The following is a 115,005-nucleotide window of genomic DNA, read 5'->3' on the forward strand; positions in this document are numbered from 1 at the left end:
GCTAAGAGAGTCTATTGATTGATATATATATTTTTGCCTGTTAATTTCATTTCCCTCTCCTCCCTCCCTTTCCCACCATCATAAACATCCACACCCCTCTTCTGGCCAGCCCCCGCGAGACAAGCCTTCCTAAGAAAAGCAGAAAACGATCTCAACCTGGACACGGCAGGCAGACAAGCAAAGGGGACACCACAGTCAGATGAGGCAGACGTGAATCCTGTGAAAGCCCCCCGCCCCGCTGGGCGGCCCTCAGGCAGCTCTGCCCTCCCCAGGAGGGCACTTTGACCACGCCTCCTTTGGGGCAGCCCTTGGTAGAGCTCGAGGGCACTTGCACAGCTCCGGACGAGAAAGGGGCGTGCTGAAAAAACATCAAATCCACACCTACAGGAGGAGGACGGCGTGGGAAGGGAGGGAAGGAAGACGGCGAGGACAACGTAACTTACATGCCAAGGCTTTTCCTTAGGAAGCAAATCTCCTGCGCTCCCGGGGAGCTCAGCCCCAGCCGTCAGCTTGGGATAAGGATGAGGAGCCGCCTCGACCGCGCAGCGCTCCGCTCCCGCCCCGTCCGGCACGGCTGAGTGCCGCTTCAGCACCACGGACAGCGCCAGCAGCGCCGCCATGGGGGGCCGCGTCCGCGCAGCACCGCGCAGCGCCCCGCGCCTCTGAGTGAAGCCGAGCCGGCCCGACGCGCACATGTAAGCTGCTGCGGAGCGGCGAGCAGCGGGTTCTGCTTCTTCCGGAGCCGGTTCTCTTTTAGTCTGGCTCCGATACCAGTCCGTAGTTGTGCTCTAGGAAGTTTTGTCGGGAATGGAGATGTCACTGTGTAGCTCAGGCTTCCACGAACCTGGGTCTGGGCTGGCATTGAGATGGGTGGGTGGCTGTGAGTGCAATCGGTTTGGCTTTCTACCCTTGGAATTTGTGAAAACTGCTTGGTTTTTAGTGTACCTGTAAGGGTTTGCTGTTTGTTGCTGGTTATATGGTTTGGAGGTACGTTGTTGTCTTCTCTTATAGCTGGGTGAATTTTTTTTAAGGGTTTGCTCGTCTTGGAAACAGTTTGACTAAAACAAAAAGAGGGAAAAGGATAGGTCTTAAAATTCAACATGGTATCATGTCTGTTTCAGCTTGCTGAGTCTGAGTGTCAGGAGTCTTTTCGTGTTTTTTCTTATCTTGTGACAAATATCGAGAGAGCAAGTGAAAAGGGTGTAGCAATTAGGAAAAACAAAATACACTCAGAACTGAGATTTTCAGTTCTTTTCAGATGTTTTTCCTTTTTCTTTTCTTTTTTTTTTTTAAATAGAACTGTTTGTTGAAATCCAGCATTACACTGCCCCCTGCTTGCACAATTAGAAAAAAAAAATCATTATTGTCATCAGTAGTAAAAATTTATGAATGAGAAGGTATTCCTCTGTTGTGTTCTGGGTGTGATCTCAGCTTGACTTTTGAACTGCTTCAATAGAGAGGATGAACTAGTCCTGATTCAACAAGCTAGGTGTATTTTTTTATTTAAAATAACAGATTCCATTCATGGCAGTTCATCTGGTGGCCAAACATGTTAATGAATGAACAGCTGGAGCAACGTCAGAGTAGAGCTGATTTTGATATATCTCACAAGTATTCTGTAACAGTTTTGCAATAATCAGGCATTTTCAATACTATCTATGAAGGAGCAATAAGGAATGGGGAAAATAACCCTGAAAATATGTTATAAAGCAAGAGTAAATTGAATATAAGAACAAGATGATTATTTCACAGCCTCTTCTAGCATTAAAGACTTGTGTTGATGAGTTTTCTTTGGAATGGGAAAGCGCATGATGATTCTTAAATTATGGGAAGGGGAAACAGCTAAGAAGCAATGAATTTTTATTTATTTATTTTCTTTGTGTGTGTGTGTGTGAAAGATATCTGGTAAAAGTCATATTCCATTTCCTTTTTCTCAAACCACAGGGCAGAGCTACCTGCCTTCAACCAGGGAGGAGTTCAGGGAGGATATTAGAGTTTAGGTGCCAATAAAGATTCAGTGCTCTCTCAGTGTTTTGGGGATACTGGCCTCAGATCTTATGCTTTATGACAAGAAGATTATGGAAGTTAGTGTGTATAATCCATCAACATCCTTTAACGATATGTAAGACCTGGTTTGCATGCCTGAATGTATCTTACCATGCCATTTCTCACTGAGATTTCAGAAAGTGTGGATTTGCTATTTGCACCTGTATTTCCTCAAGGCCTCTTTTCAGAGATTGACCTTGAAATATCATTTTCCTTTATCTATGAGCAGTGGGAATGGTGGAGGAGGGGGCATTTCTTTCTGCAACTGTTTTGAAGGACTATTCTGCAAATGAATGAATTTCTCCAATATGTACTGGACATGTACAACCTTCCTCCCCCACCCCCCCTGCCCCCACTGCGTGAATACAGTTAAAATACTCCATTAATTACTCCTGGATACACATATAACTTTTCATTTAGGACAAGAACCACATTGCTAACAGTGTTGTCATAATTTTAGCCATCCTAAGACTAAATAAACAAAAGGTTTTTTTGCATTTCAAAGCATAGAAAGCTTAATCTACTGTTAATCAAAACCAGCCATACCAAATGATATTCAGTATGCATAGTAAGTAAGTTCAGTATATGAAAAATGGCACTTAAAACTTTTGATTTAAAGGATAATGTCCCAGTTTAAGGTAAGATTTAGAGGGTTATTTAAGATACTGGAAAAAAATGAGGATCTGAGAGAGATCTGGTAATAAACACCTATGCAGCATTTGAAACTCCAGTGTAGACTGTTGCATATATTAAAATATTTGAAGGTTGAGTTCAGCCTGTGGTTGTCCCCTGAAGTTGGAGTCCACTTCAAAACATGCTATCATTTTTTATCATAAAGGTATAACATCTATTTTTGCTCAGAGCAATTTAATATACTCTTTAAAATTGATTAATTTCTGTATATCTATTTGTTTCTTGTCATAAACCTTAATATCTTTAATTTTTGTTCATGTTTCTAGCGCATCTTTAAACAGTTTGGTTTTGTATGTGTGTGTGGAAGGAATGTTCAGTGCACAAAAATGGTCCATTTGATGCCTAAAATCCGTGACCATTTCAAAGAGGCCTCAGGGATTCTGCAGTCTTTTTGTGCCCTGATTATTTTTTAGAAACATTGGTGTAAGTAGAAATTAAAATAAGAAGTAAATTTCCCAACTGGCAGTTTCTGAGTCTCCTTAGGAGCTAAAAAGTTCTGTTTTTAAAATGGTTTTCAGAAACTTAAAGTTCCTTTTCACCCTGGCAAAGTCAATGTCTTACCAATGCCTACCCTCATGGTTGTTTCACCATGTGTGGCTCATAGTAATGGTTACTTATCCTAGATTTCTGTTGAAGTTTCAGGACAAAGAGAGCAGCTGAAAGAGTACAAGGAAGACTCCTGCTAGCTTCTCTGCACCAAAAGGAAATCCAAAGAATAGCCAGAGTCCTTAAGTTCCTAAAGCTGCTTTTCTAAATGCCCTGCTCAATTCTTAGGCTTTTAGTCAGGTAAAGGCTGACATCACCTGAGATTTCCAGAATTACCTCAAAGGCATGTACCCATTGATTTCAACACCTATTCAAGCTTCAAGTGTATCTACTCAAGTAGATACCATTCAACCTGTCCCATGTGCTTTCAGAGTTCTCTTTCAAAGTACCTTTGAAAATTTTCTCCAAGCCTGAGCTCTAGGTGGTAGTCTGGCTGCTTCACAGTTGCTTTCACTATGCAGCAACATGCTGTATGGGACCAAAGAGTTGGCAGAAGACCCTGCATGGTGTATATGGGAGCACTGTGAAAGGGAGGGTTGAGGAGATGACCCCTTTGCTGAGATATGCTCAAAATGAAGCAGCCCAGTTTCTTCTCTCTTTTCCTTGTTCCACACATCTGGCACTTAACCAGGCAAGGGAATTTGGTTGCCAGAGGAAGATCTTCATCTTCAACAGTGTTTTCAGTGACTAAGAACAAGCCATGTTATGCCATATTCCCACATGAGGCGTTGAGTGTCTCAGCTCCTAGTAACTTCAGTGCAAGTTGCAAGGACCCACTCTAAGCCACTTTAATTAGGAGCTGGGATATTCCCAGAAGATGATTTGTTAAAAGCTACATTGCTACTGAAATGGTTATTCTTCTCCACTCACCACAGGAGTCCAGACATCTTATGGCTCCCTCAGCTGTATAAAGCTGGATGTACATTGCTGCAAGCAGTACATGGGCCCATTTCTTTTTCCCAGAACACTTTATCTCCAAAACACTGCATACACTGGCATTCTTTCCCAGAAAAATACAATATTTAATTGCAGTGCTTGATGAGCTTGATCACTAACTATCTCAGTAAAATACACAAATACGGAGACGTTTCAATACAATGCCCTTTATACAAAAATGGTAAGATAAATGCAGTCAATTTACAATTGCTTTTTAGTTTGTTTTTTTTTAGGAAGACATTACACACAATCAGTAAATATGATTAGTTCTGAAACTGCCTGCGCATGACTGAAAAGCAGAATAGAAAAATGTGCTGAGTACAGTCATGACTTTATAGAAGGGTTGGGTTTCCAAGATGCTTTGATGATGCATAAATTACTCTTCGCACTGCCACTTCTCTATCACGATTCAGTGATCGTGTCAAACATAATTACAACTTTCTTTTCAGAACAGGAGTTGATAGCTGAGCGTTCCTCATGAAATCATTCGAAGTTAAAAGTATAATTTTTTATTCATCTCCTGCTCTCTATAAAGTGCAGTGGCAGAGATATTGATCTTCCGTGCTCGCGCCCTATGACTAGAGGTCATAATTCATCTGAGGTGAAGCCCTCTGAATTATGGTGCTTTTTCCCCTTCCTCTAGGCAGTGGAGATTAACTCTGTGCTGCAGGGACAACCCTGTTGAACATGTATTATAAGCACAAGGCTGAATATTATTATTATTTCTTTTTCAGTTTGTATTCTTTTCTGTTTCCTCTTTTTCTGACATAATTTCTGTTGCTAGAAACTGTATGAAACCAGTTTAGTCTCTGAATTGAAGGAAATGAAATGAAGGTCCTTTTTTTGGCATGTTATTACGTATACAACAGACTGGTGTGAATTAGCTCTAGGCTAAACTCTAACCTCCTTTTTCAGGCAAAACTTTCAGTTGTCCAGTGGCAGTATTATTGTAGTTTTGTGGGTTTGACAGTTGTGCCTCACCTGTCAGGAGAAAAAAAGCTATATAAACATTTATATGTGTGTGTGTGTGTGTGTGTGTATCAAGAATGTGACACTGAGCAGAATATCTAATATGTTCCTCACTGCTAGAATTGCTCCAAATTTCTGTGATGCTTCCAGTACTAACCATTAAATATAACAACAAATGTACGTTTCCCAGTTATTTATTTGCCATACAACATTTTTAGAACATAAAAATCAATGCTTTTTGAAGATCAGAAGAAGCCAGTGGAATTCCTCTTGCATGAAGCAGCTATTGCAATTATATCCTCCACTATTCTATTTTTTGTCTTACTTCCCTTATTCTTTTCTTCTCCATAATACTGAAGGCAATGTGTCTCCTGGCTCCTTTCCCTCTTGTCACTCATGACAGTACTTTCAAACTCCATTAGTAATTTTTCAGAGCAACACATGAACTTTTCATTGAGTGAAGGTCAAAACTGACTTGGAGAACAGATGGGGTGTGGAAAGATGAACCTTTGCCACCCACTGAGCATTAACACCTGCTTATTTCTTACATCTGCCTGCTGCAGCTTACATGCTCCTGAAAATTTTACCCAAGTGATTTAGGACTTGCAATTGGATTGAGTGCAACTGGCGTTTGTGAAAGCGGTTTTGTTTTTACCTTCCTAGTCATGCTTTGCATTCTTTGAAGGTGGAAATTTATTTACTTCATGTGCTTGGAACCTAACAGAGGCACTGTGATTTTGTTGAAATGCTATTGCAATAAAATGTAAAAAGGGCAACAGTAAGATGGTACTGAATGCAAATTGTGAATGCTTCAAAAGCACAGGGAGATTTAGGATTTCTGCTGGTTTTACAAGAGGGTGCTACTTCCCCTCTGAGCCCAGTTATACACAGCATAACTTTCTTTGGAGGTGCCAGAGAAGATGGCATAGAATAGTTTGGCTTCATCCAACCAACTCCAAGTGAAGGCATTTCAGCCACATAATCAGTGGGGAAATTAAAGACCCCTTCCAATCTGTTCCTTCCTTTGTCTTCTGTTGGTGGTCAGATATCTGCATTGTTGTTTTTCAACAGTAGCTTCAGTAAGCTTCTTTCTGAGGAGTGATCCTGAAATGAGGAATTATACCTGTGTTTTACAGTACTGGTCTCTGAATTTGAGTACTTGTACTTAGAGTTGCTGCCAACTGTATTTCAACATGAAAATTAGACATTCATTAAACTACTCTAGATCTGGAAAGAGAAAAATGGTATTATGTAGCATGGAAACAAGCAGTGAATGAAAAGGTGGTTTGTTTGTGCCAGCTGAAACTTAGCGGAATGTGCAATATATTTATTCCTGTTATTATATGTTATTATGTGTTCAAAACTGGATGCATATTTTTTAAGTTTATAGCATATAGTTTATTGGTCTGGTACAAGAGCTATCGATGTGCTAACCTTATTTAGCTTACCTCATTAAGAGTAATAAAGAGAAATACTACGTTATGGATACAGTTCCTAAACAAACAAGAAAAAATAATGTATTTGCACTGTTTTTTAAATGAAGTTTTCAAACTAAGAATGTTCTTGGCGTTACTGTTGAAATCCAGAATGTTGTACATCAGGAAAAGACTTGCCTGTTGTCCAGAAGAAAATATTCTTTATTCCATAGGTATCCTAAATTATTTAAAATGCCTGGCTCAGAGCATACAAAGCCAGCAAGATCAGATCATAACAATGCATTTCCAACTTTACTTCAAGTTACGTGGAGTTATGTATCTTCAAGAGCATAACTTATGTTTCTTTGTGCTGTTTTTGTTTTTGTTTTTTTTCCAGGTTGAGAAACAGCAATTATAAAAACATGCATCGAAGGCACACAACCCTTCGGGAGAAGGGCCGCAGGCAGGCCATCCGGGGCCCAGCCTACATGTTCAATGAGAAAGGCACCAGCCTGACTGCAGAGGAGGAACGTTTCCTTGATTCTGCAGAATATGGCAACATTCCAGTCGTGCGAAAAATGCTGGAGGAGTCCAAAACCTTGAACTTTAATTGTGTTGATTATATGGGACAAAATGCCCTACAGTTAGCTGTAGGGAATGAGCACTTGGAAGTGACGGAGCTCCTCCTCAAAAAGGAGAATCTAGCTCGAGTTGGGGATGCGCTTTTGTTAGCCATCAGTAAAGGATACGTGCGCATAGTGGAAGCAATATTGAACCATCCCGCCTTTGCACAAGGGCAGCGTCTCACACTCAGTCCCCTTGAGCAGGAACTGAGAGATGACGATTTTTACGCCTACGACGAAGATGGAACTCGGTTTTCCCACGACATTACCCCTATCATACTTGCTGCCCACTGCCAGGAGTATGAAATTGTTCACATCTTACTTCTAAAAGGTGCACGGATTGAAAGGCCGCATGACTATTTTTGCAAGTGCAATGAATGTATTGAGAAGCAGAGGAAAGACTCCTTTAGTCACTCTCGATCGAGAATGAATGCCTACAAAGGATTAGCCAGTGCTGCTTACTTGTCTCTTTCCAGCGAAGACCCCGTCCTTACTGCTTTAGAATTAAGCAATGAATTGGCCAGACTAGCCAACATTGAAACTGAATTTAAGGTAACTTACTTCCATGGCATTTTTTGTGGGTCAGATGTGTTCAGTGTACTTTCAGTGTATATTTCACACGTTTGATCAAGTCGTGTCTTGCACTCTTGGGGGGAGGAAACAGAAAGTATAGAATGTGTCTATATATGTCCACAACACACAGATCCAGATCACTATGCATTCTGCAGTTAATAAGTATTTGGAACTGAATATTGCATATTGCATCAGTGCTGTCCTTACTGGGAATTTTTATATTGTACTCTGTTATTGCTTAGAATCTTTAGTTTGAGGCAGGAATAAAACTTAAATTATTTTATTCCAAAAATGAAGACGCAGTTCCTGTAAGAAAGGTAAGTCTTTTTAACTCAGCAGTGTATTTTTAGAGGCAGAGCTCTAGAATCTGGTGTAATTGATCGAGAATCCAGAACATCTAGTTCTGTTCCAATGATAAAAGGTATAAATTAAGCACTTTTGGTTTTCTGCAAAGTAATTAAAATTGCATTTCATCTTAATGGTTGAGTACTCCATCTCTGTATGATGAATTGCATTAAAAAGGAGGGGAGAAATTATAAAGAAATTGTTATGAAGTCAATTACCATGCCAAACAACAGTGGAACTTGCAGAACTCTCTGACAAGTTATTCAACATTTGCATTATCATAATGAGTTTGTAAATGTCCAGTGTCATTTGCATTATTTCTCTAAGTCATTCACATCTCATAAATAGCATTGCCTCCCTTTATAAAGTAAATTAGTCATGAGAAAACTCATTTTCAGTGGTTCAGTCATCAACTTTAAGCTGTTTTCTGACTTACAACTGTTGTGCAGCTACAATCACGATCAGTGACACTGGGGTAATAAAGCATATATTGTGAGTAAACTGGGGTAGAATGCCAGCTAGAAATCTATTATTTTTAATTTAGAAAACTATTCAAGTGTTAAAGCATCCATTTCATGACTTAAAGCTATGTGATTGCTAATCTAAATCTGACAAGAAGCATGCTCTCAAGCTGCTACCTTTGAAACAGTGTAGTAAGTCTGTAGCAAGCAGAAAAATACCAAAAACCATGGACCTTTTAGGCAATAAAATTAGGGCAAAATCTTACAAAGTCCTTTTTTTTCCCCCTTACAAATCAGAATTGGAAGAACACAACAGTTTAAAAACTTGCTGAGTTTTATGAGGCAGCTGCTTAAGTGAGGGTTACTTTGGTGTGAAACCATGTAGGTTCACCCAAATTGTTAACAACTTAATATCTCATTAACGTTCCATCTTCTTCTCAGTAGAGGACTATCTCCTTGTGCGGAGCACGAGCAGTCTCAGTATTGCATGCCTGTCAGCTCTGATAAGAGTCTTGCTGAAGAAATGCAAATCTACCAGAATCCCTCCTTTTGTTCATAGAGCTGCCAGCATAGTCTAGACTGGCATTGGCAGGTACATGAATCCTCCAGGAGCAAAGGAGATGGAATGCTGAATAGTCTCGTGATGGTTAACCTCCATCTCCCCAGGCTGACAAATGGATGTGAATAAATCAAGACAGGAAAATCACTAGAAAACGTTCGCCAGTTTATTGTATTTTCAGGAATGTTTTTCAATTTTGCTGTCCACTGAGAAGGTTCTGTGCAAAACACACGTATGTATATTAATGAGGTACCTCTGAAGTTAAGCTGACCCAGTAGTTTACTTCACATTTTTAATATTCTTTTAATATATGGCCATTTCCAGAAATAACGAATATCTCAAGATGATGATGTACTTTGCTGTAGATGAAAATCAAATTTATGTATGTATTCAGAAATATTTATTCCTATTAACATAATCAATGTGGCATAGAATACAGCAGAGGCTTTTTTCACAGAACATGACATTTTGAGAATTTATTTCTAGAAAAGAATGCATTCACTGGAGATGTATTTAAGAAGTCCATAAATTAGGAAAAATGTATGAAATCAGACAAGCTCCAGATTTCTTCTTTTGTGTGCATCTTAAAATAATATTTTCCAGAACTTCATACTTTCTATTGCTGAGGTTCTGTAGTTACCATCAGTGCTCCACAACTACATAGAATCATCACTTGGAATTATTTTGAATTAGGTAATTATGCGCAGTCTTAACAATACAGTTTTCAAGAGGAACAAAAAGTCCTTGAAACTGAAGGACACAAGTAAGATTTTAATAATGTAGGTGAAGAAATAGTAATTAGAGGCTGGATCACCTACCTCTGAAGAAACTCTTAGCATGAGATAATTAAAATATAAATGCAGTGCCTCTCACCTGCTGCTTGCTGCCCTCAATCTCTAATGCACCATTCATAGGAGTATTATTGAGGTTAAAATGGAAGCCTGGACATGTGATAGAATCTCACTGCTGACCTTTGGCAGCAATTCTGCTGACTGATCAATAGGTCTTTAATATTGAGAGTAGATATTCTATTTATCAGTCTGGGTGGATATTCTGCCCTACTGAACTCCTTTCTTGATGTGTTGATTTGGGCTCAGAAGGAAGATCAAGGCAGTCATTTACAATGTAAATTCCCCCGTGTTGAAAGGAGCAGTAACAGTGGAGACTCAAAACTGGAAGAAAGGTGGAAACTGACAGAGCCAGTCAATGCCAGTGGTTCTATTGGAGCAGATCGACTATTGGGTTAAATCAGTGCTTTTTCAGTCAAGCTGAGGTGAAAGTGCAGAAGATGAGGATCTGTCCAGCTATCTACAATAAATGCATAATCTCGAACAAGCCATTATTTCAAGCAAATCTGATTTTTGCAAGGCTTATTTATAAGGGGAAAAAAAAAAAAAAGTGAAATATCATTACATTTATACAGAAATTATTTAATTTTTTAACTTTAAATTCTCTAATGTCAAAGACCTCCCCCCCAAAAAAAGCAAACAAAAAACCTAAAAAGCTTTCTTATAAGCACGAGAAAACGAATTGCTTTCAGAGACATATTCCGTGAGTCCAAAAATATGTAATTCAATCAGAATATCATCCTCTCCCAAAATAAGATTAAAACTTATTGTACTGAGAATACTCACAATTTGAGTGCATTAAATGACCTGGCAGTTAGCCTAAAAATGAAGCAGGCAGGAAAGTCATCCAATGTGGATTCTTGAAATTTCGGAATAACTCCCAGTATTTGTACATGTTGCATACATCTCATATTGTGCTAAGATATTTTACAGCTTGTAAGTAGAGCTGAGTGTTAAACACAGCTGGCTATAAAAGGAGGTGTTAAGTATCTGAAGCTCCAGGGGAAGGCTGTGCTTTTACTCAAATTGAAAGATCTGTGCACACTCCCATTTCTTTCAAAGTTGGCAGACCTTGAGCATGAGTCATAAAGCAAATAATCCTTCTGTCTTCGATCAGTGAATTCTGTTTGTTTTGCTCGTACAAGTAAGCTGCCAGTGTGAATAACATAGGCAGGATTTGTCCACACAAATAAGACATTGCCTGTGAATCCAACTGGTAAAGGCTGCTCTTCTCTCCAGTCCAGGGAAATCAATCTTCCTCATGTCACCTTGGCATGAAGCTGGATGCAGATTTCTTCACAGATATTGGCTCTTCACAGCCAGGTGACTCTTCTAAGACTGAGATATTAATAGCAGAGTCAACAGAATCATTTCTGTGTGTCCACTGATCTCCTTTTGGAGATAATCTTTCTAGCAAACAGTCTGCAGAAATGTTTTCACCTTGCAACTTAAAGGCAACATCAGGCTTACTACAACAGTTCACATCCTGCAAACTGAGAGAAAGCAGTAGCTCTGTTTGCTCTTTTGTTCAAGCTGTGATGGAGCACTCCTGTTTCTGGTGGGATCCCAACCCACATCCAGGTTTGTTTTGCAGCTGGCATGCTCTAAAATACACGGCATGCTTTGGGTGGTGAAGACAATCGGCCAATTCGTTCCATTTAGCAATCCAGACAAATTAAATTACAGAATCACAAAGGAGGCTGTGAAAAATCTCATGAATTGTATGTGGTAAATAAGTTCTCAGCTCCGGTTGACTAAAATATTACTGAAGGTGTGATCAAAACCACCACCTGGAAGACATATGGCGTGTTCTCTTTGTTTAGCAATCCTACCAACACTCTCTGTTCATTCACTATAGCACATGTTTTGTTTCTAACTGCTGTATCTCTTGCTGATGCTCTTTGATTGACTGTAGTGCTTTCTCTAAAGGATTTCAAGATCCAAAAGTGACCTTATCCTGTCTGTGTGTGTACGTGGCACATCCAGGCTCAGCTGGTTGATGGGCTGTGCCTGGCTGCTGCCCTATTTATGGGGAGCAATGGCTTGTGTGGCAGCAAGTCAAGTGTGTAGCTGCCTACAGAGATATGCCTGCTAGGAACTGCTTGTCATTTCAGTGGGGCTGCAGTAATGTGAGACAGCTGAGACTCAAAGCCATGAACCCTCAGGGAACAAAAAGAATGGCAAAACATCCCAGGAGACTTAATGGCATGTATCAGTTAGGGATGATCTGGCATTCCTGCAGTGCAACTTTTGCTCCTGTCACTCAGGACCACTTTTTTTCTACCTAGGTCATTCATGTGATTGACCTAAACATTGTAAGAAAAATAACCTTGTAAAGTTCCTATGCATTTCTTACTTTATCTCTGCAAATGTGGAATTTGAACCAGACCCTACGCTGAGTGATAGTACTGCTGCTGCAAGACAGTATGCACTGGTGTATCTGATTATATCTTGCTGAAAAGCTGCAGTTCTGTCCAAACAGAAGAATCTCTTTGGCATTTTTGCTCTCAGGACTGCCTGGAGGCATTCCCTAAGTTTCATCTCCCATGAAAATAAAGACACTGTTGTGGGAATCTTCCTAATTAACTTCATGAACACTCTTGTAAATCAGTCACTTTTTTTCTACTCTGACCAACTCTTCCGTGAGTGATCCTTTTATCCCTCCATAATCCCTTGCTTCGATATTCTCTCTGGCATGCATCTTCCTTCTGACACCTTTTATTAGTGATATTTATTACTTCAGCAAGATGCTTACTGATGCCTTAGTGTTTTTATCTGGTCTTCCAATTTTTTGTTTAATTTTCCAGCTATTTTGTTCATTTTCTTTCATCCAGAGAGGATTTGTTCTTTTAAAAAAGACAAATTTTCACATATGAGGCCTTGTTATCTTTGCTGTTTCACTTTGCTGAGTTTTAGGAAGAGAAGACAGAGGGAACTTCTAAAGTCTCCACTGCAGGGAATATACTCACTCCTTTTTACTGCTGCTTTTATTTTCTCCTTCACAAATACCATTGGTCTTACCCAGCTCCTATTTTGAAAATCAAGCACTGCCATCATAAAATCTTTTGAAAACGTTAATTTCCAAATTATTTTCAACTATTTCCAAATGATGTCTTTTTTTCTTGCACCACGTCTGTGCACAGCTGCAAAGGACCTGCTATTTCTCCTCCTGTGAGTTCTCTGCCAACTGCTCCAAAAAGTGCTGCTTGGGATTGAAAACCACCTCTCATGGCATCCCTTTCCTCTGCTGTCTCTTTGTGTCTCATGCTAAAATCCCAATTGAGAGAGCAGGCCAGCAGTGTATTCAGCTTTATCTCAAATTAATGCTTGATGACTCTGCCCTTTGATGTGGTTGGGCCAGAACATCCCTTTCTGATGCTTCTTACTCTGTAATCTGGGCTCTAATTAGCTCATCTTCTGTTTCTCCTATTGGCTCTATGCTACACCAATATCTTTGGCTCCTCTAAGGGAAATCCTTGCTGCCTTTCAGGCCATCTTGGTGCACAGTGGCAAAAGGATGAACTCAAGTTGTGAATCTTCTACCCAAATAAGTATAACGCCTGCAAAAGAAGATAAAAACCATACAAAGCTAAATGTACCTTCAATGCACGAGGCAAAATAGTTATTTTTGTGATAAAAGCTGCTATTTCTAAAGGTACAATAGTAACTTGTAGCTCTTTTTGTTTTGAGTTGCGGGGTGGATATGAACATTTCCAGGTCAGTCTTTAATGAGAACATTATTTGTTCTAGAGATGGGGTCAAGGATGCGGTTTGGTATTTTTTGGCTTAAGAAAAGAACTGTCTTCCTTTTTCTTTTCACTCTTACCTAAAAACCATTTATCCACACTGCCTTGAAAACGTGCACTTAAAACATATGGTTCTTTTTTTAAAATTCTCTCCGGTTTTCAAATACATAAGCAGGTACAACCAATTACCCAGCTCACGGAACAGGAAGGAATCAAGCAGGAAAACAAGCTCCTATTATTAAAATTTTAATTTATTGGATGAAATTGAATATTAAAATAAGAGAGCAAATAAGGAGCGATGGTGGAAATAGCCTGGGAGAAGGAAAGTACATTTAAGCCTCACAGTGAAATTTGTGTTTTGCTCACAGATGGGACTCTGCACATGAGGAACTCATTCGCTGTGCTGTTCTTTTTCAACCACAAATCCATAAATATTAGATTGTAAATTGGATTTTTCTTGAGAGCTAAACTGATTAGCCACATTTTGCATTGGTTTGTAGAAGGAACTATTGAAACATATTAATGTATATAAAGAATCCTTCTACCTTTTTCTTTTTTTTTAAGAAAATTCTCTTCTATGGTTCCATTTATATTTGCATAAATTAAGAAGTATGCTCTGTATTTGGGGAGCTGTTCCTGTGAGTGCTTTCTCTATGCCTGTTCTGTGATTAAATCATTTTCTTCCTGGCGCCTTGCCCAAGCAAAATGGTTTTAAAACGTTGCATGAGAAGGAGATCTCCAAAGCTTTTCAGAATGGGTTTGGTCAATGCCAAAGCTGTGATGCCTGGAGCCGTCTTCAAAAATATCTGTATGTGTGAACATGAAGGTATGTTAGCATCTGTCTGCATCTATTCACTGTAAAGCAGAGTAGTAGATGCTATGATTCACAGTGAAGGGTGTAACTCAGCCATCTACAGCTCACATCTGCACCTGGAAAAAGTAAGGCCATTATTCATGAAAGCTGTAACTCTGGTGACAGCACAACTCACTGTGCATCTGCAGAAAATTGGATCCTGGTCACTGCTTACGAGGTCATTTAGCCTTACTTTTTGGGTGATTGAGTGACATTATTGCTAAATCTGCCGGCTGGTCTTCGTGAAAGAGAAATCTTTAAAAGTCAGTGGAATGCTTTCTGCAGGGAAATGTTCTGATCTCTGTCCCAGAGGAACGAGCCCTTGAGTGTATTGAAGGAGTGGATGGGAACAAAGATTCAACGGGTCTAACCAGAGATGTGTCAGTGTAAGAAACCTGAATATTTTCATTTTGTCCCCTTCAAAAAAGGAGGAAATATGTAGTCCTGTGCTAATTTTACTGAGCCATTATTTTCAGGAAACTGAATGCAAAATACCTTATATAGTGTATTTTTGTGTGTTTCAATATACTCAGAAGAAAGGGCTTTAGAGATGAGTAATCTCCTTTTCATTCTTTATAAAACTAAAGTTTTTGGTAATGAATACAAGAGTCCCAAATTCAGACCATGTCTGAATTTTTTGTAGTCAGCATGAAGCATAATACATCTTGTAATGGGTTGATGAGGAATGTGAGGTGTTTTGGCAGCAGGCAACAAATAATTCAGAAATAATTTCAAAATTTAATTACGTATAAAGACTTCAGCCTTCCACAACATTATTAATTTTGTGCTTTGTAATAGCTTTATTGAGGAAGAAAAACTCCAGTACTTGGTAAAATCATGGCTCCTTTGACCATCATATCCTCCTGGGATTTGCTGAAACCATGATTTCATCTCCACAATTAAAACAACCAGTGGGTCTGATCTGAGTCTGAGCACTGCTCATAGGTTCCTCACCTTGTATAAATGGGAAATAATCTGTTGCATCTCAGATGAAGAGATCCATCAGAGAAATCTAATCTACCAGCTGTTGTTTTGGTCAGTAGGACTCACGCTCTGCCACAAACTTTACCAACGGCCTGGGCTATCCCACAGCAGTGTATCTGTGTCTCTCCAGTCCTGGCTGCTGAGGGATTCTCATTCGTGCCTCAGCTGTGTCCCTGCTGTCTCTGTAGAGGAGCAGCTCGCGTTGCCTGCCGGCATTGCTGCCAGCTGCTGATAGCACTGTGATAAATAGGGGGAATAATTTGGCCAGTTGCCTGAGCTTAGTTAACAAAGACAGAGTGTTTTCCTTTCTTACCCACTGAGCGTGCAAGGCAAAATGAGTCTTGGTGTTCCAACTCGGTGCATCTAGTGGTGGAAACTCCGACAGGGCTCCTGCCACCTGTAGCTGGCTGCTGCTACAGGAGAGGAGAGATGTGTTGGTCCTTCCCATGCCAGCCTCCAGATCCTCCTGCAACAAGTGCAGAGGTTCTGTGACTTTGAGTGTGCCCTTACTAGCAATCGTTTTAAAGAGGTTTTTTTCTTTTTTTTCTTTTCAGAATGGTTATAGGTCTCAAATTACAAAGTAATACAATTACCCTCCCTCCTCCCCTCCGCACTAAATGCTATCAAGAGGGAACACTGTAGAGCACCAAAGATGAAGACATTTTTCAGAAAGATGAAATCAAATTATTAGTGAGGCAAACAGATGGAAAACGATGCTATCACGATTGCACTATCAGAGTAACACAATATTGGTAAGCTTTGTGTTTAATTAGAAACATCAAATGCCCAAGCTTTCAGCTAATACCAGCATCAGTTTTTAGGGAATAGTTAGGAGCCGAGCAATTTGTTATGAGCAAGATAACTGGTTTCCAAAGACTGCTGCTTATTATTCACGTTGGGCAAGGATATCTACTGCAACTACAAATGAGCATAATTAGGACTATAGCTCTGAATGGAATAATAATATTAGATCAGCAGATGGGAGAATAAAGTCAGGTACATTTATCCAAGGCACTGTAGGGAATTCATATCATATTAATGAATGTAAATGAAGTAATGCATTCTGAGGATTTCAAGTCCAATATCAAAGTGGATGCAGATGGGAAGTGATTTAGTTTATCACTCATTGTGTTTGTAATTGTTGTTATTGTAGATAATTATAATGAACCCGTCCCCACTGCATCTAAGCAGACTATCCACTAGATTGTGGATAAACAGGAATGATATACAAATAATTTTACATTAGCACAAACTGGCGATAGGTAGTTTAGTGTCTATTGTTTTCGGCATTTATGTGATCAAAAATGCCAATTGCCTGGAATATAATTTGTTGCAGAGAATTTTATACCAGTGTAGTGTGAAAGTTACTCATTGCCAAGTGTGTCATTTCATGAGAACTAGCAGAGTATTATCTTGAAACGTGTACTTTGTATTTTATAAAGAGAAGCTGTTGATGACAGGACACAGGGAAACAGACCTCTCCTTTGCTAAAGCAAGTATAACCTGCACTTTGAACACCAAAGCATTTGCTTAATACCTCTGAACAGCCTGTCCTGTTTATGTGACATCCAGGGACTCTATAGTTTATCTTTTGGAAACAGGTGTTTCAGCATAGGCATTCAAATGAGTCTGAGAAAATCTGCAGGAAGGTAAAAACCACCTTTTAATTTGTTGAGCAATTAAAAGCATGTGGCTTACTTGTGATGTGTGTTTGAAAACCAGCTGAGGTTATGTGAAAGAGAAAGATACCAAGCATTAAAATGCCATATTATGCTGAAAAGCTTCTATGCCAGCCTTGAGATTTTAATACTCTGATTTTTAAAAAAATATTGCCAACCAACATCATTTCTGCTCTAAGTGCATTTGAATGTCTTCAGAGAGATGGAATAAGACTTTTGTTCTCCACTGAATAACACTGATTTTTTTCTGTGCTCACATGCACTGTAGAGGTGCCCAATGACAGTGCTTGTCAGGGAGAGGGTGACATTGTGGGAAAGGAGTGCAGGTGCTGGAGGTGTCCTTCAAGCAACTTCTTTGATACCTGTTCAAAACGGTAATGCCCCATTTCGGGGTGAAAACTTCCAGTAAGTCAAGGGAGACATTAATTTCATATGTCTCATATGTGTTCATATGTACATGAAGCTTATTTTAAATTTGAACTAGAAAAAAATTCTGTCAGAGTGCTTAAAAAAAATGGTAGAGGAGACTGATTTTAAAATCTTTTAATTTAGGAAACCTGAAGTTTTGGCTAACGACTTGGGAATGGCTTTCAGTCCCAAAACATGGTTTTTTCCTAAGATTATGTGAACAGATTCTTGTAGTTACTTCCCCACATAAGACATTTTGCCATGATAAGAAATAAGTATTAAAAACTGCATAGGAAGAAGCTTTAAAGAAAATAGAAAAACGAAATGTTTTGCACGTTCCAATGTTTTATTGGCAGAAAGAACATGGAGAACTGACCCATTGGTTTTTATCCTACAGAAGCTGTGTTTATCACTAAAACAGTTTCCCAAAATTAATAGACACATAACAGAGAGGAAAAACAGTGGAAATAAGATGAGGACATTTCTTCTGCTTTTGACTATACCCACTCAAAAATTCTTGGAATTTTCAGTGATAAACCAATTTATTGGATCTTTTTCTTGTGTTTGTCACTTTAAATAATAAGCTTTACTCTGCATTCAGTATTATGAACCAATAATGGATATAAATTATAGTGCAGAATGAGGTTTTTACTGAGGAGGAAAAAAAAAAAAAAAAAGAAACAGCCTTCTGCTCGACATAATAAATGTTAGATTACATCTGCTCTACCATTAATGATATACTTCTGCAGAAGGTTACTCAAACCACCACCAGACCTGTGAAAATACAAGAAATTTTAAAGAGATTTCCTGACTCCACGGTGGAAAATCTGCAGCACCACCTCAGCTAACTTCTTTAACACGTTGGTGTATCTGCTGGGGAACAACTCCAAGGTGAACTGCAGAGTCGGTGGGTTGGTTTCATTCAGCTCCACCCCCTCGTTGAAGAGAGATGTTGTCTCAGAGATCAGCCTCTGCAGTGCATAGGAAGGGATGAATTGCAGCCAGAAAGCCTGACCTAGAGAGGAGAAAAGAGGTACAAAAAAGCCACTCCAACAAAAAATCATTCAGTGCAGCTGCCATTGAAATTCCTGCAGCGATGCATGGGATGATATTTTCATGGCTTCTTGGAAGCCACACAATTTCTGGTCATCACTCAAAGCATACGGTTTTTTTTCTGGACTTCTTTGGCCAAAACTAACATGAGCACAGCACTGTCTGATTTACCCTTGGGCTCTTTTGTAGCACACATCCCTTGTTGTCTCCTAACGCTCCCTTACAGGATTTAACAGCACCCTTAGATTTGAGGCATGGCTCCTCTGCAGCTCCCCACTGCAGCCCAGCACTGCAGGAAGCAGGCAGGTGCCATCCTTATCTCTGCTCCATTTAGAAAGGACCAGACTGTTTGGAAAACAACACAGAAACATTTTTTGAAATGTCAAACTTACATTTGAACAGCTTGTTTATTAAATTATGCTCCTTGGGGTGAAGAAGTCAAGGTCTAGTTCATTGCAAAATGAACAAGTGGCATCTGTTGCTACCTCCAGACACCCTTAACAAGAAGTACCTGAGGAGTAAAATGCTTTAAATGAGCACTTAGCTTCATTTTCAGAGAGATGCCCACTGGATACGAGACAAAGCTCCCAAAAAATTGCTGATGTGCTGCCATTTAGAAAGCACAAGAACATAAACCAACTACATGTTGTGCTGTCTGGAGAACTAACTGTAGAGGCTTGGCATCATCTATGCATACAGGCATTTAGCCTGGGAAGAATAGAAATGCACTCAGATGTAGTCAAAGATACCAGCACTTACGTGCACAGTCGATGGAGCTCTGGGGCATGGATTCAGTGCCCCTGAGATGTGACCGTGGTGACAGAAGCAGTGCTAGGGCCCTTCTTAGCATCTCCTCCTGTTTCCTTCCCTCCTACAGACCTTGTGCTTTTTCCTTTGGAAGCATATGGCTGGTCACAGACTGTGTAAATACCCAGAAGGAAATTGGTCCAACAGCTTCTAAGCTGGCTTTTGCATTTTTCATGTGAAATCTAATTAGTAAATATTTCTAAGCACTTTGACTACTTGACATGATTGTTATTTAAAAAGCATGATTCAAATCTAGCATGTAATATTATTGGCTTCCCCCCTCGTTTCTCCTGCCTTTGTTTTCTTTCTACATGCATTGTTATCTGGAGGCATTTTCTGCTGGTTTTCACAGATTTCCTTCTGCATTTTATTCTCTTTCTGCTGCTCCTCAAAATGATAATCCAAGCAATGCAGTATTTCTCTCTGTGATATATGTGTACATGTGACATAAACTAAATAGAGAGAGCCAAGCTTCAAGGAGACACTGAGAACACAGCACATTTAAAGCTAGGCAGAAATGCCAGATTTACTGCCAAATACACATCTCCTGCATTGCTTACAACAGAGAGGTTGGATATAGTACCACGCAGTTAATCTGTGGTTGCACTGGAAACACACAGATATTTTCTGGTGCCATGACAGTCATGGGTGGGGGATGTGCATGGCCGTGAGTTCCAGAAGTCTTGGACTTGTGTGGAAACCCTTGCATTGCAGTGGGACAGGTTTACAGGATAGGCAGTATTTAAAGGACAGAGTTTTCATATAATAATATGATAATATGATACTGCAGCAGAAATGCAAGTCATGGCTTGAAGCAGTGATGGAACACCTGGTGGGAAGGCAGGACCAACACAGGGGAGCTCAGGTGCATGCAGTGCAGCTGAGTGAACCGAAGGGGTGGAGCCAGGAGTCACCCCTTCCCAGACCTCATTTAAGGGTTGGCAGTGGAGGTAAGGGCTTCTCCTAGGAGATCCCTGTATACCTCAGGCCTTCTGGAGGTAAGCAGCTTCTTTTCTTTATTTCTCTGCATGCTGCTGTTGTATTTGAGTAGATCCTCACTTGCTGTGTCCTAGGACCTTGCTGTTCTGCTGTTATTGCTGTGGTTTCCATTGTGTTACAGATAGACATCTTAGCTATCCAGTCCATTCGCCCTTTTCCTGTTTGACTTTTATTTAGCAGGGAAATGCATATATTGATAAACAACATCAGGCTGCATTTTTTTTTAATAGAAAAAGGTGATCAGAAAAATCATTCTGATCAAGATATGTAGTTGTATATTCAAGGAGAGACTCATCTGTGATATTCACTTTTCTAGACACCTAGACTAGGTTTAGTAGGCACTTAAAGAACAAGATAGTAGTAGCAACTAGGAATCTGGGAATTATCTCTGCCTGGAAAATGCAGTGATGGATTGTGCTTCCTGCTTTGCTCTTTATGCATGTTATTTGGAAGTAATTATCAGAGTGAATTTAATTAAATATCCTAAATGGTGACAGATGGAGTGGTTTTCATGACTAGTGCACTTATACAGGTTGTGTTTATGTGTTGTTTGTTGTTGTATGGGTCTGTGGCCCACTGTGCTGCGAGTTATCTGCAACAACTGGGAGAAAAAAGAAAAATGCAATGTAAGCTTCAGCACATTGCTTGGAAGTATTTCATCAGCATCAGTAGGACTATAGCCTACAAAATTCTCTTAAGCCTAGGACTGAAAAGGCAGAAGGCTCAGCAGTTATTTTGGGGCAGGTTGAGGATGTTTACAGCTTCATCCTATTTCTCCTGAACCATTGATGGTACTTCCTACTTCAGTTAGGAGGGACCCATAAGGATCATTGATTTTAGCTACTGGAAATGCAGCTGCAGAGCTGACATCTAGAGGTCAGCATCTCTGGATGGGGAAGTTTCTCTCTGATCCTTGACATGACTGAAATCTAGACCAGATTGCCTGGAGATGGGGTGGATGTCCAATCCTTGGAGACATCCAAGGCCAGGCTGGACCGGGCTCTGAGCAACCTGATCTGGCTGTGGATGTCTCTGTTTATTGCAGGAGGGTTGGACTAGGTGGCCTTTAAATGTCCCTTCCAACTCTGAGGATCCTATGAAATAGTTGTTGGATTGTTTTGTTCGTTTTGGTTGTGTTTGTTTGTTAACTAACCAAGAGAGATGGCTGCTTTTACTTCATGTTTCGCATCACTTCTCAACTTTTACTCAGGCTGTATCCCTCTGACCTGAAAGAGCCCTCTTCTGGAGAAATCTGGGTGGTTTGGAACAGATGCAGAGATATGACAGAGTTCACTTAGAACATAATCAACAGATAATAATAGGGTACTCAGAGAAATTGCAGTGAATGACAAGTATCATCAGCCTTTTCAAAACAGCAGAATCAGACATTTTTTGACTCCACATGCACAACAGTGTCAGGAGAAGCAGGAAATAGCTTATCTTTAATTCTTATGTTCTAGCTTTCAAAAAATGATATTGTAAAATTGCGAAGGGTGATGCATTGTCATAGGAGAATCACTGAGTGCTGTGTGTGTTCTCATTAGCAAACAGAGCAGGATTTTCTGTGCTGACCATGAACATCATGGAAACCAGCACAAAATGATAAATGATTTTGTAAGAGGAATCTAGGTTGAAGGCACAGCACTATGAATGATCCTTGAGGTTTGCCTTAACATGTGAGAAATGCCTCCTGAGAGCAGCGAGCTGCTTTCCAGCCTAGTTACATATCGATTGGGAAGTATTTTATTATTTCATTCTTTACACATCCTGTATCTTGCTTAGATCCTTCTGTTTCTCATGTGCACTTATAATTGGAGTAAAATAATTCTGAACAGAAAAAATCATGCATGGTGTCTGCAAGTGTACAAAATCAGAAGCAGCACTGGGCTTGCAGGGGATGTGAATAAAGCTTGTGATGGAGTGTTCCAGCTGGGAGCCTGCCATTTACAGTTGCTTCAGAAGCACTTTTCTAGTTGCTAAGTAAACTGCTTTCCTTAAAGGAAGCAGAAGAAGAAAAATAATGAGAGCTAATACATACTGGTTGTTCAGATGATGTGGAAATGGTGGTGAGAATTACCTGAAATATGCTGGCTAGGAGATAAGCTTGTGAACTTTGTAAACAGTGTACAAATAGGGAATGTTATTACAGTTTAGCAAAGTTCTCACTCTTGATTCCTTCAAACCTGCTGGGCTAATTAAGTGTCTCCATTACCTGGAGCACTTCTGTACTTCTCTCCCAGCCTGCACCCCTTTTCAGATCTGTATTTGCAGTCCTTCACAGCTCCTGCAGTTACTTTCAGGCTGAGGTTTGCTTTTGGGCTTCTGTTCTCCCGGTCTGTTTCAGTACAGAGAACATTTTGGCATGGTGGAGATTAAAGCACAGGATTGATTAGAGAGGAGAGCTATGAATCCTTACAGTACAATCTTTCTTTTACATCTGACACCAGTGCACGCTGTTTGGTAACATTCACTCCACAAACCCTATCTCCACAAAATACATAAGTGCTCGATTTAAATGCAAATGTGCAGTCACTTTCTGCCTGACCTCAAAGACATTTTATATGTTAGTGTCCTAATTTGGCCTTTTTAAACAAGACTTGGTGTCCCTGTTTCTTCTATGAGGCATGCTCCTGCTCTACTGGAGATAAATACCTGCTTGTGGTTACGTTGTGCCCCTTCTAATGAAGGTTGGAAGCTCTTGCTGACTTCCATTTTTGAGCACCATAATTGAAACATGGTGGATGACTGCAGTGCTTGACAAGGAAATGGGAAACCCAGCCTTCAACATTTGGAGCAAATAGCAGGATGTAATCCTATAAGTTCCTCCTCACAAGAAGGTCTTATCAGTAGAATGCATCCCTGGCTCTGCTCTCACAAACACCCATCAGAAATGGTATCTTTCACTTTCTGCAAGAGTCTCCCATCCTGGCCCTGAAGCACTTTTGGGCTGCGTGCAACTGATAATTTTGAGAGCTGTCTGATAGACATCTTGCTTTCCTAAAGACCTCGGGCTGGGAAACCCAAAGCACAGACAGGAACCACACTTTCTACATCACTTCCTTAAGGGGTTAATGTGAATTCCAGCTCTCATGGAAAATCTTCATGCATGAAACTCCAAGCCTAGGAGGTGAACTGGATGCTGGTGATTTCCCAGTTATGCACACCTGTAAAGTGGATGCTTTGTCAACAAACAGTTGTACGTTTTAAAAGGCAATGCATTAATGTTGTGTTACCTGGACCTGACTTGGGAAACAGCAGACTTCAACCCATGTGACAGTAAAATAACCAAGGTGCCTCTGTGCGAGGGCATCAGATAAGCCTCAAAAGCCATAGCAAAATTATTAAACCATCTTATTTAAGAAAATATTCATTGTCAAGAGCAACTTGGCTCTGAAGGGCAAAACACCCCTACCACTTCCAGAGAAGTTTGACAACCTCTAAGTGTAACACCATCTTTCAATCAGTGCTGTACTGTCTAATTAACTAATGTTTGCACTGTTATTTGAGATCATTGAGATCATGGCTTTACAAGGAAGGCTAATATGTTGCTATGTTTAAATGTAAGAATTAATAATTTAGAAAATATGAGAGTGCGAAGTCAGGTTACTCTTATCATATCATCAAAGTCAGGTTTAACTACCTTCTTTTTTGGCTTCTTGCTTAATTAGTTAAGCTGCTGAATTTAATTAACTCATCAAACTTAATTTGAAAAGATCTCTCAAATCAGTAGGAGCTTATCTTATGCTTATTATTTCTATTTGGTTCATGAAATCTTTAATCCTAACATTTTGTTAGGATATTAATGGTAGCATTAATCGTGTTCTAATTTACTTCATTTACTCAGATGGTAGCATTTTCTTCATTTAAAGTGCCAGCATGTGAAAATCAATCACAGTTTAAGGCAGTGAAATGGCTCTTCTAGCCATCTCTCAAGTCAGCTGCGTACTATCTCTTTTTCCATAAATGTAAATTGGGTTTGCAAGGTGAAGTTATTTCATGGAAAATCATGTTGGGTCTCTGAAGTCCTACATCCTAGAGAAGTGTTATGAGGGAAATTATCCTCTGGATGCTCTTTTGGAACAGCTTAACCATGTTGCTAGGTAATATATTTGAAACTAAAACTGGTATTACAGCTATCTAATTCATTTGAGCACATCTGGGTGTGATGCTGCAGCTTGGTGTTGGTCTGCCACTCCTTGATATTTATTAAAGAGTTTATTGCAAAAGGTATAAATGGTAAAATTTGATGTAAATTCAAACCCATTTGTTTGGATATCTTTTCATTCTTCTAGAAGATATGCACAGAGGAGAAGCCATGCAGTTGTTTGAATCAGGATTTCTATACAAATTATTCATCCATTCTACAGAGAGCGTTTTATTGTGACTTAGGATATGCTGCTGGTAGAAACTTTGCTAATTAATTGGGAAAGGAGTTCGTATGTATTTGTAAAAGCCTAGTTCTGTGCTGGCTGAAATCAAATGCTTCCAGCCAGTATGATTTGCAGATGTATCCTTGCTCACAGTTGCTCCCTTCTGCTGTTTTATTGTTGTAGTTTCAGTCTGAGGCCAACTCTCAAATGCACAGTTAAATAGCCTGTGTCTCTCTGTCTTCCCTTAGAACGACTATAGGAAGCTATCTATGCAATGCAAGGACTTTGTAGTGGGGGTACTGGACCTGTGCAGAGACACTGAAGAAGTAGAAGCAATTCTGAATGGAGATGTGAACATACATCTGTGCCCTGAGCATCACCGGCCAAGTCTGAGCAGAATTAAACTGGCAATTAAGTATGAGGTCAAAAAGGTAAGCTACTTGTTTGGGTGGATACATCTTTGCATGTCAACTAGATATTCAGCTGGAAAATCAGTGAGATAAAACCTTGGTCTCACCGAAATCTTCCTTGAGTCCTAGCACTTCATGGAATATGTTCATTGAATGGAAAACTTGATTCTGGCAAATTCTGGTCTGGGTGGTCCCAATTAATTGCTCCTACAATATGCACTGATAGAAACTGAGCTCCTGCAACGGGTTTGGAAGAGCATTCCAAATTTTCAAGCTACCATCTGCTGTCTTTCCCATTGCACACCCATCACATGCTCCAGTTGTCCTCTTGACTGTGTTACTCTGCTGCCCAGAGAGGGTCTTTTCCTGTTATGAAAGCCATTAATTGAAGAGAATCTTAGAGCTCTTATTTGAAATGAATTGCTTTTGTGTAGGAGCACATGGTTTGGAGCCGAGTACGGTTTCCTAGTATGCTGTATATAGCATCTGAGCCCATGGTTAGTAAGGTGCCTTTCCACAAGCTGGGTCAAGTTCAGCTGGCGAAGCCGTTGCTTTGGTAACAAGGGACCAAATTTGTTCTGATGCTCTTTTAGAAAATGAACTCAACTGCAAGGTATTCAGCTCATCACCAAGGAGAAACCCCACTCATCCATAGACTGAGAGTTGTTATGAAGCTGGTCAGAACCTCGAGTTCTTTCAATGTGTGAAGTTTTCTGTGCTATTTTCCTCCCTTATTGTTCTGAACGCTTGTGTCATCTTTTAGATACCAAAACCATTACCCAGAGCTGAATTGCTGCTGGTAATTGTGCTGTTTTGAGCATGGTTGTCCTGGCTTAGACTGCTTCAAGGGAATATTTCCTCAATTTCTTATATTTTTATAATAGTTGGTTATTTTATGATGTCTGACCACTAATTTAAGGCATCTGTGATCTGCCACATACAGTTGTTTTATTTTATAAATAACTTCATATGCTTGAGAAAGTATCCTTTGTAGATCACAACTACTCCTTGCCCACGGATAATTACTGTTAATTATAGAATATAAACATGAACATTACTCATGTTGACTCAGTTTAGCACATCTCAGAGTATCCTTTTCATCAGTGTTTGTGTGTAAGGTGAGCATTTAACTGCTAGCTGGAAAGTAAGATAGCTTCATTTGTGGGAGGCAGAGATGTGTTCAGATAAATGGCTTTGGTTATTGGCAGTGGCTTGTGATAATCAGCTGGTATTTATTGCAGTGCTGAACAGAGATTGTGTTAGGGTAGTGTAGTAATGATTTCCTTAAGAGAAAATAGGCTTCAGGTACAAATTTTATATTCAGCTGAGAGACATTTAGGCTCGTGTAAATGAAACCTGTGCTCCAAAACCTATTCTCACTGTAAGAAAATTATATAATAGAAAGGGATGTGATGAAGAGCGAGTTGCCATACATATCTGATAAATTCTTGAACTGGTTCTATAAATTCCAGGTCACATTTGCAAAGTTAATGAGATGAAGAGACTACATCTGTGCCTGCTGCCCCTATTACTGAAATTCACCTACCTCTACCATTAGCATCAGCACTCAAATGGTCAGTTCTGCTTCCAGCTCCACAAGCTCTAAATGAGCCAGAGAAATTAAGATATTTAAACTTGGGGGCGACTCCTGGAATATCTTATATTTGTTCCTTCTTGTGAACAGCAGGAAGAACCTTAGACAAGGCACCCTCAAGAACATCACAACAGACTAGAGAAAACTAAATGTTCAATACTATAGGTCTTTTCATTAAGCTAATATCCAAACTAAATATTTGTATCCCAAGTTTTAAGAGATAAAGAAAAATGAGTTAAATTTATCTTTACCATTAGCTTCTATGTCCACACTTTCTTATTAGGACTCTAAATGTCTACCGTAGGCTTCAGTTGATGAAGCTTTGAAGGGAACAACTTACATTGCAAGTTATTTAATATCAATGGTTATATTGGACAGCTGCTGATGCAATTCCCATTTAATCCCAATTTTACCCATATGAGAGCTTTAGGGATGCAATTAAGGTAGTTTGCTGTTTAAGTTATTAGTGCTAATTTTTGTCCTGTCACAGTATCTTAATTAAACAAAATCCTTAATTTGGTAGTCATGCCCCTGAATAAGTGACAGTTGCTGGAGGTATGGGCTGCACTTCCTGCACACAGAGCAACAGAGCAGTGAATTCAGTCATCAAACTCACTTTTAGCCAGATATACAGTTTTTCTCACACTTTTTTTTAAGACCAAATCTCTGCTTGAAAAATCCCTCATTCCAATGGCAGTTTGGCCTTGAACTGGATGGGAGGCCAGAGCTGTTCACTCAACGCTCTGAAGGTACCCTGAAAGAGGGACTGAAGCCTTCTTGCTTCATCTACCCAGGAACCTGCAGCTGGTAACTTCAGCAGGTTTTGTTCTGAACGATCTTCCTCTGCACTGATGTATTGATCAGAATCCTTTTCTCTTTCCTTTTTTTCCTCCCCCCTTCTTATTTACAAAACCTCAGATGAAATGGAAACTCATTCAAGTAAAAAACACCAGAGATTTCAGACTTCAGAGCCTTATCTTTGTATTCTTCTGTATTTTTTTTCCTGAAAAAGAAGCTCTTAATACATATAAGACACTGCCAAGAAAGCAAGTTTAGGTCTCCATAACACAACTGAAGTATTTTATATACAGGGGTAGCGAAGAATTAAGACATTCTGCTTCGAGGTATTTCATAGCAAACAAAGAGCTAAAATTAGTCATTTATAAAGCATCCTCTAAGAATTGTATTACAACTCTACCTGAAAGAACTAAACTAACACTTTGTACCCAGAAATTCTTGGAAAACTGCACTCAAATACCCTCTGTTCAAGTTCACTGGGGATATCGCTCCCTTCCAATTAAATATCTTAATTTGTGATTCCTTGAAAAATTATTACAGTGATTGCTACAATAGGAACAGTTTGTAAAGAGCGAAGTAAACAGTTTTCAAATGTTTAAACATTTATAAATGCTGGGTGCTCGTCAAGAAAAGGGCTTCTAGCATATGTCATGGAATTGTTGCAAGCTTATTTTTGTTGCCTCCTGGTACAACCTTGCTGGGCTTCATGTGTGCAGCCCAGTAAAGGTCTGGATTCTTCCTGCTCCATCAAAGGGAGGAGGAAGGCAGGGTGCAGTGGAGCCCCATTGTGGCATAGCAGAGGGCTGGGCAGTCTAAACTGAAGTGCTCTTCCCAGTGAAATAAAACAACTGATCCCAATGACTGTACCAGTTTCTCTTCCGTGCTTTCTCACACGGGCTCTGTCAGAACCAGGTTACTCACCCCCAAGCTTGTTGTTCTCCAGAAGAGCTTTGATATTTTAAGAGTTCATCTGCCCTGAAGCAGTGAGCCGTTCTGTATCTCTGTAGCTGGTTAGTAGCATGCTTGCAAGATATAAGGGTTAACTTCACTATCTTGGATGGGAAACTGCAAGAGTGTATTTTCTTTTAAACAATTGAAAAATCCCTATCAGACATTGGAAATATAAATATGGTACAGATTTTCCCTGTGTTTGACTTTATTTCTAATTCATCCAGGGTGTCACTTTCACTTGTGAGGTATAAGAACAGAAGCTGGGGCTGCTCTCCCTTGAATTCTTCCCTCAGACTCCAGCAGTGAGGAAATGCACTTTTTCTTGGTGTACCACAAGAAGAGCATTTGAGTAGTGTGTATCACCTTTGGAGAACGCTTCCTATTTTCTGTTCTCATTTTTCTCCATGCTGCTCTACCCTTTTTTATCACCCTTTAATACTGGCAGGAGGGTTACATTTTGACACTTACCTTTAGATGGAATGCTGTTGTTCCTCTGTAAGAAGTGACATTCGTTCCCTTCTTTCTCAATGTCAAAAATCACTGCTGCTGTATTCTTTTAATTGCAAACCTCGAATGCCCCTCTCTATTTTCTCAGTTAGCAGCTCATTTCATAACTCACAAAGCCAGAGCACCGCTCTCTTTCACGAGTTTTAATTAGATTAACAGTAAGACACACAAACCGAGTTTTAAAAAAAATTAATAAGAGTTAAACAGAACACCAGATGGCTGTGTAAATCCTATTTAATGGAGAACTGGAACAGGAACTTTTTCTCATAAATGTATTATTAATAATTAACATATGGAGGATGCTCCAAACAGAATACTCGTGGCTATATTAGATTATAACTTTTTTTCCTGCATTGGTCACAGTTCTTGTTAACTGCTGCAACAACCTCAGTTTCCCATTCATTTGCTCTGAGGATGCAGTTTTGCCCTGTGCTGTGTCTTGTATGCCAGGGAACTCCCTGCCATTGCATGGGACCCCAGTGGCTCCATCCATGGAACAGGCAAAAGAATCAGCCCCTGCTGTCAAGGCTATAGGAGATCTTCCTAATGGCTCTTTGTCCCTCTTTGGAGCAGGGTGAACACTTGGAATTTCACATGGGATAAATCCTAAACTTCTCTATCCCTGTGGTCATAGAGTGCACAGATAATGGTTTAAGCAGGGCAAGGCTGTGTTCTAACATCCATATGTGAGGTCTTGAGAAGGGGAACTTCTCATGAAAAAGGTGTTCAGGAAGTTGGCTTCTTGCTTTGGTTTTGTTTAACTCTGGTCATTCTTTTTCAACTACTGAATTTCAGGAATAGCTCATTGAAGTCATTCACTGGTGATTGGGGCCATAGCAGAGGCATGAGAAGTGTCTCTTATCTCCATCACCAGAGCCAGCTGAAACTGTAAAAAGGAGATTTTCTTATGTGACAATAGAAAAACTCTGGTCATTCTGGACTCTTACTTTTATCCATGTAATTTTCCCTGTATTTTTACTTGTGTTTTACAGGGTTTTTTTTTTTTTTAAGTGATAGGGAAGGAGTTACTTTCCTTCCTTACGGAAACAATTTTTATGTCTCTGACTATTTCATTAGCAAGGTTCCTTCCTCCCACTAAATCTGTGGCTCTGATGATATCCATTTGCCCAGATGTTTTAATTTCTTTTCCAGGATGAATCTCATTTTGTTATTTCCTGCCCATAAATTCATCCTCTCAAGGCTCAAATGAATCATATCTCCATCCTGAGTGGTGTTTGCAATATTCCCAATTTACGGTAATATGCAGACTTAATTATTTTCATTTGCAAAGTGCCACAGGGTCTTAGATGTCCATGAAGACATTGATGAGAGAGCAGAGGAACGCATCAAATTTTTTGCATGTGTTTCCATCATAGATAAAAGGATTTAAAAATTACCTTTATTAATATTAAAATTCTGTTAGAAAAGAACAATTAATATTGTGTGCTATAAACCTGACCTTATGTGCCCCCAATTCTGGCTTCATTTATCTCCCACAGGCAGTTGACCTGCTAATGTCTTTGGGACAGAAAGTCAGATGGAGATGAGTACAAACTCTCAAGAAAAGAAGATGATTCAGTATTTCAGAGTGAAGGCATTTCCTAAATCTTGTTCCAATTTGAGCATTTCCATGAGCAGTGACCCAAGCTGCATCTCTTCTATGCAGTATTCATGTCACATGCCTGTAGATGTCCATATTTAATAATTTTTTTGAACTCTCTACTTCATGGTGAGGGGGCTTACCCTACAAGAGAGTCTCTCCATCAACTGTGGGAGTGAAACTCTCTGTGTTGGAGGTATTAGAATTTGAGCACTGTATCAGCATAGTCTTTCCCTGTCATTTGGAAAAGAGTTGACTGGTTCTCTCAAGAGAAGAGGTTATAGCATTTTAAAACTCTATGCCCACTGTGGTTGTTTTCTATATAGGTACCCAAGGAAATTTGTTCTTTGGTAGCTTTTTGTTCTCGCATGCTTTCAGATGAATAGGTAAATAAGGATTTCCAAGTGGTTCTGATTCTGTAGAGATATGAAAAACCTGGAATGCTGGAGGCTGGGACTTTCACTTCATTTGCTTGTCAGATAAATAGACTTATTTATGCATGTGAAACGAGAAACTTGGCCTTAGCAACAAATCTCTTCATAAAACATCCAGCATATTGGAATATGGAACTGGAGGTTCCTCAGAAACAAACCACTGAACTCATTACACTGAAGCAAAAAAATGTTTAGCACAAAAAAGAGTACCTGTTCTTGAATAAAGGAAGTGAAATTGAAAATAAACTATGGAGAGGTTTAAATTAAAGAATTTCTTTAAACGCTACGTTTCCTAGTTTTATACCTCAAATATAGCACTTAATTTTGAAAAACATGGGTTGAAAATACAAGTGAGAACGATAACAATGAAATTTTCCTCCATTGCTAAAAGGATTATTAACTTTGTGTTTCTCACTCGGCACTGAGGATTATTTCTGTCAGTAGGAGAACTGCAACCAAAATGGTCCTGGCAGCTTTATTTACACCATTATTTTTGTTTTCTATTAGACTAATCTGTTTTTATTTGGCTTTATTTTGTGTCTGTTCAATATTTTGTGCCTAGTCAAATCCAGTTTCCATTTGCATTGCTCATTCTAATGGGACTACGCTGTCTCCTCTATAGCTGTGCACTGCATAGGTGCTTTGGGAAGTTATGCCAGCACTGGGCTGTCCTTCACTACCGTAGCTCTCTACTGCTTGTCAATCCTGCAGAGTGAGATCCCAACCCCATTAATGTGCTCACCGATTTAGCAGAGAGCAGAAAATTTATCCCAAATGTCATGCTTGTTTTTATAGGGCAGACTGAGTTGCATGAAAGGTGTATGGTTGGAAACAGTAGTTATGTTAAGTGCTTAAAAGTTAGGATTTGGGATTAGGTAACTCGAGTTAATCAACAAGTGGATCCAGATATTGGGTTTATTGGGTTTCCATAACTTTGAGGAATATGTGAATGTCTTGGGATTTGATGCAAGCGTGCATTTCCCCATTCTCAAATTGCTCTAATAAGTTTTCTTAGCTAAGAAGGTTCACGTGAGAGGTTTTCCAAAAGGTTTATTTTATTACTAACACCATATTGGCTACTTTTATTGCATCTCTTTAAAGTAACAGCGACTGAAGCTGCACAATTAATTTTTATTTTGTTCTGATAGTTCTAGGTCATTTGGACTCTGACTGCAAATAAAAATCTCCATTTACTATAAGGTTTATACCTGTTTGACTCAATACCTGGTCCGAAAATTCATTGAAGCAGTTGTTTTTTTAAGGAAAAAAATCTGCAGGATGAGTGAGATTCTCATGAATATCTGATACCATTAGACAGTCAAAGGAACCCCAAGCAGAGAGGAAAAGCTGCAGAAATCCTCATGCCAGGGACGTTGCCTTGCTTCATGTTCCATCTGCAGCAACTGCAACAGCCCGCATAGAGTTTGTTGTTTTCCTATGGTCAGATCCTTTTGGCATTGATCTGCTGAATTTTCTTTCACCTGAGTTGAACAGGGACTTGTGAAATTCTTTTTTGCTCTTAGGTGGAGGAATTAGGACTGGCTGATGTGCTTACCCCTGTAAGGCTATTCTGGAGCAAATGGTTTTAAAAATGTGGCCTATGGCCATGGGTAGCAGTTAGCTGTAACTGAAGTGTGTCCCTCTGGACACCATCCCTTAGCATGGATATTTAGATTGGAACTTCACTTATTTGTAATGAATAAATAAGATGACAGTGATTTGAGTCCAAGTAATTTCCAATCTTTCTTAAACTTTCTACAGCTTTACTTTACCAGGCCCAATAAGGCCAATGAAGATCCCACCACATTTACCTTCTGTCACCTCCGTTTGTTGTAATTCAGCAGCACAAGCGTTGCAAAAAGCAAATTCTTTTTCCCGCTCTGGATCATGAAATTAATATGTCCTGTCCTGCTTAAGGTGTCTCATAACAATTTCTTCGAAACAAAGCACTGTTTGTTCACTTCAAGGTTCAGAGAACACAGAGTGCAACATGAAGAGGTGTGTCTATTGGCACTTCCAACTGTGTGTTTCCTATCAAGCTTCAGTAATTGTCTTTTAGTTACTTCATGCCATGTTCTGCATTGATCAGTCTGTAAGCAGAGGGCTCTTTTTGCCAGATCAAAAACCTTTCACATATTTCTCAAAAAATTTTTCCAGGATTTTTTGCTGAAAAAATGCTTTTCAGTTTAAGCACATTTTATTCACTACAAACCCAAATATATTTTCTTGCCCCAGGAGGCTCAAACTATCAAATGGAGCTTCAAAAATGAGAAGTAGTATAAAATTAAAAAAAAAAAGTTGTTGATCTCAACCCAACCAGAGCTCCCCTGCAGACACCCCCAGCAATAGAGAAGCCATGTGCATGCACCACAGGGTGCTCGCATCATTTTCCCATGTGCTTCAGAGGGGCAGGGTGATAACTGACTCCAGTGAGTTATCAGCACCATTTTAGTGCTTTTTTTGAGGATCTCCATGATCCAAAGCATTATGCAGCATAAGCAGAGCCCGCTAGTTGGAGTTAGGGAATGTTTGCAGAAGTAATGAACTATCTCAAAATACAAATGTTTAATAACAAACCCAAAAAGGTGATGTGAAGGTCATGAGTGCAGTTGGATGATCAGAAGGAGAATGGCTCACCCCTGCCTCTCACAGTGCCTGCTGCCATTACAGCTGTTCTCCTGAGGGTCTGTTGGTGTGGCTCCTCCAGCATTCACTCACTGGTTAAACACTCCTCTGAACTGCAGATTTAATTGGTGATGCTTGCCAGTGTCAGTGCTTACAGTGAAGGGTTGAGCTGGGGGAAATGTGAAGGAGTGTTCTCTGTGAAACAGGACATTGAAGTTGCTGGTTTGTGCTGTTTGTGAACTGTTTGCTCTGCCTTACTCATGACTTCTTTCTTCCTACCTCTCACCCCTTGGCTGTTTTGTGCCATTGCATGAGTGGAACAACATGAGACTGTCTGAGTGTTTAATTCCTCTCCATTGATGGTGGATTTCTCTGCTCATAAGCAAATTAGAATTATTGCAATGATGAAAAGATATAAGCTTTTGTAACATGTGATTAACCCCAATCATCTAAGGCCAATTCTTGCCTTTTGCCAATCCTACCATAAATTCTTGTATTCTTGCTGATAGATCTACAGCTTTTTTTCTGTCTGACTGTTGGCTGGCACTCTTAGGAATTTCCTGTTTCTCTGTCACCTGGGTGTAGCTTAAACAGTACACCGAATCATAGAGTCATTGAGATTGGAAAAGACTTCTCAGATCCTGAAGCCCAACCCATCCTACCATGTCCAGTGACCATGCCCACAAGTGCCACATCTCTGTGGTTCTGGAATACCTCCAGGGACAGTGACATCCCTCACCCTGGGCAGCCTGTGCTGCTGCACTACAACTCCTGAGAAGAAATTTTTTCAAATATCCAACCTGAATCTCCTATGCCTTTTCATAATGTATATATGTAATAAGATACAAGAATGAGGTGTCATAGCTCAGGCAGCAATGTGGAAAATTGTTGTCCAGTTTGCTCTCTGGAGCCATCTCTGAAACATCCCCTTCTTTTGGACTCTTTCAATTCTCACCAAAGGCTTTGAAAATGTTGTTTTCCATATTTTATTTAAAGTCAACTTTCACTGAAGAGTTTACTCCCCTGTAGGACAGATCACTTTTGGAGCTGTCAGTACTGTTGTGTTTTTCAGAAGCTCTCGAAAATGCCGCTTTATTATTTAAATAGTTTCTTCATGCTGGCAAGTGATTTGTTTTTAAGCTTTTTTTAACTTAAAAATATACATGTAACCCATAGGCTGGAGAGAATTGTTATTTATATGACTTAATAATAAAATATGCACAGCATAAGGAAAAACCATGACCATCTATTGGTTTGTGTGTGGCATGGGATCAGAAAAGTTACTGCAGCCATTTCTGAATGTAGAAACACTACAAAGCATTTTCTGTGTTTATAATGCTAAGCAAAATATTAGTGTAATATCTAATTTGATGTCTGTGGCCATTCGCTGAGAAAAGAGAAAGTTAAATAGCTGTTCCATGTCTTTGAGAATCTGAAATCAATTTCTGATGTTTTGGGTCAAGAGAAGGCTGATGTTGTCCAATGGTTGCTGTGTATTTCAATAATATATGACAAAGTATATGTAATGAAAAACTGTATTGCTTTTTGTAAGCAAATAACAGATCAAAATCCATTCATACTCTTATCTATCTTATGATTTTTCTTCATTTTTGTAAGAATCAGACTAAGATGATTACCACCAAGGCTTTATAGCACACTGTCGATCTTTATTGTCTTGAACAAAATATGTTACTCCCATGAATTTGGCTTTATGGCAATTCCTTCTCCATATCCCCGTTTCTGTATTTTCATTCTAGCTGTTCCCAGACAGAGTGAAACAATGAACATATTAAAATGTCTCCTGAATTCTCTGAAATGCCAACCAGCAGAAGTCTTTGACTGCCTGATTGCCAAGGGCAACTGAATCTCTTTGAATCAGTTCTCCTAATATGGTGAATGATGATGGGTGGGAGGAAGCCAGGAAACCTGGCTGGTGCTTTGTCCTGTTGTTGCAGAAGTCTGACTGCCTACCACTGCATCTTTCCTTTCTATGAGCTGTTAAAGCTGATGTTGATTTCGTCCCATCTAAAAAAGGAAAAACAAACAAACAAAACTGATGAGGGGAATCAGTTCTGTCCAGCTTCCTTCCATGGCTTTTGGCTGTTTGCCAGAAAGATAATTAGCCTGAGCAATCTTTCATTGTCATGCTGTTGTTGTTACCTTAAACTCTAAGTGTTCGTATGATTAGGACTGATGATTTATAGTACATCTTCTGAAAAAACTTTTTCTGGGAGGGAGAAACAACTTGAAAGCATAGCGAATTGGTAATATTCCTCAAGATGGAAGAGGTTAAAAGCACTGTCAGATTCCTTCACCCTGAAAGGTTTAGTCACAAAAGATAGTTTTCCTTTCCTTTCCTTTCCTTTTTTTTTTTTTTCGAGAAATGTAGCTTCCCCATTGCCCCAAAGCCTAATTCAACTGAAGCAAAAGCAGTGTGTTTTAAATGGTTGCTAATGTGCTGTTAAAGATGGAATTGCACTGTTCCACAGCCATCCCAATTACCATGCTACTATATTTCACTCTCTGCTAGCAACGAAGTGGTCATTAAAAATCACAGTAACCATTTTGTTATTATACCATCGTCTAGGAAAAGGTCCGTTATATTTTTGATGTGATCATTTTGTCAAAGACAATGAAGATGAAAGCACAGTAGGAACTTGTAGCCCCTGCTTTTCTCTTCTTTCTCTCTCTAGCCTTTCCCCCTCTGTCTACCTCCAGAAAATTCAAAATGCCTTTTGAAACAGTGGAGGGTTTTGCCTTTCCCTTCTCAGCATATTTAGTCACCCACCAAAGCCATAAATAAACGTTTAGTTATCCGAATGCAATTAGCCACGTATCTATTTTTCATCTTTTCTTTCAGTTATTTTGCCTTTTAATTATCTCTCTTTGTTATTAAAAACAGTCATATGCTAAATTCAATCACTCTGATGAACAATATGAAATAAAGAAGTTCAATCTTTTATAATAAAACTCTTCTGTGGGATCCAGTGATGCTGTGATTTATTTTTTTTTTACCATTAAGAAATTGCCCTTTTCAGTTGTCTGCTGCTCGCCTTTTCTTTTTCCCCTGAACAATAAACTGAAGAACCTCAGTTGTAAGATACAAAATATGTACTTTCTGTTCCAGAGCACTTCCTTCTACTTCTATATTTGTCATTTCTCTGATCAGTAAAGGATGAGCCATCATTTTTGAAAGATAATCTGAGGTAAAGCATTTAAAGTTGTTCACTGCAAAATACCAGCCAGGCCTCTTAGAGTTGACAGGAGAAGATCCATGCAGAATGATTCACTTTAGGTCAATATGCAACAAACAAAAACAGCGTTACGTTGGTGCTGTGCTGAGCTACTCCTTCAATGGCCTCCTATGGCTTTAGCCACTTATCAGAGATTTTTTTCAGCTTCTAGCATCAAAGAACCTCACTGCTTCTTTTCTGTATCTCAGCTTGGACAGTCTGAGCTACAGTCCCTGATTCCAAAGAGGTGCTTTGTCCTTACTGCTCACTGTAAGGCATTGGCTTTTGGCTTAGGCAGTCTGACAAAACCTTTATGTAGAGAGAAGACCAGAACTGAAACTCATTCTGCCAGTACTGGGGACTTGGGGAGGTTAGTTTGCAGTTCTGTTTTTTTGACACCAAAAGCTATGTGGGATGACAAAGACATGTCCTGTGCTTTTCTATTGGATGCGCTCAGCACACTGCTTGCCAAAATCTCTTCTTCAGACGATGCTGCTAATATTCCTTTTTCTGTTTCTCTTGCAGTTTGTTGCTCACCCCAACTGCCAGCAGCAGCTGCTCACCATGTGGTATGAAAACCTCTCAGGCTTACGACAGCAATCCATAGCTGTGAAGTTCCTGGCTGTCTTTGGGGTTTCCATAGGCCTGCCCTTCCTTGCCATAGCCTACTGGATTGCTCCCTGCAGCAAGGTATGGACTTGCAATGCTTCACGTTGTTTATTCTGATACTTAGATTCCTATTCTTTTTCTGTACTTACTTCTTGTAAGTTCCTCACTGCTTCTGGACTCCTTTCTTCCCTTTTCTCCTTCTTTCTAATCTTGTATTTTCAGTTAGCAAAGCATTATTGTGGCACGTGTACCTGAAGCTGGCAAGACACAGAGGACAGCTTAGGGTTGCAGAGAAGGCTATAATTAATCAAACAGTCGTTATGGTTTTGAGGGAAAAGATGATGAAATTTGGAAGGTTTCCATATTCCTAAATATGGCTGTGCTCTGTCTCAGCGCATCCAGTGGAGCAGGAGTGTTTTGCCAAGGCTTAGAGGTCACAGGACTAAAGCCAACCACTGGCCTGTGTACAAGCTTGAGCTGTGTTAGCAGACTTTCATGCTGAGGGAGACTGCTCAAATGAGTGGAGATAAATAGATGTGTGGCTGACTGATAAATAGCTTTTTTCACTACTCCTACTGAAGGAAAAAGAGGTGGCAAGGGAGGAATTCATTTCACGTTCAGCAACATCATCCCTTACAAGGTAGAGTGTTCTCAGCAAGAGGATTATCAAAGGTACTTAAGTCTGATGGAAATGACCCCTAGCATTGGTAATTTACTCTGTCTTGAAAGCAGATTCTCATGTTTCATTTAAAAATCCAGCAAGGAATTGTCTAAATTTGCCAAACCCAAGAAATTATAGATCTGTGGGTGGATGTTAAGGAAACACTGTAATTTAAAAGATTTATCTGTAAGTGAAACTAGATAAGCCTTTAGAAAACATTCTTCCAGGGCATCCAAGATGATAAAAGGCTCAGTGTCCTACAAAACAAGTACTTAGAGTACTTGAGAATGCAGCTTCATTTTGTCGAGATTAGGTATCAACATGTGAGCCCATAGATCTTATGAATACTGGACAGGAATCCAGAGTTTCCCATGGAGAAATACATGTGAAACCAGGGCTGTACTGTGGTTGGTTTGGGTTAGGTGACAGTGGGAATTCACGTGGAGGTAATGATGATTCCTTTGTGTCAGAACTCAGTCTAGCAGGGATTTATGAAGCTGTTTAATTTCCTTCACCTCTGATGAAAGTGCTGGGATCTGGCACACCAGTCAACAGCAATGTTTTTGGTGTATTCCCAGAACTACAGGCTTTGTGTTTGAATACATAATAGGTGGGGAAAAAGGTTAGACTAGAAATAAGCAGAGAATTTAAATGAAAAACATTGGATATAACAGTTGGGCGAAACTGGGCAAAAACTCACTCAAAACCTTGAACTAAATTGCAGGATAAAAAAGAAATAACTGAGAAAGGTATTTGGGTTTCAATTTCATGAGGTAGGCATATTAAAATTTAAAATAAAAAAAAAAATTGAAATATGGAACAGCACAATTTTCCCCTTAACTTTTTTTTTGTGGTTTTTCTTACTGTGCGTTCCCATTTTTCAATGTCCTGTTTTTGTATTGTGTTTTTTTCTTAAAGAGCATATCTAGCCTTCTATCCTAAAGTCAAATTGGAAGTTATCTCAGGAATTGTCTTTCAACAAATGGTTTTCCATCAGTCCGAACAATGAAGTCTTGATTTTTGTTTTTTTTTTTCTGGACGTTTTCCTCTGCTATGTCTATTTTCTACAATATGTGTCATGCTTCTGCTATGAGTGCAGTACTGAAAATAGTGAAAACTTTTTCTTTTTTGCAGTTTCTATCTTTATTAGTTCCTATCTCATGGAATTTAGATTAATTTGCATTTGGAAAGCTGTTTCACTCTCACCCTTTGTATACTTTCTTTTTCACATGTCTAGCTTTATTATTTTCCTATGATGCAGATAAGATTTCAAGTCATGAAATGAGATACTCTCTTAAGAATGAAGCTTTGTATTGGCACACTGTCAGCATTTCTGTCATCCTAACAGCAGCAGTCAGGCATTTCCCTGCAGTCTCCATCTGAAGTAAGATGAAATTTTGATTTAATAAAGAAGTTGATACATTCAAGAATGACACACCTTGAGTTTAACAGTATCGCGGTGCATGGAGAAGATATCTTAATGTCATAATGCATTATGCTGAGTGGAGGAATTGCTTTAATCTCAGTGTCTATTTTTTTTTGAGTTTCTGTAGAGAAGAGAAAATGTCTAATTTTTCAGAAACAATTCAGGCTTCAGAAGAAAGCGCTGCTTCTCTTTTAGTGAATTGAGAGTGGGAATGGGCCGTGCATAAGCTGCAAATGCACTTCAAATTAACTGAGAACAGCTCTGTATATTCACAGTTGTTAAAATTTGCTCTTTAAGCTCTCCCAGGCTGGTCATATAAGGAAATAATTGAGGTTGCTACTGTATGGGACATCTGCACTGGCAACATAAGGTGGTCTGCTACGAGTGTGAATCTAGTCAACGTCTGCCATAAATACCTGCTGAGAGCTAACATGCACCACACGAGGTTTTGCAGCAGATGAGTGAACCACTGTCATCAGTGTTGGGATTGTTTTTAATACATTTCATTTAATCAGAAGACCTCCTACATCTGCCATAACATTCCTAGCGAAGAGTAAAGAAACTTGGACTTTGAGTCAGGGCAATATTCACTTTCCTAAGCACATACTTATGTACCTTGGTAAGAAGTAAACTTGTTAATTAGAGCTCGTGAATAGGTTGTGTTAGAAAGACTTTCTGGTACTTAGAAACATACAAATTTTCCAATAATTTATGGCATTGATAGAATGCGTAACTTTGAAAAGGTCTTTAACCAAAGCTGTTGCTGGAGCTAAATAAGAAAACAAGGAACCTTCTTACTTTAGTCCTTTTTCATGTTTCTTATGAGGTGTTATGATCAAGAAGGTAGATATTAAGAAAATTTTGAGGATGCCCTGTCATTAAGGGAAATTAATCAGTGTGTAATACACTGCAAAAAAAAAAAAAAAAAAATCCCATGTGCTTTGAGGTTGTTCTGGAAAGCCTATGTACAGTGTGGCACTTGCACTGCTGTATATTGACATCTTCCTGCAATACTGGTTACTTAGGCCACAAAAAATGAAAAAAGTGTTATTTAAACTGATTAGAAAAAAAGTTTTTTTTTAAAGAATAGAAGAAATACTGGTTGTAATGGAGAGGTCTTGGCTCAGATCATTGCTGCGCTTATTCTTGACTTACTGTATTGGGATAAATCCACATGTGCTAGGGAGTGAATCTGCAGATTTTGTGCTAGTTTTAAGAGAAGGCTTTCATATAAAGGTATATGAAGACTATTACAAAGGAATCTTTAAATGAAATAACATTTCCTACATGTTGTTAATGAACCAAAAATTCAGAATTAATAAAAGATTCTAATATATTACTGCTTAGGATGCTGTGAAGGAGAAGTGGGTACATCGCTAGGTTTAATTTCATTTTCTGCTTACTACATAGTCAGGAGGGTTAGATAACATACATGGGAGAAATGATACTGACATGCACAGAAGAAAGCAAAAATCTTGTGTGTTTCATTTCAGTTGGGACGGACCCTCCGAAGTCCTTTCATGAAGTTCGTGGCGCACGCTGTTTCTTTCACAATCTTCCTTGGACTGTTAGTAGTGAACGCTTCGGATCGGTTTGAAGGAGTAAAAAATCTTCCCAACGAAACCATCACAGATCATCCCAAACAAATATTTAGAGTCAAAACAACTCAGTTCTCGTGGACAGAATTGCTGATCATGAAGTGGGTATTGGGTAAGCAAAGACAAACCATCTTAAAGTCCTTGAGGGAAATTAAACTTAACTAACAGAGCGTGGTAGGCAGGGATATCCCGAAGAGGGGGAGGGCAAATAATTAAAAAAAAAAAAAAATGATGAAGTTAAATTTCAGGCTGATTAAGATATTCTGATTGATTAAAACATAATCAGAAAAGACTTTTATTTTGGTCCCTGCTTTTGAAAACATGGAGTGATTCTCAGCAAATTCCAACTTTGCTGTTTTTTCCATTTTCTGGGGTAATTTGCAGAAGATGTGTGTTTGCTGTGGTTTCTTTAATCACTGAATCTTAAAGAATGTAGTATTCTATGCAGTAACTTACAGCTTCTCTGAGTGGGAAAAAATTTGTCCTTTGGGACATGAACAACCAGCTTCTTTTATTACCTTGCTATGGCATGCTATTATAACTCTCAGGACCTCAGTTACCTTGTCTGTAAAATGGGTGTGTGTTGCTGTTTGCTTCTTGGAAAAGAACTCTGAGATCAAGTGATGATCTCAGATTGTTAGATAAATAAGAGCTGGATTTCATCAAATTTGTAGTAAGAAACTGCTACTGGTGAGATAACTTTTTGAAAAAGAAATGAAGTTGCCTAAAATTTATAAAGCACAGATTCGTTTGGATGAACCCTTTGAGTGCAAAACTGTGTCACATGCACAAGTTAAACTTCGTGGGGATTTTTTTTTGGCAGATTCAGATGTATTACTTCTGCTGGCACAATTTATTCCTGGCAGGTCAGCTTCTTTGAACCACTAATCTCAACAAGCTCAGAAAGATTTATTGGGAAATTGATCTTATCGACTCTGCAGAATCTTTATCTACTTCTCCTGTATTTATTTTTACTTTTCACCAGGATTTTTATTATTTTTTTTTGCAGTAGGACAAACGTCACGCTTCTATAAGTACTGATGACATTAAATCCCTCTGAGAAATAGAATAGGGCTGCTCTATCTGATGACTTCCCGGCCACCATTTCTTTGTTCCCTGTCCCCACAATAAGTGAAGTCCCATACAGGATATTAGACAAGGAAAAAAAACCTGAATAGATGCCAGACTGGATAGAGTAAGAGATATTTATAAAATGATATTAAAGCAGTTGGACAAGATGATTAGATTTTAGCCTAGGTATTCTTTTTCTCATAGGCAGAAGGTATCTGCCTGCCTGGAGAGTTCCTGAGAGATGAAGTAGAAAACATTTCATTTAAAAGCAAAGGTTTTCACTTTCCTGGGAGAAGGAAAGTGATTCATTGTACAGATTTCTGAATATAATGAGATTTTCTAATGACTGCCTACATCAGCACTGACAGTCTTCTCCAGCCATTTTGTCTGTCTGCCTACAATAGAGCTTCAAATAATGTTTCAGCCGTACTAATGTGAAATTTCAGTGCATGTAGACTGGGGGCAGCTGGCCTGGGGCTTGGGAATTTAATGGGCCATGTATGGACTGTCAACCTTGTCAACTGTCAAGGTGCTAGGGATCATGAAGTGCCCAGTTGTTGGGTGCAAAAATTTTGTAGTTATTGTAAGTATACATCTAAAGGTGTAAATATAATTAAATGTAATGCTATAGCCAAATATCACAGGCAAAGACAGCAAGAAACGCTTTCTAGAGACAGAAATGTAAGTAGATAGTAAGTATATGCTGAAGTGTAGTAAATCTCTTATGTACTAAATATACATGCCTGTATTTAATCTTGCTTGGCAATGTCTGCAGCTGCTCTCTCCAGTCTCAAAAGCATTGATGATTACCTACATTTCAATTCATAACACGATCAAAAACTGAAATCTTATTTATTCTCAGTTTTAAAGCACATTCGTCCTGTTTCTGTACCTTCTATTTTCTTATTCATATTATGGCAGCACTGATGAGTGCTGATGACACCTTACTTGGTTTCAACTATAGCACACTATTTTTGAGTAATTAGTTTACAGGTCCCTGATCTTGATTCTCTTGGGGCGGGATGAAATTGGCTAAGTTACCTGGTTGTCAACAAAAATATTGCAACAGATGTTCAGAATAGCATTATTTGAGAATGATGTGACACTTCAACATGGCATATTGTGGCCAAGAGTGAGTAAAACCTGTGATAACACCCCCTGCAAATAATCTTGCTGGAGGTATGAAAATTGATAAATGTATGTGTATATATATTTTTTTATTTTATTTTTTTAAGGAAAAACTACTGGTGCAAGAACAACAGGCTACTGTTAGACAAAAAGATCCCATTGCCATATCTAGCTCCCAAGTGTTTGTAAGGGAGGTGAGTAGTGGAGTGAACTAAGTGGAGACGACAACTTTCAGTCAGGCAAGCACTTTATTCTCCCCCAAAATCCATACCAGAGGCTCTGTTGTCCATCAGCCTGTAGTTCTGAAAGGCTGTAAAGGATTGCTGGATCAGTCAGGTAGTGTTGGTAGCCCTCTTAATACCCCTGTGAAGAGCCAGATAAGCAATAGCATTTTTAGATGGGAAAATACTGTTTTGTTCTCTCTCACTTCTCTTGGTTACAAATGAGCATTCAGGAGCTGCTGATGGCAAACTCAGTGCAGAGAAATACAGTGATGGTCTCATATAAAAACTTCCCTTGGCCTTAGAGTGCTGGGCACTGCACATTAGACTCATACACCTCAGGTGTTTGTGCCCCTTGCCTACCTTTCACCCTGCATTCAGATCTTTCCACTTCTTGTGTGAGGAAGGCTGGGATTTTCTATGTGAGATATGTGCCTCAAATGCTCACTAAACGTAGGGAGGTTCTATTTAGAGTGACAATTTCCCCCTTGTGAAAGCAGCAGAGCAAGCACAGAATCACAGAATGGCCAGGGTTGGAAGGGACCTCAAGGATCATGAACCTCCAACCCCCTGCCACATGCAGGGCCACCAACCTCCCCATATAATACTACACCAGGCTGCCCAGGGCCCCATCCAACCTGGCCTTGAACACCTCCAGGGACGGGGCATCCACAGCCTCTCTGGGCAGCTGTTCCAGCACCTCACCACTCTCTCTGTAAAGAATTTCCCCCTGATGTCCAACCTAAATCTCCCCTCCCTCAACTTAAAACCATTTCCCCTCATCCTGCAGTTATCTACCCTTTCAAAGAGTTGATTCCCCTCCTGTTTGTAGGCTCCCTTTAGGTACTGAAAGGCTGCAATGAGGTCACCCCGCAGCCTTCTTTTCTCCAGGCTAAGCAGTGGAACTCTGGGTGGGCACAATCTGATCACAACCTTCTCTGCTAATCCTGCAGCCTAGAGAAGGCTCAAAGTAGGTTCTCCAACTTTAGCTGTTCATGATTTATGTATCAGGCCGGTGGATGTAAAAATCTGACAAACTGTTCCTCTGTGCACAGGAGGTGAACAGCATGCCTTGTGTATTTCCATTTTTCTTCTAACCAGGCTGTGCCTGTAGCTTGACTTTCCTTCCCCTCCTGGAACCAGGAGTGCCCATCAAGGTGACATTTCCAATTATCCCCGCTGTGGGACAGCAGGCACCTCCAGGAACTGGGGAGCAGAAGCTGCTCATACCACCTCTCTGTGCATCAAATTCATGGAAGTGACCTTTCCCAGAGCCAGCAAGGGCCTCAGAAATACTGTACTGAAATGCCATTACACTCAGGGAAATCTACCTTGGCCTCACTTGCCTGACACATCTCTATTCTACATCCTGTCTTAAGTCCCATCCCCTCAATTTTATCTACGTTCTCTCTCCTCTGTATTTTTATTCTAGAAGATTTGAATATTCTCCCACAATGTATATATAATTAGCCTGCAGTACTGACCACGTAATTACTGTAACTTTTCTACTTGTCCTGAATAGACATTTTTCTGTATGTATGGATAAAAAATGACTGCCACGTAGTTGGCAAAAAGAATGATGTAAATTATAGGCCAACAGTGTGATACTTTCACAGAGTGATTCTAATTTTAGTCAGTCTACTCAGTTTTAGACGTGTCTTACTACATTAATCTGTGACTTAGGTATATTAAGTGACCGAGATTAGAAATAAATTTGAGTAGGAGAGTTAATATTTAAACCAGGAAAGACATTTTATGAGCATCAGTGAAGAAGTGCTGTGTTTGGCAATGACGTGCACATAATATTTCCTGAAGTACTTTAGTACTTTTTATACGATGTGCGCACATAATGTGTAGCCTAATGTCTCATGTCTATCAGTTTGAGAATTTTTTTTTTTTTTTGAGCCAGAAATGTGTTCTTTTAATATTTCATCCTTACTCCAGAACAGTTCCCGAGAAACCCATTCTTTCACTTTCTGCCCCAGGCTATTTATTATTAAATCTCACCGCAGTAAATGATGGCTTGCAATGAAGTTCCTGCTTTCCCTCAGCCAAGAACCTGTGGACACTTTTGCCTCCCCCTGGCTTTGCTGTGCACTCAGCAGACCACTCAGCAGTCTTTCTTTCAAGATAGATCTATGTGAGCCATAACCTGTGTCATGGTGCAGCTCCTGGGTTCTGCCTTGAGGCCCCAGTGCTACAGAGGTTGCAGGCTGGTGGTGCCTGAAATAGAGATAGTTTACCTTTCCTTTGTCTTCCAAACCCTTACTAATGCTCAAGGACTGATGGCATCTGTTCTTCATCTTGTCAGCCTCGCACTGACTTATTTCCTTCCCTATAACCAACTCCTGACTGCTCCTCTTGGGACCGTGTGTGCTTCCAGGAGTCTCTGAAGTAGCTGAGCAAATGCATTTACATGCCACACCACGAGAACTTCCAGCAAAGAAGATGGTGAAGAGTTCATATAAAGGACATGGTTGCAGGAGGCTGCATGGAAATTGGTCGGCCCTGCTCGTGCTTGATTAAATGTGAATTTTGCTGCTGCTATGGAAACAGGATTGCAGGAAATATTTATAATTACCAGTGGGTAAAATATTCCAACATTTTATCTGTTCTGAAACATTTTGGCCTTGGAGTTCTGCTCCAACTGAATATTGAGCAAGCTGGTGAATCTGACCTGAGCTGCTGGCTCCAGTTCACCCAGTGAAATCATCTCCTTTCCCCAGTACAACATGGATGTCAAAATCCTTGAATTCTCTGGCTCTGGTGTTTAGATTTATCTGTAAGTCTACTCTTAGAAAGATCCTAAATTCAGGATAAGGTCGGGATTTGCCAAGTGGTAAAGCAGGCTTTAATGTCTGGAAATTCATTATTATTTGGTATATAAAACTTAATGAAAAGCTCTGCAGGGACGGAACTTCTGGTTTTCCTTTTCTCTGATCAGGCTACATTTACTGCTAGGTCAGATTTCCTTTCACAAAGCTATTTCCATTCTTAAAATGCTCCCAAGCTCTGTGGTAAAGGCGGAGAAAAACTCCAGCAGAGTAAGTAGTCTTCAATGGCCCAGCTTAGCAAGAAGATTTTGAAGAGAGGAAATGTGCATTTTTTTCACAAGTAAATCAGCTGTAGGATTTGATAACATCCTCAGTATTTGTGAACTGCGCTTTCACAGATGTCAGCAGAAATCTGTTTTATCACTGATTAATCTAGTGAAATTTTGAGATGTTAGTGTTGTATGCACAAAGGAGCATACTAGCTTAAACATGTAATCATTTTAAAGAAAAGCTGACATTAAGTGTTCTCTTGAGAAAGTCAGTTTAACTGAAGAGTTACTTGCTTCAACCTTAGAAGCCACTGGTAGCCAGGGAATGGTTCTGTCTGAATGCAAAAAGTGCCTTTGTCTGCTGGTTAAACGTGTTGTGGCCTCTCTGTAGGCATGATATGGTCAGAGTGTAAGGAGATCTGGGAAGAGGGCCCACGAGAGTATGTGGTACATCTCTGGAACCTTCTGGACTTTGGGATGCTGTCCATCTTTGTGGCGTCGTTCACTGCCAGGTTCATGGCTTTCCTCAAAGCGACTGAAGCACAACAGTACGTCGATCAGTACGTTCAAGATGATGACCTCAATAATGTCACCCTTCCCCCTGAAGTTGCTTACTTTACTTACGGTAAGATGCTTTTTGCTATCTAATGCTTCTTGTTCTTTCAAGGTGTTGTGTGGTAGTGCTGAAAGTACCCTTTTTTTTTTTGTGATATTTATGAAAGTTATTTTCAAATTAAAATCCTTCTTCTGAGATTTACCCATTCCAGCCATTTTCATAAGCAGCCAAAAAGAACTGAGATCTGACCCTCATCGAGTCTCTGATTTTGCTCTGAGGCTTAGCTCAATCACATCCTGAAAAATAGCTTGAGCAACAAATTATCGGGACCTGAGAGGATATAATTTAAATTATAGATGATGAACCCACTTCATTTTCCAAATGCAAGAGGAGGGACATGTGAACCAGTGTGAGATCTGGAGCTGCATTTTTAATTGGTGGTGTGCTCTGCTCTGCATCTGTTACGTCCAATGCCTATGCAATAGACATACAAATAGAAATCACGCCCATACGCTGCTCCATCTCCAAGAGAACACCTTTATTTCTGAGATCCTACATGATTTATAAGTGCTAACATTTGGAAATGCAAGCAATAGCATAGCTTTAGTTAACATTATTTTTGATGTTTTTTTCTTTGATATTCCCAAACAAACAGAGCTTTACACTCCCATACAGTGTCTGGACTTGTGTGCCTCTGTAAGCTTGAGATATAACTTGGATAAAATCTGTGGGGGCTTTGCTTATGGAGGGCTGCAAGGTCTGTGGGTGTGAGCACACTGGAGCATCCTTTGCTCACTAGGCTTGCAAGGCAACGTTCTAGCAAGGAGCTTGAACCAGAGAGGCAGATCTGGGCTGGCAGTTTTCATTCACAATAGACTTGCACCATGTGGCACCAGGGACACGTGCCCTGAGCCGTGGACACGCTCAGCCTCCTGCCTGCCTCTCTGAAGGTAAGCTTCCTTCTCGTGGCTCCAACAAGCAAGAGGCCTCTGAACTCGTGCTGTGGTTCTGCTCTCTGTGGTTTGCTGGTGACCCATTTAAAGTGAATTCATGATATAGAATTGCATAGGGTCCAGCACAGAATGTCACAAGCCGATCCTGTGAATTCTTCCATCTGCTGCTTTTCCTTGGATACGAATTACTGGAAATAATGCTGAAGTTTAATGCTGTGTCCTTAAAGATGTCACTTATTTTGGCTCTGAGTCAATACTTTCATCAAGGAGCTCAGCTGATGCAGCGACACTTACAAGCTACATTAATATAAATGATCAATTTTTCAGTAGAGTAAACAAACAACGCGTAACTGATATCAAAAAGACATTTTTTAAAGTAGAAATATTAGAGTGGCTATGTTGCCAAAATTGGTTTCAATTTAAAGATAATACAACAGTGATACTTAGATATTTAATGACTGTGCCTGCTTTATCTGAACAAATTCAAGCTTCCTTGTCTAAAGTTACGGAAACAGATCTCAGCCTCCCTATCGTTCCTCTTCCATGTATTGACATAGTGCCATGTATCTAGCTAAAGTTATAGCCACTTATATTTGCTCTGTTGTGATTTTGGTTTTCAGTCTCAGGGGCATCAGCTGGAAAAAGGACAGCGCAGTTGATGCTCCAATAGGAAATCAAAATTTCCAAACTTTTTAAAAGTTATGTCTTTTATCTGTTGTGTGACTTTGGTAAATCTCAGTGACTCACTCATTTCTCATCATTTCCATGTCAAAAATGCAACTGTTTCTTGCCCATCCTTGTAAAAAATGCTGAAGACTTCAGTGACCAGTTGTTCCAACCCCCCCCTTTTTTTTTTTCCTTTAACTCCTGGCCAGAATCAAGATTAAGCCCTAAAAAGGAGTCATTTATCATCATAACATCCACCTTCCACTTTTCATTCCTAATGTCTGTGTATTGTTTTAGCCAGGAACAAGTGGCTTCCCTCGGATCCTCAGATCATTTCAGAAGGACTGTATGCAATAGCTGTGGTACTCAGCTTCTCCCGCATTGCTTACATTCTTCCAGCCAACGAAAGCTTCGGGCCCCTGCAGATCTCTTTGGGAAGGACTGTGAAGGATATCTTCAAGTTCATGGTCATCTTTATCATGGTGTTCCTGGCCTTCATGATTGGAATGTTCAACCTTTACTCTTACTACCTTGGTGCAAAATACAACCCTGCATTTACAACGTGAGTACTTAAGGAAAAAAGGCTGTTCTTGCAGGGCTCTGTTCATTCTGCTTTATTGCTGCTGCTAACTCTGCCCAGGTAGCTGGGATGCTGCTGAAAATTCTTCAGCTGTTAGTCAGGTGCTTGGCTAAGAGCAGAGAGGTGTCTATACAGTGGTTGATTCCATATGCAAACAAAAGTCCATCTCTTGAGCGTACCTTTGTGTTCTCTATTCTTCCCACCAGACTTAAACCTCCCTTCCTCTTAGCTGCTCCCTCCCTACTACTCACTGGGCTTCCCACAGTGGGGGCTTTCCATCCCACACCCCCACCTGTGAGGGAAGAGGAAAGCTTGGTGTGATGCTTTCCCCTTGCTGTGATCTGACATCAGGGCAGTCTCACCACACTTGTAAAGCCTGAGATGAGGAGCAGACAGCAGCTGGCGTTGGATTTGTCATTTCTCTAATGTGTCAAACAGCTAACCTCAGCTCGTAGCTCCCCTGGGAGAAATGACCTGATTGGCATCATTTCTGCCCTGTGAGTGGCTGTGTCCTTCCAAAGACAGGAGCCAGTCTTACTACACTGCTCTCTTGTGCAACACATACTTTGTACCACAACGTTTAAATTTTCTGATTGAGCCAAATGTGCCTTCTGAACCTTTCTGTAACTCAGGATACACGTTAATGGAAGGATTTATGAGAGCGGATGCAATTACATTTATCTGTGCTCGGTAGTAAGAGAGAAGAAAATTGAGTGTGGGATGTGACTTGGTTCTTATTGGAAGAGAAGATGTCCTTGAAGCACAAGAGTTAATGTGAAGTTGGGTCGATTCTGCCCCTGACTGCAGCAGTTGTGGTGTCCCCCAGGCATGTCATCAGAGCACCCGTTAACAGATTCCAGTCTCTGATGCAAAAATGATATCTGTCCAATTAACACACACAGCACAAGTGGATCTCTGGGTCTTTTGATGGAAATAACGAGCAAACATTGCCTGAAATGGTGACTGCTCACGGGAGGGAAGAATGCTTGAGTGCCTGAGGGCTGTCTGAGCTGGGGAGAGTCCTGTCAAAAGGCACTGCTTGTCCTCCTTAATGTCAGCCTTGTGATCACTTATCCTGGAGGGACTTCATGGAGTTACAAAGCAAATTTTCCATGAAAATGAATTTTCCTTTTAATAGTTTGGAAAAGACTTAAAATAAGCTTGATTTCCTCTGATTATATAAACACGCAGAAGTGTTAAAGGATGATGAGTGAAAACGAGCCCTTCATCACACAAAACAATGAGTGTAAATTAACATTCATCCTCAAAATCCTTCTCGGATGTCTCATTCAACAAACCAGAAACCTACAGTCCCAAACAATTTTGGCAAGCTAAGAACGATATGTTGGCAGAGGGGCTAACCCTCACAACATTTCCTTGCCTGCTTTTCTTGAGCAGTCTGTGAGCCATCCTGAACATGGTGCTTTCCTGCTGCCATTTACTTATTTGTGGCAAGAGGGGAAGTCTCAATGTGTTGTCAAAATTCGCTGAGGCAAAGAGAAGTGCTCACTTTGCTGAAGTTGTAAGCATTTTATGACTTCACTGACTTCTCTGAATGCATCTCATAGCAGACGTCGCAAATTCTAATGCGTGAAATTTTACAGAAATTAAATTTCCTACTCAAAATGATGGCTGTTTTACTATGGGACCTGACTTGGATATCACTTGGCTAATTGTGACAGAAGAAAAAACCTGCTGGATTTGTGCGTTAATCAGATTGTGGCCGGTTCCAGAGGGCACTGAATTGACAGCTCCCTCTGAACATCACAGTCGATATCCCCAGCGATACCCTCACAGACAAGGAGCTGCTCACAGAAATAACACTGGATTTCAAACAACCACAGCTTCCCAGGACAGTGTGTAGGAAGAAAAAAGAATGCATATTTGTCCAGGTATCATTGAGAGGGAATTGCGTGCTTCGATCTAATAATTATAATAATAATAATCCATGACTGCTGGTGTAGCTTGCACTTTTGGAATCCCGTTCATTTTGCTTTCTGCAGAGCAGGCACACAGCACCCCGGTGGCCTCTGAACCATGTTATCATGCAGTTTCTGTCAGTTCTTCAATTTTAATGTTCTTGACGCAAAGGAAATGAAAATGCAGTGTGCTTTTCCTCACGCTGTTAAACACTGAGATTATGTAGCTAACTGTGGTATACTTCCAAATTTTTCTTTTTCAGTTCTTCAGTGCTGAAAAGTTGACAGCTTTCAGGACTCTTGCAGCCGACCCCAGCACTGTTTATGTGTTTATTGTATGCTGTGTACAGAACACAGCTCTCCAAACAGCCCGTAATTATGAACATGCTATGCAAACAAAATCGAAATGGAGGCAAGACTGATTGTGTTCGTCTTGCTTTCTGCATCGCAAATCAGGCTGAGGGCTACAGCATGAGGGTTTCTGTCTGCTTCTCCCCAAGGGGAACTGTGACTCACTGCTCAGTGCCAATGTTACTTAAGGGCTTGGAGGCTTTTTTCTTCTCATTCTGCTTTGTCAAAATGTGATATTTTTGTAGATTATATTGACCGTGTTGCTTTTCTGGCAATGTTAAAGCTCTACCAATCAATTTAAGGAAATAACTCAGTCTGAAAGGATGCCTTAAGCTTTCTTAAAGGGGAGGATGCAAGACTGACATGAAATCATGTCCTCGCTGTGATCTTTTTTGATGAACAGCACACAGCTGCTTATAGAAGCAAGGAAAATCTGAAACTAGATGATTGCCTGTGGTCTGTTTTCTTCCTTAATGCAAAATCTTTGTTTAACTTCACCAAGACTGCCTATTGAAGCAAAATTCTTTTTGTTCTCACTACAATTGCTGGCCCTTCTGCAGTGAGGAGAGCACAGCCTACCCATCCCAGCAAGCAGCACCACTCAATCTGCCCCTGCCAGCTCCCCCTGCTCTCCAGAGCTGTCAAGATGGACAGAACTCCTGATCTCTTCCCTCATTTGTTTGCCTTTGGGAAGGATAAAGCACGCTGGGTCTTTGCAGGAGGGGGGCAAGGAGCATAGTTGATGCTGCCGAGACACATCAGTGTCTTGGAAATTTCAAGAAGTTGGCTCCAACTGTCCTCATCTCGTGTTTTAGTGAAACATTTTCAAAAAGAAAAGAATATGTTCCCTGTGACCTGTGCCAAATCTTGTGCAAATTGACAGTAGTGAGAGGGGGGGAACCATCCAAGTTTGGTACAGGCTGCCCAGAGAAGCTGTGGATGCCCCATCTGTGGAGGTGCCCAAGGCCACAAATGGGGAGAGCTGTTGGTTGGCAACCCTGCCCATGGCTGGGGGCTTGGATCTTTAAGGTCTCCACAAACGTAAGCCATTCTGTGTTTCTCTGATGCAGCCTCGTCAGAAGGTGGGGATGACCTAGTACCAGGTCCCTTCAGAATCATTTCCTCCACAAGTGAGAGTGCTGTGTCTGTCTGTAGGCATTGCCGAGCGTTGTGTTGGGATGCCGCTTCTCCTGCCACCCTCCCACTCCCATACCCACTTTTCTTCTGCTTGATGCTAGGATTAAGGAGCTTGGACATTTGCAAAGGAGCTCGACGGCTGTGCTGGAGCCCTCAGCTTCTTGGGGAGGCCAGGACCAGCCAGTAATTTACTTTTCAAGGAGAACCTGACACCTCTCCAGAACAAAGGTTAATGCTTAAGCTGCAGAAAAGGAGTGGAGTTGACATGTTGGATTAAAAGCCACCAGCAGGGTGGAAAACTAAGGGAACCTTTCCAAATTAAAAAAGGGAAGTTAATAGCAGGGTGCAGCTGGGATCAAGGCTGGTGGTTACGGTTTTCATTAGTTTGATAAGTGACTTTGATGACAGGTTTCAAAGCCACTGGTTTTTGGTGTTGTACAAGTTCTTTAACTAGAAATACAGTGTTGAATAGAATAGGAGCTAAGCAGATTGCTAACATAAAAGTGAAGGATATCTGACACGTTAATGTCAGTTGTCCTTTGCTGCGTGTGATGGCAGGAGACAAGAGCAGAGTGAGGAGAGGAAATACCCACCAAGAAGAAAAGAGGTGGTGCTTTTTTGCATCCCACAGGTAAATCTCTGTGTAAAATCCCAGCCTCATTGCAAAACTGCAAAGAGGCATGAACAATTTCTCTGTGTAAAATGAAGACTGAGTAGAAAGCCCCATTTCAACTGATGTCGTGTGACATCTATTTGGAACACTGCTCAGGATCATCTCCCACAAGTCAGAGAGGTTATGGTGGATGAGAATGATGCCTGAATATTTACTGCAGTCTTTCTACTATGACATGCAAATGGAGGAGGGGATGCCAGGAGTTGTGATGGGAGATAAGAGCCAGTTTGCTATGGCTGAAAGGAATTGTGGAGTGCTCTGCATACGCCCTCCAGAGAGTTTGAGTTAATTTTTGCCTGCACGCATAGTGTAAGAGATACCAGAGTGGTTGCAAAGTTTATTGTTTCCCTAGGACATGTTTTAGTTTGTGTCTATAATCTGTTTTTACAAACAGATTTTGCACGATTAGTCTGCCACCCTAATAATAATAATTAAAAGAGCCTGAAAATAGTTAATGAATGGCTTTGTTTTCTTAGAGGGCATTTACCTCCTGGGGTGCAAGTAAAGGCATTATTTGCTTTCAACTTGAAAACTAAGCGAAGTTCTTACAAATCATACCAACATTCTTCCTCCTCCTCCCCCTTCCTTCATTTCTGTCTGGGGCTGCCTTCTTTCTGCCTGGTACAGCCTTGACTCCTCTGAACTAAGCTCTGTTTTTGATCTACTAGTTTACCTGCATCCTTTCCATTTCTTTGTCATTGCCTTATTCTCCTTTTTCCTGTCTTTCAGCATTTTATTTTCCTCTGATTTCTTTCTACTTCCAAGTAAATGTAATAATCAAATTTAAATGCCTCCTGCAGCATCTTCTATTACTCCTTAATTTCAAATTGTTTAGGAACTTAAGTTGTTATTTTTTATTTTTTACAAGTCTTTGAGTGCCTGAATTGTCTGTTGTCCCAAAGAAGGATAGGAAGAAAATCAGACCATGGGATGACTTTATTTGCATGGTGCACTGGTTACACTCATGCCACAAGTCAGAACTTTTCACAGATTCCTTTTGTGCAGAAAATAATGCTTTTCTTCTGCCCTGGAAATGCCTTATAAGGCAGTCAAGATAAGTTCCCTCTTCCTTCTCCCAGGTAATCTCTGCTTGTCTTCCCCAGATGAGGAATAGGTGATGGAGTAGAACTTCTGAGTCCCTCACAAAAAGTTCCCAACTGCAAATAGCCCATGGAGGAGTCCTTAATAGGGACAGAAAAGCCAAGTGACGAATAACACACCTGAGAAGAGCAGATGGAGCTAATAAGGGGTTGCTGCCACTTTATGATATCCATAGAAGTAGTATTTCTTTATCAGATCAGGAAATTTAATCTGGCATCTCCCAGGGTGATGGATAACTGCTTGTAATCACTGTGTCAAGACATCATATTTATATTGGTGGGTCGCCACTTTTATTATTAGCGTTTGTTCTGGCTAATTTGCTACCAAACTCATATTCTTTATTTTTAGGGTAGAAGAAAGTTTTAAAACCTTATTCTGGTCAATATTTGGCTTATCTGAAGTGATATCCGTGGTGCTGAAGTACGATCATAAATTCATTGAGAATATTGGATATGTACTCTATGGAGTATACAACGTGACCATGGTGGTGGTGCTGCTTAATATGCTAATAGCCATGATAAACAACTCTTATCAGGAAATTGAGGTAAGACAAGAAACTGGGTTATGAACACAATATGCATAATTATTATTGATAATGAAAATGTGAAAAGAACAAGGAAGTTGTTGTTTATTCCACATGCAAAATTGGAGCACTATTGAAATACAATTCTTACACAGAGTCAAGGCCGTATCAGTCCCAAATTAGGGCTGAATTAATAATTAACAATGAATCATTTCTATAAAAACTTCAACTTCCTTGTTTTTAATGACCATCTGTGAGCAATTTCAATTTCCTTTGCATGTATTTAATGAAAGCAGCTTGTAATATTTTTTACTCCCTACATTGGTTGCAATAATTTATCCACCTTAGCTATGTTGTTTCCTTATGAGAAATCAAGCAATATTTCACTTGTTTCTTGCCCTATTTTCTACTGGCTAAACACGCAGGCCCATTTAAGGCTGAAGCTCACAGATACACACCTTAAAATTCCTTGTTTTCCAATTACCAGGTACAAAATTTTGGTATATATTTTTTATTTTATTTTGAGGCATCCCTGGGCTCACAAATCATAATGGCATGATCAACAAAAAAAAATAACAAACCAAACCAAAACAAAAAAATAAACAAAAAAAAAACCCACCAGCATGTAAAGAATATGAATACAACCATTACAGAACATGAATAAGTATCTGCAGAAAGGCGTTTGCAGGGTTTACCCAACTTTGTTCAGTAGCATTGGTAGAAGCAGGCTGGGTTTGCTAAGTGCTTTGGACAAAAACAACTCCCTGCTAACATAAAGAGAAGAAGAAAAAGAAAGGATTAATATTTGGACAGCTTTAATGCCGATTCACCTCTTTCTTCTGATTTGCTAAATGTCAAGTTTCCGTCGCTGGGTTTGTATTAATTATTTGCTCTAATCTTCCCTCAGAACCTGACACTGCAAAAGGCCACAGCTGAAATTATTTTCTGACTGTAATGTCTGATTCCTCCATGTACTGTAGTGCAAACAGAGCTCTATCTCATGTGTGCTGCAACTGAGTCTAAATGTCAGAGGGACCTTACATGTGCTCTCTGCCCTGGATGCTTTCTTGTATGCAGAAGGTATTTTCCCAAAGTTATCTAATCACTTTGAATCATAGAATGGCTTGGTTTGGAAAGGACCTTAAAGGTCCCTGAGTTCCAACCCCAAACCTTAAGATGAAGCAGCTTCCTCAGCCTTCTACTGAAACAAGATCTACTTCTGAAGGGGTAGCAGATTGTTAATGCATTTTCTAGTTTATTGTAGTAAGTAGAGATGCTCTTGCAAGTTTGCAGAAGGAAAATATCAATAAATGTCTCAATAGGTGGCCTATGTTAGTTTTCTGCTCTATATTCAATGTTCCATGATGAACAGTTTCCTAGAAAAGCCTTTAACATCCTTCTTGGCTGCCTGGAACTTTTCAGAACTTTGTTAAAGAATATTTATAACTATCAGCAAGAGAAATGAATGTGAGCTATTCCATCCAGATCCTCCTACTTGAGAACTAGGAAAAATCTAGTAAATCTTGCACTAATTCCTTTAAATCCTCAGCAACAGAGAGATTAAGGAAAGACAAAGTCATCCTACTGACTAAATAGAAAGTCCTTTCTGTTTATCTGGCAACAGCAGTGTCCATAATACAGAGGATGGTAATTACTTAGGAATTAAATTCCATTGCAGTCAATGGGAAAATGCTTTTCTGTTAGCCAGAATTACAAAATAGTATTCTCGTGCTTTCCATTGACCGTCTTTTTTCAGCTACTTCTGGTTTTCTTCTGTTTATCCCTCAAGTATTAATGCATCCTGACCACTTTCTACTTATGGAAAGAAAAAAAAAAAATCCTTCTGCCAGCCAGAAACACTTCCATCCTTAGCTCCTTAGCTATTTAGCAGAAAAGCATTAAAAATATTAACAAATTATTTCTACTGTAATTCAGCTTTAGACTTTTGTGAGGTTCAACCCCGAGCAATGAGAAGGCTGGGCAACAGCAGTGAATGTTGCTCTGTTGGCAGAAGCATCACTGTAGCTGCAACAGAATTAAGCTCAGTTGAGGTATGCTAGTTTTTGACATGGTTTTGGAGGTAGGTAGTAATCAGAGGTTACTAATTTCAGCAGAACATGGATGTACGTGAGTATAAGGAACCAGCAGACCGTGTTTCTATCTGTGCTGCTGGCCTCTGTATAAACTGCAAAGACAACAGCTATATAGCAGCTGTATCCCTCTGTTTCTTTGCCTGATGGACGGGTCTGACCATCACCCTCTGTAAATGCCAGGCAGATCCATAAAGGGTGTGCTAGCCTTAACCTTGTCCTTGAGCTTGGAAGTGAGCCTGATGTTCATAAAGGAGATTCACAGGCACTGAGTCATGTTGGTGTGTTTTTTCCTACAGCTGCTTAAGTGGCAGGTGGTGAATGGTAGGAGAAATAAGGCGCACTGATCTGGGAATATTATGGTGGTGAACGCAATCAGGATTGATGAAGAAGCAATCTGATGATAGAAGAAATCAGTGATCTAGCCTCCTCTATGGGTGATTCCTGGCCAGTGCAGTGATAACAGTTACCTGGCAATTAGCACTGCAGTTAATCAGAGGGAATCGTTGTTGTTGTATTTGTAACTTCTCCTTTCCATGGCTGTATGTATGTTTTAGTACAGACACTTACCAGCAAAGCACAAGCGCTGGGTTGTTACTGAAAGACAAGCCCTTTGCTGTCCAATGAAAAAAGTAATGTTTGACTTAAAGAAACCACACTAGTGTGCAAAACGCCTTCAACAAACCTGGTTACTGGCCACCACTATAAAGCTGGCTGCAGCTGTGCTCCCATGTTCAAATGAGACAAAAAATACCACTCTGAAATGATTTGCTCTTCATTATCTCCTTTATTGCAGCACAGCTCTGCTCCAGCCTTCTGTGCTCCCAGCTCTGTCCTCCAAAATGCCTCTTTGTGACACTGTGCTGCGTTTCTGCAGCCTTTGCTGGAGAGAAATGTGAACTTATTTGTATCCCATCTTACCCTGACCTTTCTGGCTTATGGCATTTGCCTGGCTTAGAAGGCAAAAATGGTTCCCCTGTTCCCAACTTCTTAATAAGCAGTTTATGAAATTTTTCTGTCAAGCAGAAATAGGTGACGTTCAGTCTGGTATTTGGAGGATTGTACCCTCTGTTTATTCATTTCTTTGTTTGTTTTTTCCTTTTTTTGAGATGACAGAGAAACCTAAGAAGATAACGTTCCTTTCAGGTGTCCCGTTTTAGCTGATGCTTGTTAAATCCTGCCTGTATGTTTGTTCTTATGGTAGCTAAATTCCTTTCTTTGTGCTAATTATGCATTTGGGTGTTATTTTCTCTTCCCTTTCCAAGGAGGATGCAGATGTGGAGTGGAAGTTTGCACGTGCCAAGCTCTGGCTGTCCTACTTTGATGAAGGAAGGACTTTACCTGCTCCCTTTAATCTAGTGCCAAGCCCTAAATCATTTTATTATCTCATACTGAGAATAAAAATGTGCCTCATAAAACTCTGCAAATCTAAGGCCAAAAACTGTGAAAATGATCTTGAGATGGGAATGCTGAACTCCAAACAACGGGTATGTTGCATCTTTGCTTTTTGCCTTCTGTGTAGAATAACAGATCCACGGCTGCAAGGACCTTCTGGTGGGGGTTGCATCGTTTGCAGGTTAATCAGGGACAGTGCAGTCTCTTGCTCAGCATTGTTACTTGTCTTATATCAGCACCTAGAGGGTCCTCCCAGACTTGCAGCTCGTTGTACCAAGCACTGTCAGTACACCTGTGACAGAGCAGGCACTTCTATAATGGGGTTTTCCAGAGCCTAATATACAAAGTTAAAGATCAAGGACAGAGGCACCAATAATATCCCATCTTATCTGGCTCCTAATCTGCCCAGCAGGCTTTCATGCCTCTTCAAAACATGCTCTTGCCTTTAAGTGATTTCCCAATTAATTTTAGCGCCATTACGTTAACCACCACATTTACTGCCATTCCAGGTTTGGGAACAAGTTTCCAAGCAGTTACTTAATAACACCTCCTAAATGCCTACAGCTGTAATTAGCATCTCCTCTGCTTACTTCTGCCTAGTAATGAGTAGCACTGATGGGCAGATCCTGCCTCTTCCATCTCTTCTTTGGCCACTTGAAATAGAAATGTGCTTTGGTAGCGCTGGGGTCATGTGTTCCCTGTCAAAAGCAAGCATCTGTCTAGCCATTGTCAGCATCCTGATTAATAAAAATGATATAATTATTTCTCAAGATCAACGAGGAAGTCAGGAACAAAAAGCCCTTAAATAGGGACTTCCCTCTACATGCAGTTGTAAGGGTCTGTGTATATTAGCTCCTTTCAGTCTATAATATGAAAATTAATTCCTTTGAGTATTTATTTCTTTAGCGCTTGGACCAAAAAGTTCATAGGTGGATATGAGTGTCACATAAATCTGTAATGAATGTTGGTCTTCTGGAAGATTCTAGTTGGGAAAAGCAATAGCTTTGTTATCATCTGATAAAAAATATATATATTTATACTGTTCTATTTTTAAAAAGGGTTCAGATTAAAAAAAAAAAAAAAGTAGCAAATTGTACAACTGTTTTCAAAGAACTGCTGAAAATCAATTCCATTTCAGAATTTTTGATAGCTGCATTGACTTGTTCTCTGCAAACCTATTTATTTTTTAAAAACTGTGCCCTCCGTTGGTAATCATCAATCCAAGATAAATACATTTCGCTTCTCTTAGCACCTCCTTAACCAAAGCTGGTCTGAGAGTACTATTTTTGCCTTGATAACTTAAAATCCTTTTTCCCAGCAGTTTTTGTTTTTCAATTCTTTTCTTTCTTTCGGAACCTTTTTAGAACAGAATGCGCTGACTTTTATTATACCCACACATTTAATCACTTCCTACCAGATTTATAAAGCTCCCTTAAGTTTGGGGTTATTCGCATGAGAGAAGCCTATCACTTCATACATCACAATGTTTTATCGTTTCAGAAAGTTCGTTTTCAGTCTAGCAGTCTGCATATGGAAAATTTTTCAGTGAAGAATGCTTACAACAAGCCCACAAGATACCAGGTAATCACAGAGCGGGGCAGAGGTGTGCTGGTGTACTGCTCTGCTGGGCTGTATTGCTTGGGTCCAGTTGGTGCCATCCCGTGATGTGCTGAGCCGTGGCTTAATGCGGTCACAGCACTCAGAGACAAATGCAGCGTATCATCCATGGTAATAGACATGGTGTTAATATAGGCCACGCTAATTAATTCCACTCATGGGTATTAAGCTTCAGAGCAGAACTGTCATTCAAGCTTTAATCTCCCATCTTGCACTGGTGGCGTTTCATTGTCATGACACCATGCCATCCCTCCTGCCTTTCCATTGCCATTTGCACGTGCTTTCTCTGTCAGTAACTTGTCCTACACTGCTAAACCTGCAACGTGGTATGGTCCAAAAACACCTATGGCTGCAGTGGTGGCAGAAGGAACCCCCAGCACAGAACTAGCACAGCTCTGTTTTACCACAGCATTTGTGCAAGCAGAAATTTTATTTCTTGTGCAAACAGATAATGGGGCAACACAATAAGCAAAATGTGTCCATGCAATTTCTTTTTTTTAATTATACAGTGAAAAAGAATCAGTTGGCAACTACTGCCTCTGGAGAGGCTGACATGAAAGAGTTGAGGAAAATAGTAGTGTGATGGGGTAAAATGTGCACTGGCAGTTCTAGGACTGCTTAGCTCTATGTTGGTGCAGCCTCCAGCACAATGGGTCCTGGGCTGTATAACAAACTGGTAATAATTTGTTCCTAGCCTTAAAAGTTGTCCTTGCTTTTATACCAAGACACCAAGGTGTCTCTAAGACTCAGAAGTGGAATTTGTTCATTCTGGCATCCTGAGTTAGCTGGTGTGACACCGTCAAAATTGAAGGGAAGAGAGATGATTGTCCTTCTCAAAGCAGCACTTTGGCATTTCTGACATTTTCCTGTACGTTCAGACCCGCAGGTAGCAGAAAGATGTGTTGGCTTCTGCTGCTATAACTTCTAAATGAGATCTCCTAATGTTTGTGGTAAATTAAGCCCTTATTTCTAGGGTTGAGAAAGCCAAAGACAGCTGTGAAAATAAGTTGAGTTTTCAAAGAAAAAAAGACATGAATACTTGTTATTTTCACTTGATTTTGCTCCTACTGGACTTGCCTTCAAATGATCTTAGGAAGTGTCAGTTGCTGTAGGAAGAAATTGTCAAATAACGCCAGAAAGGTGTAATAATCTTCATTATCTAAATGTAAAACAAGAACTTTGATAGTCTGTACAGCAAACTTTCTTCTGCAGCTGGGAAGATGTTTGAAGTAGTGGCTTCTCTGCATGTTTCCTTTAGTGAGGTTTATCAGGTGAAGCAGACCTGTGCTTTGTGTAGCTGCAATACGGTGCTCTCGAGGGATACCAAAAGATGTGCAGAACCTAAACATGAAGTAGCTTGAGAAATAGGATAAACAGCTCAACAAATAGGGTAAACAGCTGCCGTGATGCGGGGATAAACTAGTCTGAGTAAAAGAATGTCCTCATCAAACCCTCTTCAGATGAGGCTTTGAATGGAGCACTGCTAAAATGCCGTGTTAAATTCATGTGTTTGTCCCCACTCCCAGCACTGGCAGTCTGTCATGCTGTCAGCAGCACCTTTCTCTATAAAAGTCAGGAAAGGATTTGTCAGGGAAATTAGAAGGACTGGTTGGTAATTTTAGAAGCTCAGGAATATATTTATTTGACGTTTGGGGTGATAAAATAGCTGCAAGTTAAGAGATGAGCACATGTGATGGCTCACCTCACTCTGGAGCTCTTGTACTGCCCAATGGGTAACGCGTGGGTTTGAGACCAAATGTATTTAAACTGTTTCAAGTTTGATCTTCGTTATCACGGTGCTGTCTGGAAGCTTTATTCGGCATTTCCCTGTGATAAACAGGATTGTTTTGCTGAGAGGCTATTTCATTCATTGTCGCTATAAGGAACAGTGCTGGGGAGAAGGAGAAAAGCAATACTGGGGCAAAAACGAATTACTTTCCTACACCACTGGCTGAAATATCTGCTAGGTGACTAAGTAGTCTCATGTTAGGATGGCCATGTTTTTAATATTTAGTTTTTGTAGACAAATCTGAATGCGTTCTGTACTTGATGGATTAGGTGGGCACCTTTAGGCTTTTTGGCTTTCATGTGCAGCAGTTAATACAGGAGTGTATTTGAGTAGTGGCCATCAAAAATACCAGCTGCATGGGAAGTGGAGTAGACAGATGTTACCATATTTTCCAGATAATAATGATATTCATTGCTTATGTCGATTCCTTGTTTTATTCTAAATTTCCTGTCACCTGTTCTGAAACGAACAAAAAAAAATCATATATATTTTGGATCTAGGATTTCCCTACTTTCCCCAAACATTACTTCATTTATGTTTTCCCAGGTGCCAACCCTACCTCCCTCTGGATTCTACTACCTTGGCCATCTTCAACACACCGTACGTGCGCTGTGCCTCACCTCTGTTGCCTTAACTGACCCACCTGGTTAGCCAGATGCCTCTTTGAGACAAGGACAGAGTCTTTAACATCCCACATTCCATGACTACATGACCTATACATAAATGAGTGGATCCTTCCTTGATGTGCACGTGCATTTTGTACTGTTATAATTCATAGCTGGCTACTGGGAAAAAAAAAAAAAAGAGCAAGTGTATCGATTCCTTAATTTGAGTTTCACAGTCTTTGCAGTGATTTTAAGTGATGTTCAAAGCGACATGATTGCTTTGCGAATAGGTGAGCTCACGCTGAGAGGTTTTCCCTTAATAGTGGCCAGCTGCTCAAGAAAAGACATTTGCTTATCCTCTCTTGGATGTTCATCGAGCTCCCCTCTGTTTGCAGAGGATGCAGAAAGCCCTGAGGGCACAGAACTATTCATTGAATGTGTCACTCTTTTGTCTCAAAGAGAGCCCTTTGACCTCATTCTAGAAGTAGTCCAAACAGAAAAGGCTCTTCTATTTTCCTGTTTTAAGAAGCTGCTCCCAAGCAAGACAGCATGTCCTGCCTTAGCTGCCCCCTGAGACTGAGCTATGGCCACCAAGCATTGCATGCCTAAGAACTGATATAAACAGCCAATAAGCAAATTTAGGTATATTAGTTTGGACTCCTGATTGTTATCTCTGATAGAGCAATACTTTTTACATTTCTCACAGTTCAAATGCTTTTTTCCCACTGATGAGGATCTTTTCTGTAGCAAGGAGCTGGCAGTGATGTAGGCATTCTGATGTAAGCCACTGGGCAGCCTGAGACCGACCAAATTACTTTCCTTCTACATAAATAATGTGTTTTTGGAAAAATATCACATGGCAAACTTGTATCCATCATCACCTCTTACTTTTCCATTTATGCTGTTCCTTACTAAAAGTCATCGCCTGCTCTGTAAATCTGCATGATGCTCTTTTTACCCTACCTATGTCCCATAAGATCCACCATTTCTCTACAAAATTTCTCATTCTCCATTTTTGATCTCTCTTTCTCTGTCCTAAGTCTGTTCTCCCTCCTCAACCCCAAACTCCAAAGCAAGTATTTCTGTTTAACTTTGGGTTGGATGTTCAATTCATCATCATGAGTGAGTTTGTTATCATCGTTAATTAACGACTTATTTCTTCCAGTAAAGTTTATTTTATAGATACGTTAAATAGCAGCTTGTTCAAGAAATGATCTGAGTCCCAATTCTTAAATTGCTTTTGGGTCATCTATGTTTTCATTATGTCTGTGGGACATACTCTGCACTCGTGTATCCCACAAACAAAATGTGGACTTATTATAGAATGGCAATCAATCAACAACTTCAATACAAAGTAGAAAATAAATGAAAAGTCAACGATAAAAATCCCTTTGCCTCCTCTGAAGCCAGGCATCATCCATACAGAAATCAGGTGCTTGAATTTCTCACAATAAGTTGAGAATTGAGGAGGTGTGGATAAACTCATGTTGAGTGTTTCTGTTCTCTTTTCAGAAAATAATGAAACGCCTGATTAAGCGCTATGTGCTGAAGGCTCAGGTGGACCGAGAAAATGATGAAGTCAATGAAGGCAAGTGGGTTTTTATTATTGCCACAAATTAAAGCATGTCATGTTACTGCTACTGATACCTCAAGTCAAAGGATTGAGCTTAGAGAAAACCCTTGGTGGAGAGGAAGCATGCCTCAGGCTCACATGAAGGCAAACGATGCTGACTCAGAGCCACCTTTCTGCTCTGAAATGTTCCTTAGCAGAAAACATGTATCATAGAGTCTGTCTGAACAGTGTCCTGCTTTGCCTCATAGCTCTATATGTCCTTCCTTAGCAAAACCCAGTGCATTACCCATACTTAGCCTTGTCTTGGGGCCTAAGTAAAGTAGTTATTGACTGTACTGTCCATGCCCACCACAAGGACATTGCTGGAACTGAATAAGGATATACAGTGCTTCGGTATCTTGTAGGATTTGTAAGCAGATGGAAAAGACACTCCTTGTAATGCCTTCTCCCTGTTATCCTTCTGCCAACGTCCCATGTAGGCAAAAGTCTATAGATGGAGAGAGAGCAGACGAGAAAAAAGATGAATTTTCTGTACATAGTTGTTATTATTGTTGGTCCCTCTACTGCAAGTACAGATAATTTCCTATAAGCCAAATATTAAATGCATAAAAACAGTAACATCATAGAGAGTGCCACAAACACCCATGACTAAGCTCAAGTAAATAGATAATCTCTTCTGTCTTAAAACCATAGGTGTTTATGATTTATTTGATATTGTTAACAACAATGTATTGCTCCCTTTAGGAGAACTTAAGGAGATTAAGCAAGATATTTCTAGTCTCCGATATGAACTCCTGGAGGAAAAGTCCCAGGCGACTGGTGAGCTGGCAAGACTTATACAGCAACTGAGCGACAAATTCGGGAAGAACTTAAATAAGGACATTTGATGGTGAGCACAGAGGAAAGCAACTAGTTTTCTAAACATTACTCAGTCTCAACCAGCATCTTAAGAGGACAAAAACAACGCAAAAAATGGGGACCAGACTCATCTTCTATGAATTGGCAGGTGTCAGTTGGAGCATTTTGCATTACTCCTGTGTTTGGTGAATTTCCAGTTGAATCTTTTATGACACAAAATAACTTACTGGTAAAAGCATACACCCTTCGACATCAGAAATAAATGAACTGTAGGGAAGGCACCTTTTAGTTAAAGGCAGAAAAGCCAGATCTTCATCCACCTGTCTCCAGAGTGAACTGTACTCATTTACCTTAACTCTGTACTGAGCAGGAGTTGGTGAAGGCTGAAGGAAAAACGTGCCAAGCATATTCCTTGAGAATTTAAAAGAATCCTGTCCTTGGGTGTGTACTCTCCTTTTATGTTTACATGGGCATCCAGAGGTAACTTTGAACAGCATGGTGGTTAATGAAAAGTATATGAGAAATCATCTGCTGAAATGAGCAAGGCCAAGTGTCAGATACTTTTCAGATTGGATGAGAGAGTTGGAACCAGGAACCAAACTTGTTGGGTAAAACGTTCTTCATCTCTTTGCTGGAACCTGATAAAGGGATTCCAAGCCAAAAACTCCTCTGCCTTTTCCAGCTGTTTTAGCCAACCCACTAACAGATATGGTCCCTTTATACACATACCAAGCCTCTCTTTTGTCCATAGATGATCCCAGCTACAACAACAGTGTACTGAAATATTCAGTGAAAATCCACAGCAGAAATAACATATTTTGTGCTTATGTGTTCAGGACAAGGAACAGCACTAATTGATGACAGCAACTCAACTCAGCTGCTCTGCTTGGGTTCCAGAGTTCATACAGCAAGCCATAGCATGAGGTAAACTATGAAAAATGTACCCCAGGAGCTTCAAATCTTTGAAAGCATAGGAAAAGGCTTCATTTCCAATGAGGACATGGTGACAAATAAAAAATGAAAAGAAGAATGAATTGTTGAAGAGATGATTGTTCCGAGTTATGTGTTTGGCTCTTCTGGAGGACCTGGAAGGAATTAAAACCACTTCCAAGGTTGTAATACAAACACTCAGACTGCACTTTTACAAAGGGTGAGCAACGAGTCGATGCAAAGCAACTGAAGACTTGGATTGCTTGGGTTTCTACGTTTAGCTACGTGATTTCAGTATTTAAAGCACACCTTACAACTTGGGAACCGCTGAACTGTACTGTTTGTTCACAAGGTGCACCTATGAGATGACCATTGCGTTTTAGGTATCAGCTGAGAAAAACAAGCAGAAGCAGAAGGTGACCCGTGATCAGTTCTTAAGTGCCAGATGAGAACACAGATAGCCTAATAGAATCATAGTTATATTTGTACAAAAACGTTGAGGAAAAAAAAAAAAAGACAAAATAAAAAAGTGTACTGTATGTAGATCTGTTTAGAGAAAAAGCAGAATACTGTATTTTTACCTTTAATAAGATTATCTTGTATACTGTCATATTTTTACCTAAAACCAGGAAAAAAAAAATAAAATTACCTCATAATATTTTGTTGTACATTCGGTGAAATACTTGCCTGATCTTTTGGATACCCCAAACATTTTGTTGTTTTTCTCCTGTGTTAACAATGAAACCATCCAAAGAAGCAATTTTGCCATGAAACTTCTTAAGTTTGACAGAATCAAAAGGCAAACTTAAAGTATATCTCAAGGGAATGAACTTAGGGAATGGGAATTTCAGACAACAACCTGTAAACGTGACTCCTTACCAGTGGTGCTTTATTTGAAATGTTATCAGCATTAAGACGTTTCTAAAACTAATGTGGGAAATCTGCTTCTTTTGCATGATGGCTCTTGCAACGTAGTGTTATGATGAACCACTTAGATGACAACATCTATCACAGAGCACCAAATGCTGGCACATGGTGGTCTCTACATGTAATGTTTGTGGGAATGGTAACCCACTTGTCATCTCTTTGGCCTGTTTTCCTCTGCTTAAATTGGAAAATGGTGCTGATTTAAACTATTCTGCTTTCCCCATGAGAAGATGGAATATCTTTCATGGCAATGCTGCTAGATTTCCCTACCAACCACTGTGTAAAACTCATTTCAACTTTGATAAAACAGCCCTGTCTTAAAGATTTGTCTCATTACAACTCTACAGCTGGCTCTTGATCCAGGAATTGCTTCACCCTTCCCGTTCAGAGTTCTAACATCTCCTAGGAATGCAAGTAGAATTCCTTAATGCTATGGAATAATATTAACCATAATTTCCATTTCTCATTGCACCACTTACTGAGTCGGATAAGAAAGGTAAGTGGAAATGCAATGATACACTTACATTTTGCATATTTAGATGCAATGCAGTGCTCCTAAGGTCCTGTGATGCAGAAGGAAGTGTTCTCCTGGTGCTGAGTATCACATCTGTGCAGGGTCAGCACAGTGTGAGGAGCTTTGTAGAGTGATGTGGGGGCACAGCCATGTCCCAGCAGCTGCCCTGCAAATGGTGGGGTGAGCAAAGCAGCACAGCTCTGCTCTGCACACAGGAATTTGCTATGAAAGAGCATCATGTTTTCTAGAACTTCAAAAGGACACTGAAAGAGGTACAGAGAAGAATGCAGTTTGAAAGATGTGCTTCTTCCCCTTTTATGCATTTACATTCCGTGAACTATCCAGGCACTGAGATTTTTTGTATTAAAATTCATGACAAGCAAAATCCCACTTCTCCAAAGCACTTTTCTCATTTGGTCCCAGGAATACCAGCAGGAAAGCTGCATGCTATGTATTCATGTGCTACGAGCAGAAATGATGTTAAATTCATTGCATGTTTTATCCTCCAAACTCTGTTTACAAGAAATTAAAGTTAAGAGCCTTACTAAATGATCCCCAGGAGAAGTCAGGAATTTTGGAGAGGAAATATCAGAGCAGCTGGGACTCAGAAAGGAAAGATCTGGGGTGTGCAGCCCCCTGTGCTATCCCCCATTACCAGTGGCAGGCTGGCTTGAAATATGGGGGTTCTATTTCTTGAACAAATTCACAGTGCAAAGGGACATTGCTTTGGCCAAACTGTATAAATGGTTACAATATTTTATGGGAAATATGTTAGGGCATTCTCCAAATCTACTTAATTCTGCAAACCCAGCAGACCAATCAAACTGGAAGTTGGACAAACTGATGGGGATGGGAACAAAGCCATCAACCGGCCAGCACTGATGTACTGACTGCCCCAGTGTTCAGATGTGGTTTCCTTCCTTGCATCAATGCATGCTAACAGAAAGGAGGCAGCAGCAGAAAGCATTAGCATGCCTTTAAGCAGGTGAACTGCAGAGCTTTCAGCCACCAATCCCTGTAGACCAGAGATGCAAATACTGAACCAGAGGAGCTGCCAGGGGGCTCCTGGCACTTCCAGCAAGCCAAAGAAGCTGGCCTAACTGAATAAAGGAGGCACTGAGGACACAGAGAGGACAGCCCATCACTGCACCACAGGCAGGCTTCGTATCAGTACTGAGATGTCTTCACTATAGTTAAATCAGTGCAAATAGAAAGGGAGATAATAGCCAAAGCAGCCAAGTAGCTGAACTGGATGGAGAGCTTGCAGTGTATTTAGCAGCAAGTAAAAGCATACTCACTTAAGGTCACCGGAGAGAGATTTAACACAAACATGCAGCGTGATAAAGAGGATTTGAAAGGGCTTAAAAGGTTAGTGAATAGCTAACAAGTTTGTTAATATTTAAGCAATATTGATTATAATGCAGACTAATATGTAAATCTCATATTAACAATTAATTATATTGATGCAAGGATTTAATTAGGACTTACCCAGCAGGAGGGATGAGGGGTCTGGTGCTGAGATGAATTTCTCTGCTGCAGGCACTGGTCCTCACCCCGGGCAATTGGTCCACATGTACTGAGGAAGCAAAAGGCTGAAGGCTGAGATCTTCCAGAGGATAAATGTCACCCTTTAGTACATCAAAGAGCATGGCACGCAGACTTCATAGCATATTGCATCTGAAAACAGAGAAACAAATCCCCAAAGGAAACTTCTACATGTGTCAGTTGCTGTGCTCCCTCTCTCAGCTCCCTTTAACTGGATGGTAAGCATTACTTTACTTCCACCAAGTTTAAAAACTGATTTTGTGAAAAGATTTTTTTTTTTCTAATACAGAAACAGACTAGGGATTAAATCCACATGCTGATTCCCAGACAAAAGAAACAGAAGTGCATTCATCCTCCAACAAAACTTGCTGTGTGCCTCCATTTAGAAACAATACTGACTGGTTTTATCAATCATACCTGCAGCCTTCCAGGCCAAAAGTACAATCCTTCAGAGAGCTGCCCCACTCATCTTCCCAACCTCACAGCCACGTGAGCTCACATCTCTGAGACTTCCATTCTGGTCGCTTTTCTCCCCAGGTCCCTGAGCATCACCATCTCCTTGTCACACCTCACAGCATCATCAAACCTGAAGCTTTTGGGGATGACAAGCAGGCCAGCCTTCAGCCAAAAAGGGGCTGCCAATTTTGTTTGAGGAGCAGACACTGAGGGCATTTATGAGAAGCAATCCAGCTCGTGGCTCTCTGGCAGTATCTGGCTGCTGAAAAGCAGTGTTATTGAGATTAAAGAATGGCAATAAGTGAACAGCAAATAATAGCTCCTCAGAAGCAATATTCACTGCAGAGTAAAAAGACACAACTTGAGGGAGAGTTTTATATGTATTAAAGATGCTTACCCATGCGTTGTGTGCTTATTAACACCTTTGCTGTTACCCAGGCATGGCACCAAAGCTGCATTTTCCATCATGTTTCACCAACCTCTTGCATTACAGGGCTCGTGTCCTGCAGCTCTTCCTAAGGAGGAGAACAACAGAGATAGAAAGGTGCAACGTGGAACGAGAGGAAGAAATCTTAACGCTACAAGTTAAAACAACAGCCACAACCTGCAATAACCCCACAAGCCCCATATCCCCAGGCGGTCTGAGAGGAGAGCAACCACTGATTAGAGTTTCAGGAGCTTTTTTTCCTCCCATTCTCGGAGCACTACGAAGCAGGGCCGGAGCTGCACGTCGCGTCGGGGCCGGCAGGCAGCGCTCAGCACCAAGCGATGCGCAGCGCCCGTTCTCCTAAGGAAAGCAGCAGCTAGAGGAGCAAAGAAATCTCTTTCTGCAGGTTGGTTTCTCTCTCTCTCTCTCTCTCTCTCTCTCTCTTTTTTTCCCTCTTCTCTTTGTAAACTGTGCCGTTAAACTGGGGGAATGTGGAACTGAAGCTTTCTTGTTAAGGGGAAACTCAGCATTTCCCTGCTTGAATTTGGTTCATGCTCAGATGGGTTTCTCTTTCTTGCCTTGCTTATTTGTATGGAAAACACCTTGCTTGCTCCTACAGGACCTCATCTTTCAGAGTCTGGTGCTTATTTCCACCTGCATGGAGATAAAAATCTCCATCAGCAAAATCTGCACTTCATCTACATGTTGTCTTTAGGACCAGCTGTGGTCAAACACCACCTGCTGCTGACTGGAAGGGAAGGTTCAGATGTTCGTACTTACTTTGAAAACAGTATGATTTGGTTTTACACTTAATATAAGAACAATACGATCAGGTGATGCTCCAATCCATACCTACATAAGCCAAAAAGAAATCATTCTGAAATGAAAACAAAATCACATTCCAGTGCCCATAGCAGAGTGTGGGGCTGGGTGTGCTTTGAGATCCCTTCCAAAGGATCCCTCCCAACCATTCTGTGATTTCAAGTACCAAAATACCTTGGATAGCAATGCAAGTGGCAGCAGCCCCCACTCCCTTACAATACACTCCCTTGCACCCTTTCTAAATTCTAATAGGAACTCCCTCGGTCATGCATACATCCTGGAGAAGGATTTTAGCCATTAGCCTTCATTCTTCCTATGCACATAGCCTGTCCTTAGCAAAAGACACCACTTCAGTAATAAACTACACTTCCAGAAATTTATTTCTTGCTGTTCTTCTTGCAGTGATGAGTCAGAAATCTTTGCATTATGACGGCTTATACCAGTGAATTTTATGCTCCCAGATGCAATTAAGAATCAGACAAAAGCTCCAGATTTGAGTGCACCCCTCCTCTTCCAAACCTAGTTAAAACTCATTCCTGACATTTAGGTCTCCAAGATGCACCATCAGAGACTCCTCTGAGAGCTGGATGAGAGGCTGGAGTGACACAGAATTAGTGGGATGGCATCCACAAAGCTTTCTTTGATTATTATTGGAATTTTACAGCAGAAAAGCTGAGTTTTCCCAGATAAGGAAGTCATAATAATAATAATAATAATAAGGAGAACAATAATTATGATAACAGTAATAATAATAATAAAACATTTAGGAATCACACAATAACTGTATGAGCAAATATCCAATAAACCAAAGCCAGCCCATCAGCAGTTCTACGTTGGCCCCACTTCAAACACTCCCTGAAGCCTCAATGCTCTCCAGCAAACCCGAGTTCTGGGCACATTCCCAGGATAAACCCCAGCCTGCATCTTCCTTGGGCAGAGGACTGTGGCTCAGAACCATGTTGGTATCCTCTAAGTCAGCCCTTGAAACCAACCAATTCCATTGCTTTGAAAATACCACCCACGTTCCATAAAATTCAGATAGGAGATGCAGCCCACAGGGATTAATGAGGACTTGAATTTATTCCTCAAGAGCTTCTGATAGTTTTATTTTTCCACTGTGCCACTATAGTCTTCCTACACACAAAAGTCGCTCGCTTGCTTCCAGCTAGGGAAGGAACTTGATTTCACAGCAAATAAAAATTGCATTCGGGTAAAGAAAAATAAAGCAAGCAATTACTCATGCTGTACTTCAGCACAAAGTTTGCTTACGAAAATTGCCGTGCAGTGGACAAACAGTTCCAGGTGATGTTTTTCTCAGCAGGAGCTCTGCAGTTTGCAGGCTGTGCCCTCGCAGCAGCCCCCACAGTACGGGGCAATGAGAGCTTGGATTCTTGTGGGAGTTGGGAAACTCAAAGAGTGAAGTCAGGAAACAGAAAGCATTGGGTGAGCCTGCAAGACCCTTCCAACAACCCTCAGATTACAGACCTTGTGACCATTCGTTGCCATCCAAGCAGTAAAAGCTGTTAAAACACATCAAACATCCTACTGAGTGTGCCCTGCAGCCATCAGGCATTCATTTCTGCACTCCCTTTGCTGCAAGTTTTATGAGTTTGGGCAATGGGGGCTGCAAAATCTCTCAGTGATGTTCCTCACATTTGCAGTCCCAGCAGAACGTCCGGGTTTTGCCTTCCTCTGTCAATGAGTCTTTTTGATTTTCAGGTTTTTTTCCAAGTTTGAATTGGACATCAAGGGGGCAAGCAGCAGAGAAGAAACCCAGCGTTGGCTCAGCCAAATAATTGTATTCTCACTGACTAAGAAAATCTGTCTGTCTTCTTCAGCTCCCCTCAGAAAGGAAAAAATAACATTAATCTTCACTTAGCACTTTATCATACAATCATTTGAGTTGGAAGAGACTCTTAAAGGTCATCTGGTCCAACTCACCTGAAATGTGCAGGGACACCCACAGCTCCATCAGGTGCTCAGGTTATGCAGGCTGATCCTAAATGTCTCCAGGGATGGGGCAAATACCACTTCTCTGGGCAACCCATGCCAGTGCCTCACCACCTTTATTGTAAAACACATTTGGCTTCTGGTTAGGCCCAGAATGACATCATGAACCATGGCTGTCTGATGGTTGTGATATTCCTGCTTCTGCGTGTGCACCTTTTTGAGTGGCATTCAGCATAATTCAGCACAATTCTACACGTTCCATTGTTAATGTGCTCAAAATACACATTACTCAGCTTGACGCCTAGGTTTTGTCTTACAGCCATCTGGATGGTTTATTTTAGAAAGTGAACTGGAAGAACAGTGCTTTATTCACAGTTATTAAAAGGGCTCCGTGCAAACATGAGGGCTGCAGGGATGGAACTCCTCAATGTGCCTTTGCCTTTCTTCTATTAGCCTCCAGCCTCAGCTTAATCTTAGCACTTCTCCCATTCTTTCGAACGAGGAAGATAAAATTTATCATTAACCACAGTGCTTTTATCATGGTTACTCTTATTGCCCAACTTTAAACAGAAGCACCATAAATCTCACCATAAATCCACCCATCGACAACCACTGTTTGCACACCAGAGCACACGTTGACCTGCACTGGGCTGCAGCTGGGTAACAGAATCACACTTCATGTTGATGCCAATTAATATTTGTACAAGACTTACCTGGCAGTGGCAGGAAGAAAAGGAAGACAGGGTCCAAAAGCCCTCAAGGGCAACTTCTTAAACCGTGCACCAACAGCTCAGTGCCTGAAGTGGCTGGAAAACATCCCTTGACTTTCATCTTCCAAGTAAATATTTTTTCCTTTGGATGAAGATGTCCCAGTCAGCCTTTAGGGAGGCAGGAATACACCCAGCAGCCACAGCAGAATGAGCTGAAATGGTCACAAAAGGTCACTGAAATGGTTTTATTGTAAATATGGACCTGGTCATACGTGGCATTCACAGTATTACCCACTTGGTAACTACAGGGTATTTTCATGGCCCATAAGGTACTGCAGGATCATCTGCAGCAGCTTTTACCCAGGTTTTCTCCTCAGAAGAAGCTGTGGAAGGTTTTCCATCCCTGAAACACTCACTAAAGGCTTTGGGGGCTGAGTTTGCCTTCCTGTGTGTGTCATAGCCAATGTTGCTTGTTTAGAATGTTTCCATTTGTAAGTATTGCACAATTGAATGAAGCGAGGTGCTTTGATCACATAATCATTACATCTCCCCTGCTTTGAGGCTAACTGTGCAGCATGGCAGAGTCTGTTTTAATCCCCAGGTGGTGCCAATAAAAACAAGAACTTGTAGTTTAAAACAAAGCTATCTGTGGTCTTCTATTCCTTTAACAGCTAATGATAGAACAAAACTACAAAATATAGCAATGATCCCACAGCTGCAAACTACCTGTTAAAGCAACACAAGATGTGCAAAGGATGCCTGTTAGCACACTCGAAGCCAATGAATCATCTCTGTGTGTATGGGAGGGCATTAGGATTGCAGATTTCATTTATTTTGCCGGTACCTGTCAGAGCCAAAATAGAAGTGCATTTAACAGGGGATCAAAACCCATCACTACTAGGACTGGGATGGAACCTCTTCAATTGTCAGATTTCACAGCAGAGGCTGCATGATACTTTGGCAGGACTTTCATAACCCTACCATGTCAGAAAATCATAGGACTGCTTGCAGCTTGATCTGCAAAGCAATTGCTAGTTGGGAAAAATAAGTGAGAACATCACCCATTGTATTTCACAAAGCATAGAAATGAAAAATGATAACAGGACAGAGAATAGATTTGGATGGCTGAAACAGATGGATATTCTCAGCATAAATGGCAAGTGTCACTTAGACACAGCAATTTCTTCCCTGCTGTAGATTTTTAACAAGAGAAACAAGAAGATTAGTAGTGTGGATACCACGAGTCTGCAAAGGTCTCTGTGATCTCAAGTAAGGTGAATTTACCTATAGTGCTCTCAATGGTCTCCAGGGAAGCATTCTTACTTGGCATCAATTGACACAGAAAGATCAATGAAACCATGTATACAAGCTGCAGTTTTTGCCTGGCTCTTTCTCTTCCATTCTATTTGTTTGCACAGAGGTACCGTTTATGGACAGATTCCTCCCCAGGACGATTTGTGCTAACTGCACAGTGCCTCCAGTAAACTCATTTTTCTTTAATCCCCTTTGGTACAGGGGCTGACGAAGGCAGTTGTGATTCCTGGATCTATGCCCTTGGCAAACTTGTGATTAATACCACCTCTTGGTCTTAGAGACTTGGGATTTAAAGAACGCTGTGGTTGAAAACTTGAATCTGCCAGACCACAGGAGCCTGAAGGATTTTCAGTGCCACTTGTTTCCCCTGTGGCATCAGATTAGTCTCATTACTACATTATTTTGTCCAGACTTCACATTCCCAAGAAAAGTCCTATAAGGGTCCCTTGCAACTTCTTTATGTTGTACACAGAGAAACACACTCATGCATTTCTGCTGCTCTCTCCTCTGACACTCCATTTTTACTTCATTCTGCTGATTCTTCTCCGATATAAACCTGAGTAATTTACATTTTTTTTAATTATTTTTTTTCTACTAACTCTTTCACTTGTTTCTTACTGGTATTTGCATTTCTCCCATGCTGGAGTGATCAACCCAGAGAGGGCAGGATGGAAGTCTTGCAGGCTCAGCAGAGTAGTCCTCTCCTAGAAGACCTGTGGGGTTGTGTACCAACCATACAGTAGTCTTTTTTGAACATCTAATAAGGGTTAGATTTACAAATATGGCCATCAATCCTGATGACGTGTATAGAATCACCCTGTGTATATAGAATCGTTAAGGTTGAATAAGACCACTAAGATCACCAAGTCCAACACCAACCCATCCCCACCATACCCACTGACCGTGTCCCCATGTGCCACATCTCCAGGGTTCTCACACAGCCCCAGGCATGGGGACTCCACCACTTCCCTGGGCAGCCTGTGCCAGTGACTGACCATGCAGTTAGGAAGGAGCTAAGCTCACCTTTGTATTTTGTCTCAGGGGCTTCTTCTCTGGTCCAGCATCAGAAGGATTTGTTTAACAGTAGCAGAAGTAGACAGAGTGCTACAGTAAAAATAAACCACATCAATAGGGAAACAATAAAATCAGTGCATAGATTATACCTACATGGGAATGAGAGAAGTAGTGGTGTAGCTAGGTTGGTGCAATGCTACAAGCAAGAGTTTCTGCATATCCCAAGGAAAGATCTTTCCTCTGTGCTAGCAAAACTATTGCCTCTCTCCGTGGATTTTGGTCAGTTGTGGACAACACTGTGAGCAGCACGTGTAAGAAAGATGCTCCCACCTTTCTTTCATGCTGTGAGGTCTCCCATGGGCCAAAGAGCAGCCAGCAAACAGCCCAGGCTCCTTGGTCCCTGCTGGGACAGGCTCACAATATGCCAGCAGGCTGGTTTGGAATCAAGTCCTCATTCACCTCTGCAAAGGTGAGAAGCGACAGAAAGCAGTGCTGAATGGCTGCTCTGGTCCTGCCCCAGGAGGAGTTCTCCATGGGAACAGACACGGGGCAGGTGACACACTGCTCTGGCACTCCCACTGTCCCCTTCAGGGCAGTGTCAGGAGGAACACATCCAGCCTTGGCTCTCTGACACTGAAAGGACAAACCGAGTCTGACTTAATGACACTACCTAAAGAGAAAGTGCTCATAGTGCTGGGGATTTAAATTATTCTGGCATACATTGCTTCTGGCATGAACTGTTGGCATGGAGACTATTGCAAAATGTAATACAACATAAATAAAATATTAATGGCACACGAGAAACTGGAAGTGATTTAAAGAGATACTGAGCTGCCAACTGAGTTTCAGTTTGGAGTTTATCATGCAAACCAGGGAAATTTACGATTAAAGCTACAAAGGGCAACAGAGAACACTCCTGCTCTGACAAAGTACCTTGGGCCCTCAGAACAACTCAGAAAAGACTGATTAGGCAGAGGGATGAAGTATTTCCTAAAACTTTTTTCCCACCAAGAAATGAAAGAAGGAAAATTGCTTAGAAGAGCACAGGTGACATCACATCATTTACCAAGATGAGAACAATGCTGCCATAGCTTCATCATCTTGGGCTGCCTTGGCAGGAAAATCAATTCCCAGAGTGGAGAGAAGGCAACAGGAATGGGAATCGGCAAGGCTGAGCTGAGTGCCCAGAGCTGGCAGTGGTGCTGGTGTTCCTTAGCATGGACGTAGACCATGAGGTTGAAAATCAGGTCATGTATGTTGAGATATGAGGTTTCCACAGGCTCAGGTGATTGCAAAGCTGTTAATAAAACATAATCATAGAATTATTATGGTTGGAAAAGGCTACTAAGATCACCTAGTTCAAGTGTCAATCCATCAAATGACAGCAAGACAGTTGGCAGGACAGAAGGGACAGAGCAGCTCCTGAGCCAGCACAATCAATGCCTCAGAGCCAGCTTCACTATACTGTAGTAGCTGGCCTCAGTGGCTTTGCATAATAGAGTCACAGAATCACCAACATTGGAAAAGACCTCCAAGACCATCTAAGTCCAGCCATTCACCACTATTTCCCCACTAAGCTGTGTCCTTTAGTACAACGTCTACACATTTCTTGAACACAATTACTTATTTTACCCCAAAGCAACGCATTTGTAATTTATGAATGTCCAAAGGAATGGGAAATAAATCCTCTCTCCTCACACCCCTTTTCTCTTTGTAGGGTTTTGATATCCACATCCCTTCCTTCAAGACCTGTTGCTGGTTCCTCAATGTATGTAAATATCATTAAAAATGAATACATTTTCTGAAGCCTGATAATTTGCAATTTACATAAATCATAAGAACTATTCCCAAGGAGAGTGAATTGGAAGAGAAAGCCTGAGTGGTCTGGGAATAACTAAGTCTATCTGATCTAAATATCTATGAGATAGCTGGAGATGAAAAATTTCCATATACAATGCAAAACATCAGCCATAATTTAAAAGCCCTGTCTCCAGACAATAGAATTCTCCCAAGTAACAATTCTAACTGCTGAATTTCTTACACAGAACTTGCAGATCTTCTTACTGAATGCTCCATGCATCGCAGAGCAGCACTGCAAACATGGAGAACAATGGAAACTGCAGTATAATCACCAGCAATTTACATACATTCGTTAATTTGCTATTCAAAATGAACCAGAGAGACAAGGGCTCTGTCTGCAGGTGCAGATAAATCAAGTCTCTGCTTGTGCACACCAAAGCATACTTGTGATAAATTTGTCACAGCACCTTTTGCACAAATGCGTATAACTTCACTTAAAATATTTCAAGCATAATTGCATGGTGGAAAGTTTACAGAGGCAAAGAAATTGCTAGGAATGTTATATGGAGTTAACATACAGGGAACAAAACAAGCTCACATCTCCATTCTTTTATTCAGTGAATGAGGGCAAATGCTTGGACTAGTCCACAGCCGTATCAGTTTATTGTGCACTATCTAGAAAGCTGCATGAGGTGCTTATTGACTCATGGGATGTGGGGAAACACGGGAGAATGGTGTGGAAGTGCTCATTAAAGTGTTTAGCACATGCGCCCATTGTGCTTGTTTTCCTTCTATTGTCTCTGGGGCAAGGCAAAGGCTGGGCTGTTCCCAGAGAGAGGATGTCTGAAGTCAACATCAAAACCATTTTCCTGGGAAGTGGATGCTGATTTATAAACAGAAGTGCTCTCAGCGGGGCCATGGAGGGTCCCCAGTGTCTGGCTAACATCACCTCCACCCTTCCCACCCCAGAGGAGAGTTTTCCTGCCCCACCTGCTGGGCCTGGGCTACTGCAAGGCGCTCTGCTCTCTGTCAGCAATGCTGAGTTCTATTGCTCCATGGCTTCTCCATGTCACTTCTTCCTGAGGACCCCCCTGTACCAGACCACACATGTCCAACTTGATAGTTTTATGGTTTTGCTGCCCTCTTTTTTTTTTTTTTTTAATAATAAAATATATTAAAAAATAAAAGAATCTCTGTTACTTACATAAATTAACCAATTATATATCTTATAGGTGGCCAAGGACAACTCCTCTTCACTCAGTGCACTCCAGGCAAACCAAAATGTTGGACGGAAATGTCTTCATTCAGAAATGACACAATTCCCACTTCATAGTAGGAAAAAAAAAAAAAAAAGACAAAGAAAACAGAGGCCTTATTCAGAGCACCTGTCAGCATAAGAACAACAAAAAATAGTTACAGAAAAATAGCTAGCAGATGGAAAAAAACACCCACTTTTGTGCATTTTTTCTGGTGGTGCCACACTTCTGTGCAGAGCCAGGAGTTGGACTCAGTGATCCTTATGGATTCCTTCCAAAATGGGGTAATTTGTGATTCTATAGAGGGGCCCCCAGAGCTTCGTGCCCTGCATTGTTCTTCTCCTCTGCAATGCCCCCATGTTCTGCCTCCTCCCTGTGCCCCTTCCCTCTTCACACCCTATACTGCTGCACAGTCAGACTGTGTGTCCTGCCTCCCACCACCTGTGGATGGAATCTTGAGACACCAATATCACACCAGTCAGCTTTGGTTTTGTTAATATCATGCTATCACGTTGTTCTATGTTTCCATTACTATAGCTTCAGATGTTTCACTTTATTTCCATTAAGTGCTAGCAAAATCATTTATGAAGGCACTTGTCATTAGGCAAGTAATTATAAGCGCATTTATAGTAATTCATCAACATTAGGTGGCTCAGGAGAAGCAGATTTGCAGGCAGGTGGGTCTGAGCAGCACCAGCACCTTCTCACTGCAGAGAATGAAAGCGATTAGAGATGGGTACAGCAGCATGATCACACTCCTGGCTTTGCCCTGGAGATGTTTCTGTCATCCACAAGCAGAAGGGCTCAGATGCATTCCTTGCCCCTTGTTTCATTATGGCTGACCCAATAATACACAAAGGGAACTGATTTGCTATTTGAAAGTCACGTGTTGCAACCATGGCAATACACAAATGGGTTTAGCCTCTACCCATCTCAGGAAAACAAAATGACGTATAAAACCACAAGAAATACAAAATAAAAAGCGAAACCACAAGCCTGAGCTGCAGGCATCTCTACTCATTGCAGGGATGTGGGATGAGATGGCTTTTAAGTGTCACTTTGAACTCATTTCCATGATTCTGTGAAGAACCAAATACAGTTTGTCACGCTGGGTCAGCCTGGTAGCAAGCAAGCCATGCCAGCTGGGAAGGATGTACCAAAAGTGTCCAGAAGTGCCCAACATAAATGTGGGGGAACGACAGCTTCGGATATCAATGTTAATCTCCCTACCTGAGCTGCCCTAAGTTTGGCTCAGCTTTTATGACTTGCTGAGAGCTACCAAACAACAGCACCTAATGAGCTGTCAGCACTCAGCTCTACTTTTGGAGTCAGTTTCTCTACTGCAGAAAACGACAGTTCAGCTTAGTGGGAGTGACGTCTGCGTGCGAGGAGAAGTCAGAACCTGAGATGAACCGCAATTTAATTTCACCACCTGCACCCTCTGAGCTACATGGGCTTGTTTCCTTTAATGAGAGCACACCTGCTTGTAGATGCAACCTTTCTGGCAGTGGAACTCAACGTTCACATTAAACACGTTCCTATAGTCTGTATCTCACTTTGGATGTTCATTTCATGGGCGATTACTGCCCCAGTCTTTCACACACCATTTCCCTGTGTGATTGCAGCCTATTTTCCAAAGGAAACTTAAAAGCCTCCTTGGGACACAGAGTAAATAGTGAAAAACCTTCCGAAACTGCTTTCTCAGGTGAGAGCCATACCTTTCATCTTTGCTCACGGTGGATGAAAGCACAGAGCTGCTCCTCACTGCCATGGGCTCACTTCATAGTACTGCACCTCGTGCACCCAATCCCTCCTTATGGGTCATTGTTTCCCCATTTGAGGTGCCATGTGGTGCCCAAGACCTGCCTTTCTAAGATCAGTCCTGCTCTGCTGGTGTGTGCATCTCCCCAGTTCCATCTCCAGTGCATGTGGGAATCGTGCTCTCCCCTCCTGCTCCATCACCTGCCCACTTTCTCACCTCACACTGCACAGCCTGCAGACATGTAAAAGCCCACAAACAAATGCAGTTTGATAATGAGGTGTTTAAATGCTCTAACACACATGCTGGAGCTGCTGTTGCTAATAGAAACGTGTTTCACTTCTATAGAGGCAGTTTCCTCGGTAACTGATGCCACCACTGCGCCCCATCCTGCATGGTGCTGGCTGCTCCATGGGAGCAGAAAGGCACAGAGGTGCTGTGCATCATCCCATACACAGCTCCATTACAACAGGCAGTGTCCAGAGTAATTTCAAAAGTGGATTTTGATTTCCATCTGGAGCAAACCAGTTACAGGAGGGAGGAAAACATTACACCCATCAACATGACATTCAATCAAATGCTCTAATACAAGAATAGTCAGTACTCTGCAGTATGCAAGCAATGGTGCCTGGGGTTTGAGTATATTGTGGTCACTCTCTGCCACTCTTGGCCACTCGCTTCCATGTCAAAGACAAGAAAGTCCCCAGGAATTGAATGATAATAAGGAATTTACCTAAGCTTTTATTGAGCAGCACATGGACTCACCAGGGAATCCTGGGGGGATCCCTGAGAGTTTTTCTGCAGCAGTGGAAAACTATGGAAACTCATCCTGACTGCTCGTGAACACAGTGCCTGCTATCTGTCCGCCCATAACAGAGTAAGGGACACACACCTAATTGAGCACTTAACAGCTCCTCTCAACTCCTGTTTAGCTTTGAAGCCTGCTGTTCCTACTCACAAGCATTAGGATGAAAAGCTCTCCTAATTTTCCAATAATGCTAGATCATCTGAGGATGTCTGCCTACAAACGTTGTGCTGCCTGAACATGGTCTTATCTTGGTGGCATCAGGCAATGCACTCGACAACATCATGTCCAAACTGATGATATCAGTGCTTGAAGTGGTCTATAGGATAGATCTTCTAGTTTCTATGGGTGTCCTGAGTTGAACCTTTTTTTCTCTCTCTACAGAAACAGTGCAACGAGCTGCTTTGCTGGCCAGGCTTGACCCTAAGCTGGGTAACTCCCAGCATTGACCAGCAAGGAACAAGGGAGGAGATGCTGCCCACTTGTGCTCCCATTGCACTGAATGCAGCTGTGGGATACAAGCTAACAACAGGGCTATGGGGTGCTTGACTGCCAGCAGAGCTGGAGGAAACCTCCAGGGACCATCTCCCCAGTCTCCACTGCAAAGAGCAACAGCCACACCAATGTCACCATCACCGGGTGCTTCTCTAGCCTCCCATAGAGACCCCAATGATGGTGTCTTCATGTCTATATTGGCACCCTGCCTGTCACTCAAATGTCTTTTGCCAACCTCCTTCCCAATCTGTCATGTCTTGTCTGTCTTCTTTTTTGTTCTGCTCCTCTTTCTGTTCTCTCCTTGTCTGTTCTTTCTCTAATTATTGGCACTGATTTGTTTCTCTTCTACTGAAGAGACTAATCTGAGCTTTTCAACGCTTTCTGCTCCTCCTCATCCTTCATTCTGCTCTCTCCCCCTCATATCAGCCTCAAGCACAGACCAGGTCACAGAAGGCAATCTGCTCTGAAAGCCTTTCTGAACTCTTTTCCTTCTTGGAAACAATCCCAAAAACAAATAATAAATGCTTCTTTTAATTAGAGAGACCACTGGCCTAGCATTAAAATTACCTTCTGCTGACAGGATGCACTTAACTGACTGCTGATTTGCTCAGTCAACGATGCTGCAGGATTTGTTCATTAATTCCAGCAGAGAAAAAGAGTCACTTACAACAGACCTGGCTCCACGCTTAAACGACACCTGCAATTATGGCAGCACATCTGTGGTTAAGGTTAAGGCAGCGTGCTTCTGCAGTCTGTGATTTCCAGACTTCTGAACTGGCAAGAAATGACCTGCTGAACAAGAACTGCTGCACTTTGCTCCTCGGCAAGTCTCTCTTATCTGCAGCACCACTCTAGAGAGGCAAGAATCCATTTTTAAGCCAAAAAGACTTTGCAATTAAGGTAGTTTCCCAGCTATCATGTTGGTCTACCCATTAGACAAGTGGAGCGATGCCAGGAGTTCAGCCCACAGTTCCAAGAGCAGGCACATCAGTGTGCTCATGGTAGTCACAGAACCAGCACAGAGTCCTAGAGTGGCTTGAAGTCCTTCCCCTGTTGCTGGTCTGTGGTAGGGCCTCAGATTTCCTTAAAGAACCAGAATCAATTAGAACCCAACCTAAAGCTTCTCTGACTCTCCTGGGCAGGGCCAACCCAGTCATTTCATCTTTGCATCATTTCTTAATGCCAGTAGTTCCTTGGTTACCTTATAATGGTTTTAAATGGTCCAAGAGGGGAATTTGTTTTTGGCTCAAGCTAGATGTCAGCTTTTACACTGAGAATCCAGTTAATTTCCATAAATATCATCACACAACATTTCCTTCCTGGCTGGACAAACAATGATCTAACAACTGATGGGCAGTTGGAATGCCTATTTGCTTCCCCATGTAGAATGCATCACGTTATGTTACCTGCACCTTTATGTCCTTCTAGCTTCCAGGATTGCAGCTGGGCAGTTGTTAATGCAAGTTCCTGCTGTTATCAGGAAACATCCATACAGATCTTCAGCACTTCTATCTCTGAGGGCATAGAGGAAAGCAATTTTCACTGGCTGTGTCTGCTCCCAGAGGGGAGACAACCCCAAGCTCTTGGAGCAGACTGACTTGCTGTGCTGTGAGGCTCCCTGTGCTGTAGTTGCCAACATCCCACAGGGCATCTGACCCCGCAGACAGCAGACTCACCCATCTTTCATGCTGTGGGGGTGCTGAGGTGAGCGCTGGTAATGGGGCCAACCTGCTCTGAGCACTGGGACTCATCTTGCTCTGGGATGCACTCAGTAAAACCAGCAGGGCTGCTGAGATCTGCTGCTAAACCTTTACTGCATTGCCCTGGGCAAAACACCTCTGGGTGATGCCCTCTGAGCAGCTCTTCCAGACGGCGTTTGCAGCACACCACACATGGAGCAGATGATGCTGCTTTCTTGGGACCTCAGTGACCTCACTACAGCAAACCTGCTGTAAGGTGGGAAATTGATCCCCAGCCTATCAAGCTATGGAAAGCAGACTTAAAGAAAAGGCTCTTTCCTCCTGCCTGAGTCTCTTTTAAATGACAAACACCCTAACTCCTTGATTGAAGGTTGATATTTCTCCTTGTTTAAGAGGTGAAGCCTGGATCAGAGACGTCACTGATGCTGTTGGCTGAGAGCCCAATGGGCTGGGATGGGCTCGTTGCTAACCTCATGCTGCCACACAATAGCAGAGATTATTCTGTTGGGTATTCAGAAGTTACATCTGAGCAGCATGGCTACAGAAGGAGCACAGAGGCCTGTGGTGGAATAATTACTCTAAAACATCCACAGGTTTGTCACAACGGGTTCTTTTCACAATCAATATGATGGCATTGTCAAATATCTGTTACAAATGAATCCCTTGAGACAAATCCCAAACCCATCCAGGTCTGCGTTGGCCCCACTGCACATCACCTGGTGACATTTTGGAGCTGGCAACCATCAGTCTGAAAGCTGTGCTTCTGATAGGATTATCAGCTCCGTGAGGATGGTAGCTGGATCAGGCATCTCTGGGTGAGTTCTCTTCCTCCTGGTAAACACACACAAACAGAATTCAGATACACAGACGTATAACATAAAACAAATGACAGCGTTGGACCTGAGGATGTGTTACTGACTCCCTGGCATAATGAAAGAAGAGAGCACATTATTTATTCCTGCAGGAGAAGGATATTTAACAAAATTACACTCTAAACATTATTTATAGGGTAACCTTGTCTCCACAACCTTTTCCAGCAGAAACAAATTAGAGATCATCCATCATGAGCAAATTCTGCTGTTCCAGTCTCTCCTCCAGCAAGGTTTTGTGCCAGACCACGCAATGCCCCAAGATTTCACCACCACCACCTGGAGCTGATCCCATCTCAGCCACCCGCAGCTGTGCTGGGTGATCACACCATGCCTGCAAGCAGTGCAACCCCAGACAGCCCAAAAATCTGGAGCTGCCTGCTTCAGTTAATCACAGTCAGATTCCCCAGGGCGTTTATCCACTGAGAGATCAGCGCAAACCACACAGGGTGCGAATTCTCAGTGCTGTGATTATTAAAGCCCTCTTGGTGCCCAACTAGAAATTGATTGCTTCCACTTCAGCCTAACCCAGTTCCCAAACTGGCCTCAGCCCAGCGACATCCAGGTGATGCTGGAGAGGATCCAAGGTGCAGCTCAGCAGTGTTGGCTCTGCCCACTCCTACAGCCATGCCAGATGGGTCTTTGGACATGTTTCCAATTAAATGTATGAGAGTCACCCTCCCTCACTTCCTACCCACTGTCTTATTTTAAGTAATGAATCACATGTTTTATGGTCTTTTTTTTTTTTTCCTTTTTTCCTTATGAAGCTGAAAATGCAGTTCAAGCTTTTCCAGTCCTTCAACATTCCGGACTTCTGCAACACGCAGAATGTAACCTCTGCCACTAATGAACATTCTTGTAGCTCTTGGCATTGCTAAGTGTCATTTGTCATAGAGGATGTCCCTTTTTTTGATCTCTTCAAACATTCCCCGTGGCAATAGACTTGTTTTTCCCCAGTTAGCAAACTCATTTGTGATATTCAGAAATAACGGATACTCTGAAATTTCAGGATTAGCTGGAGGCCACATCCAGGATCTCCTGAGCCACGGCCGAGGCGAGATGATGCAATGTGTTGGGATGTTCTGTGTCACAGAAAGATGATGTTATACACTGGTCAGAACATGAGACCTTGTCACCCCAAAGCTGCAGGCACTTGGAGAGAGGAGCCAGAACAATGATGAATGAGGACAGCGTTGGCAACCTGTGCAAGAAGTCCATTGTGCAGATTGAGCCATTGCATTTGGGCTGTCCCATGGAGCAGCGTGGATTTGCTCGGCCCTCACCCAGCCACCCAGGGCTGTGTTAACCCCAAACGTGGCATTTTCTAAAGTTCTGTGGAGTGAAAAAGCCTTCTGTGCCAGGAGGATAGGGACTGCTGTCAGTCAATGCCTTTTACAGGCAGTGACATAAAAGTTGCAAAAAATGAAGTCTAATGAAGAGAAAGCAGAAACCTGGGGAAATAATGGCCAACCTGAAAGCTGCAGAATGCTTCGTGAGCTTATTCAAAGAGTGTGCAGGTACCCGAGACTTTTCTCTTTTAACTGGTAGAAATAATCAACACCTACCCACCTTTGAAGTTCAGTGACAATAATGAACTGGCGAATATTTATAGGAAAAGCCATGGCACATAAAGTACTCTGAGGGACTTACGTAAGTGCCACTTTCTTTAAAACAGTTCTAGAGGAAATGCTTTAAGAAGCTTTATCAGCATAAAACATATTTTGAAATTCATGAAAATTCATAATTGGCAAGGAAATGTCAAGTCCATCTTGAGTGGAATGACTTAACCCTGTTGGACAATATATATATATAACTAACTCTAATGGTTAATCTGCAAATTGAGAGAGGAAAATTCACTCCTGTTGTTAAACGTAATGGAACAAAGGAGGAAACCTCTCCAGCTAGCAGGGACTTTATGGAAACCAAATAAGGTGACAGGTTCTATTGAATAAGGCCCATTCTCCAAAATAAAACCAATTAACCTCGAGTAAATTGAGGAAATTGATGACTCCAACATATTTTTGCATATGAATGGCAGAGTCTAGGTTTTGAATGCTCCTCCAAGAAGCTCTGGACAGACACAGGGCCTTTGCAGAGTCCTTCTCTTTTCTGAGGTTTCTCACATGCTGAATTTTTGGGTTCAGCACTAGAAGAATCTTTTGAGACAAAGCAAAAGTGGTTACCAGATCTCATTGGGTTTCAGATGAAATCCATGCAAACAACCAGGCCATGTGATGTTTGCCTCTTTGGGTTAGAATGTGTAAGATTTGGTGCTTACTAAAATCTAAGACCAAATGTAACCCCCTCCAGCCTTTCTGTACCACTGAAACTAACGTTTTGCCCTTGAAAAATTACAGCCACTCCATTTATCTCATGTCCTCAGGTTTTACTTGCAGCCTACTCATCCAACAGTCATTTCTACTTTATACGTTTAATTTAATTTGTCTGGTTACAAAGCTGTGAACCTGGAGAAACGCGCCGTCTGCCTGTCATTGTCTTCCAACACAGAGCTGACAATGCAGTTCTTCACAGGAGCACTCTTTCCATCACAAACTCCTTGAGAAGAAATGGTGGTTTGGTATTTTTATTGGGTTTGGGGTCTTTTTTGTCCTTGTGCTGTACCTGACACAGCACGGGCCAGATTTGCAGTTAAGAAGCATATAATAAGATCTACAACATGGTATAATGAATGATAACAAATGGAGAGGTAAATGATGTCATTTGGGCAGCACCACCCCTGCGGTTCCCTGCTGTAAGCTCCTTATTGAATAATCTTGTGCTCAAGGTTTCTTACTGTTCTAAAAGGTTGCCACTGCCATTATGCCTGTCTGTGTGCCTAGTTAACATTTCTCTGTAGCTTCACTTCCACGGGGCACGCTTACAGCTTATGCTCCTGCTTATCCCTTTTTAATTATTATTTCCCTTTCTGCTTCACTCCCCAGTGATGCAGTGTCAGTAAGTGCTTCTAAATGCTAACACTGGCCCCTCGCAACACCCTTTCTGCTTCTTCCACTAATTAAGAAATGAGGAAAAAAAAAACAAAAAAACCCACTTTCCATATCCCATCACTGCCAACTCCTCCTTGGTTGTCATTAGAAACTATTCAGTCTCCACTTCAAATACTCCTTCCAGACCAAGCCATGAAAAAGGCAGTTTGTTCTGACCTGCACTCTGCAACTGATGCTTCTGCCCCTGACCCACCAGTGAGATTTGATCACCTTCACACCCCCTGTGACTTGTCTCAATTTGGAGCTCCCAAGGTTCTCAGCCCTCTTCCCATTTGTGCCACCTCTCTCTACTTCCATCTTCAGTCTGCACTTTGCAAAACAAGCAGCAGAAGCTAATACAAGGCTGTTTGCTTGTATTTCTATTAATCACTCTCCCTTCGTCCCATCTGCCACCTCCCTTTTTCAGCCTGGCCCACCCAGTTCCCAAATCTACAGTGCTCACAATGCAAAAGAGTTAATCAAATCCAATTTCTCAGCACCATCTCTAGCATCTGCTGTTCCATATTTGGTTTCCAGCAAGGGATGCTCACTCCCAGCCTCATCTCCACTGTTTGTACTACAGCGCCCATCAGATAAAATGAAAAGCACAATTAATTAATTGGTACCCAAACTTGAGATCTCCACATGCATCACTAGAGACAATCAAAATAGTTCTGTTGTAAGTGAGAGCATCTTTCAACAATGTTTTCCTTCACTGGATCTACTATTTGAGCAGTAGCAGTAGCGGGAACCCCAGCCAAGCACAGGACCTCAGCACTTCAGACTCGTTCAGACCAGTGGACAAATAGAGCAAAAGGACACCAAAACAGGCAAAGAAAAGCAAAGCTCCTCACATGGCCTATTATTTCACATGTTCACTCAAATAATATTGCATCCTCCTGTACAGCTAACCCTGGTCTGTTCTGCTGATAGTAACTCATGAGCCTACTGTTCTCAGCAGCAAGGATGTAAAGGGAGAGGGTTGGGGAATGTTTAATAAAAATATATCTTTTAATGCTTTCTGACCAAAGAGGCATTCAACAGATGCTCCGTTTTTAGCTATGCTTAAATTATTCCCTAAGGAAGCAATACAAACTCCACTCTCTGTCTTGCAAAGTACAAAAATAAACAGAAAATGTAAAATATATGGTCCTGGTATAGGATCAGGATCCCATACAAAGATCTCTATTTCTCGTTTGCTTAAATATTTTCTGCATGATGTTTACTCGGTAATTTATTTCTTCACTGGCCACTAAAAATTAAATGTCAAGAACTGTTTATCTTAGGAATTTTCAAGACTAATAGTGACTCTCCTATTTCAGCTTAAATGATGCTGTTGGTGAGATACGTCTTGATGGATTGTTCAAATAAACCCAGCTACAGAGATAAAGGATAACCAAGAGCTGCTTTCTTTCTCCCTTTTTCTTACTTTAACAAAGGGACATGTGAATACTGTGATCAGCACTATTTTCCTCAAAGCTTCTGAGGTGGTTGTGTCCTTTACAGAGGAATGAAAAGTCACCACCCAGAATGGATTAAACAAGGACAGCTTTGTTGCTTTCAGGTCCTTTCTGTAAGAACTGCTCTGCACCTCGCATGGGAAGCAGGAGGGGCTGCATGGGGCTGGATGACCCCCCACCCCATCAGCACCAGTCAGTCACCTCATGACTATGGAGCATGGATGGGACATCCATGAACAAGACCAAAGATGCCATCTGGCCTTCAGTTTACTCCTGCAGACATTGCCATGAAGACTCATATTCAATCACTTTTCACCTTGACTTCTGGATGAAAAGTTTTGGCCAATAAATCAGACCCCAGGTTGGGAACATGGCTAAAGTTGGATCTGAGCAACGGCTCAACAAGGCCCAGCAGAGACTCAAAAAAACATCGAGGTTAGAAAAGACCACTAAGATCACCTAGTTCAACCATCCAGCATCCCACACCAGCCCCAGCTGAGGTCCCCAGGGCTGACACGGAGCCTGAAATAGAACTCCAGCATGCACTTAGTATAAATGCTTCCCAGTAATTATATCATTTGCTCACAGGTTGTAAATGGACGAAGACTGGAGAAGAACTTTAATACACGTATAGCCACCATATGTTAATTCACAAAAAATTATAGCAATTTATTTCTCATGAAAGTTAAAAGACAGAGTAAGAGGCAGCTTAGAAGCATTCTGGCTCCACTGCCAGGAGCTTCCCCTTATCTTTGCTGTGAAAGCACAAGTAGGGTTTTCTCTCCCTTTCTTGAATCTCAAACACAAAGCATCACTTAATACATCTCTCCAAAGTCCAAGAGCTGCCATCCAGCTATGCCAGCAGATCATAGAGTCATAAAGATGGGAAAAGACCACTCACATCATCATCAAATCCAATCATCAATGCATCACCACCACGCCCACTAAAACCATGTCACTAAGTACCACTCTACCCATTTTTTCTTGAGTAATCAGGTCCTGCTGATTTCCCCAGTGCTTTGTGCCACCCAGGATGAAAACAAGCATGTAGCTGGAGAAGCTCTGATTTTTTACTTTTGGAGCTCTCTCACCATGTCACTTCTGAAAAAAACTGAACAAAAGCATAAAGCATCCGAGAGTCAATGGGTCTGATTCACAGTAATGTTTTTCCAAATTTAGGTAATTCCTCTCAAAACTCTGTTTCGCAAATGCATAAAAATTGAATGCAGAGACCAGCAATGAAAGCACAGCAATTACTGTGAATAGTGACGCAGAGCTGGAGATGCTGTCTTTGAGAAAAAGGAAAGATACAGGTAGAGAGGGAAGCAAGGAGTTGGCCTCAACAGATCACTTACCAGCTCAATGAACAGATTAGCAAGATGATGATGTGCTTACCTAGCTGCATTGCTGGCAGACACAACTGCAGATCTCTTGCTTATGGGAAGGAAAGTGGTAGAGATTTAACAGCCTGGACAAGGTTCTGTGGGCCTGGAGGCAGCAACCACCTTCACATATTTCTGGGGTGTAAGAGCAGAGGATAGTAAGGAAGGTTGATCTGAAGCTCTTTTATTCACAGCCACCACTGAAACAGAACAAGGAGTGTTTGCATACTCCAGTGCCAAAGCTAAAAAACAAACAACCAAAAACAGATTATCTCCATGCAAATGGATAGAGGAACTGAGTTCTACTGAGTCCTCAAGGGAAATGCCTACAGACGTGTAACCCTTGACAGGTTCTGACATTTGCACATTAGGAAACTGCTCAGCCCATCACCTTTATGGAGTCAGAACAGCGGAGACTGAAAGGCGAGCGTTGAGCTGGGCAGGAGGCATGCAGCATTGGGATGCAGCTGGGAACTGCTAGGGTCCAACGTCCTCCCTGCCACTCTGCACTGCTGTCAGTCAAAGAAAATAGCACGTGCTCACGGAAATGGGCCTTCTGCAGCTCTCAGCTGCTGCAGTGGGAATACAATACAAAACATGTCACTTTCCTGTTCCTGTGACTTGGGCAGGTTGTGAGGAACTGCTCCATCTCTGCATCCCTTACGCTGCTCCACAGCAGCTGTGTTCCAGCAGGCAAACATTGCTAGGGAGTTAGATGAGTTTGTTATTGAGGAAACACGAGCAGAGGTTGGTTCATTAGGACTCCTAAGCTGGAAAACACTTTCAAAACGCCTTGAATAGAAATATAGATTAGGAGAACAAATATGTCACAAAATACCTCCTTGAACAATGTCGTCAATGAACTCGGTAGTACAAATGCTTTTACGATACATTTGTTTGAGACAGTGAGAGTCATTACTCTGCAAAGTGCTTCTGTAAGATGGCATTGCACAGAGATACGAGTTCAGGCCCTGAGATAGGAGCAACCCAGATTATCTGGGATATCAAGATGTACAGTTGAGCACTGCCTGCGAAAGAAACGAGGATAGCTTGTTATTGCATAATGATAGCCTCATTATCACTGTGACTCACTTATTATTTTTACAGCATAGCTTCTTCTAGTGTCAGACCCACAGTTATCTCCAAATGAGAGGCTGATATTGAAGTTCTTGGAAATCAAACTTGGAACAAAGGAAATTTCACAAAATGCGTTTTTGCTGACCTTTTGCTGGTGCCTGTGTGTTAGTCTATCCCAGCCAAATCCCTGCCTGCCTTCATGGACAAACAACCGAGCTCCTTCCCCCAAAATTATGCGCTCCTTCTGCAGGCTCCTTGTTTTTAATTATTCCATCAGAAAACAGAAACAATAACATAAGACTTATCTGAACATGAGAAACTTGCAACCTCTGCACAGTTGTCTGTGAACTGAAGAAAAGGTTCCGCTATTTGGCCCACAGAGGTATTTACTGAGCTCTGGGGAGAACGCTCAGCTGAGGACCAACAGATTTCTATCTAACAACCCCTCTGGTGATGGCTGAATATGGAATTTGAACTTGGAAAGGATAGCTGAATTTCAATAAGCTCTTCCTACGCACGCATACACACACAAAAACCAACACTGGAAAAACTGTACCTCCTTCTGGCCTAGAGATGCTCCCATCGCAGTGCACACAAGCTGGCTCACGTTTTAAGCACTGGAAGACACAGGTCCCAACAAACACTGCTATCGTGTGCACCACTGGGGTTTTGCAAAGCAAAAAAGCAGAGATTTTGTCATTCTAGGAGAGGTTTTAGCCCGCTCCCAAGTGTCACATGGCAGTTAACACGGAGCTATACTCATGTTTTTATTCAAAGAGCTACTCTAAAATTACAAAAGATAACTACTACCTTTCAGCATGAATAAACTTGAATACATACTAAAAATAACTCTGCGTTCACTCCTGAAGTTACTGCCTCCTGGAAGGTGTAAATGGGTACAGTTTGCAATGACGTAACTGTATGTCAAAAAAATATATCAATAGAATGAAAATTGCACATCAGAAAAGTGGCTGTGCGGTGTTTTGAGAGGCACTTCAGACACACGCACACACATTATTTCCAGCTTTCAGCTAAGCCCAAGCTTTATGACACCATTCACACACTTCACACCGACTAGATGGCATCCGAATTTAGGGGAGAGACAAGGAGGTCTGGAACAGTTTTAGGAATGAGGGGTTCATTTGTTCCCCCCATACTTACAGCAGCCTCTGTGACACCAGTGAACCAGTGACTCCATTGTCACTCAGCAGTGACAGTGGAATTCCAGTGGCACTTCTGGGATCGGGGCTGCAGCCCAGTGCCAGAATCCTTGCTGAGCCCTGTGGGCCCCAGAGCAGCACAGGGCATCACCTCCTGGCCCTGCTGCCATGGAAGGCACTGAAGCTCATGCAAACGCAAAGAGGATTTCTATGTTATGTATCCCTTCTTTCTTTAATGCAAAGCTCTCACAATACCAAAGTGTGGTAATAGGAAGAAGTAGGCAGCAGTATGGAGTTACCTGGGCTGCAGTTCTTACCCAGAACGTGGAAACAACCCTTATTCTTCAATCAGGCATTATTTTCACAAAGAGCAGCTGCTGAGGTTCACCAGGAGAATATTCCAAACAGTGAGTGATAAAATATTTATTAAACCCAGTGCAGCAGATTAGAGCTTTTATTCCTAGAAGATAGCGTGCAGACAGCTTCTTTCTACGTGCAAGGACAAGTTCTGCAAATGCAAGCAAAGTGATATCACAAGCAGACAAAGCATAAAGCAAAATGAAATCGTAAGTGCTTGGTAAAGAGCTTGAGAATTATTACAGAGGGAGACTTCAGATCATTTAAAGCATGGAAAGCTGTACCTTATTGCAACAGGATACTTCAGGACTTATTTTGGGGGTTATATTGTTTATAAAATGTCTAAAAATAACCTGACCTTAACTCTGCCACTTCTGTATACATTTTCTTTCATTACAAAGTCATACACATGTAAAGATGATTCTATGAAGTATAACATACAATATTTCTACTCCTCAGAAACATAGAAACTGGTATCCAAACATCAAGCAGAAAAACGTGCAATAAGGCCATTCAATGCATCTTGAAGTTCCAAATTTAGAGAGGAAATGACATATGGGATCAGCTCCCAGAGCAGCTTGTCAATTACACTGAGGTACTTCAATCACCATGCATGCAAGCTGGTTTGTTAATGTATTAGGTTTGACACCATTAGCATCTCCCCTTGTGCCAAGGCAGGCACTGGAAATCCCCGTGCAGAGGGGAAGGGGCTCCTGCTCAGCTCTCCTCTGGGAATAAGAGAGTCAGTGCTGATAAAGAATTAAGTCAGAAATGTAGAGTGGATAGAGTACTTACCCCATTACACAATATCAGCGAATGCCAGACATAAGATGAGATGGTTCAAAGAATTCCCCTGGAAGAGGGAAGGAGTTGCGATCCAACCTCCTGAATATCACAGGTGATGACATCCAGCCTTTTGCATGACATTAGGAGTTGTTTAATGCAAGTGTGTCATCCTGGAAGGTACCCAATTGTAGCTAAAAGAAAGCAAGACCTAAGGAATCAGCCATTTTCCTTCTGGCTTGTTCCTAATTCCCCAGCATTTAAAGGTTTGCTTTGGGATAGCAACAGGTTGGGGCAATCAGCTCTTGCAGGCGGCCCTCCAGAGTGCAGCACATCTCCCATAAGGCCATACATATGTTGTATAGCATCATCTCCCAAGCTTCTTTTTTGCTGAAAAAATCAGGATCAATTTTTCCATCTAACAAAAGCTTTATTTACCTTCTGACTGTAACGATGCTTTGTGGCATTAGAATCTACTAATCTGCCCCAAATAACAAACCTGAGCATCGCCCAGTGGGTGATAATGTCTGTGTGCTGTGATCAGTACCTTTGGTTGTGAGTCATAAATGCAAAACTTGATGGACAAACTCAGCTTCTATATTTAAGTGCTGTGCTACTTAACTAAGACAAGTACCAAGCCAAGAGATGCTGCCTTTGCCATGCAATGAACTTGAATTTAACAAGTAGATCATATACATTTGTTGTAAAGCCAAAAGAAAAAACATGGCAGTACATCTAAGGACCTTTATCCTCAGGAGCAGCCATTTGTCATCACATTCTAGTTCTCTCTCCTTCCATGCCTCAGCAAAGCAACATGATTTTATTCCTTATGTAACACAGACTGGGTAATTGTCGTATGTCCCATATGGTGTAGGTCATTCCCACAGCTGTTGATGCTCGATCTCAACTCCTGTTTCTCCGTGAACAGGCACACTACCAAGTTCTGATGCACATAATATATTAGCTAGAGGAAAAGGATCCCTTTTCAGCCGTAAAAAATATGAAGGAAGAAAAGAAAAAAAAAGATTAGAGCAGAGCAAAACATTTTAAATGGAGCTAACCCAAAAATAAACCCAGTCCAAAAAAAAAAAAAAAAAAAGTACCAAAACCTCTCACAAGATGGCAAAATTCACCCAGCTCCGAACTCACGGGGTGCATGCTGGAGCAGAGATAAAAACTGATCCCAACAGCAATGCGATGAGAAGAGAGGCATTCACAGGGGATGCGATAAGCAGCGCTGTGCCGCCAGTCAGGGAAACCATTGAGGATCCTTCGGTGCTGACTGACACTTCACGGTTTTGCACCCGAGGTGAAGAATTCCTGGGGCTTCAACAGCCTCGTATTTGGGGGAAGGTAGCGAGAGCATTTTGTGAGCAAAGTAGGTCACAGCTCAGCAGGAGAGGCGCGTTGCCACATTTATCTGGGAAGATGCACGGCTTCTAAGAAGGTTTCTTTCTTTTCCCTGCTGTTATTTCATTTAGCAAAGTAGAATCCATATTCTAAGCAAAACAAATGGTTGTTATTTATGGGTCGGCCCATTGTTCTTGGAATGGCTTTGCGAAAGAGGAAAGTGATTGTACTGTCTCGTTACAAAAGATGGTGATTTTGGTAAGTAAGCTCAATTGTCTCAACAATATTCTGCAAACGAGCTTAAAAATTATATCAGAGAACAAAGTGTGAGTCATGCAGAATTACTCAATACGAAGCAGTAAGTCAACTTTCATAGTTTTTGGGTAATGTGGTTATCTCTTGAAATTATGCAGCAGAGTCATGATGGAAACAAGACCCAGAAAACAACAGAAATACCAACTTGCTTCAGGAGCAGAAAGTGGAAAATTTCAGCTGACAAAAAAAAAAAAAAACAACAACCCAAAAAACCACTCTTTTAGGTCATATTCCTGATAGTTTGCCTCAACTCTGCAGATCAAGCACATAAATTACCCATAGAGACCTAGGAACAGTGATGTTTCACCCGCTATCCCATCAGGAACGAGAGACTGATGACAGCAATGATTGAGGCTGGATTTTGACACTTGGAAGTACATAGAGTAGGTGGAGAGAAGATTTCAGTTATGCACACAGATGGAAGAAGTAGATCACTGGAGGACTGAAGAGTGACAGTATTAAGACAGATAAAGTAATTTATTTTATAGGAAGATGATTATACAGTTGAGAGGCTTTTTTTTTTCCCCAGCAGAAAGAGAAAGGAGAACAAACCTGCTTTCTCTCCCATGATCCATGGATGTGTCTTGTGCTTCTGATGGAGTCAGAAAGAAAGAAAACAGTGGAGAAGTGAGCAAGCATTTGGATCACCACCTGACTGACTACGTGTAACTCAGGGAATTGGCCCAGCATCAAGGAGTGCCTGATAAATTTTGGCAGGAAATACCACTAACAAAAAGGAAAATGATCACAGAGCAGGCTCAGAATCAATGTGTTGCCCCACATTTAAAGAGCCACCATTGAAATGAATAATAATTCTATTGATTTCCCATCCTAGATGTCAGCTTGAAGCATCTGCAACTTCTTCTAGGCTGAGGACTGTTTTGTTGTTTTTTTTTTTCCCCAGTGTTTCTTAGGATCCATTCAATCAGTGACTAAAATAAAAGCCGAAATGCTGGCAGTTGCCCTCTGGGAGTTGCTCAGATCTCAGTGCGAATACCCTCCCAGATGTGGGATGAAGTGCTCTTTAGCTCCAAATTTCAGGATTTCCAGCCATCATACCATGCACTGAGCAGAAAGCATGCTGTGTTACAGTACTAATGCTTTTGTCTTCTGCACCAAGTAAAAGCACAGGTAATGGGTTTTGGTTTTCTAACATGAAAATGATTTGTACCCTGGTACAGCAAAGCAAATCCTCTCTTGTAGCCAATATGGGAAATAAAAGATCAAATCTGAAATTTTACTACAAAAAGATGAAAGAAGAATATGGAAAACGGCTCAAAATGCCTCAAAATTATTCCAAGAACCGATTGCCTTTGAATAGGCAATACTATTTAGCCACCAGGTCATCAGTTCCTTCTTTTACAAAGTAAGAGCTCAAATGTATTTTAAAATTGGAGGGTAGAATACATTTTCAAAGGCTCTTTTTTTCCTGCTGACCTTCCCTAATATCATCTGCAGAACATCACATGCAGAACATATCACGTGCAGACAGCACACAGCCCTTCCCATTCTTTTGTGTGTCCTTCCTCCTCACACCTCTGAGAGAGACACAAAGAGTTGAACAAATCATCCAAAGAAATACCTAAATTCCCTTCATTCCAATATTCCGTGTATTTTCTGAGGATCTGAGTCTGGAGTCACCAGATGGTCTTTTTTCTCAGATCTCCATGCAGCAAATAGGTGCCCAGGGCTATTTTCAAGCACACCCAAACACTTCGTTTTCTAAATAGCCATTAAGAATATGGATGCAGTGTTTGCACCATGCAAGATTTTTCTTAAAAACTTTGTCAGAAAGGGCGCATACCTGCAGGAGTGGATGCCACATAGATTGGTGACATTGCAGCCACGTGGCAGTGTGAGACAAAGCAAAGCAATGAGAGTTGCTCTAGAAATAAACTGACACTAAAGAGATTTAAAAAAAAATCAAGGTGAAAGTGCCTTCAAGAAATTCAGAAAACTCAGCTGAAATTCTGCCTGTGAACACTCAGCCATGAGTCCTGAACCGTAAGGCAAGGCTGAAGTTTACCAAAAAACAAGACCAAAGACATGTTTGCTGGGAATGAGGAATAGGACATCACTGTGGTTCTTCAGAATTTGTGCTTTTCAGCTGCTCTTGCGAGAGGCAGTTTTTAACTAAGAGATTTTTCTCGGGTTCCTGATAGCTCAGCAAATCAGTTTACAGTGGAATACAATGGGAGATGCATTTGGGGAACAATTAGAGAGTTTTAATATGAAAGAAGTCACGGGGAGAAGTCTCTTAACCTTAATTCCTATTTCTGTCTCCAAGGGAATTAACATAATTTTATGACTTTGATCTTCTGAAGAAAGAGTTTCTGAACCTTGTTGGTCATTTTTCTCTATTTCAGATAGGGATTTGATGAGAGATAAAACACCAGCAATTTAAAAGGGACAGTTCTGCCTGTATTTGTCACCATTTCCCTACTGATCGTTGCAGAAGTTCAGTTAAAGAGATTTTATAGCAGTCGATCTTTTATAATTAACGAGTTTTGGTAATTAATGGCTGGCCTGATGTAGCCTTTGAGAACAATCACAACTTTTCTCCCCTTAAAAATGCAGCAAAGAGTTAAATGATAGCACGGGTGAGACAGTTCCACCATTAACCAAAGTTAATAGTCCTTTTGCTGGCAGTTCTCAGGGACTGTACAAACTGTGCTAATTATTATAAAGCATGAATTTTAATAATGGCACTGCGCTGCATTTCTCACATACATAGGTTCAAAACTAATTAAATACAACGGGAATACATTAGCCTCTATCTAGACAAGGAATGTCAGTGAGTAACACCACCTTACCGCATCACCTCCAAAGGAATAACGCGGTAACTGCTTTCCTCTGCAAACTTAAAGGTCAGGTGAAGTTCTCTTTTCCCAGTTGTGGTCTATTAAGATGCAGATATATCAAGGGTCTGAGATTGAAGGTATTTCTATTAGCTTTGCATTTCCTGCAGTTTTCCTTTTGTGACCAATGTGAAAAAGATCATGCTGTTATCCCAACTAATATCGGTTATTGCGCTTCTCGAATTTATTTCCATGAAGTTAAGGCAATGAAATTAAAACCTATTTGTTTGCTCCACCAAAGAGCAGATGTTCCAGAAGCAATAAGATTTTAGGTTATTAAAATAATCCTTGTCACGGGCTGATAGATTTTCTTTCCCAGTGAATTCAATGAGCTTTTCCAACCACGGCCGGTGCTTTGTGGAGGAACCTCTGCCCTCTGTGGAGCACTGCTCCATTGCTGCTGCTCTGCCAGAGCTGCTCAGCTTTGGGCAGGAACCTTGCCTTAATTAATGATAATTGCATCAGGCAATGAGAGACAGAGAGCCAACGGGTCACCAGAGAGAATGAAGAGGTGAAAAGTTGGGATCTACAAAGCTCAGCCACACTCACAGGTAAGCCAAAATGGGTTTTCCGTTCCATCAGATGCTGCTGGCTGAGCTTTGCTTTTCCCAATAAAATTAAATGGAACCTAAATACAGAGTGCTGACGTCACACGTCCTTCACCAGAATTCTACCCCAGATGAAGGAATAACCAGACACAGAAACCTGGCATAGAGGACCATCAATCTTTTTCCTCCTTCTTGGGCAAACATACTAAAGAAAAAGCAAACTTGAGGTGAGAGCAGACAGGGCAGCCCCATCCCTGCCCACTTGCTTCCAGGGATGCTCTCTGTGTGCTGCCAGAGGTTTCTATTTTAGCTCTGAGAAGACCTCTAAGCTGAACAGAACCGGCAGTGTGATCTGTTGAGTCAGATTGCTATTAATGATAAATCAAAAACTATAAAGCTGTTCTTCTTTCCCAAGCAATTAAACATCAGTGCTCCTCCCCAGCTTGCTGAGGAACACCACGATTGGTTTTCCTTTAATTTTTTGGGGTCGTAGGTGGAAGTGCACCTTCCAGCAGTAGCCAGCAACACAGCCTGGCACTTCCCACAATAAAGTCTAGCTCAGCCTCTGAAATTTATGCCCGCCCTGAGAAGGGCGCTGTGCTGCTCTTTCACTTTATTTAATTCCTACCACCAAAAGGTACCCAACGGAGGCAGCACCGTTTGTGTGAACAGTATTTCTGAGCTGGCACTGTCAGCAGCCATAGCTCACACCAGGAGCAATAATCAACAGCCGACCCTGCGCAATACATTTGCTTTGCTAAATTACACAAGCAGACAGGCATGCACCCAGCAAACCCTGATGGTGCCTGGAGGAGAGGACTTCCTATCTGGGGCAAAGATGCTGTGTTAGAGCAATGGGCCCACAGCTCAAACTCATTAGAGTTTATGGTTCTCAAGTCAAACTTGCAGAAGAACACCAGCACCATTGGAGATGGAGGTTTCAGATCAATTGCTAAGAGGTTGCGGGGAAAAATTCATCCTATTTTATCTGGTTTCTTGCTCTTATTTTACTGCATTGGAGCACCTTGCCACCCCCTGTGACTAATGCTCAGGACCTTTGCAGTGTCAGGAAGTAGCATCAAGGCTACTTTTCAAACAAACAAGTGGGTTGCAGAATAGGCCACTTGCACAGAATGTGGTCAGAGCAATAGCAGTGCCTCCTGTCCATACAGAACAGACATGCAGGTCTGGAGGTCACCCAGGTTTATCAGTTCTTCCAGACTACTTGGGGTCACAAGAAAGAACTTAAAATGCAAAGCAAAAATCAATAATCAGAGAAGAAAGAGCAACCCCACCTACCCCAGCTGTAATTCACTGAGAGACGCAAACACCAACAGACCATGCAGAACACGAGGAGCAATTTCCAACACCAGAATGTTGTACAAGAAACAATAACAGTACAGACAGCTCTGCCAGATACCCCACGATGATCTGCAAAGCTTTCCTCATGATTCTCCTCTCATTCCCCACTAAGACAGGGGAGAGCAGGAGGATGCCAAGGAAAGATTTCTAGCTGAGGGTTCACCCCTTTCCCAAAACAGTCCCACCTGACCAAAACTCCCAACACAGCAGCCAAAGCTGAGCAGGCTGGTAGAAAGGCAGGGTGATTCTTCCCTCCTTGGAATGGTGCTGTGGCCAACCAAGAGGCTCCTCACCACTGGAGAGTAGAGGATTTAGGCAGAGCATTGCAGAAGTGCACAGAAGCTCCCGTTTCCATTGGATCTGCAGACCTCTCTGGATGCTTTTTAGATGCTTCTGTTTCAACTGGTGAGAACAGACCCCAAGAAACATGACGTTAGAGCTCAGTTTTAAATATGACAAACACGTTCTTAAGAAATAAAAGATTTTCCACACTTCTTTGCACTTCGGCCAATTTCCTCAGGCATCCAGATCTGCTTTTAAGCACCAAAGGCAGCACCCTCTCTTTAGGTGTCTGCTCCTTAGCTTTAAGATTCTGCATTGGAAAATACAGTCTTTGGTATTTGATACTCAGGCACAAATTACTAAATTACTCCAGAGTAATTTATATATATATATACACAGAGGTTATTTCCATTTTCTCTCTCTCTTTTTTTTTTTTATAAAGGTTTTAAGGCTGCTTGTACATGACATTGGAAAACTACAGCCCGTGATTTATGGTTTCTGGTCTGCTAATAGAAACAAACTCCTCCACCACCACTTACTCCTCAGCAGAAGGATCGTAACAGATTGTAAATGGTTGCATTACTGGGAAAGATAATGCTCCTTTCCACTCTCATTTCCCTCGGTTGATTTTTATCGTGGTAGGGGTTGAGTAAGCATGTAAGAGACAAATCATGCAATATTTACCAGGCTGGAAAAGGGGAAAGGCTCCAGCAATCTGCTGCACAACCAAACCCCAAGCGCTGGTCACTCTCTGTGTTTTGCATCCTGCTTGTTTGCAGCTGGGCTGATGGTTGTTAAAGCTAACACTGTGATCCCAGTCACCAGGAGTGTGTGGGCCAAGCACTGACTTTCAAGTGGTTTGTGCCAGCACAGGTCATGCTATGGCAAAAGTGGAACATGGTGAGGCCAGATCCACCACCGAGTCAGCACAGAATCATAAGATGGCTTGGTTTGGAAGCAACACCTAAATGGTCCTCAGAACGAAGACCTTTCAGGACTCATCCCCATAGTAACACTGACCCAGATCCCAGGGGAGCCAGGAAGCCACAGCACTGAGAGATTCATTACGTTGCTAACTCAGCCACTGCTGGAGGATCCACGTGTGTCCTTGCAGCACTATTTCCAGCACGTGTAACAATCTCACCCAAACAAGTCATTAAATGCTGAGAACCTTCAAGAAAAATAAAAGGAAACAAGCAAAAAATAACAACAAAGCTACTAAGTAACTTAGCATGTAAAAATTACAAGGAATTGAGGACTTTAAATGAGCTTCCAAATTAAGGAAAACAAGGGGAAAGGATCAGCTCTTATTTTTTGCAATTAAAGTGTTATTTATAGCAATTTGGTTTTTTTGATATTAAGCCTGGATACAGTACTGCCAAAACCACATCTGATTTACTACTCCCAGGGCTTCTCATCCCTTTGTATATCAGACAGACAGGCAAAAGCAGGGGGAGTTTTTCCCACCCCAGTGCCCGCGTGCACCCAGGGCAGCTGTAAAACACCCAAGGATTTATTCCAGTGCTCACACCATGACCATTAGCAACGGTTCTCAACCCAAAGCCATGAACATGAAGCCATGGTGCTGAACTATCGTATCCTCAGGGCAGAAAACAAATCCTGAAAGAGCATGAGATAACGTTTTGCAGGAGGAAAAGGGAAAATATTCCAGTTCCATGTGGAACCTGTATGCCAGCAGGAGTGGAAAGAGGGGGCTCAGGCTGTCCCTTCAGCCTTGGGACAACTCTAGTGGTTAAAAGGGGTGCTCCTCTAATGCAACGCTTCTGTGCATCCATCACAGCATTTTTGAGGAGTTGGCAAAGTCTGCAGAGAAGCCATTTTAATGAGCTTTGGGCTGAAAGACATGAAACACGAAGACAATCCTTGCTATTTTCAGCACTCAGCCCCCGGCTGCCTCTCTGCTTTTCCTACTGGATTAATAAAACCAATAAAGTAAACAAACAAAGGATGCAAAGTTTGGTTAAGGCCAACCAGAGTTCAGGGAGGAAGAGGGCAGGGTGCTGGGAAGACACGCAGACCTCCAACCATCCACGTCCTGCACCGCTCAGTGCTGATCTGGCTGCAAGGAGACACCATAGGTAGGACAGTTAGGAGCTGCACCAGCTTTTTTATGGCTCTGTTGATTTTTCCAGCCCCTGTGCTGGCTGCCTGCCTGCCTCTCCGTGCTGCTCTTTGAACCCATACAGAGTAAATATGGGTAACCACAGCCGCGCTGTGGGCAGGGGGAATGGCCCCAGGAGGAGCCACTGCTTCTGGGGTTAAAGATGGGGAAATAAACCAGGGCAGGGGGAAAAGTCAGCTCTTTTGGCTGAAAAGGGGGGGGGGAGAAAAAAAGGAAATAGAACCCAGCAAAAGCCTCGGAGGAACATCGCCCTGCAAAGTCACATCTTGACCCAAAGCAAGGAGGTAAAGAGCAGGTAGGGGCTGTTCTGCTGATGGGAGCAGGATGGGGAACGGAGCTGTGAGCTGACGGCGGCCTTCAGCCGTGCCACCAGGAGGGCACAAGGGCTCAGCAGGTACCTGGAGCTCAGCAGATAGGAACAGGCTGCACAAGGGCATTGCCTCCTAGCAGAGCCTTCATTCCCTTTGATTTAAATCTGCCTGACGCGGGGATTTCTCCTCTTTTCATTCCCTCTTTCCTAGCAGAAACATTTATTATGCTAATTGAAATGTTTAACCTCCCTGGACCGCCGGCTGCAATAGTTCATCATAAGCAGCTTTAATGTTTGCTTGGATGGGTACCCTGGGGATGGAGAACGCGTCGGATGCTTCCTGCCATCGATTTCCCCTGCACTCCTCTCTCCCCTGCCCTTCTGTACCCCTTCCTCGCCCCTTCCCCAAGTTGGGGCGAGTTAAAAGGAAGCATTAACCGCTCTTATCTGATGAGACGGGGCGAGCGCAGGCTGGCGAGCAGCCAGCAGCTAATAGCGGCATAAAGGCAGTTTGATGGAAAAAAATTAACATGCTAATTGTCAGGCTGGAGAGGGTGCCGGGGCCCGTGTGAAAGAAAGAGAAAAAAAAAAAAGAGAGAGAGAGAGAAACAAAAAGGCATTCTCTGTGCTAGAGAGATCAATTTTAACAATAGAAATTTGAGAGAGGGGAAAAAAAAAAAAAAAAAAAGAAGGGAAAAGAAGAGGTTTCGATGCCATCGCCTTCTTTTCGTCCCATTCTCTGCTGCCCTCCCCCAGCTCCAAACCTCTCCCCGCAGCCTGGGGCTCACACTGGGGTTGCTCGCAGGATCTCTCGCCGCTCAGCACGGTGCCCCCGGCAGACACACCGCGCTCCCTCCCTTCCCGGCACAGAGTGACGCTGCGGAGGAGCTCCGGCAGAAGGAAAAGTCCCGTTTGGCACAATCCTGCCCAGTCCCGCTTCGCAGCGCGGCTGAGGTGAGGGCAGAGGGGAGGTTTCCAAAGATCTTCTCCCCCCTCTGATTTACTAAAGGGAGGAATTTTGCTGTTTCTATTTTTTTAAAAAAACAAAGGGACCTTGGAGAGAATTTTTTTTTTCATTTGGTTTGTTGTATTTTGTTTTTTCTTTCTTTCTTTTTTTTTTTCCCCCCCCTCAAAGCGAAAAGAAATGCTTGGAAAGCAGCAACCCCAGCCTTGGAACGGGGGCTACACAGCGCATCGATAACCGGGATTAAGAAACTCAACTCATGCACCGGGATTCCGGCAGCCGGCAGGATCCTGGGGGAGAGCATAGCGAACCCAGCGGGATGCCAACGCTTCAACCGCCTCTATCCGCGGATCCCGTTTAACCCCGGCTCCATTCCAGTGAGGAAAAGCACCCGGAGAGCCACCGTGCCCTCCCCTGGACGGCATCGAGGGCTCCAACAGCCCGGACCCGGTCCGAGGGCTGCGCACTCCATGCGCCCGCAGGCGGGAGCGGCATCGAGGTACCCGCGCCGGTTGTGATTTATGTCTGTGGATGAATGCTGTAAATATGAGCCACGGAGATTTAAGAGCAAATCCCCTCGCATGGCTCGGGGAGTAATTTGGTTTTACTTTTAGGCAAAATGTGGCTCGCTGTCAGGATTTTACAAGCGGGAATATTCTTCCTTCCCTATGCCAAACAGTGACTGTGTGTGCTCTCGTTCTTTACTTCGACCGTGGAGGAAATTTAAGCAAGAACATGTACAGTGAATTGCTAAACTCAACCAGTGCCACCGAAGCTCACCTCATCCTTCAGACCAACACTCCCTACCTGGGCAGCACGCAGCGACCTGTCAGCTCCTCCGCCTTCTACATGTCGACAGCCAGGGTGCTAAAAGAAGGCGAGATCAACAAGCCCGACCTGGTGACTTACATCATCCTCTTTTTCTTTCTGCTCTTGACTGTGACACTCATCGTGCTCTTCATTAACTGCCAGCTGAAAAATTCTTTTTTTGCTACTCTTCCTTACGACAGATCCCTCCGGGAAGCGAGGAGCCCGTGGAGGACACAGGCTGTGTGACACGAGGGGGAAAACAGCGTCTTCCAGCAACAGCAGCAGGGAGCAGCAGCGCTGTGCAGCACAGCTTTCTCGTCCGCATGGCAGCGGGTGGCTTCGACCCTCCTTAAAATAATAGGCTGCGCCGCAGGGAAAGGTTGCTGAAAGAGACGCCGTGTGCAGATGGGAATAGCTGTAAATAAAAGGCTGTACGACGAACTGAAGAGATCACACTTCGGCAAATTGATCGGCGCAAAAAGGAAATTGCCCCCCGATTCCAGATTAAGCGCTATATGTATGCAAATGTCATCACCGACCCATTCAGTGCCCATAGAAGGACATTTGCATTAACAACAATCTCTGATTTGTGCATCTGGTGCAGCTTGTTAGCCATGTTTATGAAATCATAGCACTGAATGTAAAACACGGCGTATTTACCTAATGGCTCCACTCTGAGGACCAGAGTTTACTTTCCAGACCCGTTTCTCTCCGCTGCTGCTGAAACGCTTGGTGATGCAATGGGAGCCATGCCTGGCAGGAGAAAACCAGAAACTGTGGTTTAGGTTTTGACTGGGATGCTGCTGGGGGTGGTAGTGGTGTTTTATTGCATCTTCAGTTGGGTTTCAAGTCGCTGCCAGCTATGGGAACCACTGAATACCTGAGTAACTTGTTTTCAACTTTCTTAAGTTGCAAAGGAAATTGCTCGCCAAGGCACGAAACCAAAATAATCAGGATCGAGAGAAGGAAGGAGAGAAAATAAACATCATTAATCGTATGTAAACTAATGAAAGGGGAGAGCAGAGCGCTCCGAGCTCCGTCCAAGAAGCAGATAACTTTGGAGAGCCACTGTGTTACAGGAGGAGCTGCTCCACGGCAGCACTGCCACTCCTCGCTGCCGCTGTAAGGCCGGCAGTTAGGAGCACGCTTCATGGAAAGGGCAGCAGCATGATTGATTCACCACTCATTAACGGTAACATACACTGGTTTAGATTAATTAGCAATCCGGTTTTGTTCTAGAAGCTGTACTCCTGCTTCACCTTTGCTGACATGCTATTTAAATAGATGACAGTTTTTAGGAAATTTGCAGTTAGAGTGCCGTAATTATAGAGCATACAGCACAAACCCCAGAACAGTATTCACGTTCCCACAGCGGGCAAAGGGCTCTTTCCTGGTTGTTTTCTCAGTCACAGTGTCTCCACACACATCTGAATCCCAGACGGCCAGAAATACACCCTTAAAACCAACTTCTACTCCCACTTTTGCAAGCAGACCTCCAAGCAAAGGAGAGGGGCTCATGCAGTGCCAGAACTGCGGCCCTCAATGCATCCCTATCACACAGAGCACAGCAGAAGTGCTGTGTGTATATATGTACGTAAAGGATTTCACCCAAATGAGAAGATTCTACAATGCAATGACACACAAACAAGCACGTGGGACAGAGACATGAACATACCTGGGCCCTGACAGCGAGCTTTTATACAGAGAAGTTGCACAGTTGATATACTTTCAAGTCATTGTCTTGGTTATCATCTTTTGTTACGCTCAAAAAAGTTCAGCCTACCACAGAGCAGCCCGAAATACTTTATTCCTTGACAGGTGGCCAATTTTTATCTCATCTGAACCAAATTTCACTGGTGTAATTCCAAACAATTATTCTAACGCAGAAATAAAGAATAAAGTCAAGTGTGTTTATCTCAGCCCATTTTGAATAAATTGAGTTTGTATCAAATCAGCCATTTCTCATTTATTTTTAAGCAATGACAGCTTGTTTTCATCTATCAGCCATAACGAGCTTGGTCTAAAAATTCCTGCTGGCAAAACCCTCAGAACCTGATAGAACACATGTTGCATTGCACCATACTGTACATTTTCCTTTATTAAAATGCTCTAGAATAACCCTGGAATAACCATATTTTCCTCCACAGCCTGATACTTGGAGCAGTGCTCCCAAAAGAGTGACATCTACTGCAGAAGAAAGCTCCATCAATGCTATTCTAAGCTACGCATGGAATAGATGCAGAGAAAACATCTCTGCTTAAAAGGAGCTTATAAACAGGAGGAGACTGACTTTTTACAGGGTCTGATAGCGATAGGGCATGGGGAATGGCTTTAAAGTAACAGAGGGTTTGATACTGCAAGGAAATACTTCACTCAGAGGGCACTGAGGCACTGGCACTGCTGCCAGACTGTGCTGCACCATCCCTGGAGGTACCCACAGCCATGGATGGGCAGCCTGAGCTGGGGGCAGGCAGCACATGTGGGGTGGGGCTGTGGGCTGTGAGGTCCCTCCCAACACAACCTTTCTGTGGTTCTGATTGTTACTAATTACCCTGTTGTTCTGCCTAGACACCAATGTTGTTAGCCCAGAAGGACCCATCCTTTTTCTTGCTTTTCTTAGGTGCGAATGGACTGGGGTGGGCATTTCTATGGATATTCATCCTCCTGCTTTTCCCTTTCCCCTATGCAAAAACCAGGAGTTGAGCACATTCTGCACTTCCATCACTGCTGACAGCTGGGAAGGACTCACTGACAGGACTCACAAGGCTGTCATAAAAGTAAACAATGCAACAAGGCAGCAGGCGAAAAATAAACACAAAAGCTAAGTACCTCACTTCTATTAAGGATGCCTCAGGTTGGTGCTGTATGGCAAAGCAAAACGCAGGGCTGTGTTGCATGACCACACTCTCCTAATTGGTGTCAAACCACAAGAGTCCCACCAATTTGTAACGGTACTTGCACTAATAAGTTTGCGTCTGGTAGCGTCTTCAAGAGAAATGAAGAGCTCTCATCCCAGGACATCACTTGAAGACAGGAATCACCACCACAGGGCTCCTCAATTCAGCTTTCATTAGGAAAGATGAAGCTTTTCATTAGGAGGAGAAAAGGATGGAGGCTGGGGACTGGCACGAAGCCATGAGCGAATGCCAAGAACAGTGAGAATTTAATAGTTGCTTTGCAGTTACACCCCTATCTACGAAGGCATTTCTTTTCCTTGCCTTCCAAGCTTATAAAGAGGGATTCCAACAAAGAGTTGGGTAGAGCACAATCTTGATTTCCCAGCCTTTTCCATAAGGTACTTGGAACATTTAAAACATGAGCAGAGATCAGACTGAAAAGAAGATATCTTGGATTGGGCATTTGGCTGTAGGAGTTCGCTCTCTTCCTCTCCTCAACTCAAAATCCTGAGCTTATACCACATACTTCAGATATAAGCAGATAAGTTTGCTTTACATCTGTTAATCCATACAGAAAGCCTCTTAAGCAGAAGGTTGCACTTGTATTTTTCCAAGTTTTTTCCTTCCCTCTCCTTTTTTAGCCTCCCAGCAACACCCCATCCCAACACATGGGGCTGAGCCCAGCACTGTGGCACAACCATGGACAAAATCTGTTCCCTCCTGACCTTCCAGGGCTGCAATACCAATCTCTTACAGAACACTTCAGAACTCTTTCCACAGATTTCTTTTTAGGGAGCAACTGTTCAGAGACCTGAAATCTCTCCAGTCTCAGGACACGATTCTCTGTGCGTCTCTTACAGAAAAGGGTCTATTTTGTCTTGCATTATCCCTAAAACTTCTCCATTCCAGGTGAAGTCTAACTCACTCCCACTGCTCGAGGCTTCTGAGAGGCTGGTACGTTTGCTGAGAGCCATCTCCGGGGCTAAGAGGCTTCAGAAAATGAGATTTCACAGGAATGACTGTATTACACAGCATTTCTTATTTAGACCTTGAAACAACCACATTGTTTACAATAGGAGAGGTAAAACTTCAAAAAGAGAATGGAAAAAGTCTGTAAAGAAGAAAACTCCTGTTCTTAGAATAACAGAGCTGTCAGGTTTGTTGTTTTGTTGTTGTTTTTTTTTTCCCCCAAAATGTTTTATGGGGGGAAAAAAGAGGAGGAGACACCATTCATCCTCGCCATCTCTAAAGATACCAACCTGCTGCTCAATATCACTGCCAACACTGGAGTGTAACCTGCCTCCTCTTAGAAAAGGGCTACAGAGGGACAAAACAAAGAATGGCTGCCTGCAAGGACCACTGCAATCCAAGCCAGCTGCTGTATGAGACCTCCTATGTTGCCAGTACACATAAGGAACCCACAGAATTTTTATGACACCATCACTGCACAAGCAGCCCCCTGCCCTAGAGCTGCTCAGAGCATTCCTTTAGCAGTGGCTTTGTCCTGCCAAACCCACCTCAAGCAGGAGGCAGATGGACACCTGGTAGTCCATGGGCACCCTGACTGCTGCCTTCTGCTTCGCTGCCTCCAGCACAGCACCTCTGAAAATCATTCTGACAGCAGCCAAGCAACACAAGGAGTCCAAGAATTAAATACAGACTGACAGACCAGTGATAAACCAGCCCTACAGACCCCTGCTCTGTCCCATTAGCAGTCTTTCCATCATACAAATCTATGTAACACTGCAGCTAGCACATCAAAATATCCTGAATAAATAAGAATACTGTGCTTCTCACATGGTTTTGTTTTTTAATGGAACCATCGTCATTTCTTGAGTTACGTGGAATACTTCTAGTGGCTTAGAGCTCCTTCCAGAGACATCCACGCAGAGCTGCTCAGCTGCCCAGCCACACACTGCATCAGGTATAAGCATCTCACCACAAATCAGGACATGGGGCAGTTGTGCTGCTGGCTTCTGGCCATCTGTCAATAGAGAACAAGTTTGAGATAGCAGTGAAGAGATGAAAAACAGCAAAAAAAAGCATGCTGCCTGCCATACTATGTGGACTCTGGATTTCTTGCCTCCTGATTTTTGGAAGGAATATTCTGCTTTCACCTGGATCCCTGTTGTCCTCCAACAGCATTTACCAGCCAACAAGTCTGCAGCCTCAAACATACCTTGAGAAGCAGAGAACAGCAGAACTAATAGGATTGCAATCCAGACCTTCCCTTGCGCTTGCACTCAGAGCTAAAAAAAAAAAATAAAATATGTTGTTTACAGAAGTATTTTTACAGCACGTTTGAACATGTGGCCCTATAAGGCAGTTAACGAGAATATATTCAAAGAAGAATTTGATGCAAACTGCCTGGAAGTTGTAAAATGCTGAAGCGTCTCTCACACGGGTATTTTATGTTGCTGCTCAGGCCAAGTTTTCTTTTATTAAGGCCTGCTCCCTCTTTTAATACAAAAGCACTACTAGAACTCGATCAGCTGGAGGCTGCCTTCTTACCAGGCACCATGAGAGCAGCTCCTCTGCACTGCACTCTGGAGGTCTCTCTGGATGGTTTAAAAGGAAAATACGGCTAAATACAGAAATGTGCAGCCTGTTTTTTTCTGTCCTATATTGCAGTCTACCTGCAGAAACTAACTAGCCCATACTCAAGGCATGATATGCCATTGTCCCCAGCGCATCGGCAATTCCACTACATGGGTTTTCTGCAGAGAAGCATCCTGTGCTGTGTGGACAGGTATGCTGTTGTCTTCATCTGGCAAGAGGACAACATAAAAGGAGGAAAAGGGAAAACACTGTTTTCAAAAGCCTAAAGGGCACCGGTCATGACGTGCAGGAACTGGAAAGCCACAAAAAAGGATGGCTGATTTAAGTACCTGGAAGCAGAAGCAAGACATCAGTGCTCCAAGTGGATTTCAGTAGTTTATGTGATGGCCTCACACCCTTTGGGGAGCAATCGCTTTCCAAATTTCAGATTTCTGTTGATTATTTGTGTTGAATGTTATCAACCCAAAATGTGCTATTGCTGGCTGACTTGCAGAGCACCCATCAGCACAAACACCTTCTCCTGCCAATAGTAATCGAGCAGTAAGATGATGCAGTACCTAAAAGCATGTACATGTAACTGAGTGGCTGACAATTTACAGGTACTTTGGGACTTGTTACAAATGCCTTAGTGTGCACAGAAGATAGCTGGCTCTGCATTGCAAGTCAGAAGATTAACAGTGTTTAAGAATTCAGGATTGGAGCCAGTGTCATCATTATGTGGTCCAAGTTTTTTTTTTTTTTTTTTTTTTTTTTTTTCCTATACTACAGTATCTGGAAAACACAGCAGATACAGACAGCAGAGCTTTCTAACAACAGCAGGTGGAATAAACTAGCACTGATTCTGCTCTAACTCACCTCACTCCATCACACAATCATCTGTCACAAACACACACACACACCTTTCCCCTCCACAGCTCACATCACTAGTGTGAAAGGCAAAATTCAGTGATCACAGAATCACTAAGATTGGAAAAGACCTATAAGATCATCCAGTCCAACCATCCACCTATCACCAATGGTTCTCACTAAACCATATCCCTCAGCACAACATCCAAACGTTCCTTGAACACCTCCGGGGAAAGGGACTCCACCACCTCCCTGGGCAGCCCATTCCAGTGCCTGACCACCCTTTCAGAGAAGTAGTATTTCCTAATATCCAGCCGGAATCTTCCCTGGCACAGCTTGAAACCATTCCCTCTAGTCCTGTCACCAGTTACTCGAGAGAAGAGGCCGACCCCCAGCTCGCTACAGCCTCCCTTCAGGTAGTTATAGAGAGCAATGAGGTCTCCCCTGAGCCTCCTCTTCTCCAGACTGAACAATCCCAGCTCCTTCAGCCGCTCCTCATAAGGCCTGTGCTCCAGACCCCTCACCAGCTTTGTTGCCCTTCTTTGAACACGCTCCAGGGCCTCAATGTCTTTCTTGCAGTGAGGGGCCCAGAACTGGACACAGAACTCAAGGTGCGGCCTCACCAGAGCTGAGTACAGGGGAACAATTACTTCCCTACTCCTGCTGGTCACACTACTTCTGATACAAGCCAGGATGCCATTGGCCTTCTTAGCCACCCAGGCACACTTCTGGCTCACGTTTAGCCAAGCGTCAACCAACACCCCCAGGTCCATTTCCTCTACACAGTCTTCTAGCCACTCCGCCCCAAGCCTGTAGCGTTGCCTGGGGTTCTTGTGGCCAAAGTGCAGGACCCGGCTTTTGGCTTTGTTGAATCTCATCCCATTGGCTTCAGCCCAGCTATCCAGCCTGTCCAGATCCCTCTGTAGGGCCTCGCTACCCCCAGGCAGATCCACACTTCCAGCCAGCTTGGTATCATCTGCAAACTTACTGAGGGTGCACTCAATGCCCTCATCCAGGTCATCAATAAAGATATTGAAAAGGACAGGCCCCAGCACCGACCCCTGGGGAACACCACTCGTGACCGGTCGCCAGCTGCATTTAGCTCCATTGACCACCACTCTCTGGGCCCGGCGCTCCAGCCAGTTCCTTACCCAGCCAAGAGTGTACCTGTCCAAGCCACGGACTGCCAGCTTCTGCAGGAGAATACTGTGGGAGACAGTGTCAAAGGCCTTGCTGAAGTCTAGGTAGACTACATCAACAGCCTTTCCCTCATCCACCAGGCGGGTCACTAGATCACAGAAGGAGATCAGGTTGGTCAAGCAGGACCTACCCTTCATGAACCCATGCTGGCTAGGCCTGATCCCCCGGTTGTCCCACACTTGCCGCGTGATCTCCCTCAAGACAGTAAGTATGTAATTAAAACGGTGAGCTCCCTAAACAAAATTCATTGATTCCACGTTACTTGGCTTCCGTATAAAACTTCAGAGATGTTCTTTATGACCAACGTCCCGCCAGATGGATCAGCAGACAGCACTAATGCACCTCGAATACCTACAACAAAAGTCGTTTCTTTGCAACAGTTCTTCTAGGTAAGCAGAATTTCTTGGGAAGATGTCAGGGAAGGCACGGCCGTTGGCTCACCAGGGCAGAGCACTCTAGGCAAGGCAGGCACGTTTCTCTTGGTACAGCATATGACACCCAACATCTTACTGCTTTAAAAGTCAGCTAGCTATTTGCATTTGTCTCTGTATGTAGTGAACAGAAGCAGCCTCTGACTCATTTAACACACAATGCAAACTGAGGTGGCTACATGAGCTGGGATTTGCCCAAAGCTTTTCTGTTTTTAAAATAAAAAAAATATTAACCCCCTCCTCCCCATAATCCTCCACACCAAAACAGAGCGAAGAACAATTTCATGGGTTATTTCAGCTAGCTACTCACAGAGATGTAACCATTAGCTGCACATCTGTAGGAAAAAACTCTGCTAGAGAGTTACAAGAACTCAACATAAATCAATACCTGTAAATAAGTATTTCAACACATAATGAGGTAGAGATGAAGGAAATCAGAAAAAAAATCTGTTCTTTTTTTTGTATGTTTATTGAAATACGAGCAGCAGAATGCAAAAAAAAATCTTTAAAAACATAACATAGCAAAACCTAGTAATTTTAAAATTAACAAAATAAAAAGATGTTTAGAGTTAAATGAAAAACCTCATCACTAGAACTGTGTTTCCTACAATGTAAACAAAAGCATAAAGGTTATGCTTGCAACAAACACAGAAGCAGGCTTATGGAGCAGCACAATAAAGCAAGTTTACGTTGTAATCTGATGGTTTGGTCTATTGATTTGAATTCAGAATGGGTTTCCTTCCTAAACAGCAACTTCACAACCACAAAAAAAAAAGTCACATTTGTCTTCTGAAGCAAAATGTTTAGAAACTGTTTTGCTGTTTTCTTTAAGACCATCACTAGCAGTACTTTGGATAACTAAAACAATATACAAAAAAACCCAAAACATTTCAAACTAAAGGAAAAGCTTGACATATTTCAGTGTCTGTCTAGACATACACTGTAAGAGTATCTGCTCAGTTGACAACTTACACACTGTAATACTGTGGGGAAAAAAGCCATAGCTTCATGCAAAAAATGAAAGAATTCCAGTATTTTAAACAGCTCTACACAGAATCAATGCGTAGGCTATTCTGTCACTGTTTCAGTTAATGGGATGTTTTGTTAATTGTCTCTCATCAGTCAGCCATACTAGAAGTTTTATTTTGGTCCTATAGATACGATAAACCAACGTCAGCCCTCTGTGAGTAACTATTTCATGTATAATGTAATTAAATGAATGTAATACTTCCACAAGGCGCTGGTCTGACTGCCAGCAAGACTGATGCCCACAGAGGAGGAATATCCAAGATAAGATCTTATCTTAGTGACTATGAAAGAAAACCCAGAAAGAACTTCAGTGTATGCCTGTTCCAGGCTCCTTGCTGGTATTGTCAAAGCTGTTAATTAGTGCTGTGTTTGATTGTAAGTAGAAATAGGCCTTAAAAGAAGAAAATACTTACACTTATAAAAGCCAAAACAGTTTTTGCTGAAGAGTAACATTCAGTCTAAGCTGGGCTATATATAATGCTTCATCTTCCCCTACCACACTACTGGCTGATTTCATTTCTCCATCCCTCCATCTAGATAAAGTGACTTACACACAAGTATGCTGCAAAAGAAGCAGCGATCTCTGTTATCACTACACTTAAAACGTAATTAGTGTCAAACGGTTCTCATCCAACTCATCCATGCAGCGATATCTGACCTTTCTATCGGCAGCACAGATAAACCAAATGTGATTAGGAAAGCCGTGAACCAGTAGGCCCATCAACTAAGAAGCTCTCAAAAATAAGTCCTACTTAAAAAGAACAGAAAAGCAGAGCACAGGCAAATCGTTTACTTGGTCTGCTCCTGCAAGCCTGTCCTGGCAAAATCAGCAGCCGCAAGGATAACCTCAGCACTGCATATATTACAGATCAAGAATATGTACACAAGCACAGAAATGCCAGAGTACTTTAATACTTAATGACAGCATCAGAAGTGGGTTAGCTAGAGAGTATTGCAGAAATTACGGGTTCATTGCATGGGTAGCCAATCTAACCACAATACAGCAGCTCTGACTTGCAAACACCTACTTCCAGCACCCGCTCTTCAGTCCTTTAGTCAGCCGCATCCAAACAAGTGAACGGAGGTGAAGCCGGGTGAAAAACATTTTGGATAAAGCAGAAGCTTGTACCTACAACTGAGATCTTTCTTTGATCCAATGTGCCAAGACATTCATTTTAAAAGCTCGTCAAGAAAAATATCTGTAGTGTCAAATATACATGTTCAGCAACTTGATAGAAGTCGGGCCCGGGGAGAGGAAAATGGGAAGCCTGATCCTGTGGCCAAATGACTTTGCATCTTATTCAGTCAACAGGGTTGCTGTTTCGAAGAATGAAAGAGAAGACCCCAGAAGCGAGTGGCAAATATTGTTTTTCTCCCTTCTCCTGAAGATGCAC

At 41.8% G+C, this 115,005-nt stretch overlaps 2 protein-coding genes and 3 long non-coding RNA genes across 13 annotated transcripts; 2 read left to right on the forward strand and 3 right to left on the reverse strand.

The window, feature by feature from the left end:
* The first annotated feature begins 311 nt into the window (after positions 1 to 311).
* TRPC7 (transient receptor potential cation channel subfamily C member 7) lies at positions 312 to 65,246 on the forward strand. Its single transcript, XM_090150854.1, has 13 exons — positions 312 to 695; positions 7,003 to 7,780; positions 25,162 to 25,344; positions 37,591 to 37,755; positions 41,255 to 41,471; positions 47,214 to 47,447; positions 49,295 to 49,559; positions 55,107 to 55,302; positions 58,637 to 58,858; positions 60,267 to 60,347; positions 62,719 to 62,772; positions 64,290 to 64,365; positions 65,095 to 65,246. Coding segments are annotated over exons 1-13 (2,616 nt in total). The 5' UTR covers positions 312 to 693; the 3' UTR covers positions 65,238 to 65,246.
* Positions 61,584 to 77,108, reverse strand: LOC149915923 (uncharacterized). Of its 5 annotated transcripts, none has more exons than XR_016471348.1 (9): positions 76,884 to 77,108; positions 75,827 to 75,907; positions 73,493 to 73,701; positions 72,771 to 72,893; positions 69,978 to 70,095; positions 69,542 to 69,842; positions 69,068 to 69,256; positions 67,590 to 67,801; positions 61,584 to 61,724 (listed from the first exon to the last, which is right to left on the reverse strand). It is a non-coding gene; the product is annotated as an uncharacterized LOC149915923 (long non-coding RNA). The 5 variants fall into 5 exon arrangements; XR_016471347.1 differs by lacking the exon at positions 61,584 to 61,724 and adding an exon at positions 64,337 to 64,837; XR_016471350.1 differs by lacking the exon at positions 61,584 to 61,724 and adding an exon at positions 66,037 to 66,757 and having other exon boundaries at positions 67,590 to 67,740.
* A 1,744-nt stretch (positions 77,109 to 78,852) lies between these two features.
* LOC149915924 (uncharacterized) lies at positions 78,853 to 91,738 on the reverse strand. Of its 2 annotated transcripts, XR_016471362.1 has the most exons (4): positions 90,344 to 91,738; positions 84,349 to 84,463; positions 83,339 to 83,446; positions 82,613 to 82,783 (listed from the first exon to the last, which is right to left on the reverse strand). It is a non-coding gene; the product is annotated as an uncharacterized LOC149915924 (long non-coding RNA). The 2 variants fall into 2 exon arrangements; XR_016471363.1 differs by lacking the exons at positions 82,613 to 82,783; positions 83,339 to 83,446 and adding an exon at positions 78,853 to 78,942.
* Positions 91,739 to 98,462: 6,724 nt separating this feature from the next.
* On the reverse strand, positions 98,463 to 103,779 carry LOC149915925 (uncharacterized). Its single transcript, XR_016471388.1, has 3 exons — positions 103,664 to 103,779; positions 101,443 to 101,593; positions 98,463 to 100,542 (listed from the first exon to the last, which is right to left on the reverse strand). It is a non-coding gene; the product is annotated as an uncharacterized LOC149915925 (long non-coding RNA).
* Positions 102,414 to 106,549, forward strand: SMIM32 (small integral membrane protein 32). Of its 4 annotated transcripts, none has more exons than XM_090150974.1 (3): positions 102,414 to 102,521; positions 104,011 to 104,338; positions 104,454 to 106,549. In XM_090150974.1, exons 2-3 carry the CDS (start codon positions 104,310 to 104,312, stop codon positions 104,893 to 104,895), a joined length of 471 nt encoding a protein of 156 aa, XP_090007100.1. In that variant the 5' UTR covers positions 102,414 to 102,521; positions 104,011 to 104,309; the 3' UTR covers positions 104,896 to 106,549. The 4 variants fall into 4 exon arrangements, with proteins under 4 accessions (XP_090007100.1, XP_090007101.1, XP_090007099.1 ...); XM_090150975.1 differs by lacking the exon at positions 102,414 to 102,521 and adding an exon at positions 102,778 to 102,860; XM_090150973.1 differs by lacking the exon at positions 102,414 to 102,521 and adding an exon at positions 103,524 to 103,829.
* The last annotated feature ends 8,456 nt before the right edge of the window (positions 106,550 to 115,005 follow it).

The sequence above is a fragment of the Phasianus colchicus genome, chromosome 15 (genome assembly GCF_987193195.1).
Source record: "Phasianus colchicus chromosome 15, bPhaCol1.hap1.1, whole genome shotgun sequence".
Taxonomy (NCBI): Eukaryota; Metazoa; Chordata; class Aves; order Galliformes; family Phasianidae; genus Phasianus; species Phasianus colchicus.

What these genes read in the sequence shown, in the direction of transcription:
- TRPC7 (XM_090150854.1), top strand. An exon ending in TGCTGAACTCCAAACAACGG is followed by an intron (nt 58,859 to 60,266) that starts GTATGTTGCATC and finishes TTATCGTTTCAG; the next exon opens with AAAGTTCGTTTTCAGTCTAG. An exon ending in TTGGCCATCTTCAACACACC is followed by an intron (nt 62,773 to 64,289) that starts GTACGTGCGCTG and finishes TTCTCTTTTCAG; the next exon opens with AAAATAATGAAACGCCTGAT.
- SMIM32 (XM_090150974.1), top strand. Translation starts at nt 104,310, where the DNA reads ATGCGCCCGCAGGCGGGAGCGGCATCGAG. An exon ending in CAGGCGGGAGCGGCATCGAG is followed by an intron (nt 104,339 to 104,453) that starts GTACCCGCGCCG and finishes TTTTACTTTTAG; the next exon opens with GCAAAATGTGGCTCGCTGTC.